We start from the raw sequence: 138,112 nt of genomic DNA on the forward strand, positions 1-138,112 counted from the left end.
AATCATGCGATCCCACACACAAAGCGCTGCCACACAAAAGGTGGGTGCCTTTGTCCTCTACCTGTAGCCCGTCCCCAAACAATGGCAGCTCTAGGTGGCATCTAACTTTCCTCTTCTTTCCCCGCAAGGCTGGGAAACTACTCAGCACCCTCTCCACCACCCACAACTATTGGGGTGGTGGTGCAAATATTGGGGGGGTGGGTGGAGTAAAGCACCCCAATAAGAGGAATAGAAACCCTTCACACTCCAATTAACAAAGCCCCACGCTCCATCTAGAACAGGGGTCACCATCCCTCAGACCTTGTGGGGGGCCGGACTATATTTTTTGGGGGGAAATGAACAAATTCCTGTGCCCCACAAATAACCCAGAGATGCATTTGAAATACAGTGGTACCTCGGGTTAAGTACGTAATTCGTTCTGGAGGTCCGTTCTTAACCTGAAACTGTTCTTAACCTGAAGCACCACTTTAGCTAGTGGGGCCTCCTGCTGCCGCCATGCCGCCAGAGCACAGTTTCTGTTCTCATCCTGAAGCAAAGTTCTTAACCCGAGGTACTATTTCTGGGTTAGTATGTAACCTGAAGCGTTTGTAGCCTGAAGGGTATGTAACCTGAGGTACCACTGTAAAAGCGCACATTCTACTCATGTAAAAACTCGCTGATTCCCGGACTGTCCGCGGGTCTGATTTAGAAGGCGATTGGGCCGGATGCGGCCCCCGGGCCTTAGTTTGCCTACCCATGATCTAGAACCTTTCGTTCACAAAAATAACAGCAGTGGCAACAGCACTGAGACCAGCTCTCCCCATCCCTCTTGGGACTGGGTTTGTGTCTTTGCAGGACACGGAGGATTGAACCAGCTGGGCGGGGCCTTTGTGAATGGCCGGCCCCTGCCAGAGGTGGTGAGGCAGCGCATTGTAGACCTGGCACACCAGGGCGTGAGGCCCTGCGACATCTCCCGACAGCTGCGGGTCAGTCACGGTTGTGTCAGCAAAATCCTTGGCAGGTAAGCATGAAGGTGGCCACTCAGGGCTCTGCAGAGCTGGGGTGAGTAATGACCGTGCCAGAAGACGGATTGGCCTCTCGCTCCGAGAATCCAACTGTGGCATCAAGAAGGAGCTCTAGCAGGGAGGCTAAGAGTAAATCTTTCCTGTGGCCATTTTTAAAGGCCTCATCCCGGGAGCATTCCAGAGGTCAGGGGTGGCCAGCTGGAGGGCTGGGGGCTCCATGGAACAATTTGCTATGGACCAAACAAATCTAAATCATATTGTGGCAGAAGTTTTTGCTTGGTTTCTCCTGCAATTTTATTGTGTTGCTGTTTCGCAAGTGTTCCACGCTTGCCCATTTCCCCTCTCAAGGAAGGAGATCTTTCAGAAAGCTAATTTCACATGCACTCAAAATCTCTGGATACCCTTATCAACCACATTACAGAGCCTGACCATGACTGTTCAGCCCTTAGAGTGGTGTTGTCGACGCAGCAGACGCTGATCTCCAAAGCAAGGAACTGTGGCTTAACCCTAACCACGATCTTAGTCCGCCTCCAAATGAGCTCCTGTCATTTCTGCTAAACGATAGTTTTGCAAGCTGGGAATGTTAAGTGACTTAAGTGCTGTAGTATTGGGGCTTTGTAAATATAGGACGCCATGTAATGCTCTTGTTGCGTTTTCTTCAAGTGGAAGGGTCCCCTGTCGCCTGAAGTAACACCATGTGCTTGAGGTGTAAGAAAGAAAAGTGCTGTATACTGTGGGTTTTCCTGGTTGCCTACAGTGCAATTGCTTAACGCAATTTTTGAACGTACAGTGGTGCCTCGCAAGACGAAAAGAATCCGTTCCACGAGTCTCTTCGTCTAGCGGTTTTTTTGTCTTGCGAAGCAACCCTATTAGCGGCTTAGCGGATTAGCGCTATTAGCGGTTTAGCGGTTTAGCGGCTATTAAAGGCTTAGCGGCTTAGCTGCTAAAAGGCTATTAGCAGCTTAGCGGCTTAGAAAAAGGGGGGGGAAGCGGGGAAAAAATCGCAAGACTTGCAAGACGTTTTCGTCTTGTGAAGCAAGCCCATAGGGAAAATCGTCTTGCGAAGCAACTCAAAAATGGAAAACCCTTTCGTCTAGCGGGTTTTCCGTCTTGCGAGGCATTCGTCTTGCGGGGCACCACTGTATCCACCTTCCTACATGGATGTCTGAGCTAGTGAAGTGAGATGGACGGCCAGTTATGTGAGGCTGCCTCTGAAAAGTGCTCAGAAACTTCAACTGGCTCAAAGAGCTGCAGCGAGACAGGGGCAGGTTATAGGAAACAGATGATTCCCTTGCTGGAAGAACTCCACTGACTATTAACCTGTTTCTGGGCACAATTCAGAATGCTGGTTATGGACCTATAAAGCCCTACATGGCTTAGGCCCAAGTTGTCTGAAAGGCCCTCTTCCCTCATGCAAACCTCCCTGCACCCTGAGTTTTTTGGGGGGAGGCTTCTTTGTCCCACCACCTTCTTGGAGGGCCTTCTTGGTGGCTGCTCCCATACTCTTAGTCTCCCTCCCTGGAGAAGCCAGACTGGCCCCCTCCTTGCTGTCCTTCTGCCAGCAAGTGAAGACTTTCTTGTTCCAACAGGGTTTTGGGAACTGGCTGCTTTTAAGGAAAACACTGGGGCTGTGAAGTTTTCAATAGTAACAATCTGTGTTTTAAAAAGTACTGTGTTTGTGTGTTATTAAAGTTTTATTTTTTAAAAATTGCCACTCCCCCAATGTTCTTAGCTGTTTCTGCTTTAACTGTAAACTGTTTGAAAAAGCTGGGATGTAAATAAATATAATAATCCTAATCCTAAAAATAAATAATTAGGTGAGAGAAAGCAGATTGTTATTTTTTACTCTGTGAGGAACCCATTTTGAAATTTCCACTCTCGGCAGGAGCCCATCTCCATGTTTGCAGCGAGATTTCAGCTGGAGGGGTGATGAAACTCTAGGCAATGCCAAGAACATTTCTTGTTGTGAGTGTGGTAATTCTATTACTTTGTCTATTGGAGTAGGTACTACGAGACGGGCAGTATACGGCCAGGGGTGATCGGGGGCTCCAAGCCCAAGGTGGCAACCCCCAAGGTGGTGGAGAAGATTGGAGATTATAAGCGGCAGAACCCCACCATGTTTGCTTGGGAAATCCGGGACCGGCTGTTGGCAGAGGGCGTCTGCGACAACGACACTGTTCCCAGTGTCAGCTCCATCAACAGGTGAGAGCACTCACCACATTCCATTGTGGCGATGGTAACCTGGGTTTATGGGCCCATTGGGCACCTAGCTTATATATCTGAGCTTCTAACACTGGCCAGGACCAGCTTCTGATCTCAGCAATGCTGCGAGCAGATGCAGGACCTGTGCTCTTCCACAGACACCCCCTCCCAGCTCGTTTTCTTTTCTCTCCAGGATCATTCGCACAAAAGTTCAGCAGCCATTCAACCTCCCGATGGAGAACTGCATGGTGCCCAAAACATTGAGCCCTGGCCATAACCTCAGTAAGTGCTCTTTGCATGGCTCCCTCCTGGTCTGCACCCACTTGGCTCTACTCTCTGGGTTCAACTGAAAATAATAATAATAATAATAATAATAATAATAATAATAATAATAATAATAATAATAATTTCTTATTTATACCCCGCCCATCTGGCTGAGTTTCCCCAGCCACTCTGGGCGGCTTCCAGTCGAGTGTTAAAAATAATACAGCATTAAATATTAAAAACTTTCATAAACAGGGCTGCCTTCAGATGTCTTTTAAAGATAAGATAGCTGCTTATTTCCTTGACATCTGAAGGGAGGGCATTCCACAGGGCAGGCGCCACTACTGAGAAGGCCCTCTGTCTGGTTCCCTGTAACCTCACTTCTCACAATGAGGGAACCGCTAGAAGGCCCTCGGTGCTGGATCTCAGTGTCCGGGCTGAACGATGGGGGGGAAATGCTCCTTCAGGTATTCCGGACCGAGGCCATTTAGGGCTTTAAAGGTCAGCACCAACACTTTGAATTGTGCTCGGAAACATACTGGGAGCCAATGCAGATCTCTCAGGACCGATGTTATGTGGTCCTGGCGGCCACTCCCAGTCACCAGTCTAGCTGCCGCATTCTGGCTAGTTGGTGTGGGAATGTTGTGGATAGAAGGAGAGGATATATTGATTAAATATTATCCTTCCTCACTCATACTAGTGAATCAGTAGCAGAGTACATTCCCCAGTATATAGCAGGAAGCTAGTTGGTAGAATCGTTTGAAACTCTTTGCTTAAGCAATCCAATCTGGCTTGTCCAGATTGGGCTTGTTCCTGGTAAATCCCCTTTGTTCCCTCTTAAAAGAAATAATGACACAACAGTCTTTTCTTAAAAGTAATGATAAGAAGTTTACTTACATTCAGTTCACAGTAGGTTCCCTGAAGGCAGGCTTTAGCCTGGAGTTACAGAATAGAGAGTAGGGATTTGAGCCCATGTGCTGCTGGCTGAGAGCCAGCAGACAGCAAAATACACCAAGATGGAATAAAAGAAAGAAGGAAAGATGGCTGCATGACCAGCCCTTTTATGGGGTCTCACAGGGTCACGCCCATTTACCTGGTCACACACGGGGGGGGGGGGGGGATGCTGTAGACCGGGAGTCAGCAACCTTTTTCAGTCGTGGGCCGGTCCACTGTCCCTCAGATCATGTGGTGGGCCGGACTATATTTTTTGGGGGGAAATGAACGAATTCCTATGCCCCACAAATAACCCAGAGATGCATTTTAAATAAAAGCACACATTCTACTCATGTATACACACGCTGATTCCCGGACCATCCGCAGGCTGGATGTGCAAGTAGATAAATAGGTACCTCTCCGGTGGGAAGGCAAATGGCGTTTCCGTGCACTCCTCTGGTTCGCCAGAAGCGGCTTTGTCATGCTGGCCACATGACCCAGAAGCTGTACGCCAGCTCCCTCGGCCGATAAAGCGAGATGAGAGCCACAACCCCAGAGTTGGTCACGACTGGACCTAATGGTCAGGGGTCCCTTTACCTTTACAGTTGGTACGAGAGAGAGCGAGGGAGCGAGAGTGCATACAGCAGCCTCCCCCAGCCTGGGCTCTCCAGGTGTTTTTGACTATAACTCCCATGAGGTCCATAGTTTGCATACAGAAGGTCCTGGGTTCAGTCCTCAACATCTCCTGGCGTGGCTGGGAGAAACCCCAGCCTGGAATCTTAGCCAAGTGCCGACAAATACGGAGACCGATGGCCCAGTGGTCAAACCCAGGAAAAGTCCGCTTCTAATGTTCTACCACTTGCCAACCCTCACATGGAGTCCAGAACTGCTGTAGCGAAGGAGTGCAGGCTTAAGATCAGAGAATGTTCGGCTGCAGGAAATGCCACCAGCAGGGGAGACCAGAGAGAGCCCTTGTTCCTGCAAGGGACAAGGCAGGCATTAAACCAACTGGAGGCCCTGGACTAGGAGACCTTGGGAGGCCCAAACTTAAGAGCATCTGATCATGAAAAATAGAACCTCGTTCTTTTCTTTACTGTTCCTAAGCAACTGGGCCTAGATAGCAAAATCTGCCTGTTTTTTACAAAAGATTTTTGGCAAGAGGTCGAGGCCTCCGTAGATTATGAGGCCCTGGGCTGCAGCCTGTTCAGCCCATATGTAAATCCGCCACTGCCTGCAGGTATTTGGTTACCTGTCGACATAGGTAAAGGTAAAGGGACCCCTGACCATTAGGTCCAGTCGTGACCGACTCTGGGGTTGCGGTGCCCATCTCGCTTTATTGGCCGAGGGAGCCAGTGTACAGCTTCCGGGTCATGTGGCCAGCATGACTAAGCCACTTCTGGCAAAACAGAGCAGCGCATGGAAACGCCGTCTACCTTCCCGCCAGAGTGGTACCTATTTATCTGGGGGGATGGGGGGGGGGAGTGCAGTTTGCCACCTGGATAAAGAGGAGGTCATGAGGATGCTGCAAAAATGAAAATAGAGACACAAGCAGCTTCAAATACACATTAAACTCCACTGTCGATGAGCCTTAAGTATTGAAAGGTTCTTAATTTTTTGGGGGGGGGTGCGGTGGGGAGGGAGACATGTAATTGTTGGTTTTTTTTGTAGAGAATTTTTTTTATTAGTTTCTATAATCAAACCCATGTAAATAAGACCTTAGCATATTTAATACAGTGTTACCCCTGTACAAATGAAAAAAAGTTTAAACATTTCTATTTTTTTCCAAATTTTTAAATTAATTTTCCACATTTATAACAAAAATGACATATAAAAACACAAAACAAAACACCTTACAATACTAAAAGAAATAAAATAAAATAAAGAATCCAAATTAACTTTCATTGTAATCCGACTTCCTCGATTCCCCCCTAACTGAATTTCATCGTAACACCTTTGTAACAGTTTTCCAAAATCATTTTCCTAATACAATTAACACCTTCAATTAACTATCTTCCTCTCTTTTCTTTTTGTCTTAAATCAGTATTGCTATACAACGTTCTTATTCTAGTCCTAGGCCCATCAGATACTTTCAAGTATCTTCTAATGATCTTATATTACAATATTTAGCTAAATAATCTTTAAATTTCTTCCAATCTTCTTGGTGTTCCTCTTCTTTCCTCTTCTTCCAGTCAGGTTGGCCAGCTCCAAAAAGTCCAACATCTTCACCTGCCATTCTTCTACAGATGGTATTTAAAAGTTTAAACATTTCTAGACCAATATGGCTGTTAATTTCTGTACAATGCCAACTCACAGTACAAGTGGATATCTTTTCCCCAAAGCTTGTAATTGTGATTTTTTGTAAATAGCCCTACTGATGTTGTTTGTTAAAGTGATTTCCCAACCTTGCCTCCTGAAGAGCGATAGAAACATCTGATAGCTGGCTTGGAATCTCTGCCGTTGTTCCATGGCAGCAAAGTGAAGCTGTGTCCTTCGGTCCTAGCTGGAGAGGAGCGTTCCCATGCTGAGCACCGTCCTAGGCCACCCTTGCCCTTTGCGAGTTCCCCACTTGGCCAGTCCTCCTAACTGCTCTTCACCTCCACAATCCAGTGTGCCCTAGAAGAGGGGTTGGGGGTGTTTTCCTGGGAGGGCCTGCTGACATTTCTCCGCTGACTCCCCCGCCTGCTGTGTCTCCTCCAGTCCCCAGCTCAGCTGTGACTCCTCCTGAGTCGCCCCAGTCAGACTCTCTGGGCTCCTCCACCTACTCCATCAACGGCCTTCTAGGGATCGGCTCCCCCAGCAGCGACCACAAGAGAAAAATCCAGGACAGTAAGTGACATTGGGCTGGGAGGGCGCGGCAGGGTCTGACTCTGGGCACCTCTGTTGCTAACATGTAGTTTCTCCAGGTTGTGAGTGTAGGTTCGGAAGTGCTGTGGTTGATGAGGGGACTCTTACACAGCCGCTTGTTTCGTGCCAAAAAGGATGGAAACCGCAAGCTAAGGCTCCAGACTGACTTCTGTTTGGTTCTAAGTTTGCTCCGTAACCAGCAATGGTGTGAGACTATAGGTCTCACATTGTGCCTGTTTAACTTTGGACACCTCACTTGCTCACAATAATATCAAAATAAATTAAAAATGTATATTATGACCAAGGTTGAACATTATTTGTAAATGAATATAGACAGACAACAAGAATTGTATCTATAGAAAGATTTCTTTGTTTATGGACATTTCATGGACAAAAATTGAAGAAGAAGAACTATACAGTATACAAAATGGATGAAGACAATGCGAAAAGTTAAAGCCAAACAAAGTTTCATTCAGTCTCTCAGGTGGCTTAGATTTCATTTGGCTAAGGCAATTGTATGAGTGGAAAATTGATAAAATAGCAACAATGGCTCAAACTCGCCGCCTTAAACTCCCCACAGGTGAAAGTAGATGCTGACACACGGAACCTCATCAAGCGGTGGCTGCAAAGTCAGATTTCTTTGCTACTATCACTGCAAAAAAGGAAGTTTTTTTAAAAGGGATGATTTTATGAAACGAACATTATATGGGTGGGGAAGAGGGAGGGAAAGAACCCCCCCTCCCCAAATTGTCCTGTCCTGATTGGTCCACCGAGTGATGAGGCATGACAGAAATGGTGGGTGTAACTGTCTGAGAATTCTATTCACTAGACAATGAAGGAACTGCAAGAGGATATGGATGGGGGGGGGGGTCAGGTGAGCTGCAAGGGGGTTTGGCAAGGTCTAAGGGGTGTTGGGGGAAGGGTTGGGGAGTGGAACGAAGAGGGGCACAGCCCTGGGGGCATGTGCGCACATGCACCCATGGATCTATATTTGTGTATATAACACGGCGCAGTTGCAAGAGGCCCATTTACCGAAACGATCCTTGCCATCCCTGAGAGACCCACACCTGCCCCTTTGCATCCAGGAGGGCTGAGCAGGAAGAGAGTGTGGAACAAAACCACATCTTGAACCCCCCCTGCGCGAAAATGCCGTGGGCTTGGGGGAGAGAGAGAAAGAGAGAGGCATCCTTTCCCACAGGTTAAATCCCGGCAGGTAGGCTGGGCAGAGGCTTGTCCAAGTCAGGCTGATTGCGGCTTCCCTCAGCAGGTGACCAGGAGAGCTGCCAGCTCAGCACAGACTCTCAAGGCAGCAGCACCCACCACAAGCACCTGCGCAGCGAGGCCTATGGGCAGCACCTCCTGGAGTGCCCTTTCGAGAGACAGCACTTCCCAGAGGCGTACGCTTCCCCCAGCCATGCCAAGGGAGAACAGGTGAGTGCTGGAGCCAAAGGCCGCCATGGCAGCCTTGAGGTAAGGGTGGAAGGTTGGGGTGGGCTGGAACTCAGTGGTAGATGTATGTTTTAGATACATGAGTTTCCAGGACCCATCCCTGGCACCTCTAATGTGTGTAATGTTCAGGGAGGCAGGAGAGGATATATTGTTTAATTATAGCCTTCCCAACTTGTGTTAACAAGTTCTATGATTTAGCAGAGTTACATTCCCCTTTTAAACTTACACAGCGGATAGGTTTGCCAGGCTTGCATAAGTCTCTAAAATAAGTTTCCTGGTAATTCCTCTTTTATTCTCTCCTAAAAACAATAGACATGACACAGTCTTGTATAAAAGTATAAAAGAGTTTACTCACACATTCTGTTCACAAATGGATCCCAGAAGGTAGACTTAAGTTACAAAATACAGTCATACCTCGGGATAAATACGCTTCAGGTTAAGTATTTTCGGGTTGTGTTGCACAGCGACTCGGAAGTAACGGAGCGCGTTACTTCCGGGTTTTGTCGCTCGTGCATGCGCAGACGGTCAAAATGACGTCACGCGCATGCGCGGAAGCGGTGAAACACAACCCACACACGCGCAGACGCGCTGTCGCGTCTTATATTCTGTTCAGGATGCGAACGGGGCTGCGGAACGGATCCCGTTCGCATCCTGAGGTACCACTGTATATACATGTGGAATCTATCCGAGGAATTGAGTCAGAGACAGAGATGGCTGCCTGCCCTGTGCTATTTTGTTACCTGCACAGGCAAGGTCACGCCCACCTCTAGTCACATGTAGAGGAAGTTTGTCTCATCACAGGAGGAAACAGGAAGTTTATCTACTGGCTGGACAAACATCCCTCTTCATGTCTAAACATGTCCACTCTAGGAATGTTGTATTTGACTGCTCTGTGTTTCACACCCCACATAATGTTGATACACCAGTGGTGACTCCCTAACCGGCAGGCGGGGGGGGGGGCATGGATGGAGGTGGGGGAGAAGCTACAAGACTGAGTTAGAGGTATGATAAATATATTCATAGAACCATAGAGTTAGAAGGGACCCCAAGGTCCAACCCCCTTCAATGCAGGAATCTCAACTATGCAGGAATCCCATCATAATGTGAAGGGATTTAGGGCTCATTGACACCGAAGGGACCTAAGGAACAAGTAAGGAGTCCCATGTGGGGAGAAAACCAGGGGGCCGAGGAGGACTGTGCTCAGATCCCTACGAGGCCCTGATCTCCTGCTGCCCCCACCCCTTTCTCAGGCAGGTATCTATGCCGTGCCCCTGCTCAACACATCCATGGACGACGGGAAATCTATGCTCACGCCTTCTAACCCATCGCTGAGTCGTAACCTGGCAGCCCATCAGACATACTCTGCTGTGACAGGTAAGGGCTGCCCATTCAGGGACGTCTAGGCACCCAACACGAGCACACCTGTGGGTCCTCCAGGCCCCACAACAGCTCCGAAGGAGAGGCAGGGCAGGGTGTACCCTGTGCATATTTGCTGCAAGTCGGTCACACAAGGGTTGTGAAGAGGTCTTTGTCAAAGCCTTAGCCCGAATGTCAGGAGGCATAGCTGTCAACCTTCCCTTTTTTGCGGGAAATTCCCTTATTCCAGCGCCGTTTCCCGCTGCTTCCCGCTGCTATCCCAGATTGTTAGCTATCCCGTAGACTGTCCCCGGGGCAGGTGAGGCTGCTGATCCCTTATTTTCAAATCTGAAAGTTGACAGCTGTGTCAGGAGGAGAGCAATGGGCTTTCCCTGAGCGGTCAGAGGGTCATTTGGAGAGGTGAAATGTGGGTGGTACATCAATGTAGGTAAAGGTAAAGGGACCCCTGACCATTAGGTCCAGTCATGGCCAACTCTGGGGTTGCGACACTCATCTCGCTTTATTGGCCGAGGGAGCCGGCGTACAGCTTCCGGGTCATGTGGCCAGCATGATTAAGCCGCTTCTGGTGAACCAGAGCAGCGCATGGAAACGCCGTTTACCTTCCTGCTGGAGTGGTACCTATTTATCTACTTGCACTTTTTGACGTGCTTTCGAACTGCTAGGTTGGCAGGAGCAGGGACCGAGCAACGGGAGCTCATCCCGTCGCGGGGATTCGAACCGCTGACCTTCTGATCGGCAAGCCCTAGGCTCTGGCCCTAGCGTCAGTGGGTATTGGCTGGTGCTTCGGGAGGCAGGGAAGGTTCAATGCAGTTTGTAGATCCCTGAGCACCTCAGCTCTTAAGGGTGTTCCCTGGCATGTCTGTTGATTCTGGTTTCCTCTGTCCCTGTCTTCCCTCTCTCTCCCTCTCTTAGGGCGTGAAGTAGTTGGCTCTACCCTTCCAGGCTACCCTCCCCACATCCCAACTGGCGGGCAGGGAAGCTATAGCTCATCTGCAATTGCTGGCATGGTGGCAGGTAAGGAGCTCCCTGGGAAAAGCTTCAGGGGAGGAGGAGGTGGAAGGGATGGGACTCAGGTGTCCTAGTGCTTAGGAACAGCCAGCCCTGGGACACCCTGTGGCTAAAAATATGGTAGGGTGGGGTGAGGCGGCAGAGCAGCTGCTTGAATCTCTTAGGCTGGTTGTTCAAGTTTATTCACAGTCACCAACCTAGGCTCAGGGTGCCGTTTTTGGTGTATAAAGCCATACAGGGTCCCACAGCTGAATAAATGGGTCTACAATGGGTCTATATCACTTGTTGCGGTTTTGGTTTTGCTTTCGTGATTCTAACTTTTAAAATTATTTTAGGTGTAAATTGCCTTGAGATGGTGGTTTAGAATGTGATTAATAAATTAATTGTAATAATAATAATAATAATAATAATAATAATAATAATAATAATAATATGCAGCTTGGGAGCACGATACCTGAAAGATCATCTGGTCCCTTATATGCCAAACCAATCACTGCACTCTGTACAATGTAGGAATCAGGCCTTTCTTGTGGTGGCCTCTCTGCCCAAGGGGATTCCCTCCCCTTTGAATATTAGACAGGCGCTGCCTCTGTTCTCTTTTAGGGGCAGACTGAAAATCATCTTCTTCCAACAGTTCTTGAAAACTGAGTTGTATTGAAATTGTTTTAAATGTGTTTTTCCAGTGTTATCACATGTTGCTCGCTGCCCTGGCCTCCTTTAGGAGGAAGGGCAGGTTTTAAATTTAATAAGAAAAATAAAACAAAAGACAAGACTTCAAATAGAATAGAAACATTCTTAAAACAAAAACAAAAAAACCCCTCTGTTTAAAGAGTAACTGCAGCTGGTTCCATTAACTACGAACCCCCAAAGTTGGAGTCCTCTGCAAACTAGGTTTTTTGACAGTTTGAAATTTTGGACAGTATTACATGAAGAATTAAAGAAGATGTTGAAAATATCAAGAATAAAAAACCCAGAGATATATCTTCTTGGATTGATAGGGGAAGAGATACCGAGGGGGGGGGGTGGATTTGTAAACTAAATGAATACTTAACTCTGGCAAAACTAACAGCTGTTATAAGAAACCAATCAAATCAAAAATTAAAAAAGGAGTGGGAATGTTTTGATGAATATATGGTAAATATTGCTCAAAAAAAAAAAAGATGTGCTAATATGCCTAGATTAAAATGTAAAGTATCTGAGGGGAGGTAAATCAGTAAGGAAAGATTATAAGAATATATAGAACATTTGAGAAGATTGTAAAATGCAAAGATAAATGTAATCTCAGAATGTAGAGGAAATCGAGTGGGGGCGGAGGGAAGCGGGGGGAGGGACAGAAGAATATTAGGTTTGATTGATGGATATATGGGATGGGTAGGGAGGATGTGGCGATGCCTTTGGATTATTTATATTGTAATATGGAAAAAAACAGGGACGCGGGTGGCGCTGTGGGTAAAAGCCTCAGTGCCTAGGGCTTGCCGATCGAAAGGTTGGCGGTTCGAATCCCCGCGGCGGGGTGCGCTCCCGTTGTTTGGTCCCAGTGCCTGCCAACCTAGCAGTTCGAAAGCACCCCCGGGTGCAAGTAGATAAATAGGGACCGCTTACTGGCGGGAAGGTAAACGGCGTTTCCGTGTGCTGCGCTGGCTCGCCAGATGCAGCTTTGTCACGCTGGCCATGTGACCCGGAAGTGTCTGCGGACAGCGCTGGCTCCCGGCCTCTTGAGTGAGATGGGCGCACAACCCTAGAGTCTGTCAAGACTGGCCCGTACGGGCAGGGGTACCTTTACCTTTTTATGGAAAAAAACAATAAAATATTGTATTGAAAATAATAATAATAATAACAATAATAATAATAATAATAATAATAGCACAAAGCAGGCTAGCTGAACATTCCTGGAGCATGCTGAACAAAAAAGTTACACTTCTCTTGGCGCTGCCCACTTCCAAGGGGAGGGTAGTCTGTACAGAGCAACTTTTCTGGTATCCGCGCCCCCCCCCCCCGCCCATTATGCACTCTTCACAACACAGAGAGAAAACAAGATAGAGACAGGTGATCCCAGCTGCAACAGCCATGTGGGGCAAGGGCAGTGAGGATGCCCATGGCTGTCTATGCCCCTTCCACACACTTTGCCCGCAATGCCCAGCTTTGCCACCTCCCCAGATTGCAGGGAAAGCCATAGAAACATGTGGTGGGTCTCGTAAGCCTTGTCCTGCCCCCCTCTTCACCCGTTCAACACAACCCTGCCACTTAAAAATGGATGTGGCATTTTTAGAGAATAGAGAAAATGCCTCCTTCCGGGGTCTTTCCATCCCCACTGAGACGCATCATACAGTCCCCAAACACCTGGAGTTATGCAGCACAGCATCTCTCCTTCCAGAGCAGCCAGGAAGCCCCCCCCCACTGCAACCCACAAGCCTGAGGCCACCCAGCCCCATCTGCCCCCTTAAAGGGCCAGCGTCTGTTGGTGCTCCTGTTGGCATTGAGCCTCCTCTGCCCACTGGGACCATCTGTTCCGCCGCCCCACCTCCCTCCCTCCCTCGTTTCTTTGGGTTATTTCAAACTCATTTTGCAAAACACAGTGTTAGACTCACTCCAATTAAGGTCTTGAGAAAGCACAGCAGCATTAAAAACCAGAAGACTTAAAATCAGCAATCACTCCTTAAAACACTTTCCAGAACGAAAACATTTTTGAACGCTGTCTGAAAACAAGAAGCTGAGGAGCTGGGCTTCCCGAAGGAGAAAATTCCGCCGCAACTGTGGCACCACCACCGAGATAGCCTTGTAACTGGTAGCCCCTTTGCAAAAGGCCTCTGAGGGCCAACTTGATGCAGACTCTGCAAGTGTCCCTATTTTCCAGGGACGTCCCTGATTTAGAGAAGCCATCCCGGTTTCTGATTTGATCATGGAATGTCCCACTTTTCTTTAGGATGTCCCTATTTTCGTTGGGGAAATGTTGGAGGTTATGGAGTTATCCGACCCAATAGCCATCTGAAGGCAATACTGTACAGTGGTACCTCAGGTCACAGACGCTTCAGGTTACAGACTCTGCTAACCCAGAAATAGTACCTCGGGTTAAGAACTTTGCTTCAGGATGAGAACAGAATTCGTGCTCTGGCGGCGCAGCGGCAGCAGGAGGCCCCATTAGCTAAAGTGGTGCTTCAGGTTAAGAACAGTTTCAGGTTAAGAACGGACCTCCGGAACAAATTAAGTTCTTAACCTGAGGTACCACTGTATAGGGAAGGTTTTTTGTTGTTGGTTTTTAAAAAATGTTTAATGTTTTATATATGTTGGAAGCTGCCCAGAGTGGCTGGGGCAACCCAGTAAGATGTGTGGGGTATAAACAGTAAAAAAATTCATTATGGAATGGGATGTCCCTATTTTCATCGGAGAAATGTTGGAGGGTATCCTTGACGGCTGGAGCAAGTTCAATGGGGCAAATGCTTTCCTCCACGAAACCTGATCCTAGCCATTAACCTGTTTTAAAAATGAGCTCAGAAACAATTTGGCCCCTCCTCCAACTGGCAAGTTGGATAGGTGTAAGAGGATCTGACTTCCTGTGGCCATTTTGCAGCCTCTAAGGCAGGGGTCAGCAAACTTTTTCAGCAGGGGGTTGGTCCACTGTCCCTCAGACCTTGGGAGGCCGGACTATATTTTTTTTGAAGGGGGGGGAAATGAACAAATTCCTGTGCCCCACAAATAACCCAGAGATGCATTTTCAATAAAAGCACACATTCTACTCATGTAAAAACACCAGGCAGGCCCCACAAATAACCCAGAGGTGCATTTTAAATAAAAGGACACATTCTATTCATGTAAAGACACACTGATTCCCAGACCATCCGCGGGCTGGATTGAGAAGGCAATTGGGCCAGATCCGGCCCCCGGGCCTTAGTTTGCCTACCCATGCTCTAAGGGCAAATCCTGTGCACGTTGACTCTGAAGTAAGCGCAACTCTGTTCAGGGGTGCTTGCTCCCTAGTAAGCGTGTTTTGCTTGCCAGCCTAAGCTGCGCCTGAACTTTGCAAGCCTCGAATTCTGCTGTCAGGAGGAAGGCCTTGCCCGCTGAGGCGGGAGAAGCTGGCAAGCTGGTGCCGCCGTTCCCTTTGGCTTGGCGGACGTGCTGAGCTGGTGTGTCCCTGGGTTACCTTGGAGATGTGGTTAATGCAGCGTTGAGAATACAGAATCTTCTCCCTTGCGCGCTCCCTCCCCTCAAGCGTGAAATGAGATTGGTCAGGAGAAGAAAGGAGAGATTGGGGGCTGTTTTTACACCGCTTGTAATGAGAGCACTCAATCAAATGCCCCTTGAAATCTTGTTCCCCTCCCTCGCAGTCAGGCTCCAGCCCCACCCCCCCTCACCAACACCAGCATCCAAATGGTTTGAAAACCTGCTCTAACTGACACCCCCCTGCAAACACACACACACACACACACACACACACACACACACACACCTGAAGACAACCTAAAGACAAATACAAAGACACCTTTATCCGCTAAACCAGGGGTAGGCAACCTAAGGCCCGTGGGCCGGATGCGGCCCAATCGCCTTCTCAATCCGGCCCGCGGACGGTCTGGGAATCAGCGTGTTTTTACATGAGTAAAATGTGTCCATTTATTTAAAATGCACCTCTGGGTTATTTGTGGGGCATGCCTGGTGTTTTGACATGAGTAGCTGCTCAACTGTCACCAGCAGCCTGTCAGCTCAGAGGTTCTTGCCAAGGCCATTGGGCTTTTGTAAAAAACCTTTTCATGAACAGGCTTCAGTATTTCTGCATATATGAGGAATCCCCCGAGTTTGCAGAAGCTCCTCCCTTAAATTTGGGTGCCCCCATTTCACTTCCATCTTGAGAAGCAGTAGAGCCCGAGTCCCCTCTGTGGGAATGTTCAGGGAGGCAAGAGAGGATATGTTGTTTATTAATATCCTTCCTAATTTGCACTAGCAGAGTTACATTCCCCCTTTTTACATGCATAGCAGATAACTGGTTGCAGGCTCGTGTGAGCCTCTCAAGATTAGATTCCTCGTAAGTTCCCGTACATCCCTCTTAAAAGAATAAACACACCACAACCTTGAGCAAAGTATATATAAAAGTTTACTCACATTATCAGTTCACGGTTGGATCCCTGAAGGCAGACTTAGTTACAAATACCGTATGTACATGTGGATCTACCCCATATGGGGGTTAATTCCAGTGACTGCAGACTGGCAGTCACTGCAGTTCACACGACGAAAGGAAGGTGGAAAAGAGGAAGTGAAAAAGAGAGAGGTGTTCTGCATGCCTTGTCCTTTTATTACCTGGGCAGGTAAGGTCAGGCTCACCTCTAGTCACATGCAAAAGGAAGGATGCTGCAGCCAGGAGGCAACAGGAAGTTTTCGACTGGCTGGACCAAACATTCCTCCGCATGTCCACTCTAGGAAAACAAGGAATGTTGTACTCGATTGCTACTTGTGTATCACATCCCACACACTCCTAGAAGGTAGCAGGAGGAAGATGGCAATGATGATGGCGACAACCAGATTTGATTTGTGTGGTGCTCGTTGAAAACAAATTTGTAGCCTTAACACCACATCAACCCTGCATTTAGCTGTTGTGGAGATGTCCCCACTTGCAGCCCCACCAGCGAGCCTCCCCCAGCTGCCTCTGACGCGTGTCCCCTCCTCTTTGTCTCCAGCAGGGAGTGATTATTCTGGCGGCGCCTACAGCCACGGCCCTTATACCAGCTATGGAGAGCCTTGGCGATTCCCCAACTCTGGACTGCTGGGTGAGTCTCCTCCTCTGGGGCTGCAAGGGCAGGTGGTTGGGGGGTGGGGGGCTTTCCCAGCTTGGCCTGGCAGCTTGTGTGTCAGGTCTCCTGGGACCTTGAGGGCCAAAGCTGAGGGCTTAAGCAGGTGAGGACTGTTTCTGGTGCTCTCCGACACAGAAAGGAGGAGCATCAGTCCTTGCAACTAGCCAGCAGCAAGGAGCTTGACTGGGCTGACCTGACCCGCTATGAATGCTGGAAAGTAGAACTGTTTACTTCCCTTCTCATGAGATTCCTGCATTGAAGGGGGTTGGACTAGATGACCCTTGTTCCCCCTTCCAAATCGAAGATTGCTCTTTGCAAGCTCCCAGCTCCAACATGACCTTCTCTTGGCGGAGTTGTGAATGCAGTCACTGCCTGCGGCTTCCAGCAAAATATTAAAATACAGTAATTCATCAAATATTAAAAGCTTCCTTAAACAGGGCTGCCGTCAGATGTCTTCTAAAAGATCAAACATTGAAAACTTCCCTAAGCAGGGCTGCCTTCAGATGTCTTCTAAAAGTCAGATAGTTGTTTATTTCCTTGACATCTGGTGGGAGGGTATTCCACGGGGAGGGCACCACCACCGAGAAGGCCCTCTGCCTGGTTCCCTGTAACTTCACTTCTCGCAGGGAGGGAACCGCCAAAGGCAAAGCTGTCAACGTTTCCCCTTTTTTAAAGGGAAATTCCCTTATTCCAAATAGGATTCCTCGCAAGAAAAGGGAAAAGTTGACAGCTATGGCCAAAGGCCCTCGGAGCTGGTCCTCAGTGTCCGGGCAGAATGATGGGGGTGGAGACACTCCTGCAGGTATACAGGGCCAAGGCCGTTTAGGGCTTTAAAGGTCAGCACCAACACTTTGAATTGTGCTTGGAAAACGTACTGGGAGCCAATGTAGGTCTTTCAGTGTTATGTGGTCTCAGCGGCCACTCCCAGTCGCCAGTCTAGCTGCCGCATTCTGGATTAGAAGAGGTGCTTTCTCCAGTGGAAAGCAGGTACAAGATTATGAGCCCTTGTGACTAAGGCTAAGAACAGTGATTATCTGATGAAAGAATTTGAATGGGATCCCCAAATTTTTTGGTGGTGGTGGGAAGTTAGAGAAAATAAACTGTCCTTTGGACTCCATATCCCTTGTAGGTGGGCTTCCTTCCAACCCCATTTCCTTGCCACAAATGACCACGCAGAGAGGTCTGAGACTTTCCTTTCCCAGAGGCCCACAGCTCTGCCCAAATATTTTGAAACCCAAAGTGACCAAAGCTCCACCTCCGCTTCTGCTGCCAGTCACACACCTTGCACAGATACGAGAGGCCAGATAACTTTCTGCTTTTCTTGCGGGAAGGAAGCCATTTGACCAAAGTCCCGCACAGGAAGGAAGTAGCCTGGCCCTGTCTCAGAATAGGGGGCAGGGAAGTCAATGATCCCCCGGGCTGTTTTGATGGCATCTTAACATGAACCCTGCTGAGGTCTGCAAAGGCTGTGGGTACAAGATGATTAATGTGTATTGAGTTGGAGTGAATGGTTAACCTGGGCAGGTTATTTGCTAATAGCCTCTCTCTCTCTCTCTCTCTCTCTCTCTCTCTCTCTCTCTCTCTCTCTCTCTCCAGGTTCCCCCTATTACTACAGCTCATCTTCACGGGGCCCTGTACCTCCCAACACCACCTACGACCACCTGTAGATGATGCAGTCCCTCTGGGAGCCAGGCCAGCTCTCCTGGGCCACTCTGTTTACAGCCCAGCGGCAACAAAGAGGGAGGTGGACTGGTTCAATCTGCAGAGTGCCCCAGTGGGCAATGGAATCCACACAAGCAGTTGCAGCAATTGCAAGCATGCAAGGCCATCCTGCTACCCATGAAGCTGGGAAGGATGGAGGAGCAGGTGGCATTAATGTGTTTGCGTCCCCGGACTCTAAAAGTGAGGACAGTCTAAACACCTTGAAATCGAGGAACTCAAACCAATGAAATCAAGTGATGCTTTATGAAGTCACTTTGCTACTGTTCTCTCTTGCACGAAGGCGGGTGAAGGTGCTTGTGCAAACTGTGGGTCTTTGAAAGGACTGGACACTTGGAGAAGGGCAGAGAGAATAGTTGGGAGAAGAGCAGGCTTGGGGCTTGAACACCTGGGCTGCTTCTCTCCTCACCCTAGGGGAACCTGGCTGCAGTTTAAGTTGCTTGCTTGTGCAGGTCGCACCGTCCCTTATTTCTGGCTGTTCCTGTTTCGTTCTTGCCAAGTTTGAACAGCAGGAAAAGGAAGGCACAAATGCAGCCTCACAGATAAGGACCCCAAGTGCAACTTTTGTGGGCGACGGCAGAGGTGGCTGATTCAGTTACAGATGGCGCGAAGACAGATGGGCTGAGCATCTTTCGGTCAGAAGGAGTGGGGCACAACAAACAGCTGGTGGGAAATTTCCCAGTGGAGGATTCTCAGCCTGCAACTCCAAGTTAAATCTCACAATTCCTCTCCTGATGGGCTCTTTCCCCCTCATCCTCTTTTAATGGCTTGCTCTAATACAGGGGCCAGATCCGGCCAGCAAACTGCTCTTGCCAACATTTGCAGACCTGATCTCATTTCAGCGTTGGCAGGGTACCTGCAAAGTTGCCAAGGCAAGATGTTGAGGGCCTTGTCCTTTTTGAGCAGTTGAGCTCTTCCTTTGCCTAGTGGGAACTGAAGCAGAGCTGCTGGAACGTGCTAGGTGTCGAGTTGCGCTGTGTGTCCACATCTATATGCCTTTGTTTCATGCTGTGTGGACTGTACTTTACACAAGCTGCACCCCTGGGAAATGGATGTGGGTTTTCGCCCTGCCTCCATCAGCACAGAACAGTCTCCTCCCCTGCATCCCTTTGAATAAAAGCAGTTTGTATTAATGAGACAAAACCCTTGGCTCTGTAGGGATGTGTATAGATGCTAGGAGAAGAGATATTTATTAGATATTATCTTTCTTTCCTTATGTTGAGGAAGCAGCGTGCCATACCTTTGCCCCTTAAAAGGGAAGCTTTAATAGGCTAGTTTTAGCCTTTTAGTTTAAGTAATCCAGGATGCTTTAAGGCAGACTGGATTCTTCTGGTGTTTCCCCCTTTTCTCCCCTTAAAACAATAATCACACAAACAGTCTTGTAAAAGTTTAAAAAAAGAATAACATTTACTCACTCAGAATACTTGTTGAAGAGTAACAGATACAGCAGTTTTGTTCAGGCAGGCTTAAAATGATAATCCAGTTAAAAAGGTAAAGGTAAAGGTACCCCTGCCCGTACGGGCCAGTCTTGACAGACTCTGGGGTTGTGCGCCCATCTCACTCAAGAGGCCGAGGGCCAGCGCTGTCCGGAGACACTTCCGGGTCACGTGGCCAGCGTGACGAAGCTGCTCTAGCAAACCGGCACCAGAGCAGCACACGGAAACGCCGTTTACCTTCCCGCCAGTAAGCGGTCCCTATTTATCTACTTGCACCCGGGGGTGCTTTCGAACTGCTAGGTTGGCAGGCGCTGGGACCGAGCAACGGGAGCACACCCCGCCGCGGGGATTCGAACCGCCGACCTTTCGATCGGCAAGCCCTAGGCGCTGAGGCTTTTACCCACAGTGCCACCCGCGTCCCTGATAATCCAGTTACTTTAGTTTAAAATTAGTCACGTTGCTGGAATGGAGGTGAGAGCAAAGAGCAAGCACCCAGCCAGGTGAGATGTTACATATGCATAGACCCTCCCCCTGATGGGGCACCTGGGTGTGTCTCTCACAGTCCTCTCTAGTAAATTTACAGGACTTGATGAGCTTCAGCTCCTATCTGGTGCCTATCTAGCAAACATGCATTGTTGGTATGACTGCACTGCAAACATCCCACGCACCCATTCTCAGGCAAAACAACATACATGCTCTTTTATGAAACCACCCAGAATCCCATCTTGACTCAAGGGTTCTGGAAGCTGTTTCTTGGTAGATACTTGGTCAGGATATCAGCAGTCATCTCTTTGATGTGGAAATAAGCCAACTACACAAGTCCGTCTTGGATGGCCTCGTGTACATAGTGATACTTCATCCCGATGTGCTTTGTCCTTGTGTGGAATTTCTCACGCTGGGACAGCTCTAGGCAACTCTGGTTGCCCCACTTACTTCCTATGGCCTTCTTCCCAGGAGGCAGGTCAGTAAGGATTCAAGTGTTCTTTTGCTGCAATGCATCCATATCTCCTCCTGTGCAGCCTCCCTCCATAGACTGACTTCTGCAGCTGGCATCTCCTCTATCCCTTCCCACATGGAAGGTCCCCTGAGGTAATGCCAACCCTGCAAAGTAGGGTTCTGGATGTGCGTCTGACCTGTGGTCCTGGACTGGTGGTTCCTCTTCCTCCTCCAGGGCAGGCTTATCCCCGCTGAGCTGCTCCCCTTCGTCTCTGGTGCTGCTGTCAGGAGTCTGGTCCTCTGCATCTTCTTCTTGTGCATCGCTTGCAGAGGGAGCCATGACACTAGAAGGCAGATCTGGACATTGACGTTTGTGATGAGAAGTATACAGTGATACCTTGGGTTAAGAACTTAATTCGTTCTGGAGGTCCATTCTTAACCTGAAACTGTTCTTAACCTGAAGCACCACTTTAGCTACTGGGGCCTCCCACCAGCTGCCCTCGCACCACCGCAGCCAATTTCTGTTCTCATCCTGAAGCAAAGTTCTTAACCCGAGGTACTATTTCTGGGTTAGCGGAGTCTGTAACCTGAAGCATCTGTAACCTGAAGCGTCTGTAATCTGAGGTACCACTGTATAAGGTCTTTGGCTTCTTCTGATTTCTCAGAAAAGTCCACAACACTATTCCTTGTCTCAGCTTTGTTGTGCTCAGATGGGAGACAGATTAAAGGTAAAGGGACCCCTGACCGTTAGGTCCAGTTGTGGACGACTCTGGGGTTGCGGCGCTCATCTCGCTCTATAGGCTGAGGGAGCCGGCGTTTGTCCGCAGACAGCTTCCATGTCATGTGGCCAGCATGACTAAGCTGCTTCTGGCGAACCGGAGCAGCGCACGGAAACGCCGTTTACCTTCCCACAAGAGCGGTACCTATTTATATACTTGCACTTTGACGTGCTTTCAAACTACTAGGTTGGCAGGAGCAGGGACCGAGCAACGGGAGCTCACCCCGTCGCAGGGATTCAAACCGCCGACCTTCTGATTGGCAAGTCCTAGGCTCTGTGGTTTAACCCACAGCGCCACCCGCGTCCCTGGGAGACAGATTACCAAAGCTCAAAAGGTGTGCATTTAGCTCCCTCTGTTAGCAGCAGTCTTCTCTGGAGATACAGCACAGTTGCTGAAGCGCCTCCCCGCATGTGTTGGGTTAGAGATGCATCTCTTTAACACACACCTTGCCATCTCCATGATGGATCTGAACTTTCTTTCAGCTACCGAGTTCTGTTGTGGGGTATAAGGAACGGTGGTTCTGGAAGCTGTCTCTTGGTAGACGCTTGGTCAGGATGTCAGCAGTCATCTCTTTGGTGTGGCAATAAGCCAACTAGGAAACTTGCAGGACTCTTGAGCTTCAGCTGTACTGCCTGTGTCTATTTAGCAACCATGCATGGCTGGTTTTGACTGCATTTTAAGTATCCAACAGGCTCGTGGTCCTCAGCCTTCATTTTGGGGAAGGGGAAATCCTTCTCTTTCCATCTGTTGGCAAAAGAAGATGGGGACCAGCTGAGGGAAGAACCACCATGCTCTGTGGTCCCAGGTTCAAGTGACAATTGAAAGAATCCCAGCAGGTAGCAGCTCCCTGATGTAGTAGATATGGATCAGCTGCAACAGATCAATGTACAGCAGGGACTTGCCAGGCTACAACCTCCACTCTCTGGTAGATTTACCCTCTCTTGCAATGCACCACTGGATAAGACTTCTGACCTGCCCTTTAGGGACTCTTCAAAGACTGCTGTTTGCAACTGGAGACCTTTTTGTCCCTGGCCCAGGTGTGGGGAACATCTGGCACTCTGGATGTTGCTGAACTACAGCTCCCATCATTCCTGACCATCAGCCATGTTTGCTGAGGCTCATGGGAGTTGTAGTTCAGCAACTTATGGAGGGCCAAAAGTTCCCTACACCTGCTCTAGGATCTTGGGGTGGCATGGACATAGCCCCTATATCAAATAAAAAAGTACTTAACTGAGGTTCTGCCCCCCCCATAACATAAATCCTGGCTATGCCCATGTGGGGTGGTGATAATGCAAGAGGTGTTCTCAGTGGCGTAGCGTGGGGGGTGCAGGGGGGGGCCAGCCGCACCGGGCGCAACATCTGGGGGTTAGGGTTAGGGGGCGCAAATCCACGGGTTAGGGGGTGCAAATTACTTGCCTTGCCCTGGGTGCTGACAACCCACGCTACGCCACTGGGTGTTCTGGTAAAAACTCCAAAAACTTCAAAGTATCTGCACTTCTGTTTTTTTTTTTAATGAAAAAAGCATGGTGGTTTTTTTAAGCCAATGCTTTGCAAAACAAACTTGCAACTTCTAAAGAGTCAGCTTTTTTAAAGGAGCCAAAAGTGCTTTCAAAGGAAGTGAGTAATTAAACTTGTTTTAAGACATTTGGCACTCTTGGTCCCACAATCAAGGGCCCATCTAGTCCAATGCAGGAATTTCAATGGGGTCCCCCATCCTATTTGAAACCAGACCAGACCCTGCTTAGCTGTAGCAAATATGCTAGCGGTTTTATTATGGTTGGTCATATCAGGTTTCTGCTGGGAACTGGAAGGATATCATCCCTGGGACCTAAGAATTTAGATGTGACAGTGGGAGAGCTGGAGTCTGTGAATTCTAGATGAAAAGGTGCTAACCAGGCCACCTAGGTTTAGCTTGACCTTGTACACTCAGGTGGAGCCTCAGTGATAGATCGCATGTAGGCGGTCCCAGGTGGCATTTCCATTCCAGGTAAGGCTCTGGAGAGACACTGCAAGCCAGTGCAGACAGAACTGAGCTCAGAGGGCTGGTGATCTGACCTGGTTTCAAGCCGTCCGGAACCGCTGCTTTAATGCGATTTGGAAGCCTGGGAGTTAGCAGCTGCCAAGGGAATCGGCTTCCTTGCGGGAAACGCGACTGGGGCAGGAGGAGCTGCCGGGGTCGCCTGCGCCACTGGAACAAGGAAGAGTCAGCGGCTGGCGGCCGCTGGGCCAAATACGGCCCTTTGGGGGCTAGAAATAGGCATCCTCCGCCAGGCACCCAAACTGCAGGCAGGAGAGAGGTCGAGATCGTGGCTTCCGTGAGGCTGCCCAGCCGGGGGGCTAGCGGAAGGTACCGCGACCCGGGAGCCTGGGCCGGGGGCGACCCCTCTCTTAGCCTTGCCGGGCGGCCCCCCGGGGGGAAAAGCTCGGCGGGAGCGGGGCGCGAAGGCGACGCCCCGTCGGCCGAGAGCGGAAGAACCCCCCGCGGCCGGGGAGAGGAACAATCGGAAATAAAACTTCATGGAGCAGAAAATCAAAGGCAGATTATACAGATGTGGCAATTTGAAGGATCATTGCCTCCGTCCTCGTTGCAACGGCGGCAGCTGGAATTGCCGCGCCGCCCGCCGAGGGCAGGAGGAGGAGGAGGAGGAGGAGAAGGCGAAGGCAGCGGAGCCTGCCGGGCCAGGACTGTCCCCTGACGGCACCGGAGACCGCGCCCTGCGCTGGGCTTCCCGGGGCGCGTCCGGGCAGCAGCTGCGCCCTGGGCGCACGGGCGCTCCCACTGGCGGCGGCAGAGGCTCGACGGCGCCGCTGCCCTCGGTCTGTGCCCGGCGCACCTGAGAAAAGCCCCTCGAGGAGGGCGGCCGCGGCTGCCTAGAAGGCGTTCCCTCCGCGGGGGTACTTTGCACAGGCTCAGAGACCCTCTTCTGCTCTCCTGACTTGCTTTATGTAGCCAATGGCTACCGAAGCGCCTGTCTTCTTGAAGGAAACAGCGGAGCTTTCCTACTTAAAAGTTATAAGCGGCAGCCTGCGTTTCCGGGTTTTGTGGCTGTTGGGGGGGGGGGTCCGACTCCGGCCTGCTATTCTTTTGATTTCTTTTTCCTGCCCTCGGGGGCCTGAAAGGTTCCTCCCTCCCTCGCTCCGGTCAAAGGAAAGGCCAGGTCCGCCTTCGTGAACTCTACAGCCCTTGGCCAGGGGAACCAATCAGTGCTGTTGCTACTTCGGATTCCACGAGTAACCAATCTGAGGCAGCGATCGGGGGTCCCTAAGCAGAGTCAGAACAACTCTTAGTGCCCCCCCCATAGTCGCTCCCTCTCCTGCTGAGCCACTCTTCCTAACAGTCACCTCTGTGAGATGCCCCCTGTTGACGACTCTTAACGACTGCAATAGGTCTTACAGGAAAAAGCAAGGGGTGAGAAGGTGAAAAATGGCTTTGTGATGTATAATGAGATAAGAATCCAATGTCTTTGTTCAGACAAGGTCTCTCCATGGTTTTAAGTTTGGTAATAAGTTGCAATTCAGCAGCTTCTCTTTCCAGTCTATTTCTGAAATTCCTTTGTAGTAAAACAGCTACTTTGAGATCTTGTATAGAATGTCCTGGGAGATTGAAGTGTTCTCCTACTGGTTTCTCTGTCTTGTGATTCTTGATGTCAGATTTATGTCCGTTTATTCTTTGGCGTAAGGTTTGGCCTGTTTGTCCAATATAGAGAGCTGAAGGACACTGTCAAATGCCAACAGTGTCCTTCAGCTCTCTATATTGGACAAACAGGCCAAACCTTACGCCAAAGAATAAACGGACATAAATCTGACATCAAGAGAAACCAGTAGGAGAACATGACAAAGCCATTTTTCACCTTCTCACCCCTTGCTTTTTCTTGTAAGACCTATTGCAGTCGTTAAGAGTCGTCAACAGGCTCATCACAGCTATCTGCCAATCACCCATTCCCACCACCCTTCTGAGTAATACCCCTCCCCACCTTCTGACTATATAGAAGGATCTGGCAACTTCTGTTTCAGTGTATCTGAAGAAGTGTGCATGCACACGAAAGCTCATACCAAGAACTAACTTAGTTGGTCTTTAAGGTGCTACTGGAAGGAATTTTTTTTGTTTTGTCTATGGCAGACCAACACGGCTACCTATCTGTAACTAGACTTTGATAGAACAGGGAGGGGGCGCCACTCCTGCCCCCCATTGCAATGGTGATCCTGGAGACAGCTAGCCAGCCACTTTGCCGCCTGAGGACTTACCTGTGCCTGCCCCCAACAGCAGCTGCTCTGGCCACTCTGTGCCACACACAAGGGGTACAAGCACCAGGCCTCTTCCCCAAAGCTGGGGGGGGGGAGAGAAGGGGTATGGGGAAAGGGTCACCACCGCTCTCAACTGTTTGAGTTTGTTCCTAAGTTCAGGGCCTTCCATTCTGGTAGGCAGTGCGGGCTGCAAAACAAAAGGCTCATTTGGCAGCTTGCATTGCATTGCATCCTCCTGGGACACGGGTGGCGCTGTGGGTTAAACCACAAAGCCTAGGGCTTGCCACTCAGAAGGTCGGCGGTTTGAATCCCTGCGACAGGGTGAGCTCCCGTTGCTCGGTCCCTGCTCCTGCCCACCTAGCAGTTCGAAAGCACGTCAAAGTGCAAGTAGATAAATAGGTACCACTCCGGCGGGAAGGGAAACGGCGTTTCTGTGTGCTGCTCTGGTTCACCAGAAGCGGCTTAGTCATGCTGACCCGGAAGCTGTACGCTGGCTCCCTCGGCCAATAAAGCGAGATGAGCGCCGCAACCCGAGTCATCCACGACTGGACCTAATGGTCAGGGGTCTTTTTTTTTATTGCAGCCGGCCAGTGGACCTATTTTGGACATTCCGGAGGTTTCTGATTCCCACTGTGGGGAAGGCTCGGAGACCCGCTGCGAGTAACCAGCTACACACTTTGAGGATAAAGATTGCTCAATTTTCGAGTGATCTTAAGTCTGCACTTGTCGCAGCTGCGGCTGTAGTACCCAGTGCAGCCATTGCGGGTGTTTCGTGGGACCAGTTTCACCTTATGCAATCAGCTGGTGTGGGCAAGGTGCTGGTGGCAATGTGACCGTGTGCCCTCTCACCCCTCCTGGTTCATTAAATCTAGCCAAGAGGGGCTGACTGGTTGGCTCTAGAGCGTGGCTAACTCTTCACTAGTCCCTGCTGTACTGAAAGTGGCTGTAGTGTAACTGTGCCTAAAGAAACCGGTTTTGGACCATTGGATGGGAGCAACTATCGACTAGCTGCAAACACCCCGTTTTAGGCAAAGGTGGTGGAGGGGGGGGGGCAGGGGTGGGGCAGCTGCAAACATTCATGGAGGACACCAATTATTTAGATCCATTCCAATCTGGGTCCGGATCTGGCCATGGAACCAAGTCAGCCTTGGTCACCCTGAAGGATGACTTCTGCAAACAGTGGGACAAGAGGAGAGCAACCTTGCTCTGATCCTACCTTCAGGTTAGAGTCCAGAGAGGAGCACTGGGATAGGGCCATTTGGCCCCCTGGCAGCTCTGCTATGGGGCGCTGTGGGGGACTAATCACAGTTCTACAGTGGTACCTCGGGTTAAGAACTTAATTCGTTCTGGAGGTCTGTTCTTAACCTGAAACTGTTCTTAACCTGAAGCACCACTTTAGCTAATGGGGCCTCCCGCTGCCGCCACTGCACGATTTCTCTTCTCATCCTGAAGCAAAGTTCTTAACCTGAAGCACTATTTCTGGGTTAGCGGAGTCTGTAACCTGAAGCGTATGTAACCTGAAGCGTATGTAACCCGAGGTACCACTGTATTTGGTATCTACATGAAGACACTGGGATCAGTTACAGTGGAATCTTAATCCGTTCCGGGAGTCCATTCGATTCCCAAAAGGGTTCGGGAACCAAAGTGCAACTTCCTGCCGCCAGTCAGAAGCCGTGCAGGACATTCAGCTTCCAAAGAACGTTTGAAAACTGGAACAATCACTTCCAGTTTTTGATCATTCGGGAGGCGGAACGTTCAGCTCCCAATGCGTTCGGGAGCCGAGGTTCCACCCTCTCCCTCTGGGGCAAAAAGGTCCTGAGAGTTGTTCCGCCTCCCCACCAGCCCTCAACATCCAGGCTGAGTCCCTGCATATCTCTGTTTATTGCACAAAGGTCACAGCTGCCCCAATGGCAGCGATTGAGGCATGAGGAACGGGGAGGGGGGTTAAGGCAGCAGAAGGCGGAGCCCCCGAAAGCAGAGCCCAGCAGCAGCAGGCAGGACACTTCCCTGAGTCTTTGCGTTGAAGGCGGGTGGTGTGGGCGATGCCCTGGAGACCTGTGCCCACAACAGCCTCTGCCCATCTGTTTCTTGAGACGTTGCGCCACCTGGAGTCCAAATTCTGCAAGCGCCGATTCCGGAGAGCAGCGCTCCTCCTTTCGTACCGTGTGTCCACTTTGGGCTTCGAAGGCTGAGACCCAAAGGGATGGGTGAGGGAAAGAGAGAAGGGCCTCCCTTCTCCAGTGAGGGCGGCGGCGGCAGCACTGGAGGGCGGGGGGGGGGGGACCCTCACAGCAAGTGCTTATTGCGCCTGGGGATGATTTTGCGTACTGTCCGGCGCTCAGAAATGTTCCGCTTCACCTTGACCCCCGCAGGCAGCCCGTCCACATTCAGGGAGGGGCTGGAGTGGGACTTCTGCAGGGACGAGCAGGCCTCCTCGGCCGGCAACTCGCCCGCCTCCCCCAGCCGGACCTCCCACTGCTCAAGGTCCTCCGTGTCTTCTCCGGCCAGCTTCACCTCCAGCAGCCTCACGTAGGTCTCGTAGCGGCGCTTCTGCACAAAGGGACAAAAGAAGGCAGGGCGTCATGTGGGGGGTGGGGAGGGGAAGGCCGCCTCTGGCCGGCAGCACCTCAGGGAGTCAACTAGGGCAGGCGTCCCTGACACACAGGGACCAGGGAGAAGGTTCTTCCTGTTAACGGAGGATTTCTCCACAGCGTCTCTTTCTCACGCAGGATTAAGGATGCAAAAGATGTCCATAGTTAATGTTTCTGTAGTCTAAAATCACGTACAGTGGTGCCTCGGGTTAAGAACTTAATTTGTTCTGGAGGTCCGTTCTTAACCTGAAACTGTTCTTAACCTGAGGTACCACTTTAGCTAATGGGGCCACCCACTGCTTCCGCACAATTTTTGTTCTCATCCTGAAGCAAAGTTCTTAACCTGAGGTATTATTTCTGGGTTAGCGGAGTCTGTAACCTGAAGCGTATGTAACCTGAAGTGTCTGTAAACTGAGGTACCACTGTAATTATCAAAGCTGTAGAGCTTGTAAAGGTAACGGTAAAGGGACGCCTGACCATTAGGTCCAGTCGTGGCCGACTCTGGGGTTGCGGCGCTCATCTCGCTTTATTGGCTGAGGGAGCCGGCGTACAGCTTCCGGGTCATGTGGCCAGCATGACAAAGCCGCTTCTGGAGAACCAGAGCAGCGCACGGAAATGCCGTTTACCTTCCCACCAGAGCGGTACCTATTTATCTACTTGCACTTTGACATGCTTTCGAACTGCTAGGTTGGCAGGAGTAGGGGCTGAGCAATGGGAGCTCACCCCGTTGCGGGGATTCGAAACACCGACCTTCTGATCGGCAAGTCCTAGGCTCTGTGGTTTAACCCACAGCACCACCCGCATCCCTAGCTTGAAGACACCCCAAAAGAGTCGTCTAGCCCAACCCTCTGCGATGCAGGAATCACAACTGGAGAATCTGACAGGTGGCCCTCCAAATCTCTGCTCAAAAACCTCCAACAAAGGAGAGTCCACCGCTTTTCGAGGGAGTCCGTTCCATCAAAACAGCTCTTACCATCAGGGTACATAGCCGCATGCAAAAGTGGCAGGTTACTGCAGATTTTTCTTTCTTTTAAAGGAGCAGTAGTGAGATTTATTGTGATAGATGTGTGTACTCACTGGGGAAGGATGCAAAAGACCACAAGGACTGCGAGGAGACATTTGGATAAGGAAAAAGCTCAGAGCCGGCAGCCTGAGAGCAAACCAGCCAGCAAAGACCTCAACAACATGCAAACTCTCCATTCGTAAAAACCTTGTCCTGGAGAAGTTATGTATGTTTTTACAAGGTACTGTATTAGGCGACCATAAGACGCACCTAGTTTTTGGAAGAGGAAAACAAGAAAAAAAATATTCTGAATCCCAGAAGCGAGGACAGCTGTCCTGGCTTATGGGATAGCTGCGCGCAGCCTCTTCGGGCAGGGGGAGCCTTCATCCCCCCTGCCCGGGAGAGGCTGTGCGTGGCTAAGGCTCCCCCAAGAGCCGTGCTCCCTTTAAAGAGCACGCGGAGCGTGTGTGCGGCTCTTGAAAGGGAGTGCTGAGCAGAGCCTCCCGCCTGCATTCACTCCATAAGGCGCACACACATTTCCCCATGCTTTTTAGGAGGGGAAAAGTGCGTCATAGAGCGAAAAATACGGTAGGTGTTCTGACCATTCAAAGTGGGGAGGAGTACAGTGGGAGCATCCTACTGTACTCCCTGCAAAAGACAGGCCTGGTCCTTGCCCACCTCGTAGAGCAAATATTCCTTCTTGAGTTGATACTCTTCCAGGTCCCGGCCCCGGCCTCGCTTGCTGGGCAGGTTCCGCTGGTGCTCCAAGAGGTCGTCTGATACCTGGTCCATCCAGGATTCGTGGGAAAAGTGCTGGTCCTCCTGCAGCAAGAGGAACAGGTTGTTGCTCAGCCTTACCTGCCCAGGATCTGGCAGGAGGTTGCAGCTGGGGAGCGAGCCACAGAAGGGTTTGGGGCAGCCCATGGGCTGCGCTCTGATGCCCACCCCAAATTCCCCCATCCTGCCATTTCTGTGCACCAGCCGCAAAGCAGCCTGCTGAGGGAGTCCCAGGGCACACACCAGGGAGTTCTTGGAAGGTGCTGTCGGCAGAACTGGCCGGATGAACTTCCTCTGGGAGCCCACAGCTGCTGGAAAGGGTGGCGAGGAGAACATGGCAGCCACCAGGTTTATCCGGGAAACCCAGGAACTCATTTCCGCTGCGGTCCTAGGGAAACGGGGGAGAGGGCAGGGAGAGTTATATGAATTAAAAGGAATCCCCCCTTTTAATTTTAATCTTTGTTATATTGAAAAGTAAATGCATCAAAACAAAACCATGCATAAAGAATAAAAAGGTAAAGGTAAAGGTACCCCTGCCCATACGGGCCAGTCTTGACAGACTCTGGGGTTGTGCGCCCATCTCACTCAAGAGGCCGGGGGCCAGCGCTGTCCGGAGACACTTCCGGGTCACGTGGCCAGCGTGACGAAGCTGCTCTGGTGAGCCAGCGCAGCACACGGAAACGCCGTTTACCTTCCCGCTAGTAAGCGGTCCCTATTTATCTACTTGCACCCAGGGGTGCTTTCGAACTGCTAGGTTGGCAGGCGCTGGGACCGAACAACGGGAGCGCACCCCGCCGCGGGGATTCGAACCGCCGACCTTTCGATCGGCAAGCCCTAGGCGCTGAGGCTTTTACCCACAGCGCCACCCGCGTCCCTGCATAAAGAATAATATCCAATAAAACAGAAAGAGAGAAAAAGTAAAGAAGAAAAAGAAAAAATGCAAAGAAAGGTAGACAGTAAAAGAATAAAGAAAATATAATATTTCAATACAATTAACAATATTTTACAAAATAATAATAATAATAGACTTCCGTCACTCTCACAATTCCTTTCACCTTTCATATTTTATCTGTATTTCAGTATTATTTTCATCTTAATATACAGATGTGTGTATATGTATATTTCCCCTTTTCCATTCACAAGGTCATTCTAGACACAGCCAATTTTTTGCATTTCATAGAATCATAGAATCATAGAGTTGGAAGAGACCACAAGGGCCATCGAGTCCAACCCCCTGCCAAGCAGGAAACACCATCAGAGCACTCCTGACATATGGTTGTCAAGCCTCTGCTTAAAGACCTCCAAAGAAGGAGACTCCACCACACACCTTGGCAGCAAATTCCACTGTCGAACAGCTCTTACTGTCAGGAAGTTCTTCCTAATGTTTAGGTGGAATCTTCTTTCTTGTAGTTTGGATCCATTGCTCCATGTCCGCTTCTCTGGAGCAGCAGAAAACAACCTTTCTCCCTCCTCTATATGACATCCTTTTATATATTTGAACATGGCTATCATATCACCCCTTAACCTCCTCTTCTCCAGGCTAAACATGCCCAGCTCCCTTAGCCGTTCCTCATAAGGCATCGTTTCCAGGCCTTTGACCATTTTGGTTGCCCTCCTCTGGACACGTTCCAGTTTGCCAGTGTCCTTCTTGAACTGTGGTGCCCAGAACTGGACACAGTACTCCAGGTGAGGTCTGACCAGAGCAGAATACAGTGGCACTATTACTTCCCTTGATCTAGATGCTATACTCCTATTGATGCAGCCCAGAATTGCATTGGCTTTTTTAGCTGCCGCGTCACACTGTTGGCTCATGTCAAGTTTGTGGTCAACCAAGACTCCTAGAACCTTGTCTTTCTAAATAGTCAAAGTTCTTAACCCGAGGTACTACTTCTGGGTTAGCGGAGTCTGTAACCCAAAGTGTTTGTAACCCGAGGTGTATGTAACCCGAGGTACCACTGTATACAGCCGTATCCCAAGAGCCATCACATCCCAGCAGGCAGAGCTGGGCTTCAGCCTAGCAGGACTGCTCTCGCCCTCAGCTCCTCCTCCTGCTAGAATTTGTTTACTGTTGGGCCTCTTCACCGGTTAAACGGGAACAACAGAAACCTCGACTCCCCAGGACTGCTGACGAAGACTATAGTCAGCATTTTAATGGGCAATGTTAAGTGACAGGGACAGATTTTGAGGCACGTCAGAGACCAAAGCCCGTTTCTCCGTTTTGAAAAAACTAAAACTGTTTGTTCTACGCTTGCTGATTAAGAATGTTGCTGCTGCGTCACTAATACCGCAAGAACCAATCTTTCTGAACGGGATTTGCTGCTTCCTGCCCAAAGCCAGCCTTTGTTGCTTATCTTTTTGGATCAGTGAAGCTTACGAATCACTCAGGTGAGGAGGAAGCGGCAGTGGTTTGGGGAGGCTGCCTTGACAGGTGTGCTTCTGCCTCAGAGGGAGCCAAGAGGAGATCCTGAGCTGAGGAGGTAGCCTTGGCTGCCCGCAAGAGAGGTCTGCAAATACTCACGGGGCTTGGAAGAGGAAGATGCGCCAGTCGGCCGTCTGCAGCCGGAAGACGTGGGGCCGCTTGGTGTACTTGCTGGCCTTCTCGGCCAGGGCGTGGTGAACCCCGATGGGCTCCTCTGAGGCAGAGGCGTCTGGCCGGCTCTCATCCTGCGAGAACAGCAGGAGCAAGCTGAATCGGGGGTGCGGGGGCAGAGCAGAGATTTTGCCTGCAGCACTAACCCCAGGTAGATGAGTTGAGAGGTGCCCGAGGCCAGCCAGGCTAGGTGGGCAGGAGGCCAGACCCAGGATAGCATGCACGGAGCCAGGGGACGGGGTCCTGGGTGGAACTGAGCCGGCAGCCAGGGCAGAGGGTCCCACTTAAGCCAGCCTGAGAAGAAGCCCCTGGTTAAAGAGACACACAATGGTCCCTCTAGCTCAGCATCCCCTAACCCAGATGAGCGGATGCTCTCCAGGGTCTCAGGTGAAAAAGAAGAAGAAGAAGAGTTTGGATTTGATATCCCGCCTTTCACTCCCTTTAAGGAGTCTCAAAGTGGCTAACATTCTCCTTTCCCTTCCTCCCCCACAACAAACACTCTGTGAGGTGAGTGGGGCTGAGAGACTTCAGAGAAGTGTGACTGGCCCAAGGTCACCCAGCAGCTGCATGTGGAGGAGCGGGGAATTGAACCCGGTTCACCAGATTACGAGACTACCGCTCTGAACCACTACACCACACTAGCTCTCATGGTGGAGGGCATTCCCAGCCTGCCATACGCAACTGAACCTGGGACTTTCTGCCTGCAAAGCAGGGCTCTCTACCTGCAACTGCGAGACCCCAGGGGTCAGCAGAAAGGGTGGGTGGAAAGTAAAGAAGAGAGAGAAGGGCCAAGCACTGCACAGCCAGCTGGGGAGGCAGCACAGAATTGCTCTGCTGGGGAGCAGCACAGCCTTGGTCTCCCACAAGAAGGGTGGCCTAGGAGCGCAAGTCCTTTGGTTTCCACAGTGGTCTGGCTTGCTCCTGGTTACCTTGGAGAAGTAGAGGACCATTCCTTTCAGCACCGTATGAAACATCTTCCAGCCTCTCTTGCCCCAGGGCGCTGCAAAAGAGTGAGATGGGGAGCGGTCAAGTTGGGTCCGCCGCCTGCACCTTGGTGCTCTAGGGCTGCCCAGGAGGGGCTGGTGTCCCCAAAGGGCTGGAGTTTGCTTAGGACCCCTGTGGCACAGGAGTGCCCCAACCACTGCCCACTCACACCCAGCTTGCCAACAGGCCTGGCATGCATATGAGACGGCTGATATCTCTCGCAGGCAGGCCCAGGTCCCTGTGGGCTGCTGCTCGCCGTGCCCCCTGGCCCAGCACTCACTCTTCTTGCCATCGGCCTCCGCGTGGACCTTGCGCGCCAGTAGGCCCTGCCGGTAGGTTTTCGCCTCGGGGTCATGCGACAGAGTCAGGAAAGGGTTGGCTTTCTTCTGGCCGGATGCTGAGGGCGAGAGCAGCGCGGCGCTGAGCGACTTCTCCTCTTCCTCATCATCCCTGCAGTGGACAGAAGGAGAAAGAGGCTTCGTGAGGGTCTGTCTGAAAAGAGGACAGGGTGAGCAACAGCTCCTGATTCAGCCCCTGCAGAAAACAACTCCTTTTCCGAAAGCTGACATGACTGCCACAAGGGCGACCCCCCAAGGCATTGGGCTGCCCTCCCCTCCCACAAACAGAAGCTGATCCAACTGGAAGCTGAATCTGATGTCAACATTGATGTCGCTTACGGCAGCAGAGGGGAAAGGCATCTGCCATCTGTGGAGGAGGATGACTTAAACACATTGCAGAGTTCCCAAAAACAGACCAGAGGCAATTGTATCTCATCCAGCAGAGCTTTACTGCTACTGAAGGCAAATGAGCATAATGGCCACAAATCCAATACATTCAGGATTGGCACAGTCCGTAAAAAATCCAGTTGCAGCAGACTTAACTCAAACTTCCAGCAACTTATAAACCTTAACACTATAGCATACAGAACAGAACACCACACCAGAACAAAGAGATAGAAAGAGAAAGTAAGCTCTGGCTCCTTCTGGCCTTACTAGTAGTCAGAATGATCATGACAGAAAGATAACAGAACCAGTTTAAACCAGCTGTTCTCAGCTTCTCAGAAGGAATAACCCAAACAAGAACCTTCTTCCTGTTCCCTTTCACATAGAAATAAACCTTCCAGAACCCTATTGATTTAAGTAGAACAGGAAAGATTTCTACACATCAGATCAATACTTTCTGTACTAAGAAATGCAAACTGACAAGGCCACAGCGCCACCCGCCTCCCAGTAGGGAACCTACTGTGAATTGAATGTAAGTAAACTTCTTATCATTACTTTTAAAAGAAGACTGTTGTGTCTTTATTCTTCTTAAGAGGGATAAAAGGGTAATTCACCAGGATCAAACCCAATCTGGACAAGCCAGACTGGATTGCTTAACTCAAGAGATTAAAATGAATCTACCAACTAGCTGGGGAATGTATTCTGCAACTGACTCACTAGTGTGAGTGAGGAAGGATAATATTTAATCAATATATGCTCTCCTTCTATCCACAACATTCCCACAATTCTATGGTCCCCGTGGTGGGAGAGACCGCAAAGGCAGACCAGGGCAGCTGCCACCAGCCTCAGCCTCCGTCCTTCACCTGAAGTCCTGGCTGTGAGCCACCTTTGGGAGAAGACTGGCTGAAAATTATTTCTCGGTTGGTTTGTAGCCCCTCACTTCTCTCTCTCTCTCTGCCCCCAGGGCATTTGGGGCTGGAGGCCTCCATGCAGGAGCAGCCATGGGCCTCTCTTCTGCCCACTCAGAAATTCTGACACCCCCCCACCCCCCAACGTCATTGCCACCATCTTTACTTACGCAGCCCATTCCAGTTTTTCTTGGCGGATGGAATGATATAGCTCCTAGAGAGAGAGAAAGCGCAAAGGGAGAACCATCAGTCTATGATTCCCTCTTCACATCCAGGCTCCAGCCTGCCGCATGTCCCCCCCCAGGACCTGCCACACCTCCGAGGAGGCAAAGGAGAAGCCAGCAGGAACAGGCCTGGGCCTTAGGCGCCTCCTCTGGCAGAGCAAGTCTGTCAGGATTTCACCTTCGCCTCCCAAACCGAGGACCTGATCCCTTGGGGACAGAAGCCCAAACAAAGCACGATGGCAGAGGTGCTCAGAGTCACGCTTTCGGCTGGACGAGACGGAATGCTTTAAAAGACATTTTCACGTCTTAAAAAGGTCTAGGCCGGTCGTCCAGGAGAACGTGAACCCAGGTACATCTCCCCTTCTGTCTCCCAAGTTCCCAACATAGAGACAATTTTTTTGTATGGGGGGATTTCCAAGCGGACGGCTGCCTGTCGTCCCCCTGGCTGGCACCTTAAGTGGCAGAAGGCTGCCCACCTCTGTACAAAGAAGGCCTAAGTAAGGCTGTCTGTCACAGGGTGTGGCGGTTGCTCGAGAGTAACCAGGCAGGACTCCGACCTGTCTTTTACAGGCTTCATTCTTGGTGCAAACTATTTGCAGTGAAGAGCGTCGTAAGTTCATGTCTGGCTCAGTCGCTAGCAGAATCCGGGAGTGGTCGGTTTTTGTACCTCCCCCAGCATCACCCCCAGCCTTTTCTGCCCCTCCCTGCGCCAAAGACTACTGCGCAGAATGGGCGCTGGCAAGGGTGCGCTTCCCACCTCTCTGGTTTGCTCAGGCTCTGTGTTGAGGCTCTCCCTAGCATTCCCCGGTCCCTGCACCTCTTCTCCACTGGAGGTGGGGCTTTCCTCCTCACCGGAGGAGGAACTGCTTCGCAAGATTTTCGGAGGCTCCCTATAACACAACTGCCCTTCCATCTCTCGCCTCTGAGCTGATGGCAGTTCCCTGACACTGCCCAACCAAGCTAAGCCCCCAGTCTCTCCCCTCCCCCTCCTGCCGGACAAGGGGAAAGGGCTCCCTCTCCTTTGTACCTTCAGCTGTTCTTTTGGGAAGTTCTTGCCATCGTTCAGCCCGTCGAGGTTGGTGAGGAAAGCCTGGCAGGTCATGCTCCGCCCGATATTCTGCGTGCCACAAGCAGGGAAGGGAGGAAAGGTGCACATCAGGCCAAAGGTAATGCAACGTCCAGATTGTGCTTCCCCCAAAGCCCACCTCCCGTTTCCCTTCCCTACGCGCACAGTTAGACCCAGAAGCGCGAGGTGGGAGGCGCGCCCTCTTTCCCTTAGGCCCCCTGCATACAAACGCCACCCCCCCACCCCCCATGGACTTACCTGCCCGTGCAGGTCAGTGTTGAGGAGCATGATGGCACAGGTGAGGGTGTGAACAGCATCTGCAGAGGGGGAGAGGAGACCGAGGGGAAGGTCAGGGGAGGCCCACAGGCTCAAAGGACCCAGGCCCCCTGCTCCCAGAACCCCAGCAAACCCCCTTACTCAGAAAAGGGGCTCAGGGCCAGCAAGGGGCCTTAGGCTGGAACCCAAGGAATGAAAACAAATCTTCCTGCCTGCAGTTCCTGCTCTTAACAGGAGCACAATGTCCCAGGCCGGATTAGAGGTGCAGCAGAACCTCTTTCGGGCCTGGACATTTTCCATCCCCTATTAAAGTCAGCAGCCAGCAGACCCAGGTTCTGAGACACCCCCCACCAAAGACATGCAAACTGGGCAGGCCCAACTGCCTGGAAAGCCAAGAGGGGGCACAGCCCCTGACCCCACCCCACCCACCTTGTCCTTCTGGCCAACACAGAACTGGGGTTTTTTTCCATTTAACAGTTTGCAGCCTTTTCCTTCCGCTCCTTGTTTTGAGGCAGAATAGATTTGAGCAAGTGAGGAGGACTTGGATTGCAGGGGATTTGCCATTAGCTGTGCAAAAGCGCTCCTCCTTGCAGCCTTCTACTTTGTTTGTACAGGTGGCTACTGGTATCAGGTTCAGTTTGAGTGATAAGCAGCCACCAGTAGCAATAGAATGGAGCACAAAAAAGCGGTAGGGGCACTAGGACCCAGACAATGCTCAAATCTATCCTGGCTGAAAACACCTGAGAAGGGGGGGGGGGGGATGATAGCCTTTTCTTTTACTTCCTGGTTTTCACTGCGCTGTGGCTCAGAGCTCCAGGTTGGTTTGTTGTTTTTTTTGCTGCTGGTTGCTTAAACTTTATCCTTCCTGATCCAAGCCCTCCTGTCCCTCTGCAGCCTCATTGCTCCGTTTAGAGAGCGCGCGGACCTTTGCTAGCTGAGGCTGCAGCAGCTGTTGCTGGCTACTTAAAAAGCGCCTGCTGGCTTTGAACCGCCTGCCTTCTCCCGGCTCGCTATGGCTCCCGTCTGTCCCTCCTCCCGTGTAAGCGGCTGCTGCCCGCTTTGCTGCCATGGCTCTCCTTCCCTCCCTCCTCCCCGGCTCCTCCGTAGGTAGCTTTAAAGCAAGCAAAGGAGCCCCTCCTCCTGGCTGTAAAGCATGCAAAGCTAGAGCTGTGCCAATCCCTGCAAGCGGCTCCCGCTTTGCTTGACTGACGGCAGCCACGGCTCCGATCCAGTGCATTCGCTCCGTAACACACACAGGCATTTCCCCTTACTTTCTAGGAGCAAAAAAGTGTGTGTTATGTGCGAAAATTACGGTACTTAAAAGAACACTGTAAACAATTAAAAACATCGGCAGGATTCTAAAAAAAAACCACTTGCAATGTAATGAGAACTATGGTGAGAATTGAGCGTTAAGAAAATATGGAGAACATTATATGATGCAGTTGGAAATGAATAACTATGGAAACCACATAGGGGCGGAGGAAAGTTCAGGAATCCAGAGAATCCTGTAATGACTTATTTGTAACAATGCCGTATTTTTCGCTCCATAAGACGCACCTAGTTTTTAGAGGGGGAATGCAAGAAAAAAAGTATTCTTTAAAGGGAGCGCTGAGCATAGCCTGTATGCATCCCAGGCTCTGCTCAGAGCTCCCTTTCACGAGCCGCGTGGAGCGTGTGTGCGGCACTTGCAGGCTTTTCCCCGAGGAGGGAGAAGGCCAGCCCGTCACTGCATTCGCTCCATAAGACGCACACACCTTTCCCCTTACTTTTTAGGAGGGAAAAAGTGTGTCTTATAGAGCGAAAAATACGGTAATCATTAAAGCTAAAGGTGAATAAAATTTATTTTAAAGCCACAAAACCTTCCAAGTGGGAAGGATCCCACGCAGTCCAGGATACACATGGGCCATCTGGGACCGTTTGCACACTGACACCCAAACTGCATGAGACGAGGGATCCCTCCTTCCTTCATTTAAGCACCTGGGGCTGCAGGTGAAGAGCCGGCCTTGCTGGCTGCCTTACCTGGGCTGAAGCAGACCTCGGGATTGCAGCTGTGATATCGCTCGGAGAAATGCCGCAGGATCCGCTCCCGCTCCTGAGTCTCCCCAGTGAGCACAAACGCCTTCAGGAAGGACCTGCAAAGAGGAGGGAGAGGAGCGCGTGAGGAGTGGCAGCCCTGAGGCAACTGCCCTCTTCTGCCAGCTCCCAGTGGTAACTACATCACTCCACGAAGCTGGAAGGAAGTTGCAACCTCCCAACAGCTTCTGCATCCTTCCCAAGGGTGGAGCTCAGCACACAGAGGCGGCAATGGTCCAGGGACAGTAGGGGAGATAGGATTACACCTCACCAGCCCAATTTCTTGCCTATGTCAGCAGGACCTTCAGCCAGAATCCTGCTCTCTCTCCCTTCCCCTCCCTCAAATTATCAAGGACCCCTGCTGGGTGAGGCCTTTTTCTGCACTCCTAAAGGTAAAGGGACCCCTGACTGTTAGGTCCAGTCGCAGACGACTCTGGGGTTGCGGCGCTCATCTCGCTTTACTAGCCAAGGGAGCTGGCGTACAGCTTCCGGGTCATGTGGCCAGCATGACTAAGCTGCTTCTGGCCAACCAGAGCAGCGCACGGAAACGCCGTTTACCTTCCCGCCGGAGTGGTACCTATTTATGTACTTGCACTTTGACGTGCTTTCGAACTGCTAGGTTGGCAGGAGCAGGGACCGAGCCACGGGAGCTCACCCCGTGGCGGGGATTCGAACAGCCGACCTTCTGATCGGCAAGTCCTAGGCTCTGTGGTTTAACCCACAGCGCCATCTGCATCCCTTTCTGCCCTCCTAGAATAGCCAAAACAGGAATTCCACCCCCCCCCTCCCACAAAGCTTCCTCTCTGCTTCACTTGGACGCTATATTGTAAGTGATCCCTTCAAAAAAATGACTGCTCTCTCTTTTCCCCCACTAATACAATACAATGTAAATTTCTGGTTGTAACCTGCCGTGGGGCCCCTTTGAGGCTGATCCAAAGTGTGTAGAAACCTAGGGCAGCCCCCTGCCTCTCCCGCTGGGCTGTTCCCTGGGAGGCCAAGACTTCCTCCTCCTCTGGTTTAGCGTACTTCCCAGAGTCGGGGACATGGCCACCCGCCTTCCCATTCAAGAGCAAGTTGGAAAAACACACACGACCCCACAGGAAGGAGCATCACCTCAGGGCTTGGTCCAGAGTCTGTCCGCTGAATTGGAAGAAAGAGAGGTAAGCTTCTCTCACCAGCCGGCTGAAATCGTTGCTGTGGGCAAAGACACAGGAGAAGCTTAAGACCTCCCAAAGGAATCAGGGAGCAGCCTTATGGGGAACTCACACACCACCACCACCACCCTGGTTTCTCCAGCATCAGCTCCTGCCCCCCCCCCCAGCCTGTAGAGGGACTCCCAGTTCTGCCCATGGTCTCCTCAGCCCAGCCCTCGTATTCCTCCCACAAGGTTGACCAGGCGCAAAAAGGGGGCACCTCCTTGCCTGCACCTTTAGGAACAGCTGGGCAAGAAGGGGTTACAGCAGGTAGCAGCTACCTCGGGTTAAGAATTTAATTCATTCCAGAGGTCTGTTCTTAACCTGAAACTGTTCTTAACTTGAGGTACCACTTTAGCTAATGGGGCCTCCTGCTGCCGCCGCACAATTTCTGTTCTCATCCTGAAGCAAAGTCCGTAACCTGAGGTACTACTGTGGTACCTCGGGTTACATACGCTTCAAGTTACAGACTCCACTAACCCAGAAATAGTGCTTCAGGTTATGAACTTTGCTTCAGGATGAGAACAGAAATTGCGTGGCGGCAGCGGGAGGTCCCATTAGCTAAAGTGGTGCTTCAGGTTAAGAACAGTTTCAGGTTAAGAACGGACCTCCGGAACGAATTAAGTACGTAACCAGAGGTACCACTGTATTTCTGGGTTAGCGGAGTCTGTAACCTGAAGTGTCTGTAACCTGAAGCGTCTGTAACCTGAGGTACCACTGTATCTGCCCTTCTGCTACCCCAGGCACCAGGGAGCTGCTGGCCCTCATTTGCCCATGCAAATCCACTCCAGTGTCAGGATGACTTTTCAGCCCAGAGAGGGTGCCACCAGGAGGGCCTGGCTTGTTTAAAGTTCCTGCCTTCTGGCTCATTGCAAGAGCATAAGAACATACTAAGAAGAGCTTGCTGGATCAGGCCAAGGAGGATCGGGCCCAGCATCCTGTTCTCACGGTGGCCAACCAGGTGCCCGTGAGAAGCTCACAATCAGGATTCAAGCACAAGAGCCACTCTCCCCTCCTGTGGTTCGCAGTAGGAGGCATTCAGAAGCATTTTTGCCTCCAGCGGTGGAGGCAGAGCCTAGCTAGCAGCCCTCAATATCCCTCTCCTCCTCTGTGAATTTGCCCGGTGCTCGTTTAACGCCATCCAAGTTGCTGGCCCAAGCCTGTCTCCTGTGGTAGTGAGTTCCACAGTTTAACCACGTGCCTCAAGAGGCCGCAGCCGTGTCTAGCTGGGAGAGCAAAAGTGTAGTGATCAGGTGGGATTGCTATGAGGAATTATAACAAATATAGGGTAAGCCATCTGTGTCAGCAATGAAAGCATCGCATTGACTGGGTTTAAATTATTTTGATATGATTCTTGATCAATCCACACCTCTGCACAAGTCAGATACCCACTTAGACAGGCAGGTGTCCTGGGTCATCAAAGACAGTGGGCAGTTTCTTTGATGTAGCTTTTCTGATACGTTAATCTTAGGATGTTAATCTTGGGCCCAGGAAACAGGTTTCACATAAAGGTGATCATGATTGCTGTCCTCCTGGCCATCCTTCTTATCATATGTACTGATTGTTTATGACCTCCGGGGTTGCTGAATGCGCTCCTTTGTAGTTTTCATTCATTTACCCAAAAGTATGCCTGCCTAAGGGACGCGGGTGGCGCTGTGGGTAAAAGCCTCAGCGCCTAGGGCTTGCCGATCGAAAGGTCGGCAGTTCGAATCCCCGCGGCGGGGTGCGCTCCCGTTGCTCGGTCCCAGCGCCTGCCAACCTAGCAGTTCGAAAGCACTCCCGGGTGCAAGTAGATAAATAGGGACCGCTTACCAGCGGGAAGGTAAACGGCGTTTCCATGTGCTGCGCTGGCTCGCCAGATGCAGCTTTGTCGCGCTGGCCACGTGACCCGGAAGTGTCTCCGGACAGCGATGGCCCCTGGCCTCTTGAGTGAGATGGGCGCACAACCCCAGAGTCTGTCAAGACTGGCCCGTATGGGCAGGGGTACCTTTACCTTTACCTTTATGCCTGCCTAACTAGTGTTTGTAGTTTAACTTTGTCCCCACGTGGGGTTTGTTGAAATGCTCAGAAGAAATCTGATTGGTTCTTACGAACACTCTGTAAAAGTTCTTTTGTGAATAAAACGACCTGGGCCGAGGGGTGGAGGGACAGAGATTATTATACGCACCCTTCCCAAAGTCTTGCTGGTTCAAGCCTCTGGGTGTATTTTTATTAATCAGAGTTCAATCCTTCCTTTCCTTTGTGAACACCTCACAAAAGAAAAAGGGAACTGAGCCGAAATAAGCCAGCTGGGCAGGAAGGCGATCTGAGTCACACCACTCCAACCGGGAGAGAAGCCCCTGCCTCTGTTCCTGATCCAAGACCCGCTTACTTCTTCCGGAGAAAAGAGGCCACCTGCGACCTCTTGAAGCCATCCAGGTGGTAGAGCCGTGTTGCCAGCCTCGCTGCGGCAGCCTGGTCCGCAGGGGGGGCGCTGCCGTTGGCGTGGAGGATGCCGTTGGGCTCTGCCTGCTCCTTGGCTGGTGGCGTCTCCCCCCCTGAATCGGTGCCCTTCCCAGAGGGTGGCTCTTCAGGGCGGCTGCAAGAAAGGAAAGCGATTACAACAACACAACAAGATGGAAGAAGTAAAATATTGAGGTCACACATGGGTGAAGGGGAGTGGGGGTACCTGGCAGCAGTCACGAAATTAAGAGACGCCTGCTTCATGGGAGAAAAGCAATGACAAACCTAGACAGCATCTTAAAAAGCAGAGACATCACCTTGCCAACAAAGGTCCGTATAGTTAAAGCTATGGTTTTCCCAGTAGTGGCGTACAGAAGTGAGAGCTGGACCATAAAGATGGCTGATCGCCAAAGAATTGATGCTTTTGAATTATGGTGCTGGAGGAGACTCTTGAGAGTCCCATGGACTGCAAGAAGCACGACTGATTCCATAACCATCCTGGCTGGCAGCCAACAATAGCCCTCTCCTCCTCCATGAATTTGCCTAAAGGTAAAGGTAAAGAGACCCCTGACCATTAGGTCCAGTCGTGGACGACTCTGGGGTTGTGGCACTCATCTCGCTTTATTGGCCGAGGGAGCCGGCGTACAGCTTCCGGGTCATGTGGCCAGCATGACTAAGCCGCTTCTGGTGAACCAGAGCAGCACACAGAAACACCGTTTACCTTCCCGCCGGAGCGGTACCTATTTATCTACTTGAACTTTGACGTGCTTTTGAACTGCTAGGTTGGCAGGAGCAGGGACCGAGCAAAGGGAGCTCACCCCAAGGCGGGGATTCGAACCGCCGACCTTCTGATCGGCAAGTCCTAGGCTCTGTGGTTTAATCCACAGCGCCACCCTTGAATTTGCCTAGTCCTCTTGTAAAGCCATCCAAGTTGGTGGCCCTGTGGCGGTGAGTTCCACAGTTTAACTACGCGCTGCGTGAAGAAGTACGATGGATGCCCCAATCCATCTGAAAAGGACAGCCGCTGGCGCATCAGCCCCTTGCAAGTCTGCCTGCTGCTGGGGCGGGACCCCTGCCGCCCCCCCCCCCCCGGTGACAGCCCAGAGTTCCCCTGCAGTTGGCAGCCTAATAATAATAATAATAATTTATTATTTATACCCCGCCCATCTGGCTGGGTTTCCCCAGCCACTCTGGGTGGCTTCCAACAGAACACTAAAATACAATAACCTATTAAACATTAAAAGCTTCCCTGAACAGAGCTGCCTTCAGATGTCTTCTAAAAGTTTGGTAGTTGTTCTTCTCTTTGACATCTGGTGGGAGGGCGTTCCACAGGGCACTACCGAGAAGGTCCTCTGCCTGGTTCCCTGTAACTTGGCTTCTCACAGCGAGGAAACCGCCAGAAGGCCCTCAGCGCTGGACCTCAGTGTCTGGGCAGAACGATGGAGGTGGATACTGCCTGGCAGTATCACACTATCTCTGTGGGTCTGTGTGTGGGCCAGCGGTGGTCTGCCCCTCTGCTCTTCTCCCTCTAGGATGGACCAAGCACCCGAGGGATGCCTTCCAACGCTTCTGTTCAGATGGGTGTTGCAACACGGTGCCCTTCCCTGCCCTACACGGCTTCAGAGCCTTTCCTTTGCCCAGAGAGCTGGAGCAGCCCTGAAGGAAAGAGATCCTGAGAGCCACAAGCCATAATAATAATAATAATAATAATAATAATTTATACCCCGCCCTCCCCAGCCAAGACCGGGCTCAGGGCGGCGAACACCCAATATAAAAACAAATTAATTGAAATACAACTGAAAAACAAGATTAAAATACAACATTAAAACATTAAAATACATTTCTCCTGGGCGTGGTTGGCCAATTGGTGCCAAAGAAAGACAGAACATTTTTTATGTATGCCACAACAGCAGCAAGAGTTCTTATAGCAAAGTATTGGAAGACACATGAACTACCCACACTGGAAGAATGGCAGACGAAGGTGATTGACTACATGGGACTGGCTGAGATGACGGGCAGAATCCGAGACCAAGGAAAAGAGACGGTGGAGGAAGATTGGAAGAAATTTAAAGTTTATCTTAAGAACTATTATAAAATAAATGAGTGCTAAAATGCCAAGGTTAGAGAAATTAAGAGATTACAGCTGGATTGATTGCTTAGGTAAAAGACAGAGGGAGAAAAAGGTTAATTAGTTAAATTTTGAAGTGAGGATTTGCTGAAAGAAATTTGAAATCAGGGATGCAGAAAGGGAAGGTATGGGGAAGTCGGAGAAACAGGGTTTAAGAAAAGAAGGTTCTGAAATTATACTTGTCTACGTGTTTGTTTGTTATTGTATTGTGTATTGTTTGTGTTAAATATGTGTTAAAAAACCAATAAAAATTATTATAAAAAAATAATAATAAAACATTAAAATACAGCCTCGTTTCAATGGAAACTCAAATCAAAAACTTTTTGGGGAAATGAAAACGTCAAGTCTTCATAAGGGTGGCGGATCCGGCAGAAGGCGGAAAGGAGGAAGCAGCAAGAGAACAGAGTAGAGCTGAGGCTCCTCTAAGCTGCTAGTGAGGCAGTTGCTGCCTATTCAAAGGAAGACACTTTCCCACACATGGAGGCTGCTGCTGGGTTGCAGCTACCCAGGCCCAGCTTCTAACCACACCAGGAGGATGTTGTGGGCCTCTAGCAGATGAACGGAGGCGAAAGGCCCCAGGAGACACCCAAGGGAACAAACTTACTGTACAGCCGGTGTTTCTTCTTCCGCCTCGTCCTCCTCCTCTTCCAAGGTTTCATCTCCATCCACGGCGGGCACCATCTCAAGACCCTCTGCTGAGCTCTCCAGCTTCCCTTCCACACCACCGAGGGAGGCCAAGTGCAAATCTGCCGCAGCAGCTTCCTCCTGCAGGCAGGAAGTCCTTCGGGGCTCCTCCACCCATGCGCACAAAGGCAGTGGGTGGCCACGGGATGGGGCTTGTGGCTTGTGCTCCTCCTGCCACCGACTCTGCTCTGCGGCAGGAGCCGAGAGGGACCGGAAACTGGAAGAAGCCCAGCTGATCTTTGCAGGAGACGGAGGTTCTGGGGCAGGGTGGCTCTCCAAAGGTTCTTGCAGCAAAGCGGTCACCAGGGAGGTGCTGCAGACGGAAAACAGCAGGCCTTCCTGGGCTGGCAAGTCAACACCTGGGTGGGAAGGGAGGGAGGAATGGATGGGACAACAGCTTAATGACATCGTGACAAGGCTCCGCTCTGGTCCTCCATGGACCAGGGCTGGGGTTAGGTCAGATGGGTATTTGGTAGATCTGGGCAGTATATTGTCCAAAACCGGTTCAAGGTCCCTGTTGTGATATCAGTTTCAAAATTTTTGACCTGGCAATATATTGCAAATCATGATGTGTGTGTGTGTACGCTCTGCAAAAATCACGATGCAGGGAAAACTGTGAAGCCAGCCAATGCATCTACATAAAGGTAAAGGTACCCCTGCCCGTACGGGCCAGTCTTGACAGACTCTAGGGTTGTGCGCCCATCTCACTCAAGAGGCCGAGGGCCAGCGCTGTCCGAAGACGCTTCCGGGTCACGTGGCCAGCGTGACAAAGCTGCATCTGGCGAGCCAGCGCAGCACACGGAAACGCCGTTTACCTTCCCGCCAGTAAGCGGTCCCTATTTATCTACTTGCACCCGGGGGTGCTTTTGAACTGCTAGGTGGGCAGGAGCTGGGACCGAGCGACGGGAGCACACCCCGCCGCAGGGATTCGAACCGCCAACCTTTCGATCAGCAAGCCCTAGGCGCTGAGGCTTTTACCCACAGCGCCACCCGCGTCCCTTATCTACATAGCTGCATCCTTATTTCAGACATTGTGTTAGTATAACGCAAGGAATAGCTGGTGATAGATCACAAAGTTGAAAACCAGATATTGCTGAGCCCTAGCATTGGGTCCATTTAGTGTGGGATTTGAGGGTCCAACTACAGTGGTACTTTGGTTCTCAAACGCCTTGGTACTCAAACAACTTGGAACCCAAACACTGCAAACCCGGAAGTAAGTGTTCTGGTTTGCGAACCTTTTTCGGAAGCTGAATGTGTTCTGTTTTGAGTGTTACGCTTCCAATTTGAGTGCGACACTTCTGTTACACTGAGGTCTGTACGGAACCCAGTTCAGCTACTGATGGATTGATTGTGTGCCTGCAGTACATTGTTTATTGCTTTCATTTTATGGATCAGTGGTTTCGTTAGATAGTAAAATTCATGCTAAATTGCTGTTTTAGGGGTTGTTTTTAAAAGTCTGGAACGGATTAATCCATTTTACATTACTTTCTATGGGAAAGGGCACCATGGTTTTGGAACGCTTTGGTTTTGGAACGGACTTCCAGAATGGATTAAGTTTGAGGACCAAGGTACCACTGTAGTGGCTTAACGATTCAGAGGCTAAACAGAGAGGGGGCCTGAACTTGTGGTGGGAACCTGAGATGCATTGCCCCCCACCACAAACACCACTATCCCACCAGTGGCGTAGCGTGGCAAGGCAAGTAATTTGCACACCCTAACCCATGGATTTTAGCACTCAAGTGCAAGCGCCCCCCCCCCCAGATGTTGCGCCCGGTGCGGCTGGCCCCCCACGCTACGCCACTGTATCCCCCCCCCCAAGGCCTGTCAGCAAAGTTAAAACTGGAAAATTAAGAAGTCTTCGCTTGAGCTAACAGGTTTAAGCTACTAACAACTTCAGTCCCAGAAAGGATGAGTCACAAGCTCAGGCCCCTGACCTGAATGCCCACACCATGGAAGCAGTGGACGCATCCTGCAGCCTCACTTACTCCGATGCCCCAACACTTTTCCAGTCCGCCCCCGTTCTTGGCTAGAGGTGAGACGACACCAAGGATCGGTCAGGTGATAATTTTTGAGAACTGCTTGTAAATGCTGGATTTTTAATTCTGAAAACTGAGCTCCTGCATGGTTTATTTTAAATCGCAGAAGGCCATCTTGCGCACGCTGGGCCAGCAGCCTCTCGAAAGCAAGGGTAAAAGGGAACCAATGCCATCTTGAACGGCATGAGCGATGGAGCCTCAAGAAAAGTGTGGGTGCACTTAGAGATCTCAATTTTGACCACACAGTGAGAAACTGTTTTAACTGCTATAACAAGGACCTTAGTTGCACTCAACATTAAGGACCTTAGTTGCACTCAACATTAAGGTCTCTGGACCTTAACTTGAGGCTCATGCAACAAAAAATAATATTTAGAATATACTGGACCCCATTAAAAGGTAAAGGTAAAGGGACCCCTGACCATTAGGTCCAGTCGTGGCCAACTCTGGGGTTGCGGTGCTCATCTCGCTTTACTGGCTGAGGGAGCTGGCGTACAGCTTCCGGGTCATGTGGCTAGCATGACGAAGCTGCTTCTGGCGAACCAGAGCAGTGCACGGAAACGCCGTTTACCTTCCCGCTGGAGCGGTACCTATTTATCTACTTGCACTTTGACGTGCTTTCGAACTGCTAGGTTGGCAGGAGCAGGAACTGAGCAACGGGAGCTCACCCCGTCATGGGGATTCGAACCACCAACCTTCTGATCGGCAAGTCCTAGGCTCTGTGGTTTAATCCACAGCACCACCCGCGTCCCACACTGGACCCTATTATGTTTGTTTAAAAAAGGGCTATCCAAGGTATCTAACTGCTGGAGATGCAATAGAGATAATGCTTCTCTAAAACATATGTTCTTTCATTGTCCTATATTGAAAGTTTTTTGGCAGAAGGTAACAAACGATCAACAGAACTGTACGGAACAACCTTACATTTACAGAGCAAAATATCCTCTTGAATATTTACAAAAGGACAATACGAGTGGGCTCTCCGTGCCCTGACCACAGCAAAAAGACTGATACTGATGAATTGGAAAAATAAAAATGCGGCTCCCTTCTACAATTGGATTGAAGATTTATACAAACTCGAAACATATGAACAACTTGCATATAAATGCAGGCTTGCCATGGACAAATTCAATGATACTGTATCTGGAATCCATTCTTACAAATACTGTAAGAGGTTAAGATCCGGTGAAGTACAATAACAACCTTGTAAAGTATACAGTTTGGGGGTCCCCACCCCTTATTTCCCCTTCTATACACATTCTGTTTCTCTTTTGCTCTCTTTTACGTCTCACAATGTTGAGTGCACATATAATTACGTAATGGTAGGTAGCCATGTTGGTCTGCTGTAGTCGAAAAAAAATAAAAAAAAATCCCTTCCAGTAGCACCTTAGAGACCAACTAAGTTTGTTATTGGTATGAGCTTTCGTGTGCATGCACACTTCTTCAGATACTTCTGTTTCAGTGTATCTGAAGAAGTTTGCATGCACACGAAAGCCCATACCATTACAAACTTAGTTGGTCTCTAAGGTGCTACTGGAAGGGATTTTTTTTATATAATTACGTACTTTTTGAACTTTCAATAAAGATGTTTAAAATCTTCTTTAAAATGTAAAAAGGGGGGAAAAAGAAAAAGTGTGGGTTCAGGAGAGCGACCCTGCACATGAGTGCAAGGACATTTCCACAGTGAAGAAGCTAAAGAGAGCCTTATCATTTTTTCCAGCGGGAGTGAATTTGCATGTGTGTGCGTGTTCTCTTAAGCCAAAGGCTTTTGGATCACAGAATCTCTCTTCACCCAATCACTGGGGCTGAACAAGCAGGCCAGAGGGCTCCACTTCATTTAATTAATTTTCTTATGTTCCATAATTTCATAATTTTCATATGTTCTATACCACTTTTCAGTCCATAGCAGCATGACCTGCCTTTAAAATCTTCAAGACCAATTAAAACCAACAGAAACCATACATAGACAACAAGCAGCCTGAGATTACCTGATCTCAAAGGTTATTGGGAAGATAAAGGGCAACCTCTTAGGTGTGTGGGGGGGGGGTGGCAGTCACAAAGGAAAAGTCCAGCTTTCTGCGAATAGCTGAACCTTTGGTGCTCTTGGCAAACTGGAGGAGATTGGCAGGGGAGACCGTGAGTGTAGTAACCTGATGCTCTTAAAAGATGGTTTGCAGCCCACGGCCTCGGTCCTGCAAACGTGAAGGAGCGTCTCCACCCCCATCGTTCAGCCCGGACACTGAGGTCCAGCACTGAGGGCCTTCTGGTGGTTCCCTCACTGCGAGAAGTGAGGTTACAGGGAACCAGGCAGAGGGCCTTCTCGGTAGTGGAGCGGAGCCTGCCCTGTGGAACGCCCTTCCAGCAGATGTCAAGGTAATAAACAACTATTTTACTTTTAAAAGACTCCCTGTTTAGGGAGTTTTTAATGTGACGCTCTATTGTTTTTGATATTTGGTTGGAAGAAGAAGAAGAGTTTGGATTTGATATCCCGCTTTATCACTACCCGAAGGAGTCTCAAAGCGGCTAACATTCTCCTTTCCCTTCTTCCCCCACAACAAACACTCTGTGAGGTGAGTGGGGCTGAGAGACTTCAGAGAAGTATGACTGGCCCAAGGTCACCCAGCAGCTGCATGTGGAGGAGCGGGGAAGCGAACCCGGTTCACCAGATTACGAGTCTACCGCTCTTAACCACTACATCACACTGGCTCTTGAAACTGGAAGCTGCCCAGAGTTGCTGGGGAGACCCAGTCAGATGGGCGGGGTATAAATAAATAAATAAATAAATAAATAAATTATTAGGACTCACCGGGGGGAGTCATCTGGTCCAAATCACTGCTGGAGGGTGTGTGGTCCGGCTGGTCTGGGAAGAAGCCTTGGACCTGGAAGACAAAGCCAGGGGTCAGAGAAGGGCAGGGCAGCCCAGGCCTTGGAGAGCAGCTCTGGCCCCCTCACCCCACCCTGGGAAGACCCTGCCTGCCTTCCTATGGAGCCTCCTGCCAGCCCAATCAATGGGCAATGTTTGCTAAGCACCTGCGGGGGGAGAGAATGGCAGCCTGTGAGCCGCTGGACCAGGGAGGGAGGGGAGCAAACGATGGTGGGGGCTTCCGAGGGGGCCTTGCATCCCATCCTGATACTACACTTGATCTTAGCCAAAAGGCCGAGAAGCGATGCCTTGCATCCCATCCTGAAGCACGTCTGCTTGTAGGGAAGGCCACCGCGCTGGAGGGAGGGTGGGCGGGCAGGCTGTGATACAGAAGCAGCCTCAATACTACACTGAGCTGTCTTTGAAGATGGGGGATTGCTAAGCACCCTTCCTGCAGCCAGCAGGTCTCCTTCGTTCCCAAGGCAGGCTACGCAGAGATGGCTGACCTTTCGAAGGCCAGGCTGAGCTCTGGGCTACGGCCGCCTTTCCCTGCAGCCTGGCCCAGGGAAGCAGCAGCAACACCGGGCTGGATGCTCAGGACTCACCTCCTTTGACGCGTCCGACAAGGGAGCATGGCAACGAGGCAGCTCCCTCTCCTCCTCTTCCACCAGGCAGGCACTATCCAGCTCCCCTTCCGTGATCACCAGGGGAGACAAGGAGCGGTAATGAGGCACGTAGCTTGGGTAAGGGTCTGGGGACGGGTTACCACCAGGATCTGGCTCAGGCGCAGGCTCAGAGTCCGTGGCCGCAAGACTCATTGCCACACCTGTCTGGCACGGCAGGCCGTGGGCACAATCCCCAGAGGTCAGACCGCAGGTGGGGATTCCTTCCCCATCTTCCTTGAAGGCCTTTTCTTCCATGCGACCCAAGAGAGATGGTCCTTCGGAGCTGGTGGTTCTTGGACTCGCGCAAAAGAGCGGGTTGTCGTAAAACAAGCATTCCACCTCCTCCTCTTCTTCCTCTTCCTCCTCCAGTGAGCCTTCATCATCATCATCCTCCTGCCTCTCTGAGTCCTCCTCCGGCTCCTCCCCACTATCGCTCTCCAGGAGCAAAGGCTCATGGGAGGTGGCCAAGTCCTGCGAGGGGGGCGTCCCCAGAACCTTCTCAAGGCTAGGGGAGGAACTCCTCAGTGGCTCCGTCTGCCGGTCAATCGCCCCTTGCAGGTCCAGGAAGCATAGCTCAGCTTGGAGGATGCTGGCCGAGAAGAGAGCCTTGGTGGCATCATGGCTGCTGTTGTCCAGGCTCTTTGGATTTTCCGGCGGCTGCTGAGATGCTTCCCTCCTAGGCTGCACAATCTCCAGGCGCTCTGAAGAAGGGCAAGTTCCAGGGTGGAATTCCTCAGCACGGCTCTGAGCCAGCGGCGGAGAAGGTTTCTCGGAGGCCGTTTCACCTCTGCTCCAGCCAACGCCCTCCAAGCTACCCTGGAGGAGGTCTATGTCTTCCAGGCCCAAGAATGGAAGGGGAGTCATGGTTTCAGTCTGGGGGGTTTCTGAAGGTGTCAGCAGGCCACCCGCCCCTCCTAAGCTGTCTCCAGTTTCACAGGTCACGTCTCTTATTCCTAAATCAGTCAGAAAGTCTATTAGGTCCGAAGGACTGGAGGATCCAGAAGGCTCCATTCTGGCGTTCACCATGAAAACGTCCAAAAAGGTCCCGTTAGGCTAAGCCCTCATCTTGTTTGTAAAGGGTTGAGCAACGCGGGCCTCCTTCGGACGGGATCCATGCCTCTCCTGCTGTCTCTGGAAAAGAGAAAGCAAACGTTGACGTTATCACGAAACAGAAGTCGGGGAGGGAGAAGCTGCTGCAAACAGAACCTGGCCAAAAGGTCACCTGGAAAGGGCCCTGCAGGTGTCACCAGGTTTAAATTGGGGGTGCTTAAATTGTCTATCATTTCACTTTCAACATTATCAGCGGTCTCTCCCCGCAGGTTCATAGTGGGAAAGGACACTCTTCTCGTATCAATGGACCACAATTCATCCTGCTAGAAAGCATCGTTTCAGCTGATGGAAGCCAATCGCAGCATCCAAGGAGCCCAAATCTTCTCCCACCAATCCACTGGCATGAATTGCAGCCCCACCACCACAACAGGCCTAATAATCTTGGGCTAGAGGAGGAGACACTGGTTGGTGGCAGTGGGCTGGGAGACAGAGACTCACCAGCTCTGGGGCTCCCATCAGGGCAGATCAGAGATGAGGCAGTGGCAGGTGCTGACTGACCGGACGAGCAGCCTAGCCCAAAGGAATGTCTTTGCTGCCGAAAAGAAACTAGGCTTCTCTTCAGTATTTTAAGAATTTATATACCATATCTCTGCCCAAAATTAGGTTGCTAATGGGGACTAGCTATACGGATCACATCCCATCAGTACTTAAAGCACAGCACCAAGTGCAGTTCCATTTCTGGGCACAATTCAAAGAGCTGGCGGATAACTAGGGGGTCCTGGATGGCTAATCACTCTGGTCCGTGGAGGGTCACCTTTCATCCCAGCAGCCAGCCTCAAGGCCAAACCTCCCTGACGCACAACCTTAAGTGAGTGGGGAGCAGGGAGGGGGCTCACTATTGAAGACCCTCCTCTGGAAGGCTTGCCAGGCATCAACTATGACATTTCAGTGCCAGGCAAGCACCTGTTTGTTCCCCCTGAGATTCCAGCAGGCAATGATAGCCAGCCTTGACTATTATGTAACCCATTCTTCTGAACTTTACGAGTTTGCTTTAATTTGGTCATTTTTTGTTTTCGGGTGTTTTGCACACAGCAGCTGCCTTTGTTGTTCTGTTGCCTTCTGACTTGTAAAAGAGCCTTACTGGCGATTTCCAAATAAACAACCCCCTTTCCCCCCAAGCTGGCGCCCTCCCCGGTGTTTCGGACCACAACTCCCATCGCCCCCCGCCCCATGATGCTCTTCTGGCCGCTTGTGCTCCAAAACACCTGGCGAGGCCCAGCTGGGTGACCCTACCCGGCCAGCCTCCTTGTTCTTTAAGAAGGGCGGCGTCTCCTCCGATTGCGGAAGGGAGCACGTGGGAAAGGGGCCAGGGGCGCCGGGAAGGGAGGCAGGCAGGCGGGCATTCCCACCCAGGCGGGGAATCGGCGCAACTCGACCCGCGGCGCAGGTGGCCTTCCCACTAGCAAAGACCAGGCAGGTAGGCTGGCGCTTGGAAACCGGCTGCCCGAGGGGTGCGGGGGACCCCGTTTCCAAGCTGCTCGGTTCCGGAAGCGGCTTTTGGAAAAGAAACTGGGCTCCGAGTCCTCACCTCGGGCTTCCCAGGGCAGGAATAGTCTACCTGCGAGGAGCCTCTGCCCTCCAGCTGCCTCCAGCCGGGCCGCGCTCGGGAGCTCCTCGGGGGCGCAGCAGCTCCCCGGGCAAAGTCCCCCTCCGCCGGGGCCGCCAGCGCGCGGCGCCTCCTTCCCTCGGCCAAGGCCGCTCGCAGCCCTGCCAAGGGAGCCCGCCCGGCCCGCTTCCCTTCCGGGGCCGTCCGATCCGAGCGGCCCCTTCCCACCGGCCAGAGCCCCGCGCCCGGCCGCACTTACCCGACCGCGCGCCCGGCTGCGCTCCGCCTTTCCTGCTCGTCGGGCGGGACTGGCGACGGGAGCCCTCCCCGCCGGGCCCGAGCCGCATTCCCCGCGCGCCCGGTCGCCTGGCCTTCCTGCCTCCGAGAGGCGGCGTCGGCCGAGCTCGGCTGGGGCCCGGTTGCTCTCACCCCGCGGCCCCGACCCGAGGGCACCTTTGCGCGGGATGGCGCGCCGCGGGCCGAGGCTGGGGACGGGCCCTTTGCGCCAAGGAGCCAGCCCGGAGCAGGTGGCCTCTTGCGCCCGAACCGCCTCCGCGGGGCGGCTTTTGGCACAGCAGCAGCCCCCTCCACATCAGCAGGACTCGAGGCAGCCTAGGAAGCCCCCCTCTGCCCTTTCCTAGAGAGCAGTCAGGATGCAACCGTCTTGCCTGGTCCACTGGGGAGTCCCATCTCTAGCCCCCAGCCTGGCCTTTTCCCCCTTGGGGCAGGTTCTGGGCAGCTGTTTCAGCAAGGATCCCAGACAACAGCACAGGGTTTAGGGTGGTGTGGCCAGTCCACCCCCCTCAACAGGGTGCCAAGCCAATGGGGGCTAATAATAATAATAATAATAATAATAATAATAATAATAATAATAATAATAATAATTAATAATTTTCTCAATAATGTGAAGTTTCGGTTAGCTTATTGAGCTTATTAAAAAAGCAACTGTATTATTGTGAAAACAAGAAATATTAAGAGAGGTTTTGCCAAATTTGGTTCTCATTCAGATGTTTTCCAGGTGGGCCTGTGGAGAGGGGCAGGGTGGGGATCACTCACCTCCGTGTTCATTGCCCCCTAGATCCAGCTGAATCCTTCGGGCTGCCTCCGCTATGGGGTGCCCCAGAAGCACTTTGCACCCACTCTGTCACTGCACAACCCCAGGCCAGCCCTGGGCAGTGGGAGGGATGTAGAACTGACCCTGCAACATCCCCTGGGAGGAGCAGAATGACCTGTCCTTTGGATCTCAAGGACAGTGGTCCCAACTCCCCGCAGTGGGGCTCAGCCCCGGACCTGCTCAGGGAGGGCTTCAGCCATCAGAGCTACTTTCCCACCCCGCACCCCCCAGCTCTAGGTAACGGATGGGGAAGTTTCAACACAGACTTACCCAACAGCTGCCTGTTGCCCAGGGCTTGTGTCCATTTCCTGAGCAAGAAAGATGGGGCAAACTTGCTGCTTCCTGTTTGCCTGCAAGCCTACACTCACCGTCAGCACCCGTCTCAGGAAGTAACTGTCAGACTGCTCTTTTGGGGGCTGAGGGGTCCTCCTCCTTGCAGGGACACAACAAAAAATCGTTGGCACGAAGGATGTGCCTTTTCATCCTCTGCCAAGGTCACCCAGTAAGAAAAGGGCGCCCAGAGGGGAAGGCAAGCAACTGATTCATGGTTGCCCTCCCCTCTTTCCAATTGCACTGGGGAAAAACCGCCTCCAGGGTGCTCACAGACCTCCCTGCACTGGAAAACAGCAGACTCAGTCACCCCAGAGAAACAACATGGGTACGATGCAGTGGCCAGCGACCTTCCCACCAAAGTCTCTGCTGCAGGTGGCCCAGGCCTCACAGCGGTGCTGTGAGCCATCTGGGACTGTGGAAGTGAGGGGATGGGCAGCAGAAACAAGCTTTGGCTTTAAGGTTTTGTTTTTTTTTTTGAAGTCACATCCAATGCAAGCATCTGCACTAAGAAGTTGTGGAACAATGAAAGGAACATAGGAAGGTGCCTTTATACTGATCCAAACCACTGGTCCATGCAGCTCAGTGTTGCCTACACTAATTGGCAGCTGCTCTCCAGGGTTTAAGACCTAGCCGCCGCCCCCCCCCACCCCCGGAGATGCCACTGGAGAATGAACCTGAAACCTTTAGCCGCTCTGCCAGTGAGCTATATGGCCGTTCCCCTATTAAAATGGTCAGCATCCCAATTGCCTTTGCAGAAAGGGAGGGTCCTTCTGGGCTGGCACTGGGCCTCCTGAGGCCCTCATGCAACCTGCTTAGCGTTAAGCCAAACCGCACCGCACGCTCAGGGACAAAGTGCACAGATCACGTGACGGGCCGTGTTGCAGCTTTGTTTTTCTTCCCTGGCTAGCAGCCTTGGGACCCAGATTGGGTTGCGTTGCGAGGGGGAAAGGAGGCTTTGAACTCGCACGCAAACCGCATGGTTCTGATCAGGATCGGAGAGTCCTTGTAGGTGCTGTGTATCGCAGGATAGATTCATCCATCGATGCCAGCGCAGGCCTGACAGAGTGGTTGCACCTTTTGTTTAAACTCGCCTGTTTTTCATTTTGGGAAGTATCCAAGTTTGACAGTCACAGCAAGGCAAGTTTGGCAGGGGAGATAGTGAGTGTAGTAATCTGATGCTCTTAAAAGATGGTCTGCAACCAACAGCAAGACTTGCCCCCCCCCAAAAAAACCTGAGCTGGTTCCCTGCCAACTCCCCTTTACTCACCTCCCGTTTTGCCAGCCGAGTTCCTCCGTCCAGGTCTTAGATGGTCCAGATGGGTCAGATAGGCCTGGGGCAAAATTCACGGCAGAGTTGGTGCGTATAGTCTCCCTTGAATGTTTCCGCTCCAGATGGTTTGTCTTTCCACAAGACTCTCCTGTCCCCTTGGTCACGCTCGGTCATTTGATCCTGTTTCGCCTCTTTTGAACGAGCTTCGTCGTTTCTTCCCTCTTGCAGAGAATCTGCCTGCCTACGAAAGAAGAAAACAGGACAGGGAAGGATGTTGGCGATTTCTCATCCATGGCAGGATCCTGGCATCGCTCTCGCCACAAGCGTGCAGCTGCTGCGGTCTCCAGAGGAAGCCGCAGCTGGGAAGGCTCAACAGAAGCCGCACAGTCCACGGTGACCTCTCTTCCCACCTTCGAGAAAGAGGCATTGGGCAGAGAAGCTGAGTGGCTGCTGCTGCTGCTGCCAGGGGGACTTTGCCAGGTGGTGAGTGGCACGGCTGAGCTGGGCCCCCACAAGCTCTCCCTGCTTGCCAGTGCTGTGGGCAAAGATTAATTAATGAACAAAGGGTCTTTCTCACTGTCAGTGGAGCCAGCAGTGGAGGAAGAGGGATGGAGGCCAGAGCCCCTCCCTCTTAAGCAGGCTCAAGCCCCCCCCCCACCCCCAAATGAGGCAAGAATGAGGTCTGAGCCTGGGAGGAGGAAAAGCAGGGGACACCAGGGCAATAGCAATCAGGAATGCGATTTTATCTTGCTGGCTTCTAATGCTGAGCTTTTTGCGATAATGCTTTTTATTTTTATTAATCTCTACTGTGGATAAATAAGAGATTAATAAAATTAAAAATCTCTACCGTGGATGGGACACAGGTGGCGCTGTGGGTTAAACCACAGAGCCTAGGGCTTGCCGATCAGAAGGTCGGCGGTTTGAATCCCCACGACGGGGTGAGCTCCCGTTGCTCGGTCCCTGCTCCTGCCAACCTAGCAGTTCGAAAGCACGTCAAAGTGCAAGTAGATAAATAGGTACTGCTCCGGCGGGAAGGTAAACGGCGTTTCCGTGCGCTGCTCTGGTTCGCCAGAAGCGGCTTAGTCATGCTGGCCACATGACCCGGAAGCCGTACGCCGGCTTCCTCGGCCAATAAAGCGAGATGAGCGCCGCAACCCCAGAGTCGGCCACAACTGGACCTAATGGTCAGGGGTCCCTTTACCTTTACTTTTACCGTGGATAACTTCTGTATTTTACTACACTGCTGTTTTAATTCTTTATGTGCACTACTCTGGGATTTTTTTTATAAGGAAAAGTGATAGATACATTTTATTTTATTTTATATGTGTGTGTGTGTGTGTGTATATATATATATATATATATATGCTTTCGTAGATTTTCACGGGTACAGGAATGCAGGTTTTGGTGTCCTCGGGTGTCTTCCCGTGTAAAAGTTGGGGTGTCTAGGCGACGTTTCGACGAGGTCTCACTCGTCATCTTCAGGCTGGTGCTTTCGGCTTCTTGTTACTGGAACAGAGCAGGATCTCAGTGTTTGAGTTCCTATAAATACTGTTGAGGAGGTGTGGTATATATATATATATATATATATATGCAGGTTTTGGTGTCCTCGGGTGTCTTCCCGTGTAAAAGTTGGGGTGTCTAGGCGACGTTTCGACGAGGTCTCACTCGTCATCTTCAGGCTGGTGCTTTCGGCTTCTTGTTACTGGAACAGAGCAGGATCTCAGTGTTTGAGTTCCTATAAATACTGTTGAGGAGGTGTGGTGTATAGCCTCCAATGTTCTGGGCAGAGAGGAAGTTCCCAGGCTAGTGTGCCTTTTCTTCTTTTGTTCCTTGATTGCTTGAGGGATATCTTGAGTGATTTCTTGAGTGATATCCTGAGTACCACTTAGGTGGGTCATTAGGTGTGGATTAGTTGCTAAAGCCTTTGTGTCTTGACCTCTTGAACTTTGTGAAGAGTTTTTCTGAGAAGATGGCTGTACTGCATTTAGTTGTGCTCTGGCTTGGCTTCGTGTATAGGGGCGAGCTGTGGTTTTGTGGCCTGTGCCAGCCAGATCTGTGTAGGGATTGCAGGGGGGTGCAGCATCCGGAGGTGCCACCATGGTTTGGCTACTGGATGGTGTCTGTAATTTATCTGTGGAGAGGGTCTGGGTTTGGGTCTGGTGTGGTTGATTGGTGATGGCGTTCTGTGTGCCTCTGGATCTGGTGTCAGTTTTTGTGGGGAGGGCTAATTTCCAGATGTCTGGCAAGCGGGATGTGTCGTCACGCTTGTTCATGTTGTGAGGGTGTTTCTCTATCTCGATGGCTTCCATGATTATTCTCTTGTGGTGATGTTCCATGTTAGAGAGCAATTTGGAATCTGCAAAATTAATTTCGTGTCCTGTTTCTTTCATGTGTTGGAAAAGAGAGGAAGTTTTTTCTTCTTTTTTGACGGCATTCTTGTGTTCTGCGATACGTGCATTTATTCGTCTGTTTGTTTGTCCAATGTACGTGGCTGGGCAGACTTTGCAGGGTATTTCATAGACCCCTTGGTTTTCCAACTGGATTTTATCCTTGGGGTTTCTGAGGATATTGGCTATTTTTTGGTTGGCGCAAAAGGCTGTTTTGATATTGTGTTTATGGAGGATTTTGCTAATTTTATCTGTAGTGCCCTTGATATAAGGAAGGAGGGCCATGCCATTGTTTTCTTCTGTGTCTTGGTTTTTGGGGGGTGTTTCTTTTTGGATTAGCTTCGTAACCCTGTTTTGCTGGTATCCATTGGCAATTAACACATTTGAGAGATTCTGTAACTCAGTTGTCAAGTGGTCTTTGTCAGCCAGGCGTTTGGTTCTGGAGATGAGAGTCTTGGCTATGGAGTTTATTTGTGCAGGGTGGTGGTGTGATTGTGCATGTAAGTAGCGGTTGGTGTGTGTTTTTTTCCGGTAGATAGTGTGTCCTAGGGAGCCATCAGGTTTTTTGTAGATTAGGACGTCAAGGAAGGGAAGTTGGTTGTTGGCTTCTATTTCCATAGTGAATTGTATTTTGGGGTGTAGGCTGTTGAGATGTGTGAGGAAGCTGTCCAGTTTTTCCTTCCCGTGTGGCCAAATTACAAAGGTGTCGTCAACATATCTGAGCCAAAGTTTAGGTTTGTGTTCTGACTTGTCTAAAGCATTGGTTTCAAAGTGTTCCATGTACAGGTTTGCGATGACCGGTGAGAGGGGTGATCCCATAGGTGCTCCTTCTATCTGTTTGTATCTTTGTCCATTGTGGATGAAGTACGTGTTGGTTAGGCAGTGGTTGGTCAGGTCCAAGATGTATTCGGGGGGATTGTATTTGTTTTGAATGGCTGTCAAGGCTTCATTAATGGGCACTTGTGTGAAGAGCACTACAGATAAAATTAGCAAAATCCTCCATAAACACAATATCAAAACAGCCTTTTGCGCCAACCAAAAAATAGCCAATATCCTCAGAAACCCCAAGGATAAAATCCAGTTGGAAAACCAAGGGGTCTATGAAATACCCTGCAAAGTCTGCCCAGCCACGTACATTGGACAAACAAACAGACGAATAAATGCACGTATCGCAGAACACAAGAATGCCGTCAAAAAAGAAGAAAAAACTTCCTCTCTTTTCCAACACATGAAAGAAACAGGACACGAAATTAATTTTGCAGATTCCAAATTGCTCTCTAACATGGAACATCACCACAAGAGAATAATCATGGAAGCCATCGAGATAGAGAAACACCCTCACAACATGAACAAGCGTGACGACACATCCCGCTTGCCAGACATCTGGAAATTAGCCCTCCCCACAAAAACTGACACCAGATCCAGAGGCACACAGAACGCCATCACCAATCAACCACACCAGACCCAAACCCAGACCCTCTCCACAGATAAATTACAGACACCATCCAGTAGCCAAACCATGGTGGCACCTCCGGATGCTGCACCCCCCTGCAATCCCTACACAGATCTGGCTGGCACAGGCCACAAAACCACAGCTCGCCCCTATACACGAAGCCAAGCCAGAGCACAACTAAATGCAGTACAGCCATCTTCTCAGAAAAACTCTTCACAAAGTTCAAGAGGTCAAGACACAAAGGCTTTAGCAACTAATCCACACCTAATGACCCACCTAAGTGGTACTCAGGATATCACTCAAGAAATCACTCAAGATATCCCTCAAGCAATCAAGGAACAAAAGAAGAAAAGGCACACTAGCCTGGGAACTTCCTCTCTGCCCAGAACATTGGAGGCTATACACCACACCTCCTCAACAGTATTTATAGGAACTCAAACACTGAGATCCTGCTCTGTTCCAGTAACAAGAAGCCGAAAGCACCAGCCTGAAGATGACGAGTGAGACCTCGTCGAAACGTCGCCTAGACACCCCAACTTTTACACGGGAAGACACCCGAGGACACCAAAACCTGCATTCCTGTACCCGTGAAAATCTACGAAAGCAAATATATATATATATATATATATAAATTTCCTATTTTTCAATTGAGATAATATTCATTTAAACAACCTTAAAATATCAATGACTTCCCTTCTTCTCTTTCCATGGTTCATTTTGCATAACATAAATCCCTGCATATTTTATATAAACTATACCATTCAGTACTCCATTATTACATCCATCAAAACTTACATACACGGTTGAATTTATCTCATTGCTGTCAACGTTTTCAAGTGTACACAGTCCGCCCCCCCCATATATTCAATAAACATTTTCCAATCTTCTTTAAACATACGTTCTTCTTGTTCTCTTATTCTATATGTTGATAGATACATGTTTTAAGCAGATCAGTGAATCTTCCAAGGGCTCCGTGGTAGAGTTGCTGCTCTGCATGCAGCCCCCAGGTGGGGCTGGAAGAGACCATGGAGAGGTGCTGCCAGTACTGAACTCGATGGGCCAGTGGTCCGACTTGATGCGAGTCACTGTCCTATGTTCCTGTCTTAAGAGTGTGAGTATATACAGTGGTACCTTGGGTTACATACGCTTCAGGTTACAGATTCCGCTAATGCAGAAATAGTACCTTGGGTTAAGAACTTTGCTTCAGGATGAGAAAAGAAATCGTGTTCCGGTGATGCGGCAGCAGTGGGAGGCCCTGCTAAAGTGGTGCTTCAGGTTAAGAACAGTTTCAGGTTAAGAACAGATCTCCAGAACAAATTAAGTTCTTAACCCGAGGTACCACTGTACTCCAAAGCCACCAGCTTTGGGAAGTGGCAGGGCACCCTCTGGCATGTGGGTGTCATTGGCAGCACATTCCCCAGTTAGTGGGCTCTGGGGGTCTTTCCAGGGATGTCTTGGGTTTGTGTGCTGTTGTTGCTTTTTCTGCTGTTTTTGATTATTATTATTTTTATCTTCCTTTCCTGGGCTGTGTAAGCCTAGAACTTGGTGGCTGTCCCCCTGAAATCTGGGACTGTCCCTGGAAAATAGGGAGGGTCTTAAAGGGGAGACCCCAACCCCTAGACGGGGGGTTTTGACTTCTAGGCAACAGCCGACAGTGGCCCTTCTGCTTAGTCCGTCATACAAGGCCTCTGCTCCTTCTCACAGAGGAAATGAATAAAAGTGTGGGAAGCTGTTGAAAGAGAAGTACAGTGGTACCTCGGGTTAAGTACGGTACTTAATTCGTTCCGGAGGTCCGTTCTTAACCTGAAACTGTTCTTAACCTGAAGCGCCACTTTAGCTAATGGGGCCTCCCGCTGCCGCCGGAGCATGATTTCTGTTCTTATCCTGAATCAAAGTTCTTAACCCAAGGTAATATTTCTGGGCTAACGGAGTCTGTAACCTGAAGCGTATGTAACCTGAAGCGTATGTGACCCGAGGTACTACTGTATTACAGCTAACAGTGGGGGGGCAAGGGGATGTTTCCAAATGGAGGGGTTCTGTCTTAAGTGTTGCTGCCCCATCAGGGCAAGGAAGGCTGACCAAGCTCATTTGAACCTTTCACTCAGGTAAACAAGAAGAGGACCCACTCCCGTGCCCTTAAGGAGGGTTTTGCTCAGGGAGCCGGCTTTAGGCAACAGGAGGAACCTCACACCCCCTTCCTTTGAATCAGGAAGCCCCCTCCCCCTTTCTTTACCAGGGACCCAAGCAAGGACCACCCCCCACCACCCCAATTCTCCTCCTTACCCGTTATTTCATGGCGAGACATGGGCAGAGTCCCAGTGCCAACATCCAGGGGGAGTTTGGAGTCCCGGCAGGGTCAGGTGTGCTGTGAGGAAGCACACACACCCCCAGGACTGCTGAAGATGGAGCGAGAAGGAATGCAGAAAGCTGTCGCATGTCAGGTGGCAAGACAGGTTTGACGGCAGTGGATTCCCCAGGCGCAAGAGGAGGCTTCGCTCTTGGCCAGGGCTCCGGAGCCAAAGGCTGGGAGGGCAGGAACAGGTTGCAGCAGAAAGGTTCCTGAGATCCAGGAGAATGGAAAAATAGGGTTGCTATGTTTTCTGGATGAGGAGGGCCCTGGGAATCCAAGGAGCTGGTAAGACCGAGGTGAAACTGCAGCTCCCTTGTTATTTTTGCTGTTGGGTGTTGATGTAATGGTGTAACAGCGTTGGAATGTTGTTCTATTTTTTCTTGTGTTCTTTTATTCCCTTATAATGACATTGCTTTCTGCATTGCTTGATTTTGAAATGCATTTTTTGGGGTTGTAAGCCGCTTTGAGCAATGATGTGTGTAGTAAAGTGGCATACAAGTAAATTTATGAATGAATGGTTAGCCATGCTTCCGTTTCTCCGAGCGACACAACACACACAAGAACATTAAAGAACCATCTCCAAGCATCACAGATGGATTGCATCCATAATCCATGATAATCAATGTTGTTTTAAAAAGTCACAAAAGAAGGAAATCAAGGATGTGCCTGTGTCATCAACAGTTAAAATGTCATAGCTGCCCTTTTTCAGGTGCCCGGGGAAATATATTTCAGACTCCTCCTGCTGTTGTGAGGTGGGGGCTTCAAGCTCCTTGCAGTGGTTCTCTTTTAAGGTTGTCCTGCAGTGTCGTCCCCCACCCACCAGTAACTTGTAGATAAATAATAACAGATTCCTTTATTTATATTATTTATTTAATTATTAATAAAATTTGTACAGCACCCTTCATATTGTAGATCTCAGGGCAGTTCAAAACATACAAATGCAAGATTATATATAAACACGTTAAACATAATAAAAACGAGAGCAAAATTTCCAGAGAGGCGGCATCTTAAAAAGACATGCAGAATCTGCTCAGGGCTGTGTCCACAGGTGACCTGTCTGCCCAAAGGCTGCTCAGTGGCGCGACTGAGGCAGGGGCGGGTCACAAGCCCAGCAGAAGGCCCACCCTTCATTTTAACCGAGTTCTTCACGTTCTGCTAATTTCTTTTGAAACAAATATTATGTTCAAGCCCTGATGCGCCAGATCTTTTCTCCTTATGAGTCCAGTGGAGGGGAATTTGAAGGCAGAAAATTTGAAGACCCGCAGTGACCTCACTGGAGATCTCAGCCATGCCACAGAAACCATGGCTGTACGCCACAGTGTGGCTTCAGAAGGGAATGTGCATGTTCAGGGGGAGGCAGGATTAGTGCTGGAGACCATCAGCTGGGGGGGAGCGGGGCTATTCACACACAGCCTGAGGCTTCGTCCCAGGGGTATCTACCTGGATACGAAGTGCTGGATCTTGTGAGGCAGCTTCTTTGCCCTTAGTGACCTGCCTGGAGTGGACCCCATGATGGCTGAGAGGGATGTCCAGCAGTGGCCTCTCCACACCCGGACACCTTTACAGCTGCTCCATCCGAAAGCGTCCACTTTTGATGAGGGTGGGAGGGCTAGGATGGCTGAGAGAGGAGGAAAAAAGAGATTGATGGCTTGGAAATCCTCCCAGGTGCCTCAGGACCCCTCGGTGTGGCTGTGCCAGGCACTTGGGCAGGTCTGGGGGCGGGGGGGGGGGTGCCCCTCAAGGCTCAGCAGGGTTGGAAATAAAAGTCCACCACATGAGAAGGCCCTGGGAGCTGCGTGAGGCCCAGAGGTTCGTTGGCCCTGGAAGAGGTGCACAGGAACCAGCCAGGATGGGCCGCCGACTCAAACCGCCAAGCCCCGTCTTTGTTAGAGGAGAAGAAGGTGAAGCGGCTGGACTCCTTCCTGCCGCCTTTGGGCAGATCTGTGATGTTGACGGTCTGCGGAGAAGGAGAAAAGGAAGCGATCTGGTGAGGGAGGGAGGCAGGCAGCTGACCCCTGTCTGCTTTGGGCTAGCGTCCCCTTGACTAGTGAGAGGCAAGAGAGGGTTCCTAAGGAAGACAGAACATAAGAAGAACCTGCTGGATCAGGACCATGTCCCTCGTGGCCCAGCATCGAGTTCTCGCACAGGCCAACCAGATGGCCCAATTGGAGGCCCACAAGCAGGATTCGAATGCAAGAGTCCTGTGGCTTCCAGCAACTAGTAATTCAGAAGCATTTTTGCCTCCAACTGTGGAGGCAGAGCAGACCTATCATGGCTAGTAGCCCTTAATAATAATAATAATAATAATAATAATTTATTTATACCCCGCCCATCTGGCTGAGTTTCCCCAGCCACTCTGGGCGGCTTCTAATCAAGTGTTAAAAACAATACAGCATAAAATATTAAAAACTTCCCTAAACAGGGCTGCCTTCAGATGTCTTTTAAAAATAAGATAGCTACTTATTTCCTTCGCATCTGAAGGGAGGGCGTTCCACAGGGCGGGCGCCACCACCGAGAAGGCCCTCTGCCTGGTTCCCTGTAACCTCGCTTCTCAGAGGGAGGGAACCGCCAGAAGGCCCTCGGAGCTGGTCTGAGCTGAACAATGGAGGTGGAGACGCTCCTTCAGGTATACAGGACCGAGGCCGTTTAGGGCTTTAAAGGTCAGCACCAACACTTTGAATTGTGCTCGGAAACGTACTGGGAGCCAATGCAGATCTCTCTGCACCGGTGTCATGTGGTCCCGGCGGCCACTCCCAGTCACCAGTCTAGCTGCCGCAATGGCCCGCTCCTCCATGTAAAGCAGGCACCCCCAAACTCAGCCCTCCAGATGTTTTGGGACTACAGTTCCCATCATCCCTGACCAATGGTCCTGTTAGCTAGGGATGGTGGGAGTTGTAGTCCCAAAAACATCTGGAGGGCCGAGTTTGGGGATGCCTGATGTAAAGGCATGGATTTGTCAGGTAGCAGCTACCCAGACTTTCCAAGGCCAGCCTGCCGCTGAAGGGTAGAGTCCTTCCTGCTCCCGCCACCCCTCCCTGGCTCTCTGCTCTTAAGCTGGCACGTGACTGTTGGAGGATTTATGGTGAGGCTTCATGGCCCCTCCACGAGCACATCCTATGGGGATGCCAAACTGCCTCTCCTCTCCTCACCTCAAGCTGCAGCGCAGGCCAGGCGCCGGCAGAGCAGGCCAGGCACCTCTTCCCGTCCTGAATGCTCAAGATGATGGAGAACTTCTCGTGGTCAAAGGCCCGGTTGTGAATCCAGTAGATCTTCTCTAGGGATGGGAAAGAGTAGGTGAGAGAGTCTGTTGGCATCCTGTGGGGAATCCCATTAGAGAGGCTGGAGGTGTGAGGGCATTCCCAGGGGTCATACTGATGGGTGATGTCAGGGTTAGGGGCTCAGTAGCAGTCAGAGGAGGGACGCGGGTGGCGCTGTGGGTTAAACCACAGAGCCTAGGACTTGCCGATCAGAAGGTCGGCGGTTCGAATCCCCGCGACGGGGTGAGCTCCTGTTGCTCGGTCCCTGCTCCTGCCAACGTAGCAGTTTGAAAGCACGTCAAAGTGCAAGTAGATAAATAGGTACCACTCTGGCGGGAAAGTAAATGGCATTTCCGTGCGCTGTTCTGGTTCGCCAGAAGCGGCTTAGTCATACTGGCCACATGACCCGGAAGCTGGACGTCGGCTCCTTCAGCAAATAAAGCGAGATGAGCGCCGCAACCCCAGAGTCGATCACAACTGGACCTAATGGTCAGGGGTCCCTTTACCTTTTAGCAGTCAGAGGACGAGGGCGTGGTCTACCCTTGCCTCTTTTGCTGACCTGGAGGGAGGTGGGGGGGACGACCTTCAAGCCCAGGATGCTGGTGGCCTTGCATACGCAACCTGCCCCTAGCTTAGAGGGCCACAACCAGGGAAAAGAAGGGTGTCCAGTTTCCTTTCCCGGCGACTGATGCCAAGACACGGGAGCCCATAAGAGAAATCCAGAGCTGAGGATCGAGGTAGAAGTTGGGGATGGCAGAAGCGGTGAAGAGGCAGAACAAGAGTGTGAGAATGAGCAGGAGAAAGTCTGCAGGAGAGGGAAGCGATGGTGGAGGCAGGAGCACATAGTGGTGCACACATGGGCACGCACACAAACAAACAAACACGTTCTGTGGCATGCAAGCAATCGAGGGCAGCACCAACGCAGAAGGAAAAGAACAGGCTGTGCTGATGGAAGGAGAAATTTGCAGGCCTCCCTTTGAGATATCATAGAATTTAAACGGACCCCACTGATTCAAGCCCCTGCAAAGCAGGAATCACAGTTATGTTCCAGGCTCCCCAAGTGGTCCAACCCCAGGTCCTGTCTGCCCAGTGGGAAGGAAGCATTGGTTGTGTCCACAATATGGGTCACATCCAACCCATGAGGAATAGTTCTTCTCCCACCAGCCTATAAGCTTCAGGAAAGCAAAACTCTGCAGACTCACCTTCCAGGGCAGAATCAGGGCCTTGCAGGTATCCAGCTACCAGCTCATTGTTCTGGAGGTAGAGGGACTTCTGGTTGACATCCCAGATTCTGAAAACAAACAAGGCTGCCTTTACAAGAAAAATCTTTCCCTTTTCTCTCACCTGCCACAAACCTGTTAGTCTAATCCTCAGCATTATCCAGATCTTTTGGTGTGCATGCGTGCAAAGAGGACCGAGCTGCCTCAGAACTGACCAATCAGCATGGACACCTCATTGCCCATACCTGGTTCCACAGCCTGCCATTTACAAAACCCACCAGCACTGGCAATGCCAAAGACCCTGGCCAGGGCGATGCTTGTCCCTTTCTAGGCAGAGTGGCAGCGGTTCATCACCCCCAGCAACCCCTTTCACGCATCAGGCTTGCCTCCCCAACCCCTTGTACTGGCAGCATTGCCAGGCAACCTCAAACTCGCCAGAAGAAAATCAGATGCAAAACTGGACTGAAAAGAAACACCTTGCATTCCTAATGTGATAAAATAGAGCTGTATTCTTGCATTGGGCAGTGTGAACGGGGAGGGAAGGTGTGTTGTCAGTCCATCCCATGAGAGGAGAGATTCCCTTTCACACTCTTCGCTAGCTGCAAGACTCAATATTCATCTACTTTGATGAGAAGCTTGTTTGGTCTTAAGAGCGACACCTGATTCCAGGCAAAAAAGCAGAAATCGGGCATTGTCAAATGTGCAGGATCTGCTGTTTCTATCCAGTTTGCGAAGGCTGGAACAGCCTTGACTAGGGACAGAGTTTTTTGGTGGGCACAGAAGTTTCTATATTCTCACAAGCATCCAGTTAGCACCCTCTCCCTCCCAGGTTACATTTGCCACTTACGAAGAAGCACCCACTCTGCCATGGAAACCACCTGTACACAATTGGGCCCAGGGCACTTACCTGGACCTGAAGACGGCTGCCTGGGCAAAGACCTTCTTCTCCCCATCTGGACAGAGAACAGAAAGGAGGAAGAGGAGGATGTGACTTCTAGGGTATTTGTGTGACTCCATTCTAAATCAGGCATTACCAGGTAGCTCTGCTTGACCAGTGAGGCTGATCCCTTTTTATAGATCCCTTGACAACCAGTGGGTGGGAATGTACATGATTGCTAGACACTGTAATTAATTCTGTGGTCGGGTCCCAGGATTTCCAGCAGCTCTTTTGCATGTTGCAATTCATGTCGCAACTTTGGACGCTGAAACTAAAGTTCCCTAAAATGACAGCTGAAGCTCCTTCCTCTTGCTACGTGCAAAGGGGAGGAAAGAGTAACACATAAACGGAGTGGCAAGAAACCCTGACGCATTTTTAAATTATGCCCATAGCAGGGAATACAGATATTCCAAATGCTTCACTCTTCAAAAGAAAGCAAAGACTCAATTCCTCGATAAGAGCTGTAGCCAGCAACCGCATTTGAGCAGAGCATTATCTCAAATCTCAAAACAACAGCTGGTCTCTGTTTAAAATAGGCTCACCGACGGTCCCAGCTTCTGCACTCCGCTACCCAACCACCCTGTTCCGGCATTTCCGCTTACAGAATGAACCAATTCACCACAAGGCGAGCATGAGAAGCAGTTGGTCTTGCTCCCTTGACTTGGTGTCTTGCAAATGACCAAAGTTAGAAAAGAGGCAACACTCGAGTGCACTAAAGCACGCCATACTGTACCAGCAAAGTTGGAGGGTTCCTGCTCCTGCTGGTCACACATGGTTTCAATCCTGGTGCCTGGGTGGCCTTGTGGGCCTCACCCCAGCTATTTATGGAGCACTTTTAGGAGGCGTGGCCAGGCTTGGGATGGTGTCGACAGAAAAGTGTAATCACGAAATATGCAAGAGATAATTGCATCTTGAGACAAAGCTCTCTCGAATCATTCCCCAAACCTTGAGTGGCCCTTTGCAGTGTTGCTCAATTATGCTTCTTGTCAATTTTGCACCCCTCCAGCTCTGTAACCTTTATGGGGGGGAATTGCCCAGATCACCTAAATCCAGCAGTGGAGGAGTTGCCTGCTGTTCATGGTAGAGCTTGATGAGGCTGTTTTAGGGAGTGTCAGAAAGGGGGTATTCCGTCCCTGCTCTGAACTGCTCTGCTATTTTTATCTGTATCTCCTTCTATGCTTGCAAGAAATATTTCTTTGGCATCTCCCAGTGTGATGGTTGTCCCTTGCTCTGTGTATGGTTGTAGGGGGGCTGGTGCCAGCTGAGTGTGTTTGGGACATAATAAGATATTACAGAGACCAATAAGATATTATAGACAAATGCCTAAAGGGCTGTCACACGAAAGATGGAGCAAACCTGTTCTGGAGGGTGAGACTCGAACCAATGGATTCAAGTTACAAGAAAGGAAATTCCAACTAAGCATTAGGAAGAACTTTCTGCCAGTAAGAGCTATCAGTGGAACGGTGGTGGACTTTCCTTCCTGCGAGGTTTGTAGCAGAGCTTGGCCATTTGTTATGGATGCTTTAGTTGAGATTCCTGCATTGCACAATTCTGATTCTGAACTTGGGGTCCTTGGGAGGAATCAGCAGCTTCATGTGGGCTTGTTTACAGCATCATGCTCTGTTGGCACTTTTTGTGTACATCCATCTATGACTGGCTGTGTGTGGTGGGCAGTGTGCATTGACTGGGTGACTAAGGACACAGTGTGCATCACTGAGTCCCCTCGGCCAGGCTTGGACTCTCTGGCAGTACTAGACCACTTCCAAAATACAGCTATTGTTTAAGCTTTCGTTAGTTTGATATATAAATGACTGAAGCAAGGTCTGTTTACCCAGGACAGCTTGTCTCAAGTGAAGAGGAAGCTGCTATTCTGAGAAAAAAGGAACTTCAGATTGGCTTACGTTGAAAGGGTACATGATGCTTACTCATAGACCAGCACCGTGTAGGAAATGGTCTCCTATGGACACAAACTGAGGTATGAGGAAATGAGATCATTTCCAATAAGACTTGTCCATATTCAGGAACGCATGGCTGCAAGATGTTGTGCAACGCATGTCCAGCCCCCATGAAAAAATTATGCACGTCTGTGGTCACTTTTGGTGTGTGTCACCAGCTGAACACGATCCAGCAGTGGTTATGCTAATCGTGTTAACAGAAACGGAGGCTTTTAGATAACAGGAAGCAACCAGTCCTACTCAATTCCACATTGCTCTGGCCACCTTCTGAGTGCCACGTTACAAGAGCCTACTGGGTCCACTGCAGCATGTACAGAGGAGGGCAGCCAGGAGAGTGAGGGGGGTGGCTAGAAAACCAGGCGGAATGGTTGGAAGGAGCCAGCTTCGCCTTAACCTGGAGAATCAAAACAAAAAAAATTCCTTCCAGTAGCACCTTAAAGACCAACTAAGTTAGTTCTTGGTATGAGCTTTCGTGTGCATGCACACTTCTGGAGAAACTGGAGAATCAAAGAATTGTAGAGCTGGAACGCACTGGCTCAACCTCCTGCATTGCAGGAAATACTGCCGGAGAAGCCCCGATTAGCAGAAGACAGCGGTGTTCAAATGCCGGAATATCCCGGTATGCGTGCCTGGTGGGGAATGTGTGTTCCCCGCCCCCACTCCAACATTTAAATATTCTGGGATTCCATGTTATTTTTCTGCTAGTAAATGATCAGTAAACTCCAACGCAGCTGCGCCTCTCGCTCAGTCCTGCTCAGGCGGAAGGGCAGCAGGAGGAAATGCCGGACCAGATGCATAGCTGTCAACTTTTCCCATTTTTTAAGGGAAATTCCCTTATTCCGAATAGGATTCCTCGCCAGAAAAAGGGAAAGTTGACAGCTATGACCAGATGCCCGTTTAGTTTTCCCATCGTAGAGGCCTTAGTCCTCCTCCCCCTCCTCCCTGCAGGGGTTAAAAGGGCCCCGAGGAGCCTTGGGGTTGGGCTCGATGACCACGCGGGAGCCCTTCCTCCCTGCTGCCTCTTCCGCTCGGGCTTCAGGGAAGGGCAAGCCTCCCCAGGCTTTCTGCGCACGCGCAGCCTCCTCCTCCGTCGGGCAGAGTCACCTGACCGGCGCTGTTTTCCCCCTCGGCGCATGCGCAGCACTCGGCGCTGTTTCCACCTCCGGCGAGGGGTGGTGTTGGGGAGGGCAGCCTCGGCGCATGCGCAGCAATTGACAGCGTCGGCCAGCGTCGTCCATGGCAGGCGGGTGTCGCTCGGGGGATCCCGCGGCCTTCTCGGCCCGGCCGCCGGGGTGGCGGCTCGCGGCGGCGGCGGCGCTGCTGATGCTGCTGGCGGCGGGCCGCGGGGCGCAGGCGCTCTACTTCCACATCGGGGAGACGGAGAAGCGCTGCTTCATCGAGGAGATCCCTGACGAGACCATGGTTATCGGTGCGCATGCGCGAGGAGGAGAGGGAGAGGCGGGGGTGGGGGAGAGCGCGGGGGGTGCGCGCGCACCGGCTCACCTGTCCCCTGTCCCCTGTTGACGGTGGCGGGCCTGTTCCTCCGCTCCGCAGGGAACTACCGGACGCAGCTGTGGGACAAACAGTCCGAGGCCTTCCTGCCCTCCACGCCGGGCCTGGGCATGTTCGTGGAGGTCAAGGATCCCTATGGGAAGGTGAGCAGGTGGAGGAGGAGGAGGGGGGAGCGGGAGCTGCTTCTTCTTGGCCTGACAGCAGCAGCCAAGGGGGCGCTGAGCAAGGAGACCCTGCCCGCCACCCTCTCCTCCCTGGGACCTTTCAATAGTTTGGGGGGCGGGGTGTATGTGTGCAGGGAGGCAATATGCCTGTTGCTTCCTCACCTCTGCATCAGGGGTGAGGGAGAGGATTTAAAGCCCCTGAAAGGGCCAGGCAACTCCTTGGTAGGGGTGAGGATGGTCTGGGGTCGTCACCCCTGGCGAAAGCTCCAATCAGATATCATAAAAGGTAAAGGGACCCCTGACCATTAGGTCCAGTCGTAGTCGACTCTGGGGTTGCGGCGCTCATCTCGCTTTATTGGCCGAGGGAGCCGGCGTACAGCTTCCGGGTCATGTGGCCAGCATGACTAAGCCGCTTCTGGCGAACCAGAACAGCGCACAGAAACGCCGTTTACCTTCCTGCCAGAGTGGTACCTATTTATCTACTTGCACTTTGACGTGCTTTTGAATTGCTAGGTTGGCAGGAGCAGGGACTGAGCAACGGGAGCTCACCCCGTCGTGGGGATTCCAACCGCCGACCTTCTGATCGGCAAGCCCTAGGCTCTGTGAGCAGAAATAGAAGCAGCAGGTGAGATACCCCCACACCCCTACCTGCCTGACTTTGCTGCTGCTTGATGGTTTCAGATGGTCCTCTCCAGGCAGTACGGCTCTGAAGGCCGCTTCACCTTCACTTCACACACCCCAGGAGAGCACCAGATCTGCCTCCACTCCAACTCCACCCGCATGGCCCTTTTTGCAGGCGGGAAACTGGTAAGCAGGTTTCTATGTGCCCTTTCCCTCTGTCCATCTTGCTCCAGCCAAGATGGCGGGGGCTGCTCTTCAGGTGCTCTGCCCTCACGAACTGGACTCCAACTCACCCTGGTTATTGCTTGTGTAAGGCAAGAGGAAGCTGGTGTAGAAGGCCAGAGCTCCTTCTACATTTGCTGAGCAACTGATTGGAAGGGAGGAGGAAAAAGCCCTGATGAGACAGGGGTGGGGAGTGGGTTGAACTGCGGTGGTGGCTCTTGAATTGGTTTGTGTGTTGCTGTGTTGTGTTCAGCGGGTGCACTTGGATATCCAAGTCGGGGAGCATGCCAACAATTACCCAGAGATTGCAGCCAAGGACAAACTGACCGAACTGCAGCTAAGAGCCAGGCAGCTCTTAGACCAGGTGGAGCAGATCCAGAAGGAGCAGAACTACCAAAGAGTAAGTAACGGATTTCTTTCTTTCTTTTTTTTTACCATAATGCCATTCAGGAGGAGGAGCGGGATCTTGAATGGCATTATGGTGGGGAGGGGGAATCTACCCTGTCCATAGTTTGTGAGGAACTTGTCAGACCTCAATGTTTAAATGGTTCCTACCTAATCACTAATACCGTACTTAATGAGCATCATCTTGAAAGGCTTTGCTCATCTGAAAGTTCAGAGAAGCACTTGCCAGATCCTAAGAACTTCTTTAGGAGGAGGGCATTCAAGCTGCATTGGTGCAGGCTGACTGGAGTTAGGGTGGCGTTTGTTGTAGGGAAATAGCCGCGGGTTTACAGGTGGTGTACCTGCAATAGACCAAGATTGGCAGGAGTTGTTCAGAGGGGGATAGTACTGGAAAGATCCTACATCTGCAAGAAGGACTCACCTGCGTAGATGGAGATGTTGGGTTGTATGGGTCTGGTGTGGGGAAGGGGAGAGGGAAGTACCTTCTCTGACTCTCGCCACCATGTTTACTTTCCAGTACCGAGAGGAGAGATTCCGCATGACCAGCGAGAGCACCAACCAGCGGGTGCTGTGGTGGTCCATTGCCCAGACCATCATCCTCATCCTCACTGGCATTTGGCAGATGAGGCACCTCAAGAGCTTCTTTGAGGCTAAAAAATTGGTGTAGCCCCCCTGACAGCACAGGCACCGTTGTTCTTCCGGTTCCACTGAGCACTTATTGGCCCTCCTGGATTTGGCACAACTGAAAGGACAGATGGAAGCACAGCATGTGAAACATCTTTGGACCAGCATTTGCATACTTCCTCTTCCCTGATGAAGGGGGTGCCCTGCCCACAGAAGTCTCTCACGTGCCACCCCGTTCTTTGCTTTGCTGTGTTGCAGCAGCTGGAAAAGCCTCTGTGGGCAGTGCCCTTGTGCAGATCCAAAGGAAGAGAAAATTGCTTTCTAAGAGACTGAGTAGGCTCTTTTTTTAAAAAAAAAGTGCTTTCCTGTTTCTGGATCCTGATTGGTGGGAGTAACTTCTGGGTTGTTCTGTTCTGGTGGTTCCCTGTCGTTCTTTGCTCTTAACACGTGAGGTTTGTGGGGGCAGCCCTTGTAGTGGAGAACGGCCTGGAAGAGGAAATGGGAGGGGTGGAATAACATTTATACTCAAACTAGGTTTTTTCTTGCTGGGGGTGGGGGTGGCCTGATACCTACTGGAACTTGGGGCGGGGGCTGCTTAGGACAACAGCAGTGGTTGCCTACAGGGTTCTGGCAGCATCTCCTCTTGTAACCCTCCCCAGTTTCCAGCGGAGGGGCTAGATAACCATTGTGAACATGGGGTTAGCAAAAGTTTAGGCTCCAGGTGTGTTTCAAGTGCTTTCACAGAAGGGATCTCTAGACTTCTGCAAATGAGCCTAGTTTAAGGATACCCGCAGGTAGTATCTTTTAATTGCACAGAGAAGAGTTTCCACTTGGATGAGTAGGGTGTTTTTTTATACGGCCCTGCTAATGCCACTAGTGTGGATGGCAGGAAGCTTGCTAGGAGACAGCATTAAGTAAGTTGCCATTTATGTACCATGGAGCTCCTTAACAGCCTTTCTTGAGTTTGGAAAGAGAGGCCTCTACCTATGCAAAAGTATGCCTGATGATTTGTGGGTGACAGCAGAGCCAGAGCATGGAATGGTGGAGAATTTGAAATGCAGTTATCTCCCCCTCCTCTTCCCTGTGTTTTATTTCCTGCCCACAACGGTAAATTCTTAATAATGTTCCTTGTTACAGTTCTGGAGTGAAATAAAATTTCCTGCGAAAGGCTTTCTCTTCCTTGTGTTACTGATTTGGGGTTTGGGTGGGGGTACGGTGACAAGGGGGTCTGAGCTCAAGAGGAAAATATAATTGGCTCTGGGACTAGGCTCCTCCTGCAAACTTATTTTTGGCAACGGAGACCCCCACAACCAGCAGCTTCAAACTTTTTTTTTGTGGGGAAGGAGTAAGGTGGGCCCAGGCTCTCTAGAGAAGGCTCTGATGCTTTTAGGTTCCTCTGGGCCAGGGGTCTGCAACCCGCGGCTCCGGAGCCGCATGTGGCTCTTTTACACCTTTGCCGCGGCTCCGGGACGGATACTAGCGAGGGGAGGAGGCGCATTGTGCGCCCCGACACTCCCCACTGTGGCGGGCGCTGTACTGGCTGTGACGTCACATGGGGGCAGTGCGTGCGTTAGTCACGCACCGTCCTGACATCACCTTCCCGCCCACTGTCAGATCGGAGGGCAGCGGCGTGCATGCTTTAAATGTCGCAATGGTTTTGCGGCTCCCAGGTTTTTTTCCCCTTCGGAAATGGGTCCAAGTGGCTCTTTTTGTCTTAAAGGTTGCAGACCCCTGCTCTGGGCCCTTAGGCAGTGCCTGGCATGAAGAAGAAGAGTTTGGATTTGATATCCCGCTTTATCACTACCCAAAGGAGTCTCAAAGAGGCTAACATTCTCCTTTCCCTTCCTCCCCCCAACAAACACTCTGTGAGGTGAGTGGGGCTGAGAGACTTCAGAGAAGTGTGACTGGCCCAAGGTCACCCAGCAGCTGCATGTGGAGGAGCGGAGACAGGAACCCACTTCACCAGGTTAGGAGTCTACCGCTCTTAACCACTACGCCACACTGGCTCTCACTGGTATGCGAAGGGTCATAGAGCATGATGACAGATTGTTTAAATGCAGGTGAGAAAGGCCCAGTTTCCCACTCCCAGTGGCCAAGCAGATGCAACAGACTTCAGCCAACCTATTTCTGGGGTGATGGGAGCGGTTCCTTGGTAGCTGCTCTAAACCCAAATAGGATTGGCAAGTCAAACCAGATTTGGGCTTCTTGTTGTTGTTTAGTCGTTTTGTCGTGTCCAACTCTTTGTGACCCCCTGGACCAGAGCATGCCAGGCACTCCTGTCTTCCACTGCCTCCCGCAGTTTGGTCAAACTCATGCTGGTAGCTTCGAGAACACTGTCCAACCATCTCGTCCTCTGTCCCCTTCTCCTTGTGCCCTCCATCTTTCCCAACATCAGGGTCTTTTCCAGGGAGTCTTCTCTTCTCATGAGGTGGCCAAAGTATTGGTGCTTCAGCTTCAGGATCCGTCCCAGTGGCGTAGCGTGGGGGGTGCAGGGGGGGGGGCCAGCCGCACCGGGCGCAACATCTGGGGTTAGGGCAAATCCACGGGTTAGGGGGCGCAAATTACTTGCCTTGCCCCGGGTGCTGACAACCCACGCTACGCCACTGATCCGTCCTTCCAGTGAGCACTCAGGGCTGATTTCCTTCAGAATGGAGAGGTTTGATCTTCTTGCAGTCCATGGGACTCTCAAGAGTCTCCTCCAACACCATAATTCAAAAAGATTTGGGCTAATAAAGACCAATTTCGGCTTGATTGTCCTGCACCTCTCTGCCTGGCTGGCGGTGCCCCCTTCACTCCCGGGCTCGTTTGGCCCACATCCCCCCCGTCTAGGCTACGGAGCAGGTCGTCAGTACTGAAAGGGCTCCCGGCAAGGGGTTCCGCCGGTGCGCGCTAAGCCAGGGAGCCAGCCAGTCGCGTTTGGATCCGAGATTCCACGCTGCAATAGCAGCCAGCGAAGCAAGCGCCGCTCGAGCCGCCAAGGCCTGCAGGGGGCGCCGTTGGGGCCGCGTCTCGCTGCTGGGTTTGGCCGGCTAGAGCGGCTGCTTCCGGCTGGGGAAAGCGGAAGCGGCGGCCGCGCGGACAGGGGCAGCATGGAGGGAGAAGCGGGCAGCTTCGCGCACCTCGGGCTGGACGCGCGGCTCCTGCAGGTAACGCGGGCGAGGCTGGGAAGGGGGGGGGGCTGCGGCCTCCGCCGCCTCCGGGCCTGACCTCGTGTCTCTCGTTCTCTCTGCCCGGCAGGCGACGGCGGAGCTGGGCTGGGCGAAGCCGACGCTGATCCAGGAGAAGGCCATCCCGCTGGCCCTGGAGGGCAAAGACCTGCTGGCGCGGGCCAAGACGGGCTCCGGCAAGACGGGCGCCTACGCCCTGCCCCTCCTCCAGCACCTGCTCCGGGGGAAAGCGGTGAGCTCCCCGGGGCCCCGACCCTCTCCCTCCCTCCATCATCATCATCATCATCATCATTTATACCCCGCCCATCTGGCTGGGTTTCCCCAGCCACTCTGGGCGCCTTCCAACAAAAGATTAAAAATACATTGAAACCTCAGTCATGATAAACTTCCCTAAACACGCGTGCCTTCAGATGTCTTATAAATGTTAGATCAGGCATCCCCAAACTTGGCCCTCCAGATGTTTTGGGACTACAACTCCCATCATCTCTAGCTAACAGTACCAGTGGTTAGGGCTGATGGGAATTGGAGAAGAAGAAGAAGAGTTTGGATTTGATATCCCGCTTTATCACTACCCGAAGGAGTCTCAAAGCGGCTAACATTCTCCTTTCCCTTCCTCCCCCACAACAAACACTCTGTGAGGTGAGTGGGGCTGAGAGACTTCAGAGAAGTGTGACTAGCCCAAGGTCACCCAGCAGCTGCATGTGGAGGAGCGGAGACGCGAACCCGGTTCACCAGATTACGAGACTACCGCTCTTAACCACTACACCACACTGGCTCTTTTGTAGTCCCAAAACATCTGGAGGGCCGAATTTTGGGATGCCTGTGTTGGATAGTTGTTTATTTCTTTGACATCTGATGGAAGGGCGTTCCACAGGGCAGGCGCCACTACCGAGAAGGCCCTCTGCCTGGTTCCCTGCAACTTCACTTCTCGCAGTGAAGGAACCACCAGATGGCCCTCGGCACTAGACCTCAGTGTCCGGGTTGAACATTGGGGGTGGAGATGGTCCTTCCGGAAGAACTGGAACGTGGAGCTGTAGAGTTGGAAGGGACCCCACCCCCCAGGCCATCTAGCCCAGGCCCCCACAGTGTAGGGGTCGCACCTAAAGAGCCCCTTTTGTGATGGCCTGGAGAGGGCGGGACTCTTCTGACCGGGTCTTTTCTTGCCTCCTAGTCAGCGCTGGTGGTGGAGCAGGCCGTTCGGGGACTCATCCTGGTCCCCACCAAGGAGCTGGGCCAGCAGGTGCTGCAGATGCTCCGGCAGCTGACCTCCTACTGCTCCCGAGACCTGCACCTCGTTGACATCTCTGGCCAGGCGGACTTGGCAGCTCAGAGGTGAGTGGTGGGAGGAGGGGCAGGACGGCTGTCTCTTGGGCTGGCCATGTTATTGAAGTCCCCAACCCCAACCCCAAAATGCTTTCTGATTCCTGGCCCGACCGCACTGGCTGCTGATTTGTTTCCCTGCCCAATTCGAAATGCTCATTTTGACCTATAAAACTGTAAGCAGCTCACAACCACAATACCTGAAGGACTGCTCTCCCCATATGAACTGACCCAAACCCACGATCATCATCTGAGGCCCTTTGTGTGTCTCCTCCATGAGAGGTCTGGAGTGTGGCAACACAAGAACAGTCATTTTATGCAGTGACTGCCTGTTTGAAAAGCTCTCCCCGGGCAGGCTCGCCTGACACCTACATTACATATATTTAGGTGCAAGGTGAAAACTTTTCTTTTCAACATTCTGTGGCTTTGTAAGTGCCTTTGTAGAGTGGGGAGATGTTTGTTTTTGCTTTATTATGTTCTTTGTGTTCTCATTTTGTATTTTAATGTTGTGAACCGCCCTGTGATCTTTGGATGAGGGATGGTATACAAATTTAATAACAACAACAACAATAATAATTTTTTTATTTATACCCCGCCCTTCCCAGTTCGAAAACCGGGCTCAGGGCAGCTAACAACAAATTTAAAACACTTTAAAACAATTATAAAAGCAGCATAAAATACAGTATAAAAACATGAATAACAATAAAAATAAAAAATCAATTAGATAATCCCCAGGGCTAGCTGGCTGAATAAATAACAATAATTCCTGTGAATGGGTCCTTTGTCGTTGGCAGGCTGTGATGGTGGTTCTTTCAAGGGGGCTTTGGAGATGGAAGACAGGCTGGCCTCTCTAAAGCATTCCAGAGCCTTTCTGGAGTCTCTTGTAGTCTCACATTTTGCTTGTGGCCTCTGGTTGCTTTCTGAGTGGCAACAATGAATGGGGGTCCTCTTCTGCAGTTGACACTGCCCTCTTGGGGAGATCCTCTGTAGCCCAGTTAAGGGTGGCAGCCTCTTCCCATCAGCAACCTCTGGTTACGGTTGCATCGCAGACCCAAAGCTTTCATTCAAGGTCAGGCAAGTATATGTGGTAGTTTCCCAGAAACTGGGCCTTCCCATCTCTGACTGAGGCTTTTGTGTGTTGTGGATTCTCTTCCTTCAAGGCCCATCTTGATGGAGAAGCCGGATGTGGTGGTGGGGACGCCATCGCGGGTCCTGGCTCACTTGAAGGCTGGCAGCCTGAGCCTGCAGGATTCCTTGGAAATCCTGGTCTTGGATGAAGCTGACCTCCTTTTCTCCTTTGGCTTTGAGGAAGATTTGAAAAGTCTGTTGTGGTGAGTTTATTCTGGCCCTGGGTTGTTGGCTTTGGAAGGCCAGCCTGTGGTTCTGTAGGAGTGTGGAGGGGGCCTAGGAGGTCTCTGAGTTCTTACAAGCAGTACCTGCTCAGGTGTCCTGCTCCATCATTTGTTGAATGTTGGATGCTATGCCAAGGGGGGAAGTGGGGATAGTCCTGGAGCTAGATAAATTGCTTTTTGTATACAGCTAGAATCCATTAGGACGCGGGTGGCGCTGTGGGTTAAACCACAGAGCCTAGGACTCGCTGATCAGAAGGTCGGCGGTTTGAATCCCCATGACGGGGTGAGCTCCCGTTGCTCGGTCCCTGCTCCTGCCAACCTAGCAGTTCGAAAGCATGTCAAAGTGCAAGTAGATAAATAGGTACCACTCCGGAGGGAAGGTAAATGGCGTTTCCGTGTGCTGCTCTGGTTCGCCAGAAGCGGCTTAGTCATGCTGGCCACATGACCCGGAAGCTGTACGCCGGCTCCCTCGGCCAATAAAGCGAGATGAGCGCCGCAACCCCAGAGTCGGCCACGACTGGACCTAATGGTCAGGGGTCCCTTTACCTTTACCTAGAATCCATTTTGAAGCTTGTTGGATCCATTTTGTTTGGTTTTGTGGCATATTTTATTGGGGAAATTGTATACAGTCATAACTCAGGTTGAATGTGCTTTGGGATGAGCGCGTTCGAGTTGCGCTCTGCGGCAACCCGGAAGTAACAGAGCGCGTTACTTCCAGGTTTCGCCGCATGAGCAGACGCTCAAAATGACATCATGCGCATGCGCAGAAGTGGCGAAAAGCAACGCATGCGTGCACAGACGTGCCATCACTGGTTACGTTCGCTTCTAGATGCGAACGGGGCTCCGGAATGGATCCCGTTCGCATCTGGAGGTACCACTGTAATATAAACAGAAATCCTGAGCTGAAATCAGCTTTCGGGATGGAAAAAGTTGGTGCCATCACACTGGGAAAAGAAGCTCAGCATATTTATAGTGAAGGTTATGGAAGCAGAGGGATAGGTTGGGGCTGTTGTGCCTGCAATGCCCTGTTTTACTCTCATCCTGGAGGCATCTGGTTCTCTGCCTTTGGGTGCTGAGTTCTGGGCAAGGGGGGCTTTTGGTGCGACGTTACAAATGATGGGCTCTTGTTTCCTCTCCAGCCACTTGCCCAAGATCTACCAGTCTTTCCTCATGTCAGCTACCTTCAATGCGGATGTCGAGGCCCTGAAGGAGCTGGTGCTCCACAACCCTGTAAGTTTGTGGGAAATTGGTTGGAGGTTGTGGGAATGGTTTTGGATTCAAAGGAGGCAAGGTGAAGGGCTGGGATTTCTGTCTCCCGTTGCTCTGGGGTTGTGGTGGTGGTGGAAATGCTCTTCACAGATAGTAATGGTCCTGTGTCTGTCTGCCTCTTGCAACCTGCGGGCGTTGAGTTGGTTCTGGTGGTCTCCTAGCAATCCGTGGCACAGAAAGGGAGCAATGACTGTATTTTTCGCTCCATAAGATGCACTTTTTTTCTCTTAAAAACTAAGGGCAAATGTCTGTGTGTCTTACGGAGCGAATGTGTGGTCCCTGGGCCTGGGGGGGACGGACCCGGGCTTCCCCCACCAGCCCCACAAGCTCCGGGAGCGGAGGCAAGGCTGCGCGCAACCTTGCCGCTGCTCCCGGACCTGTTCTGGGGGCTGGGGTCGGGGGAAGCTCGGGCTTCCCTTGCCCCAGCCCCGCGGCAAAAAACGAAGCCAAGGCAGCTAGCGGAAAAGACAAGGGAAAGTGTAAGTATAAACAACAAGAAGAAGATCTGCAGAAGGGGCATGGAAGAGACTTAAGAGCCTCGGACATAAGATTACCAGGTTGATGGACTACATAGAATGGACAGTAAGGACTGACATAACCCGAGACCAGGAAGAAGGGACGTTGGATGGAGATTGGAAGAAAGTCTATAAAGAAAAATTGTTATTTTGGGAATTAGTGTAAATTAATGAATATTAGGGGAAATGTTGGAATGAAACTATCTGGCTTTAGTAGAAATGATATAAGGAGTTATGTATAAATAAGTATTAAGTTTTAAGCTCTAAGGTATTTTACGGTAAGATAAGTTTAAATAAATTAAGGCAAACTGAATAACAGAATATGGTGAAAGATGGAAAGGATCTGCTAAGTAATAGGTTAGACTGTTAAGATAAATTATTTAATAAAAATTGAGAAAGATGGAAAGAATTTGGTGAAACAACTAATTAAGCTAGAATACAAAAAGGGAGGTGTGAGGAGGTCAATGAAACAAGCAAATGAAAGGTAAAGATAGGCAAAAAAGGGACTGGTATCTTTTTCTTTTTGTTGTTGTGTTGTTGTATTGGTTTTTTATGTATTTTGGGTTACCTCTGATACCCCATAATTAAATACAATATACTCGCACATAGACTGCCTTATACTGTGTTTAAAACTAAAATCACATTTGGGAAAAAACTGTTTCTTAGGTAGCTAGTCCTAGTCTTTATAACCCTGTACCTTCTTCCAGAAGGCAGAAGCTGAAAGAGATAATTTCTGGGGTGCGTACTATCCTGCACTATCTCTGCAGCTTTCTTATGACACCTGGAAGCATAGATTTGATCCAAGGTCAAATCCTCCTCCTCTAACCCCGGTGATTTACGATCTCTGGAATCTTGCACGCCCGTAGCTGCTCCCACACAGTGCAGTTTCTACAGCTGCATCTGTTGCTTCTTCTGTCCCTATACAGCAGCATTTCGTGTCGGCCATCACTTTCTTTATAAAATCCCAAGATATATTATCAAATGCTTTTTCCGCATCTATAAAGATCATTGCTACTTTTTTCTCATTTCTTCTAAATACTCTATTACATTTAAGATATTTCTTATATTATCTTTCATCTGCCTACCTGGAAGGAATCCCACTTGGTCTGGATGTATATAAACATTTAAGACCTTTTTCAATCTATTAGCTAAAATATTAGCAAATATAATCATTGTTCAATAATGAAATAGGTCTATAGTTTTTGACCAAGGTCAAATCTGTATTTGGTTTTGGAATCAATATAAGCTTCCTTCCATTCACGTATGCCTTGGCCCCTCTGCAGTAACGACTATAATAGCTTAAGCTCCCTCAACAACATTGGTGGGTAGGCAGCGTATAAATACTCCGAAATAAAATGAAGCCTCTTTTCACCTCCTGCACAACAGGTGACCCTGAAGCTGCAGGAATCGCAGCTGCCAGACAGCTCCAAGCTGAGCCAGTTCCAGATTCGGTGCGAGACGGAGGACGACAAGTTCCTGCTGCTCTATGCACTACTGAAGCTTTCGCTGGTGAAGGGCAAAGTCATCCTCTTTGTCAGCACCATCGACCGCTGCTACCGCCTCAAACTCTTCCTGGAGCAATTCAGTATCCCAGCCTGTGTCTTGAACTCCGAGCTGCCTGTTCAGTCCAGGTGAGCCTTGCTAGGTAGGTGTGGGGGCAATGTTGGAGGCAGCAGCAGCAGCAGCTGCCATCCTGGGAGATGCGAAAAAGGAGCTGCAGGTATGGTGCTTTGGCCTTGAAGGGGGCACGTAGGAGGAGAGGAACAAACTGGCAGGCCGTGGCATCCATGCCTGGCCACGATGCAGCCCCAGGCACTGCCTGCCATATCCAGAGGTGAATTCCCCTGGCGAAACCACAGTTTCCATCAATTGATCTGTTCCAGGTGCCACATCATCAGCCAGTTCAATCGGGGCTTCTGTGATTACATCATCGCCACCGACGAACAGGACCTGGGAGAGAAAGAGGGACCGGCGAGAGGGAAGAGGAAGAGGAAGGGCAACAAAGCAGCAAAGTAGGTTTGGCTTAAGAGCCACAAAGACGTTCTGTTTGACAACGGATGGTGTGAAATAGGAGATTTGGGGGTAGGTGCCATCGGTGTGCAGCTGACCCTCAGGTCTACTTCTCCATAATCAAGAAATGCCATGCGGGCCCTGGACTAGGGCCCGGAATAAATGGTAGGGTAGATCATAGAGTCGTAGAGTTGGAAGGGATCTCAAGGATCTTGTAGTTTAACCCCCTGCAGTGCAGGAATCCTGCCTGCACCAGCCCCTGGCTGGGCTTGAACCGTCAACCTTCTGGTTAAGAGGCAGATGCACTGCGCCACAAGGAAATAAGCTGAATTTGAATCATGGCGGGTGACTGGTTCCATCTGTGGTGGCAGAGGTGGCCTAATTATGTTCCAGCCGGCCTACCCTTCAGCCAATCCGTTTTGGGTGGCATAGAATTCACTCCTCACCCCAGACCACTTTTTTCTATCCAGTGAGTGATCCAATGACTTCTACCCAGCTGGCCTGTCAAAAGTGAATTTTACAAACCTCCTAGGTAAAGGTAAAGGTACCCCTGCCCGTATGGGCCAGTCTTGACAGACTCTGGGGTTGTGCGCCCATCTCACTCAAGAGGCCGGGGGCCAGCGCTGTCCGCAGACACTTCCGGGTCACGTGGCCAGCGTGACGAAGCTGCTCTGGCGAGCACACGGAACACTGTTTACCTTCCCGCTGGTAAGCGGTCCCTATTTATCTACTTGCACCCGGAGGTGCTTTCAAACTGCTAGGTTGGCAGGCGCTGGGACCGAGCAGCGGGAGCGCACCCCGCCGCGGGGATTCGAACCGCCGGCCTTTCGATCGGCAAGCCCTAGGCGCTGAGGCTTTTACCCACAGCGCCACCCGCGTCTCCTCCTAGCACAGCATAAATAGCAGCCTCATGCAACTTAAGCAGCTGGCAGCTGCCAGCCACCAACTGGAGACTTGTGCTCTTTCCCACATAACCCTGCCTTAGCAGTAAACTCTAATATCTTTGTGGAAGGAGAATAAAATCATGAAGGAATTAAATAAAATTGAAATGCACACGAGGAAAGGCCGAGCCAGGTTGTTTTCGCAAGAGAACCATGAGAGAAGTGCGGAATGGCATGTACGGAAGAGCAACTGCTATGACTGTTGAGGACAAAGGAAGGAGGGAAAGATAAGGAAGTTTTTATGCCTCGTGATTCAGTCGGCAGAGGCAAGTAGAAGGAAATGCGGCCTTTTCGCTTGCAACTTGTGCTTTTTCCATAGTTGGTGTGCCACCACCTCAACTACTTGCTGGCAGAGGTTGTATTGAACCCTTGCAACGCCTAAATAAACGTCCTGTTTGACTGACAATTGGAGTTTGGATTTTATTGGCCGTTTGAGCTGAACCCACAGAGTATTCGGTATTGAAACACAACACCTCCCTAACACCTTGCGTATAAAACAACCCCCCTCTGAGTAAATGCAACTTTAAAGGTGATTTCTCCCAAGAAGCTGGTGTTCATTTTGCATGGTAACTTGAGTTCATAATGTATGCTTTTAAGTGTATTTATTAACTTTGGTTACGGAATTTGTTTTTAAATGCTTTTGTTGACAATTTAATGCATTTTTAATGCTCTCTGATAAGCAGCTTAGAGGTTTTAGTTGCAGTTAAGTGGTATATGGGATGCAGGTGGCGCTGTAGGTTAAACCACAGCCTCTTGGGCTTGCCGATCAGAAGGTCGGCAGTTCGAATCCCCGCGACAGGGTGAGCTCCCGTTGCTCGGTCCCTGCTCCTGCCAACCTAGCAGTTCGAAAGCACATCAAAGTGCAAGTAGATAAATAGGTACCACTCCGGTAGGAAGGTAAACGGCGGTTCTGTGCGCTGCTCTGGTTCGCCAGAAGCGGCTTAGTCATGCTGGCCACATGACCCGGAAGCTGGACGTTGGCTCCTTCAGCAAATAAAGCGAGATGAGCGCCGCAACCCCAGAGTCGGTCACGACTGGACCTAATGGTCAGGGGTCCCTTTACCTTTACTAAGTGGTATATAAGCGGGTTAAGTAGGACTGCAGGATGCATCCAAGTGGCTTGGTTAGCAGAGGCCCAGAAAGGCCCAGATGTTTCTGAGGGGCCTCTTCCTTGTCCTGCTCCCTAGGAGAGGGAGAGAGTCGCCCCTTGCCCTCAGTGCTCTCTTCTGCTGCTTCCCTTGCAGGGGCAAAGACCAGGAATACGGAGTATCGCGTGGGATCGACTTCCAGAACGTCTCTGCTGTCCTGAACTTTGACTTCCCTCCCTCAGTGGAGTCCTACATTCACCGAGCAGGCAGGTGAGCAGCAGGTGGCCTTGCATTTACAGAACCGCGAATTCCACATTCCCGGGATGAGGCATCCTTGGTTTTCTAAGAACAGGGACTTATCAAAGGTCACCTGATGCCTCTGTGTCATCTGGGACTTCGGTTTTTTTGTAAGCTGCCTGGCACAGAACCCAGCCTTCTCTGAATTTCCTCTTGAGTCGGTTATCAAAGACCTATTTCTCTGATTAGCTGGTCATTTTCATAAAGCTGTTTCAGGGGGAAGGGGCCCAGAGTGTTTGTGTCCTTCCTCCCTTTTCACGGAGCGTGCCTTCCCTTCGCACAGTCCTGGTGCCTCTCCTGAGCCCCTTCTTGCCTCTTCCCTGCCCTTCCCTGACCACTTGTCGTCTTCCTCCCTTGCAGGACTGCCCGTGCAGACAACCCGGGCACTGCCCTGACCTTCGTGCTGCCCTCTGAGAAGGCTGTGCTGGCTGAGATCGAGGCAGCTCTCACAGGAGGAGGTGGGTGTTCTCACGAGGCAGGGAGGTGCTGCCCTCAGGAGGTCTTCCAAGCGGGCAGAGGGAACACCTCCCCCCGGGGGCGCAGGGACGGTGAGGTCAGCACGGGGCACTGGCTTGGCTCTGGGCGCAGAATTGCCCAATTCGAGAGTTGCCCCGTGCAGTGGCTGCTTGCCTTTCTGTCTCTCTAACCGGTCCCGATCCTCCCCCACCAGGCAGCGACGACACTCCCTTGCGGCCCTACCTGTTCCGGATGGAGGAGATTGAGGGCGTCCGGTACCGTTGTCGGGTGAGTGGGCACAGCCTGGCTGCTCTGGGAGGCTGCTGCGGCCGCACCACCTCCTCTTGCCCTCTGCCTGCACGGGGACAAGGGGGGCAGGGCAGTGGAGGCAGCTGTTACAGGTGATGCTTCAGAGCCATCCTTGGCAGGGCAGACTGCAGGTTGGGGGCGAGGTCGACATGGGTCCAGTGCTTTTCCAGCTGCACTGGCTCCCGGTGGAGTACAGAGACAGATTTAAGGTGCTGGCTTTGACCTTTAAAGCCCTTCACGGCCTAGGACCCTCATACCTACGGGACCGCCTCTCCTGGTATGGCCCACAGAGGACCTTAAGGTCCATAAACAGCAACACCCTAGAGGTCCCGGGCCCTAAGGAAGTTAAATTAGCCCCAACCACAGCCAGGGCCTTTTCAACACTGGCTCCGGCCTGGTGGAACACTCTGTCTCATGAGACCAGGGCCCTGCAGGATCTGATCTCTTTCCGCAGGGCCTGTAAAACAGTTGTTCTGCCTGGCCTTTGGCTTAGAATTAATTTGATTCCCACCCCCTCTTTCTTTTTTCCTGTCTCCTGTGAAGAGGCTGCAGTTTAATGTTTTAATGTTGTATTTTAATCTTGTTTTATAAGTTGTATTTTAATCAACTTGTTTTTCTTATTGGTGGTTAGCCGCCCTGAGCCCGGTCTTGGCTGGGGAGGGTGGGGTATAAATAAATTTTGTTGAGGACAAGCCCGCTTCAGGGAGCCCCCTGATATCCCCTTCCCTGAGTGGTTTTGCCAGGCGCTAGAGAGGGGAAATCTCAGAGGCGGCAGGAACGTTTGGCAAGGAATTGTAAAGCACAGGATCCAGTTCTCTGGATGCCACGGCGTGATTCGGAGGGGTTGCCTCCTCCCGCTATTTCTTGTTTTCTCCCGACTCAGCTGCTGCTTTTGGTAATCACGGGGACGGAGTAAGTCCTGTGCCCCCCTCCCCATTACTTTTAAACCACCATCCCACCTCAGTTGGGTCCTTTGCTCTTTGCTCTCAGGACGCCATGCGGTCCGTCACCAAGCAGGCCATCAAGGAAGCTCGCCTCCGGGAGATCAAGGAGGAACTGCTCAACTCTGAGAAGCTGAAGGTATTCGCCTGCGCAGCACCTGGGCGTGGGGAGGGCAGGGGGACCCGAGAGAGTGGGAGGGGGCCGTCAGGGAGGGCCGGCTGCTGGGGAGCTGTTGCTGACCTCCATCTCTCTCCTCCCAGACGTACTTTGAGGACAATCCTCGGGACCTGGACCTCCTGCGCCACGACAAGCCTCTTCACCCAGCCATTGTCAAGCCCCACTTGCGGAACGTACCAGCGTACCTGGGTAAGGGGGGGGCGGCATTTGTGACCTCAGCAGGGGGGCTCAATGCTGCGTCTGAGGGGATAGCGAACAGCAGCAGGCCCTGTAAATGAGCTCTGGGGCGGGACTTGGGCTTCCCTCCTCCGAGGGGGAAAGAGAGGGAGCCCTGCTTTTCCTGCAGAGTCCTTACCTTGGAGTCCACACGCCACTGTCCATGCAAATCTCCAAGGCAAACTCTTGCTTCTCAGCTGTGGTGCGGAAGAAAAAGTGCAGCAAAGGGGGCCGGGTATCGGGGGGGGGGGGAGAGCTAGTGCAAAAGCATTGCAGGCCTCTCGAGAATGGGCCGCAAGAGGGGGCTCTTCCGCCTCCTGTTTGGGCCAGTAACCACCAGCGGCTGCTCCTCTTCTCTCCCCAGTGCCTCCCACCCTCCGGGCTGTGGCGCAGCCCCTGGGCAGCAAGCGCAGACGACGGAAGCCGCTGCCACCCAAAACCAGGGTATGTCTTGCTCCTCTGCTGCTGACCCCAAATTGGAGGGGGAGCGGGGACTGGCTTGCCTGTCTTCACACCCTGGCACGCGCCCAGGGAAGGTTTCTTGGCAAAACTTTACGGAACCGGGCACAGCTCCCTGTTTCCCAGCCTCTGCTTGGGAAAGTTTGTGGAGCTGTTGTCAATCATGCGCTGGGTCCTGTAAAGAAGGCTTGACAATTGGGGGGGGGCTGGGGGGGGGGCTTGACAGCTGGGGGACCTTCTGTGCTCCTCCAGAGGCCCTATTTCACCCCCTCCTCTGTGTTTGTTCCTTCACCCCCGGGTACAAGAGCAAAAATCTCACCTCTGCTGTTTCCCGGGTTCTCCACTCTTGGCTACATAGGCTGTAGGTTGAGTTTGGGACCTGCCATGTGGGGCCCTGGGCAGTTCTTCTGCCCCTTTCTGTGGTGCTTCTGGGGGGGAGTCCAAGTGCTGAGGACAAATGGTGTGGCCCGTGTGCGGGTGGGGTTTGCAGACCCAATCCCCAAGCGAACAGCTCAGGAACCTTTGCCAGAGGCCCTTTGGCTCTGTGATTGTGGCACCAGGGCGAGGGACCCAGCAGCCCAGTGGTCAGGCAACCCCCCTCCCCCTGTGAGATCCACTTCTACACTGTCTCTCCCTCCCCCAATAGGGCCAGCGGAACCCTCTGCGGAGCTTCAGATGCACGAAGCAGAGGTCGGGAGCCAAGCATCGGTCAGCCAAGCACCGGACGGCCGCTGGAACGCCTGGATCCTGACCGCCGCTTATAGCTGAACTGTGTCAGGGAGGAGGCTGGCTCTGGGCCCCTGTTTTGGGGCCGGGATATTTGATGTAAATAAAGGACAGCTGTTTGTGCTCGGCCGCCGTCTTGTCAGGTTCGGAGGCCTTCCTCAGAAGAACATTAAAGGGCTTGACCTCCCGTGGCCATTGCAGTGCCTTAAGGCCGGGAGCAACTTCTCCTGCATTCTCAAGTCTTTGTGGGGTTTTTGTTTGTCTTTGAGCTGCCTCCTCTGTCCTGGCTACACTGCCTGGGGAGTAGCTCTGGGCCCCTTGTGCCTGCCTCTCTGGGCCAAGTGGTGGGTGGCTGCAGGGTCCCCCTTCCCATTGGCTTCCTCGTGTGGGTGAAGGTGCTTTGTCTTGGAAGCCGGGTTCCTCCCGTGGAGATTCCTGGCAGCAGCTGCTGCCTGGGAGAAGTCCTGAAACTCTGTAAACGTCCCCTGCCAAATGCCCCGTCTGCAATTCCTTCTCACCTGGTTTCTGTAAACCGAGTGGTTCTCCTGTATCACACTCCTTTGCCCTCGCCAGCTGGGCCCCACCCCAGCCCTTTGCTCCCCGGGTCTGAGGGGAAGGCAGAGCAAGGCTCTTCCAGGGTGATAGCATGTCTGCTCACAGCACGGGCCCCCGCCTCCCTGGTGCGTCCTGTGGCCCTTGTTCTGCTTGTGGCTACCTGTTCCAGCAGCTGCCAATAATGGCAACTAGTGGACTATTGCCCAGGCTCCCTTGGCCTTATCAGGCGTCAAGGCCAGGCCAGGCTTGTAAACCTTGAGGAGGAAGGAAGATAAGCGGCTCAAGGTGGAGGCAGCAGACGGAGCCTGTGGACCCTCCTGGGCGAGGCCTCTTGGACCGTAAGCAACAAACACGCAGCTCCCTGTCCTGTTCCTCAACCCCCCACCCCCGGCTTTCCTTGCCTTCAACTGCACTGCTTCCTCCTCGGATGTTTCCCCAAGAAGCTTACGTGGCTTTGCACTTGCAAGGGTCAAAGCCAGGCGTGCTGTGACTTGGCAATTCGAGTGGCTTTGCTTTAAGTGGGTTGCCTGGTTGAGCGGGCTACCAGGCCTGCTCTTTTCACAGGGAGGGAGGGAGGGAGACGGGCACCTTCCTTGCTGCCACGTGGCAAAATGAATGAGCCCCATCTGGGGGTGTTCTCCCATCTGGGCTGCAACAGCAGTTTGGTTCCAAAGAGGTTCCAGGCCTGCCTTCTTCACCTGAGAATATCACAAACACCCCACAAACCGTGAAGGGTTGTATTGGTTTTTACAGTGTATTGGGGGGCAGGGGGCGCCGATCCCAGAAGGGGGAAATAGCACCTTCTGCATTTGCTTTAAATACAGTGGTACTTCTGGATACAAACGGGACTCACAGCTGTCCATGGAGGCACAGGTCAATTCTGTGTCCAGGGCACCTGTTTTCCAGCTCCATTTGGTACGCAGGCTGAGACCCTACCTGCCCGCGGACTGTTTCGCCAGAGTGGTGCATGCTCTGGTTATCTCCCGCTTGGACTACTGCAATGCGCGCTACATGGAGCTACCTTTGAAGGTGACCCAGAAACAGAACAAATCCAGAATGCAGCAGCTAGACTGGTGACTGGGAGAGGCTGCCGAGAACATATAACACCTATCTTGAAAGACCTACATTGGCTCCCAGTACGTTTCTGAGCACAATTCAAAGTGTTGGTGCTGACCTTTAAAGCCCTAAACGGCCTTGGTCCTGTATACCTGAAGGAACGTTTCCACCTCCATTGTTCTGCCCGGACACTGAGGTCCAGCGCCGAGGGCCTTCTGGCGGTTCCCTCCCTGCGAGAAGCCAAGTTACAGGTAACCAGGCAGAGGGCCTTCTTGGTAGTGGCGCCCACCCTGTGGAACGCCCTCCCACCAGATGTCAAAGAGAAAAATAACTACCAAACTTTTAGAAGACATCTAAAGGCAGCCCTGTTTAGGGAAGCTTTTAGTGTTTATTAGGTTATTGTATTTTAGTGTTTTGTTGGAGTGGCTGGGGGGACCCAGCCAGATGGGCGGGGTATAAATAATAAATTATTTTTATTATCTGTTCCGGAGCCCTGTTCGTATCCTGAAGCGAACGCAACCCACGTCTGCGTGGGTTGTGATTCGCCGCTTCCGCACATGAGCGTGACATCATTTTGACCGACTGCGTGAGCTGCGAAACCCGGAAGTAACGCGTTCCGTTGCTTCTGGGTCGCCGCGGAGCGCAACCCGAAAGCACTCAACCTCAACCCGAGGTATGACTGTAGTGAAATGCTTGAGGCAGGGGATCCTGGAAGGGAGAATTGAGCAGATGCTGGGGGCTGGGGCAGAGTCCGCCAGGTGCTCCATCTTACCTGAAGAGGACCATCAGTCTTTGGAGGGGCCATGGTGGGGAGTTCTGGGCAGCCAGGATGCGGTGGGGTGTGTTAGGCAGCTTATAGCTTGCCTGTTTCAATGCCAGTACAGTGGTACCTACGCTTCAGGTTACAGACTCCGCTAACCCAGAAATAGTACCCCGGTTTAGAACTTTGCTTCAGGATGAGAACAGAAATCGTGCTCTGGCAGCGCAGCAGCAGGAGGCCCCATTAGCTAAAGTGGTGCTTCAGGTTAAGAACAGTTTCAGGTTAAGTTCGGACCTCCGGTTACGAATTAAGTGCTTAACCTGAGGTACCACTGTATACCAAATCTGGTGCAACTGCATTTGGGATACTGTGTGCAGTTCTGGTCGCCACGCTTTAATAAGGATATTGTGGAGCTGGAAGACGATCCAAAATGGCCAACCCAAATGATCAAAGGGATGGAGCGACTCGCCTACAAGGAAAGGTTGCAGCATTTCGGACATCTTAGTTTAGCGAAAAGGTAAAGAGGCAGCATAATGTACATTTGTAAAATAATGCACAGCATGGATAAAATGGAGAGAGAAGTTTATCACCTCTCACAATGCTAGGACTTGTGGTCGTCCAGTGCAACTGAAAGTTGGAAGATTCGGGATGGATAAAAGGAAGTCCTTGATGCCCTGCACAGTTGTTGTTTTTTAAAGATATATATGTTTTAATTAAGATTTGCCATCACATGGTTTAAGAGGTCACATTTGTTTTTAAACAGTTGCCTGTGCAGACTTTGACAATGCCTTTAGGTCCAAGATGCACTTAGCAATCCCCCCCCCCCCCTTTGTTGGGCTGTAATACTCTGCCTAATGTTCTGCTCAACCCAGATGATCATGTGATTTTGTTCCATATTCCACCTGAGATGCTGTATTGCCACATAATAATCCAGCCGCTTCTTAGAATCATAGAATCATAGAATTGGAATAGACCACAAGGGCCATCGAGTCCAACCCCCTGCCAAGCAGGAAACACCATCAGAGCACTCCTGACATATGGTTGTCAAGCCTCTGCTTAAAGACCTCCAAAGAAGGAGACTCCACCACACTCCTTGGCAGAAAATCCCACTGTCGAACAGCTCTTGCTGTCAGGAAATTCTTCCTAATGTTTAGGTGGAATCTTCTTTCTTGTAGTTTGGATCCATTGCTCCGTGTCCGCTTCTCTGGAGCAGCAGAAAACAACCTTTCTCCCTCCTCTATGTGACATCCTTCTTCACTTCTATGTATACAGTAAACAGCCTCTCTCTGTAGTTTGTCTCAAGCATTATAGCAAAGAGATGGTAAAGGTAAAGGGGACCCCTGACCATTAGGTCCAGTCGTGGCCGACTCTGGGGTTGCGGCGCTCATCTCGCTCTATGGGCCGAGGGAGCCGGTGTTTGTCCACAGACAGTTTTTCCGGGTCATGTGGCCAGCATGACTAAGTTGCTTCTGGCGAACCAGAGCAGCGCACGGAAACGCCGTTTACCTTCCCGCCGGAGTGGCACCTATTTATCTACTTGCACTTTGACGTGCTTTCAAACTGCTAGGTTGGCAGGAGCTGGGACCGAGCAACGGGAGCTCACCCCGTCGTGGGGATTCGAACCGCCGACCTTCTGATCGGCAAGTCCTAGGCTCTGTGGTTTAACCCACAGCGCCACGACCCTCAACTCTCCACTGCTCTTTCTTCTCTTCAATAGCTGTAGTGTGGTCAGCTATCATCGCATTTCCCCCAGATGTTGCTTGTGCTATAGTATCCTCATTGAACTTGTCAGCAAAAGCTGCTACATCTGCACTGTACTTCTTAATTATGTAGATGAGAATTCCCGCCATAACACCTCCAACTATTGTTTCATGGTTAACTATGTAAAGTTCCTTAGAGACCATATAGAGTAGAAGCCCAGTCCCATATATATAGGGGCCTGCAACTCCTGTTTTAGGGTATAAGAATTGGAAAAATTCTTCAGGGAATATTCCATGGCAAAATTTTCTTTCTGACTCTGGAAGAGGTGGCACAGGAGCGAAGCGTTGCTGACTTGTGTGAAGTGGTCTTAATATTTGCACTGCCCCCCCGGGGAGAGCGGGCACCAAGCTCTTCAGGCCACCAGCGCACACGGCCAAATGAGACAACATCGCTGGTGCTGCCACTGCCGCCACCCTCTCCGTCCCTGTGACCCTCCTGGCAAAGAGAATTCAAGATGGCAGCCTCCATGGAGGAGGTCTGGCCAACACCCTGCACAGCTGAAGTGGGGAACTTGCTCCTACAGGAGGCAATGATGGCCACCAACTTGGATGGCTTTAAAAGAAGGTTGGACAAATTCATGGAGGAGGAGAGGGCCATCCATGGCTGCCGGCCATGATGACTATGCTTCCACAGCTGGAGGCAGCCATACCTCTGGATCCCAGTTGCTGGAAGCCACAGGATGGGAGGGTTCTGGTGTGCCAATCTGGCCACTGTGAGGACAGGATGCTGGACTAGATGGGCCATGGGCCTGATCCAGCAGGATTTTCTTACGTTCTTGTGACTGAAGAGCGTACAAGAGGTAGGTCTCCCCGAAGCAAGTCAGAAGAACCTCAGCTCCACTTTCAGGTTAATGATAGCAGGGGTTTTACAGCCTTGGCGCAGCCTGATTGGCTCCACAGCTGTCAGACCAGGTCTGCTAATAACTGGGCGTCGGGTGGACTCGGGACAGGCACCTTGGCACAGCAAGTCCTGGGCACTCCCTCCTTTCTGAAGCTTCTGTCTGGGACTGAGGACAAGCTGCCAGGATGCTGAGCGCCATCCTGCTTGCCTTGGTGCTTTCCAGGGCCGGGCTGGGCCTGGTGAGTGAGGTCAGGGGCCTGGTGGGGGTGGATGATGGAGGGAAGGGCAAGAGGGCTTCAGGAGGCAACAGCCTTCGAAGGGCCTTGGGCAACCGAGCTGCTTCTTAGGGGAGCAGGATGAGATGGAACTAAATGGGCAGCCCAAGTCCATCTCTGTCCGGTTTCAGCTGCCCACAGAAAATGGGTCCTATATCTCTGGACTGCCAGGGAACAACAGACAGGCCTTGTTCAACTTTCCTAAGACGTTCACACTGGTTTACGAAGGAAGAAATCATACAGTTGTACAGTTGGGAAGGACCGCAAGGGTCATCTAGTCCAAATCCTTGCACGGCAGGAATTGCAGCTAAAGTATCCCTGGAAGATGGCTATTCAACATCTGCTTTAAAATCGCCAGTGGTGTCTGTCACCTTCCAAGGGAGTCTGTCGTGCTGTCAAACAGCTCTTACTGTCAGAAAGGTTTAGCTGGAATCTCTTTTCTTGTCACTGGAATCCACTGGTTTGGGTCCTACCGTCCAGAGCGGTGGAAAACCAGCTTCCACTATCAGTAACAAAATAGCATAGCAGATACATAGGAGACAATACAGCAAGCAATATGGACAGCCTTGTGGAAGAGGTGCCTCCCCCGTCTCGAAGAGTCCGAGTTCTTGCAAATTCCAAATCAGTCTGATGAGATCCACCCTCCTGGGCGGATCAGAATTCAGTTGTACTTTCACAGTTCCCCACGGTTCCAATGCAGTTCTTGGCTCAAAAACAAGGCCTCCAAATATATTTTAATGTGTGCGTTTTGAGAGGAAACAGGGATTTTAGTGCGGATTCTCACAGACAAGGGGAAACATAGTGGAACAGAGAGGGCCGGTGAGACACAATTATCTATGGATGCAAACACAATAGGAAGACTAGGGCAGAGGGCTTTCTGGAGGTGGTCTTGCACTGTGTCAAAGAGGACACAGAGCAGCATCACTCCGAATAATCATTGTGTGCTGTAATGCTGGGCCCCAAGAGTAACTTTGTACTGGGGACATGTTATCCCCTTGGCGAAAATGCTCAGGGAGATATTCAGATGGAGAACGAAATCAAGGAAACATTCAAAAGAGGAAATGCTATACAGTGGTGCCCCGCAAGACGAATGCCTCGCAAGATGGAAAACCCGCTAGACGAAAGGGTTTTCCGTTTTTGAGTTGCTTCGCAAGACGAATTTCCCTATGGGCTTGCTTCGCAAGACGAAAATGTCTTGCGAGTCTTGCCATTTTTTCCCCGCTCCCCCCCCCCTTTTTCTAAGCCGCTAAGCCGCTAATAGCCTTTTAGCAGCTCAGCCGCTAAGCCTTTAATAGCCGCTAAGCCGCTAATAGCGCTAATCCGCTAAGCCGCTAATGGGGTTGCTTCGCAAGACGAAAAAACCGCTAGATGAAGAGAATTGTGGAACGGATTCTTTTCGTCTTGCGAGGCACCACTGTAGTAATAGGCAACTTCAGTTACACACACCTAAGGCCCAGATGCGGCCCAATTGCCTTCTCAATCCGGCCCGCGGACGGTCCAGGAATCAGCGTGTTTTTACATGAGTAGAATGTGTGCTTTTATTTAAAATGCAACTCTGAGTTATTTGTGGGGCATAGGAATTCGTTCATTTTTTTCTTTTTCAAAATATAGTCCGGCCCACCACATGGTCTGAGGGACGGTGGACCGGCCCCCTGCTGAAAAAGGTTGCTGACCCCTGGTCTAGGCTGTTGCGTACACATCACACGTAGGGGTAGCATTTCTAGATGCCCTCAATGTCTGTGCCCTAGCAACAGAGCAGGGTGCCCGGGACTTCATCTTAAGTGGCACCAGAACTTGGTGCAAGTGATCTTGAACCAACTGGGAACAGTGACCATAGTGCTATCTGATTCAGTGTATGTGCAAATAGACAATTGCAAAGAAAATCTAGCGGTCACATTTGAAATTTCCTAAACCGGAGAGGACTGGGACAAAAAGGAAGTTGCAAGGGTCAAAGTCAAGAGGGTCAATTCGCTCCAAATATTTGGGGGGGGTTGTTTAAAACGACAGTATTAGCTAGAATGTATGCACTGTAGATCAAATGAGGTACTGGCAGGGTGCCAATGTGGTCAAATAAGCTGTTAGAGAGGCAAGAAAATTTCCATTAGAAAATGGAAGTCTTGTTCAAATGAGACCAAAAAGGAACATGAAAATACAGAGAGAAGTATGCAGACAGTAAGGAATGCAAAAAAGAAGAAGAAAAGTATTTGAGGAGCAAATTGCTAAAAACAGAAAGACCACGAGCAATGAAAGCTCTCAGGTATGTTGCTAGCAGACAGCCAGTTAGTAATAATAATAATAATAATAATAATTTATTATTTATACCCCGCTCATCTGGCTAGGGATGCAGTAGGGTGTCTTTGGGTGATGGGGGGGGGAATTGTGCCAAAGGAGAATAAGGTGACTGCAGAGAAGCAGAATAATAATAATAATAATAATAATAATAATAATAATAATAATAATTTATTATTTATACCCTGCCCATCTGGCTGAGTTTCCCCAGCCACTCTGGGCGGCTCCCAATCAAGTGTTAAAAACAGTACAGCGTTAAATATTAAAAACTTCCCTGAACAGGGCTGCCTTCAGATGTCTTTTAAAGATAGGATAGCTGCTTATTTCCTTCACATCTGATGGGAGGGCGTTCCACAGGACGGGTGCCACTACCGAGAAGGCCCTAGGTCTGGTTCCCTGTAACCTCACTTCTCGTAATGAGGGAACCACCAGAAGGCCCTCGGTGCTGGATCTCAGTGTCCGGGCTGAACGATGGGGGTGGAGACGCTCCTTCAGGTCCACTTCTGTCTTCACAATAGAAGAGACTTTGACGGGAAGGAAGTTTGAGGAATTGAAGCACAATAGTGGTGACAAAAAAGTCTAGACCTAACTGACAAAATAAATACTAAGAAATGACCGGTTCTGTATGACATCTCTCCCTCCCCCTCCTATGGGACCAAGGCGGCTGCCCTCACGCCAATCCATCAGGCAAAATACTGTTCCTTCTACGGAGTGTGTGGCAAGAACCCCGAAATCAGTTCCAGTCTTCTCCCAGCAGTTGTCCCTTGCATCTCCAACACGCCGGCCCGGAAACTCAATGGCTCCCACCTCAACCTCCTCCAGACCATCTGCCCGATGCTGTTCACGGGGGCCAATGACACCTTCGCCTGCTGCTCCGAGGCCCAGCTGCGAGACCTGCAGACCAGCCTGTCCATGTCCCAGGCGATTCTGTCTCGCTGCCCGTCCTGCTCGGAGAACTTTGCCAGCATCTACTGCCAGAGCACTTGCAGCCCAGACCAGAGCCTCTTCACCAACATCACCCGCTATTTCAACCGCACCATCCAGGGGGAGGAGAAGCAAGGGGTCTTGGAGTACCAGTGCTACTACAGCCAGCGCTTTGCTCAGGAGTCCTTCGACTCTTGCAAAGGGGTGAGGATGCCAGCCACGGGCGGCTACGCCATCAGCGCCATGTGTGGCAAATATGGGGCCACCTTGTGCAACAGCCAGAGGTGGCTGGATTTCCAGGGGGACACAAGCAATGGGGTGGCCCCTTTGGCCATCTCCTTCCAGCTGGTGCCCGAAGGCTCTGCCCCAATTCCGGGTGGCATCGTGCCCTTCAACGGAACGGCCTGGAAGTGCAGCGAGGCAGTGGGCAATGGGACCAAGGAGAGGTGTTCCTGCCAGGACTGTTCCCAGGCATGCCCTGCAGCCCTGGACCCTCACCCTGCCCAGAAGCCCTTCCAAGTGGGGGGAATGGGTGGGGTCCTGTTCCTGTGCATCTTCCTCTTCTGCCTCCTCATGGTGCTGTTTGTGGCCTTCCTGATCCAGCGAGGGTGCTCCTGCTCGTGTCGGAAACAGAAGGACAAAGGCCCCAAGAAAGCCATGCCCAAGCCAACCTGTTCTCAGAAAGTGAGCCAGGCCACCCACGACTTCCTGGCCAGCATATTCAGCTGCTGGGGCACACTGGTGGCCTCCTACCCCATCCAGGTGATCGCCATCTCGGTGGTGGTGGTGATAGGGCTCTCCAGTGGGCTGGTCTTTATCCAGCTGACCACAGACCCTGTGGAGCTGTGGTCCAAACCCGACAGCCAGGCCCGGAAGGAGAAGACCTTCTATGATGAGAACTTTGGGCCCTTCTTCAGGACTAACCAGATCATCATGACCGCCAAGGACCGTCCCAGCTACACCTACGATTCCCTCATCCTTGGCAATAAGAATTTCAGCGGCATCCTCTCCATGGAGGTTCTACTGGACCTGCTGGACCTGCAGCAGAGGCTGCAAGCCATTGAGGTCTGGTCTGTGGAGTATGGCAGGAACATCTCTCTGAAGGACATCTGCTATGCCCCCCTGAACCCTGAGAATTCTACCCTCTCTGATTGCTGTGTCAACAGCCTGTTGCAGTATTTTCAGAACAACGTGACCCGCTTGAATATGACGGCCAACCAGACGATGAGGGGCAAGAATGGCACCGTGGACTGGCGGGACCACTTCCTCTATTGCGTCAAGTAAGCCCTGGCCCCCAGGGGACCCCTTTTTTAATATACACTTTAGTGGGACAGCGGCCTTTGTTTTGATCAGACTGAGCTGGAGCAGGGGGTGTGCGTCTGGCTGAGTCCTATGTTTGGAGTCAGGAACAAATTACCTCCTGCGCCAGCTTGGCACAGCCCTCGAGGCGGGAGGTGAGGCTGGGCCTTCCCGGGAGCCTGGTTTTGTTGGCAGTGCCCAGAGGTGGCCTTCACAGTGGAGGGTTGGCAACCTCCTGCTGGCTTTGAGTCTCTGCTCATGCAGTCCAGCAAGAGCAGAGTCCTTCCTCCCACAAGTGCCATTGCCCCTTTGCCTGTGGCTCAGGCTTAGAGCCCCTGATCGACAAGCGGAAGGTCCTCTGTTCGTCCCCAGCATCATCCCTAGGTAGGGTTGAGAAATGTCTGGGGACCTGGAGAGCCGCTGCAAACTGAGGTTGACTGAGGGGGGGGGAACATTTTGGCTCTGTGGCCCCCACCCCTCCATGCCAACGTGGACAGGTGGTGAGACCAATCAGAACACAGCATGAAAACAGGGATGTCCTATTCCATAATGAAGGACGCGGGTGGCGCTGTGGGTAAAAGCCTCAGCGCCTAGGGCTTGCCGATCGAAAGGTCGGTGGTTCAAATCCCCGCGGCGGGGTGCGCTCCCATCGCTCGGTCCCAGCGCCTGCCAACCTAGTAGTTGGAAAGCACCCCTGGGTGCAAGTAGATAAATAGGGACCGCTTACCAGCGGGAAGGTAAACGGCGTTCCGTTTGCTGCGCTGGCTCGCCAGAGTAGCTTCGTCACACTGGCCACGTGACCCGGAAGTGTCTCCGGGCGGGAAGGTAAATGGCGTTTCCGTGCGCTGCTCTGGTTCGCCAGAAGCGGCTTTGCCATGCTGGCCACATGACCTGTAAGCTGCACGCCGGCTCCCTCGGCCAATAAAGCGAGATGAGCACCGCAACCCCAGAGTCGGCCACGTCTGGACCTAATGGTCAGGGGTACCTTTACCTTTAAGGAAAAGAGGGACATTCTGGGATCAAGTGAGGAACTGGGATGATGGCTTCTGTAAATCCAGGACTGGCAATGGGAAACAGGGTCTGGCGCAAAGCACCTTGCAAGCCCCACGCCTCCGCCCCAGCCAGGGACTCTTCTTTTTTCAGACACTGGCTGCTCAAGTGAGTTCCCGGTGTGTGCAGCTGACTCAGCAGGCTTTGGCCCTCCCGTCCTTCAGCAGTTTAGGGCTCCTAGTTGTGCCCTGCCCGCTTCTTCTCTTCCTGCCCCACCTGCAATTTCAGGTGTGGGGCAAGTGACTGCATTTTGGGGGCCACAGCTGAACTCCTGGTGGTGCAAATTTGGCTTGTGGGCAGGAGGTTCTCCACGCCTGAAGCAGACAGTGCAGAGCTTGATGGGCTGGTACTGGCAAAAGGAGCTTCCTCTGCTGTCCCTGGTGAACGAGGTGGCTCTTTTCCTCTGAAATCAGGAGGGCTTCCCGGGGGGTCCTTAACAGTGGCGTAGCGTGGGGGGTGCAGGGGGGGCCGGCCGCACCGGGCGCAACACCTGGGGTTAGGGCAAATCCACAGGTTAGGGGGCGCAAATCCACGGGTTAGGGGGCGCAAATCCATGGGTTAGGGGGCGCAAATTACTTGCCTTGCCCCGGGTGCTGACAACCCACGCTATGCCACTGGTCCTTAATGCCGATTTCTCACTGGGCGCTCAATTCCTTTGCCTTCACAGCTCACCTCTCTCTTTCCAAGACATCACCTCGCTGGAGCTGAGCTGCATGGCAGAGTATGGAGGGCCTGTCTTCCCTTTCCTGGCCGTGGGGGGATATCCAGGTAAGAGCCATGCCTACCCCCTGGGAGGAAATAATTGGGTCTTTTGTGTCATGCACAGATAGGGCTGCCCAGGCCGCAAGGGGCTGCGGTTATAAGTGGTATTAAGACATTTTTTAAGGTCAGGGTGGTGTGTGTGTGTGCGCACATGCACATGTTCTGTTTTGGTACTGTGGCAACCACCAGAGCTTACATGTTGTTGTTTTTTAAAAAAATGCTTTTTATTAACTTTTTGTTACAACACATAAACACACATACTAAGCTGTAAGGACAATTAAGAAACAAACTAAAAAGAAAACACAAAACAAATGACAAACACATAAAGCCATGAATTCGTACGCTCTTGCACACAGAATTATGTTAGCCTATTTTATATTTCCCATTCTTATTCTTTTCTAGTATTACTTCTGCCTCCTCAAAGCGGGTCTATTTTCCTGTTTGTTCATCTGTTTCTTTCTCATTTCATCATTCCTACCCTTCTCCATCTACTGGACTTAGTTATAGACCATATTGTGGTTTGCGAAAATTACTCAATGCAAGTTCAGTTTTGATTTGAGGACACTGGTTTTTTAGGTAATCTCTATACACTCCCCACTCTTTTTGGAACCTTGAGTTAGACTGCCCCCTAAATGTATCCGTCAGTTTTGCCATTTCAAAATATTCAAATAGTCTGTCCTCCCACTCTTTTTTTGTTGGTACTATTTCACTTTCCCAATGTTTTGCTATTACTATTCTTGCTGCCATTGTTGCGTATAAGAATGTGCTCTTATTTTCATTTGGAGTATTTGAATCTAATATGCCTAATAGGAAAGCTTCTGGTTTCTTTATAAATGGTTTGTTCAAATATTTCCCCCCCCCCCCAACTCTTCACATACATCAAGTTCCACATTTCAACTTTGCAGGGTGTCAAGGGCTTGCTTTTATCTATTCCGAATCTTCCAGTGTTCAGCTGCATTGGACGCCCACAAGTTCTAGCACCACAGCTTTGCCCCCCATTGCTCCTTTCTAAAAAAGAAAGAAAACTGAAAGAAAATAGCTTATTCCCATTTTTTCCTGTTTTTTCTTTCTTTCCCCCTTCCTTTCTTTTTTTGAAATGAGTGGTGGTGAAAACACAAATGAAAATGAAAATAAAAGAAAGTACATTTCCGCACATTTGTATCCAGACGTGCATAATCTTTATCCATCACCTAATATATTCGGTATAAACTCGTTCCAAGCACTGTAATATTATTTAATAATAATAATAATAGTAATAATAATAATAATTTATTATTTATACCCCGCCCATCTGGCTGGGTTTCCCCAGCCACTCTGGGCGGCTTCCAACAAAACACTAAAATACAATAACCTATTAAACATTAAAAGCTTCCCTGAACAGGGCTGCCTTTAGATGTCTTCTAAAAGTTTGGTAGTTGTTTTTCTCTTTGACATCTGGTGGGAGGGCGTTCCACAGGGCGGGTGCCACTACCAAGAAGGCCCTCTATCATTATACTTATCCAGAGAGGAAATTCCTGAGGGTCTCAAGATGCCCCACCTGAGAGGCCTGGAGAAACCACCATACCTGTGGTTTGAGGGAGAAGATGGGGGGCTGTGTGTGAGGGAACAGGGGCTCTCCGGGGGGGGGGGGGGGCTTGCTGCCTTGCGGATGTGCCACCCCCAACCTGCCTCTCTGTGACCTCCTTCTTCTCTGCCTGACAGAGGAGGAGTACTCGGAAGGCCAGGCCCTCATCCTGACCTTCTCCTTGAACAACTTCCCTCCCAGTGACCCTCGATTCGACTTCGCCATGTTGTGGGAGAAGCAGTTCCTGGAGATCATGCAGGAATTCCAGCGGGAACATGAAGACAGCTACACGGTCGCCTACATGGCAGAGGTGGGTGTTGCTGCTGCCCCACCAAGGACCCCCCGTGCCTCCCATTTGCCATTGGGAGCTGGGGCTACTGGCAGGGGCCACCTCACACCACTGCGGTCAGCCGTGCCCAACATCTGCCGGCCAGAACCAGCCCATTCCACTGACCAGTGGATGCCAGATTTGAAATGAAGGCACAGGTGCCCGGCCAGCCCCAAAGTGACCTGCTAGGCTAGTTGGAGAAGGTTATATTCCATCCCTGCTCCCCTCCTGTGATGTGTCTACGTTCTTCTCCTTCTTTTATTTGTCCTCGCTGCCCAAATCAGTCAGGTCGGTGGCAGAGGAGAGGAGAAAAATGTGCCCGGAGAGCCTAATGTTCATCATTTTTAAACTTTGGGATTTTTCAAGTAGTACAGTGGTACCTCGGGTTACAGACGCTTCAGGTTACAGATGCTTCAGGTTACAGACTCCGCTAACCCAGAAATAGTACCTCAGGTTAAGAACTTTGCTTCAGGGTGAGAACAAAAATCGCCCCATTAGCTAAAGTGGTACCTCAGGTTAAGAACAGTTTCAGGTTAAGAACGGACCTCCAGAACTAATTAAGTTCTTAACCCCAGGCACCACTGTATGTCCCTCTCATCCCCGTGTGCCTGGAGAGCTTCAGCTGAGCGGGCACAGAATCAGGGGCATCTCTCGGCTGGTGCAAGGAATGTGGAGGGCCGGCCTGAATTATGCGCTTTGAGCATCTTATGTGCCTGAGAAGCCAATCCTGAGCTGGCCTTTCCCATTGGTTGTTCTTCCCCGGCTGCTTTCCCATGCTCAAGGTGCAGCATTCGAAACTCCCATTGTTTTGCGACAGGGAATTTCATTAGCGCGAGCTCTGGGCGCAGTGCTGCGCCTGAGATTTCAGATTAAAACTGCAAAGTGGAAGGAAAGGAGGACCTTTTTCTGCCTCCCCACTTCCAGCTGCTCTGAAGACTGGAGAAGGGACCCTCTTAAGAAGATTATGGGGGGCGGGCAGGGGAAGGACTAGACCTTGCGAAAAACGAACATAATATTTCAGCTGCAGTTTGTTCCTTTTCAGCTTTGTATTCTTGTTATATAAAAAAAGTGCGCCTAGACATTCCGTTGTTGCGCTCATAGGTAAAGGTAAAGGTACCCCTGCCCGACTCTAGGGTTGTGCGCTCATCTCACTCTATAGGCCGAGAGCCAGCGCTGTCCACAGACACTTCCGGGTCACGTGGCCAGCGTGACAAGCTGCATCTGGCGAGCCAGCGCAGCGCACGGAACGCCGTTTACCTTCCCGCTAGTAAGCGGTCCCTATTTATCTACTTGCACCCGGGGGTGCTTTCGAACTGCTAGGTTGGCAGGCGCTGGGACCGAACGACGGGAGCTCACCCCGCTGCGGGGATTCGAACCGCCAACCTTTCGATCGGCAAGTCCTAGGCGCTGAGGCTTTTACCCACAGCGCCACCCGCGTCCCTTGTTGCGCTCATAACCTCGGTTTAAGGTGCTGTTCAGCTCCTAGCTTTCCTATCTCAGTTTCTAACTCTGTTAAGGTGGCTCACATCAACGTACAAACTAAATATATAAAAACATTTCAGGATAATGCATTAACAGTTGCGGAACAGAGCACGATTGAACCAAAAAGTCAGGCGTAATGTCATTAGGGCAAACATCTCATGCTAATAAACACTGAAACAATAAAATGCAAACATGCAAATAAAATGCAAGCATCCAAATTGCAGCAAAAGCAATATCTGCCCCACACCTGCCAGGAAGGGAGTGGGGAAGGCAGGTGGAAAGTCTTCCCCTTGATGGCTCAGGCAGACTCTCCCCTATAGACTCTAAGGCCCTCTCCCCCCCCCCCCAATAATACCTGCAGCGTTCAGTGGAGGACGAGATCAACCGCACCACCTGGGAGGACCTCCCCGTCTTTGCTGTCAGCTACCTGGTGATCTTTGTGTACATTGCACTGGCCTTGGGCGAGTACTCCAGCTGGAAGCGCATTCTGGTATGAAGGGGCTGCCCCACGGCAAGGCGGGTGGAGGTGGCCAGACCCAAGAGGAGGAGGAGCGGGGGGACAGAGGAGCTCCAGTCCCTCCTGCAGCATCAAGGCTTCCAGTACTTAAGGAGCAGCTGCTTTCTGAGTGCTTCTGGAGATGGGTGCCACCACGGAGGGAGCCCTGCTCTTCTCCTGGACCCAGCACAACATCCGGAAGAGGCTTCACGCCTCTCTGGGTGTAGAAGCAGCTGCAAGGATGTCATGCGAAGACTGGGCTTGCCTCCGTGTGTCCTCGCTGCTGAGGAGCATCCTTTCATTACCACGCCTTGCCTCATCTTTTCAGGTGGACTCTAAGGTGACGCTGGGCTTCGGAGGAATCCTGGTGGTTCTGGGGGCTGTGCTGTCGTCCCTGGGCTTCTACTCCTACATAGGGCTGCCCTCCTCCCTCATCATCATTGAGGTCGTCCCCTTCCTGGTGCTGGCGGTCGGTGCGGACAACATCTTCATCTTCGTGCTGGAGTACCAGGTGCGAGAAATGCCGGGAGGGCAGGAGTCCCCTTGGCTCCCAAGGCTTGGCATGTCCAGAACAAAGGAGCTTTTGCCGCTTGAGCGGGAGGAGGAACGGAAGCTGGAGAGGCAAGCAGTGGCAGCCATGGGCCTGCTCTTGTTAGGCAGCAGCCCCAGGCAACGGGGGCAAGCAGCATGCTGCTTGGGGGCTCAGATCTACCACTCCTCCCAACTGTCCCCAGCCTGCTGCCCAAAGCAACTGCCTCACCCAGCCTCACAGGTAGGCTGGCCCTGTCCAGAACAGAGCAGCTCTCCTACTTCAGGACTGCTGGGCCTTTGGGAAGGAGAAGGGGGTCTGAGAGAGCCCAGATTGGAGGGACACCTTTGCACACAGCTGAGGCCAGACTACCCCTGTTTGGGAACCCCAGAAGACACCTCGACTTCTCCGCCCTGCTGCTCTGTGGGTGAGGACCCCCCCGTTTCTCAAACCCCCTTCCTCTGCCTCCCACTGCAGCGGTGTGAGCCACGACCCGGGGAGACGACGGAACAACACATCGGGCGGGTTTTGGGTGACGTGGCGCCCAGCATGCTCCTTTGCAGCCTCTCTGAAGTCATCTGCTTCTTCCTGGGTAAGCAAAGAAACTCCTTCTCCGAGGATGGAGTCGGGCACAAAACCCTGGTGGCCAAATGCCGCCAGGTTTGGGCAGAGAAGGGTGGCAGGGCTCTCGGGGCTCATCTAGACTACTGCTCATCCTGCCACTTCTCTCCAGAAAAAGCCCATCTTTGCCTCTGAATCTCAGAGCAAACGTCAACCAGATTTTCTGCGGATGGATGTTTGCGCCCATTCAGTGCTAAAGAGCAGGTTTTCCTGGGGAAAGGGCGGGGCTGATAGAAAACTGCATAGAATGTGGAAATGTGATGATCCCTCAGTTAAAGGTTAAAGGACCCCTGACCATTAGGTCCCGTCGTGACAGACTCTGGGGTTGTGGCGCTCATCTCACTTTATTGGCCGAGGGAGCCGGCGTACAGCTTCCGGGTCACGTGGCCAGCAGGACTAAGCCGCTTCTGGCGAACCAGAGCAGCGCACGGAAATGCCGTTTACCTTCCCGCTGGAGTGGTATCTATTTATCTACTTGCACTTTGACGTGCTTTCGAACTGCTAGGTGGTCAGGAGCAGGGACCAAGCAACGGGAGCTCACCCCGTTGCGGGGCTTCGAGCTGCCGACCTTCTGATCAGCAAGTCCTAGGCTCTGTGGTTTAACCCACAGCGCCACCCGGGTCCCTCAGTTAGGCTTTGGGAAATGCCTGATGAATATGATTTTGCAAAGCTTCAAGCCTGGGAGTCTCTGGAATGCAGAGCTGCTTTGCGGCCCTTTGACTGGCGGCAGCTGCCTAGCTGTGTGGACAGAGACCGCAACTCAGGTTGTGAGGGCGGGAGGGGCTGCTGAATGGGCCAGAGGCTTCCTTGCAGGGATGCCCTCATCCCAGCCTTGCGACAAGGCCTGCCTGCCTGGGGTTGAGCGAGCGCTAGAGCAGGCAAAGCTGCAGGAGGATTGGGGTCCTGAAAAGCCAGGAGAACCCCAATGTGGGCTCAGCCCTGAGAGATGAAAAGAAGAAAACAAGGCAATGGCAGTAACCCAAAGCTAAAAGCTGACGCTGACTCGCCCTGTGGCCAGAGAGCCAAGGAGGTCCACCCTGTGCCTTTTTTTCATGGACCTCCAATGGAGCTGAATGTTGGAAGATTCAGGACAGGTAAAAGCTAGGACCAAACAGTGGGTCTCCCTCTCAAAGGTGGCAGTGATGGTTCCCAACCTGGATGGAGGTAAAAGAGGATGAGACAAATTCATGGAGGCAAATCTCCATGGGAAGGGGAGATAGCGGAGGAAGTGCAGAAGTGTGGGTTGTCCTCCCTTTATATAGAGTCCATGACGTATAGCCACGCAAAGGCGGTGATCGCTCAAAGATTAAGGGATATTGCCAGACAGGAGGACATAGCCCGTGTGAAACCTGGGTTGTTTCTGGGGGAGCAGTTGTATCGGGCTGCTCCAGCTCGCTACCTGGCGGATATCCACTACCTGGAATACCGCAGACTATTTACTGCGGCTAGGCTGAATGTTCTTGACTCGGCGGTTCTGAAGGGAAGATATGGAGGAGTCCCATATGACCAGAGATTATGCCACTGTGCATTGGGTGAGGTAGAATCCACAGAGCACATTTTACTGAGCTGTCCCTTCTACAACGATTTAAGACAGTATCTTATAACTCCATACTTACCCCAGCTCAGTTCCCGACAAAGAGGAAAGCAGACAGCATATCTGCTAAATAAGTCTTCTGGGAAAACAACTTTGTCAGTGGCTAAATTCCTTTTCCTGGCACTCAAGTGTCGGAAACGTATAACTGAATGCTTTTATGTGGGTTATCTGTGAGAGGTCTAGTACTGTGGCCCTACCTTTTTATGTACCCCTATGATGTTTTAGTTTATAATTCTGTATTGTGTAATGTTTATTTCTGACCATCGGTCGAATAAAGGAAATTGATTGATTGATTCATGGAGGAAGTGAGGGCTGTTGATGGCAACTGGCCAGGATGGCTCCGTTCTGCCACCACCGTCAGAGGCTTCTGAATCCCAGTTACTGGAAGCCACAGTTGGGGTATGGCCCTTGTGCTTGGATCCTGGTTATGGGCTTCCCAATAGGGCAGCTCGTTGGCCACTGTGAGGACAGGATGGACCACTGCCTTTGGCCTGATCCAGCAGCCAGGATCTGCTGCTGGACCTTACGCCTCCCTTCCTGCTTCTAGGTGGCTTGTCGGAGATGCCGGCTGTCCGAACCTTCGCCTTGAACGCTGCCCTGGCCGTCCTCTTTGACTTCTTGCTCCAGGTGTCCATGTTTGTGGCCTTGCTGTCTCTGGATGCCCGCAGGCAGAAGGTGGGTGGGGCCTTTCTTTTAAAGTGCATTTTTGAGGCAGGAGGGTTTCCTTACTGGCTGGGGTTTCAGGCTTCCACAACCACCCCTCCTCCTCCTCCCCAGCCCCACACTCCAATGGGGTCCTCAGCAGGTGCCCCTTTTGCCCACAGGCCTCTCGCTTTGACCTGTGTTGCTGCGTCCAACTGGAGGAGAAGAGCCCAGAGAAGAAGCAAAGAAGCCTCCTTCGCACCTTCATAGAACGCTTCTACGCTCCCTTCTTGCTCAACAGCTTCGTCCGGTTCATGGTGGTGAGTGCTGTTGGCTAGGTGGCAGAGGGTGGTTTTCTGGTGTGTGTGTGTGAATCCAAGGCGGAGAGCGGGCAAGGTGGCAAGAAGGAGGCAGGAGAGAACACAGGGTGCGGGGAGAAGTATCCTTCTTTCTGAGCCTTCTTAACCAACTCCCCCTCAGTGGCTGTTAGTCTTGGAAGCCATATCTAATATAATAATCATTTATTATTTATACTCCACCCATCTGACTGGGTCTCCCCAGCCATTCTGGGCGGCTTCCAACCAAATATCAGAAATAATACATTAAAAATGTCCCTAAACAGGGTGTCTTTTAAAAGTAAAATAGTTGTTTATTGCCTTGACATGTGCTGGGAGGGCATTCCACAGGGCAGGCGCCACTACCAAGAAGGCCCTCTGCCTGGTTCCCTGTAACCTCACTTCTCGCAATGAGGGAACTGCCAGAAGGCCCTCGGTGCTGGATCTCAGTGTCCAGGCTGAACAATGGGGGTGGAGACGCTCCTTCAGATATACTGGGCCGAGGCCGTTTAGGGCTTTAAAGGTCAGCACCAACACTTTGAATTGTGCTCGGAAACGTACTGGGAGCCAATGCAGATCTTTCAGGACTGGTGTTATGTGGTCCCGGCGGCCACTCCCAGTCACCAGTCTAGCTGCCGCTTTTTGGATTAATTGCAGTTTCCAAGTCACCTTCAAAGGCAGTGGCGTAGCGTGGGGGGTGCAGGGGGGGGCCGGCCGCACCGGGCGCAACATCTGGGGTTAGGGCAAATCCACAGGTTAGGGGGCGCAAATCCACGGGTTAGGGGGCGCAAATCCACGGGTTAGGGGGTGCACATTACTTGCCTTGCCCCGGGTGCTGACAACCCACGCTACGCCACTGTTCAAAGGTAGCCCCACGTAGAGTGCATTGCAGTAGTCCAAGCTACTGTAGTCCATATCTACCTCCTCCAGGATCAAAGGCGGGGTGTCAGGTGGGAGAGGGTGTGACTTGAAGGTCCAGGGGGGTCACCACTCAGCAGGCCCTGGTCAGGATGAGACACCACCTGGGGAGCCCACAGACACACCCATGACGGGTGGAGAGAATGGAGAGGGGGGGGGGAATCCATCTAACACATAAAATAATGGCCTTCAGGTGAGACTTGTGTGCTTCATGGGAGCCTCTAGTTGGTCTCTGGGCAAGGGAGGACTGGGATGCTGAACTAGACGCTTTGGCCTGATCCTGCTGCTTCACCTTCAGAGAACCCTCTTGTGTTCTTACCTTCAGATGCTGATCTTCATTTTCATGTTCTGCGCTGGGATCTTCCTGATGTTGCATGTCGAAGTGGGGCTGAATCAGGAGCTGGCCATGCCCACGGTGAGAGCTGGCTGGCTTGCTGGTCTTCTGGGCCAGCAGTGATGGTGATGGTTCCCCAAGGGGCTTCTCCACAAGGAAGTTCCTTCAGGGAACTTGAGGACTTGGCTGAGTCTGGGTGCTCTGCACCTTAAGGGACCTGCTGACTTCCAGCTGACTTCCTCCAGTAGCTTTGTTAACTAAATTATTTGCAGTATTTATAGCTCGCTCTTCATAGAATGGACGCGGGTGGCGCTGTGGGTAAAAGCCTCAGCGCCTAGGGCTTGCCGATCGAAAGGTCGGCGGTTCGAATCCCTGCGGCGGGGTGCGCTCCCGTTGCTCGGTCCCAGCGCCTGCCAACCTAGCAGTTCGAAAGCACCCCCGGGTGCAAGTAGATAAATAGGGACCGCTTTCTAGCGGGAAGGTAAACGGCGTTTCCGTGTGCGGCTCTGGCTCGCCAGCGCAGCGACGTCACGCTGGCCACGTGACCCGGAAGTGTCTTCGGACAGCGCTGGCCCCCGGCCTATAGAGTGAGATGAGCGCACAACCCCAGAGTCTGGCAAGACTGGCCCGTACAGGCAGGGGTACCTTTACCTTTACCTTCATAGAATGTTTTCAGTCCCAGAGCAGGGGACGGAGTAATAAAAAGAAACAGAAAAACATGAATACAAAAAATTGACAATATAAACAGGTCCAATGAGCAACGGTTCTATCGTACGGCAAGCAAGCAAAATGACAGCAACATTAAAAATAGTATTTCCCGTTTAATGAAGTATGGGTCAGCATGGCTGCCAGTTAGTGATGTGCTGGTAGATTTGCTGACCTCCCCCATCTCTTTCCTACATACCAGCCTTCCCAGGTAGCATCCAGGGTCTTCCAGGGTCTTTGAGCCCCCCTCCCCATTTTATTTTTAAGCTGTCCTTTTGGCTGACCTGTTCACTTCCTTCAGACGCCCCATTTCTACTGTATTCCAATGGAGGCTTTGGTTGAAGTGGCGAGATTTATCCTACTCCCCCTTTTCAAGATCTCCAGTGGCTGCGCCTATGGGGACAGTATTTTAAATGTCCACCTCTGGTCCTCCATTCTCTGTTTAATTTCCAGTAGCGAAGGGCCAAGAGCCTTCATTGAGGGATGAAAGGGACAGGGAGGGTGATGTTAAGGGCTGGCCTGGGCACAGGGAGGGCAGAGCAGCTCAGAGTCTGCTGGAGCTCTTCTGCTCCTTCAAGGCAAAGATAGCAGGCAGAGGGAAGGAGATGGACCCGCCCTGGACAGTGGACAGCCGAAGAAACCAAATGTTGGAAGATTCAGGGCAGATGAAAGAAACTTCTTCTTCACCCAGTGCATAGTTAAACTGAAATATACTCGGAGTCGAGAGTGGATTTCATGCTCTTTATTCAGCTCATAGTGGTGAGGAAGACACAGTTGGTAATTCCTGTGTTTTCCATTTTGGGGCTATCAAGATTCTGGCAGCAGTCGTAGCATACATGAATAACCTTTGGTCTACTTTCTTAATATCTTCCCCCATCAAGCCTAGCAAAAAAGCTTCAGGCTTTTTTTTGGGGGGAAAGTATATTTAAGCATCTTTTTTAATTCATTATAGATCAGTTCCCAATCCCCCCCCCCCATTTTATCACATGTCCTAGGTGGTTCTTATGTTATTACGCTTTGCTTTCCCCAGGACTCCTACATGCTGCAGTACTTCCAGTACCTGAACACGTACTTCATGGTGGGGGCCCCAACTTACTTCGTCACCACGCCGGGCTACAACTTCTCCACGGTGGAAGGGATGAACGGTGTCTGCTCCAGCTCAGGCTGCGATGACAACTCCTTGACGCAGAAGATCCAGTCCGCTGTGCAGTTCCCAAACGTGTAAGTCCCTTGGAGGAGCCGTTCTGCTCCTGTAAAAAGAGGGTGGGTGGGTGTACAAAAGCGCCCCACCCCAGTTTTGCCCTCAAATACGCCAGAATATTATTGCATGCTCTTCCCTTCACATACCTGCCAGGAAAAAATAGAGAGAGGGAGGGTTCCTGGAGGCTTCGCCTTAGAGGGGCAGAGACAAAGATGCTTTGACCGGGGAGGGCATGGTGGTAAAAGAGCAGTTGCAGAAGCTCTTTTGCCCAGACCCTTCCTGGGGGAGAAGGCGCTGCAGACCCCCAGGCAGGTGCTAGAAAGCAGCCTAGAATTTGCATCATACCAGGGAAGTAGGCACAGGGCCTTCTCGATAGTGGCGCCTGCCCTGTGGAACGCCCCCCCACCAGATGTCAAAGAGATAAACAACTACCTGACATTTAAAAAACATCTGCCCTGTTCAGGGAACTTTTTAATGTGTGACATTTTAATGTATTTTTAATCTTTGTTGGAAGCTGCCCAGATGGGCGGGGTAGAAATAATAAATTATTAAAGGTAAAGGTAAAGGTACCCCTGCCCGTACGGGCCAGTCTTGACAGACTCTAGGGTTGTGCGCCCATCTCACTCAAGAGGCCGGGGGCCAGCACTGTCCGCAGACACTTCCGGGTCACGTGGCCAGCGTGACAAAGCTGCATCTGGCGAGCCAGCGCAGCACACGGAAACGCCATTTACCTTCCCGCTGGTAAGCGGTCCCTATTTATCTACTTGCACCCGGGGGTGCTTTCGAACTGCTAGGTTGGCAGGCGCTGGGACCAAGCAACGGGAGCGCACCCCGCCACGGGGATTCGAACCGCCGACCTTTCGATCAGCAAGCCCTAGGCGCTGAGGCTTTTACCCACAGCGCCACCCGCGTCCCTCCAATAAATTATTATTATTATTATTATTATTATTAATCATTATTATTATTATCATTATTATTATTATCATCATCAAGACCTCAGAGGAGAACAGACCAAGTCATGGAGGAGATGGCTATTGATGGCTACTAGCCACAACATCTATGTTCTGCCTCCACAATCAGAGGCGTGGTACAAATAATATTATATTATATTTTTTTATTATTATTATTATTATTATTATTATTATTATTATTATCCATACAGGAAAGGTAGTGTCATCTGGCCCTCCAGGCTCTAGAAGAGGCACAGGAGATTCTTAGTGGTCTGTGGGGTTCCAGAGGGCAATAAGCTCAAAATCAAGGCAGCCCCCAACCAGCTGAGGACCAGACAAACATTGAGCAGCTTCTCCTGATATTTTGAGGTTCAGCATCGGGCCCAGGATCAGGTGCCTGGCACCCCAGGCCCTTCTCAGGCAGGATGAGCCCAGCTTCCTGCATTTGATCACCGCAAGATCAGCTCCATCCCTCCTCGTGTTCCACCTCACCAGTGGCACCTCAGGCTGGGCTTGGCCATCCAGTCCACGTGCGCCACTGCCCCTTTTCATTTTGCACCTGCCTCCAAGGGCAGCCCCCACCCCGCAGACCACAGGTGGTGCTCCTGGGCGGGGGGCTAAGGCCTGGAAGATGGCTGAGGCAGCCCGTGACTCCACCCGGGGAGGAGCAAGTGCCCTGTGCTTGCCTCCCGCTCACTTGCCAAGGTCCCCTTTGATCCTTGCGCTCTCTCTTTGGCCGTGGGCCTCGGCCTCCTTCATGCCGCTGTCTCTCCCCCAGGTCCTTCCTGGCCATCCCTGCCTCTTCCTGGGTGGACGACTTCATCGACTGGCTGAGCCCCTTTTCCAGCTGCTGCCGCATCCACAGCTTCGGCCCAGACAGGGACCAGTTCTGCCCCTCCACCGACAGTAAGCAGAGAAACCCGCCAGAGATTCTTCAGCTGTGATTTTTGCATTGCAGGGGGGGGGGACTGGATGACCCTTGGGGAGCCCTTTCCATTCTACAGCTCTATCATTCTATGAAAGTATAGGGGGGGGTGGTCGTCAGGGCCGCAGAGGGCGCGCCAGGCAGCCCCTCCTCACAGCCCCGCCGCCACCGCCGCTGCTGCAGCTGCTGGGCCATGTTGCATTTTCCTCGCCTCTCTGCCCTCCTCCTCCTCTGGGCAAGCGGCGTCGTTTGGGCGGCAGCGCCCACGGCAACTCGCTTCAGATCACCTGACACGGACCCGCCGCCGCCGCCGTGGCTACCTTACTGTAAATACCCCAGCCCAGGCAGCAGCAAGAAGAAGCTGGCAGTGGCGGCAGGTTAGTGGTTAGGGGGCGCAAATTACTTGCCTTGCCCCGGGTTAGGGGGTGCAAATTACTTGCCTTGCCCCGGGTGCTGACAACCCACGCTACGCCGCTGTGACCCACGGGGTCTGCTGCATCAGCACTGCAATAAATCTGATTTTACGAGCAATCCGACACTTCAATGCTTCCACTCGTGCGTTGCCTCTCTCCTCAGTTGTCCAATACAGTGGTACCTCGGGTTACATACGCTTCAGTTTACATATGTTTCAGGTTCCAAACTCCGCTAACCCCAAAATAGTGCCTCGGGTTAAGAACTTTGCTTCAGGATAAGAACAGAAATTGGGCTCCGGCAGCGCGGCGGCAGCAGGAGGCCCCATTAGCTAAAGTGGTGCTTCAGGTTAAGAACAGTTTCAGGTTAAGAACAGACCTCCAGAACAAATTAAGTACTTAACCCGAGGTACCACTGTAGTAGCAGAGTTCACACGCAACGTAAAATGGCTTTTCTGTGTCGATGTGGTGTCTTCAATAACTCAGCTCGACACCAGTGCTTCTAATCTAGCACTCTTTATTTAGAAGCATAACAAACAGAAAAGAAAACCTACAGAATCTAGCTGCATGTTCTGTCTCTAACAAAAAAACGAAACTACCTTGCTCACATTCTCAGACAGACTGCTCTCTGCAGCCCCCATAGACCACAGATCAAAGGAAAATGCCCAGGTTCATGTGGGCAATGCACCCAGTGAATAAGAACGCTTCCTGGAGTGTTAACTCTTAACTGTCCAGAACCACAACAAGGTTGCAGCTGGAAGGGACCAGAGATGCCTGCCTGCCTGGACCTGGGGCTCTGCCTCTCCTCTGCCTCTCTCTCCCGCAGCTTCCCTGTCCTGCCTGTTCAACAAGTGCATGGCTCCGACGAGCGGGACCCTCCGGCCAAGTGTCGAGGAGTTCCACCGGTTCCTGCCCTGGTTCCTCCACGACATGCCTAACCTGAAATGCCCCAAGGCGTGAGTACTGCAAGCACCAGGGTGGGTGGGTGTGTATGTGTGCGGGTCAGGATTCAGGTCTGGGTGATTGTTCCTACAGCAGGGAATGATTCCCCTTGACCCCAGAGAGGGTCTCCTTGCCTGGTTGTGCGCTGTAGAGGCACCCCTACCGGAAGGGGGGGGGGGCAGCTGGAGCTCCGAGGCTGAGGAGCGGCAGGATTGAGCCAGTGGAGCCCACGAGGCCAGTCCAGGGTAGGCAGGCTGTGAGTTGACTTTGCAGGAAATGGCCCACAACGAGATTGGAGATTGGTATGGAGCCCATGGTTTTTTCCTGGGGGCAGCTGGACCTCTGTGGGGTAAAAGGTAAAGGGACCCCTGACCATTAGGTCCAGTCGCGGACGACTCTGGAGTTGCAGTGCTCATCTCGCTTTACTGGCCGAGGGAGCCAGAGTACAGCTTCCGGGTCATGTGGCCAGCATGACTAAGCCGCTTCTGGCGAACCAGAGCAGCGCACGGAAACACCGTTTACCTTCCTGCCGGAGTGGTACCTATTTATCTACTTGCACTTTGACGTGCTTTTGAACTGCTAGGTTGGCAGGAGCAGGGACTGAGCAACGGGAGCTCACCCCGTCGCAAACCGCCGACCTTCTGATCGGCAAGTCCTAGGCTCTGTGGTTTAACCCACAGCGCCACCCGCGTCTCTGTGGGGAGAGAGCTCCAAATCCAGGCCTGGAGGGAGGGACATCTGAGGAAGGTCTTGATGTGTGAGCTATCCATGGGGTTTGGGGAATGCTGTTTCCAGGTCGTTTGGGGAACTTTAGGCGGCAAACAGCTTGGCTGCCTGCTAGCCAGCTGGGATGCACTAAGCCTTTCCTATCTTGGGATTTGAGCCAGTGTGGTGTAGTGGTTCCAGTGCTGGATTTAAGACCTGGGAGAGACCAGGGTTCGAATCCCCCCCACTCGCTGGGTAACCTTGGACCAGTCACAGTGCCTCTTAGCCTACCTTACAGCTGTTGTGGTGGTGAGGCTAAAATGCCAGGATGGGGGCGAGGAGTATGTATACCACCTTGAGCTCCTTGGGGGAAAGGAGGCAGGATAATAATCGCAATAAATAAATCAATAAAATAAAATAAAAAGGGCTCTGGGGCCATTTCCAGTTTGCACTTGCTGCATTGGGTCTGCCATGGGAAGTACTTCTGTCTCAACATTCCCCCCCCCCATCTTTTTCCCCAGGGGTCGTGGTGCCTATGACACGTCTGTGAGGCTGGGGCCAGATGGGGAAGTCATAGGTGAGTGTTTCCCCCCTCCCATAAAAAGAAGCCCCAGGTGCGAATTCTGCTGCCCTGCCAGGAGGGCACTGACTCTCCTGCTGCGGCAACCAGGGTGGGTGGAGGGATATGCAGATGGGGAGGTGGGCTTCTGGCTTCATATACTTGCCAGTGCCATCTCCCCTGGTGCACCACTTCGGACGTGGGAGGCTGCAGGAGGAGGGAGGCGGTAAATGCCCCTCCGAAGGGGTGCAGCCCTTCTGGGTGGTTGGGTCGCTGTAGCACCTGTCTCCTCTCTCCACAGCATCCCGCTTCATGGCATACCACACGCCCCTCAAAAACTCCCAGGAGTACACAGCAGCCCTGAAGGTGGCCCGGGAACTGGCGGCCAACATCACCGCTGCCATGCGGCAGGTGCCTGGCACGGACCCAGACTTCACGGTCTTCCCCTACACGTAAGATGTTGGGAGCGGCTGGGGAGGGACCGGAAAGGACATCTTGTCCTTTTTTTATATATAATAATTTTTATTAAGTTTTCCATTTAATAATCCAATCATATCACATTAATTATTCCAAATTATACCAATACATATTATGCAGTCCGAATATTTTGCCAAATTTTAAATTTTGTTGGGGGTTCCCATGTTTTGAGCTCAGTGAGGGTCCAATCATCTCATATTTCTGCTGCTTTTGATGTTCACAAATCCCATCTTCCAGTCTTCTTGTTGTTATCATTTTTCTTCTTAATAACCTCTGAGTTGTTTCCACAGGGGAGTTAAACCAAACATTGTTATTTTTCTGTGGGAACTTTGTCAGGCTCTCCTTAAATCACAACACACTGATCCAACAGTCCTGCTCGAGCGGCAGGCGCCATTTTAGTCTGTTCCAATGTACCGTATTTTTTGCACGATTGGACGCACCGGACCATAGGACGCACGCAGTTTTTTGGGGGGGAAATAAAGGGGGAAAAATTTCCCTTTATTTCCCCCCCAAAAGCAGGTCAGGGAAACCGAACCAGGTCGCGGAACAGCGGGATAGTGGCGCTGCGCCTCCCTGCTGTCCCCTGAGCTTGTGGGGCTGGCTGATGTCTGCCTGGCGCGCGGGGCGCTCTGCTTCAGCGGGCCCCACCCGCCAGGCAGCAGGCTGCTATCCGCAGCGTGGGGAGCCCTGTGGGGAACTCCTGCAAGGCTCCCCACGCTGCGGATGTGTTCCCGAAGCGCCGAGCGCTCTGCTTTCAGGGCGCCCGACGCTCCGGGAAGCAGGCTGCTATCCGCAGCCTAGACACGGCTAGCGGAGCACTAATCCCGAAGCTTGGGGCGTGCGGAGCTCAGCGCGCCCCAAGCTTCTGGGTGCCGACAAGGTCTCCGCTGAGCTCCGCACGCCCCAAGCTTCGGGATTAATGCAGCGCTCCACTAGCCGTGGGAGAGCTGGGTCTCCCACGGCTAGCGGATAGCTTCCTGAAGCCTGGAGGGCGAGAGGGGTCGGTGCGCACTGACCCCTCTCACTCTCCAGGCTTCAGCGAAAGCCTGCATTCGCTCCATAGGACGCACACACATTTTCCCTTGCTTTTTAGGAGGGAAAAAGTGTGTCCTATGGTGCGAAAAATACGGTAATAAAGTCTAAGCGTCTGCTCATTAATTTTCCCAGACCAGTTGGACCATAAATCAATCTTTCCAAGGGAGGGTTTGCCAACTCAAACACACAATCCAAACATGATCACAAAGCAGTGGCTCACCTCCCCCTCTGACTAGCAATCTCGCAACTTAGTCTGTCTCATAATGGCAGATCCTGACTAAGAACGGCATCTTGTCCTTTTTTGGGGGGAAATTGTCCCTAGTTTCCCTTCTCTTCACCCCTGGAGTCAGCGAGGCTCTGGGGAGAGCAGCAAAGTGTGTCTCTGTGCCTCGCTGGTGTCCCCACGGCCGCTGTGGTTTTTTTTGCAGGATCACCTACGTGTTTTACGAGCAGTTCCTGAGCATCGCCCTTGCGGGAGTCATCAACCTGGCCGTCTGTTTGCTCCCCACCTTCCTGGTCTGTTGTGTCCTGCTGGGCATGGACCTGCGCTCAGGACTCATCAACCTGTTCACCATCATCATGATATTGGTGGACACCCAGGGAGCCATGACCCTGTGGGGCATTTCCTTCAACGCCATCTCCCTCATCAACCTGGTGACGGTAAGCCAGCCCTTGTCATACAACAAAACCAAAAGACCAAACCGGCTTGCAAATATAAAGGGCAATTTTACTTAGTTCAGCAAATTGAAGTGCAACGTGCATATCAAAGCCTGGAGATACTTAGAGACATACAGTCAGCTAGTGGCACAATTCTGCCAATAATGTATAGAGTAATAGTGTCATACACAGCTGAAACAAGTAAATCACTCTGGGGCACAGCTCTGGCTTTGGGGGGCGGCAGGAGAGGGCATCCCTGAAACTCCCAACTTGGGGGGTGTTTTCCAAGGGTCATTGTGGAGTTCCTTCCAAGGTGTCTAGCCTCAAAATGGGATTCCGCCTTCTGGCTCTGTGAGTCTGCAAATTCTACACAAAATCCTCCCCATCCCACAGAATAAACATTTATCCTGAAAGACCTACACTGGCTCCCAGTACATTTCCGAGCACAATTCAAAGTGTTGGTGCTGGCCTTTTAAAGCCCTAAATGGCCTCGGCCCACCTGTGGCGGAGCTTCATGCTCCGGCACCGGGGGGGGGGGGGCACCCAGCGTGGGGGGGGGGGCAGCCGCGATGGCACCCCACCAGGATCATGCTGCCAGCGGTGGTGTGCACTCCCCCTGCACTCCTCTTCCTCCGCCAGTGCAGCCCAGTATACCTGAAGGAGCGTTTCCACCCCCATCGTTCTGCCCAGACACTTAGGTCCAGCTCCGAGGTCCTTTTGGTGGTTCCTTCCCTGCGAGAAGTGAGGTTACAGGGAACCAGGCAGAGGGCCTTCTTGGTAGTGGCACCCACCCTGTGGAATGCCCTCCCATCAGATGACAAGGAAATAAACAACTATCTCACTTTTAGAAGGCATCTGAAGGCAGCCCTGTTTTGGGAAGTTTTTAATGTTTGATGTTTTATTGTGTTTTTAATATTCTGTTGGGAACTGGCCAAAGTGGTTGTGAATGCCCAGCTGGATGTGCTGGGTATAAATCATTAATAATAATAATAATAATAATAATAATAATAATAATAATAATAATGCAATTTGATGTGAGACACATGGAAGCACATTCTTATTTGCACACATTATCCAGCTTGCACACATGCTTTGTCAAACACATCTGCTAATATTTGCTTTCCATCACAGTTTTTTTTTTTAGTAATTCCATCCACAGCAACATACCCAAATTGGGAGTTCTGGATGGATGAGAGGGAGCTGGGGCAACAGGTGTGTGAGGTGCAGAACAGGAAATGAAGATCATGGGGAGAGATGAGCATCAGCAAAGTGAAGAAAGCGAATGCTGCTTATTGCATTTTCCCAAGACAGTTACAAATCTGATAGGCAGCATCTATGCTTTGGAACTCCCAGACTATTGACATTAGGCAGGCGCCCTCATTATATTGTTCCAGATACTTGCTGAAAACTATTTCACGGGTGGCACTGTGGTCTAAACCACAGAGCCTAGGGCTTGCTGATCAGAAGTTCGGCGGTTCGAATCCCCACGACAGGGTGAGCTCCCGTTGCTCGGTCCCTGCCCCTGCCAACCTAGCAGTTCGAAAGCACATAAAAGTGCAAGTAGATCAATAGGTACCACTCCGGCCGGAAGGTAAACGGCGTTTCCATGCGCTGCTCTGGTTCGCCAGAAGCAGCTTAGTCATGCTGGCCACACGACCCGGAAGCTGTACGCCGGCTCCCTCGGCCAATAAAGCGAGATGAGCGCTGCAACCCCAGAGTCTGTCACGACTGGACCTAATGGTCAGGGGTTCCTTTACCTTTACTTTTTACCCAGAAATTTAATGTAGTTATCCATATTTGTTTAAAACTATTTTTCTGTTTCCTTTACACTTTATCTTTTACATACATATTTTTTTTTAATAGTTTTGTTAAATTTAGGTGTTTTATTGATAATTTTATCATGTACACCACTCTTGTTTTCTCAGTAGTCTATGAATCGTCCTAAATAAAGGGGGATTTTTAAGCACAACTGGCAAGGACCCCTGCCTTTGAGGCCAGCTCTAGAAATATTAAGTGGCAAGGAACTTTGGTTTTCTTCCCCCAGAGCCCATAGGAAACAGAACTCCTATCCAAAATGTATAATCAGTTGTTAGATTGGGAGACAAAAGATGAGGAAGTAAAGGAGGTCATGATTAAATGGGCCATAGATCTCGGATACAATCTAGAGTACGATAATTGGATGAAACTTTGGTGTAAGGGTATGAAATTCACAGCATGTATTGGTCTCCGTGAAAATATGGAAAAAATGATGTACCGTTGGTACATCACTCCAGTGAAACTGGATAAAATGTACAAGACGGGGGACAAAACATGCTGGAAATGCAAAACTAAAGAAGGGAGTTTCCACCATATGTGGTGGACTTGTGAAGAAGTGAAAAGGTTTTGGAGTTCTATTTATGATGAATTAAAAAAAATACTGAGATATACCTTTCCTAAAAAACCTGAGGCTTTTCTTCTGGGTATGATAGGAGATGAAATCAGAAAAGAAGATCAAACATTATTCCAGTACGCAACGGTAGCCGCTAGGATATTGTTAGCGCAAAATTGGAAAAACCCCAACATTCCAACTGTTAGAGAATGGCAAACCAAATTGTTTGAGTACATAGAACTAGCCAAGTTGACACAGAAAATTAGACATCAGAAAAATAAAAAATTTATTAATGATTGGAACAAATTTACAACATATATAGAAGCAAATTTAGGAAATATTAAAATCACAGTAGGTGAAATATAAAACCTGCGACGTACAGATCTAGTGAAATAAACTGCAGAGAGATATGGGGTAGGAACAGCCCAATCTGAGATGGAGGGAAGTCAATTATTGTCTTAAAGTAGATTCGTTTGTTAATTGTGACGTGTGTTAGTTTTTGGTGTTTTCTTTTTGGGTTTTCTTCTTTTTGTTTGTGTGTTGTTTGTTCTATTTCTAATGTTTTATGTCTTTTTCTGTGCAGTGGAGAATTTAATAATAAGATATTAAAAAAAAAAAAGGAAACAGAACTCAGCAACACATTTGTGCAGTATCCTTAGAACACAAAGAGGTAGACATAATACATTATGGCAAGTTGCAAAGATTTTAGTGAGAAAACAAGGAAGCCAGGGGGTTCTTATATGTAAGAATATTTGTTTGGGAATAAAGGAACTTCATCACTTACATTTTACCTAATTGCACAGAACTTGGGGCAACGCAGCACTTTCAGGGGGGAAATGTTCTGAGAGAGCATTGATTTAGATGCTTCTAAGGTGATTGTGACCGGGAGAGAGAAGCATTGCGTAAATTTAAGTGGATCATTTGATGGCGATTGATTGGTTTTGAGACCAATGGTAGGAGAAGCTCCATCACTGCTAAGCCTTTGAGGTAGCCAATCAGAAATTTATTTAAAGCTTGATTCCACCTCCCTATTGATTCTGGACTTCCACCATAAAAAGACCAATTCAGGTCAGTTGGCTATTAACTAAGAAGAGCTCTGCTGCTGGATGAGGCCAGAGGGCACCGATCTAGTCCAGCATCCTGCTCTCACAGATGCCAGCCAAATGCCCATTATTGGATGATGCCCATGAGCAGGACCTGAGTGCCACAAGTCATTGCGAAGAAGGGGCTTACTGTCACGTATTCCACGCGGCGCTTTCAGCGAGACACTAAGAGTTCCAGGTTTTTCCAGTGCAGTCTTTTTTAATGTGAGCTATATACAGGCATTTATAAAAGAAGCAGTCCATACAGAGTACTTACAAACGAATACTCTCCACCACAGCACCACCACACTACAGCACAACCACCACACCCACTGTTAAATAGGCTTTCCTTTTAAAACAGGTGATAGCCAATCACACTAATCACACTCCTGCTGAGTCACTCTGACCCAGCAGAGTATTGCATCATCCTGTTGAAGCCTGCAGACTTATCCAGTATCCTGCGAATCCCAACACTCCTCCTTAAGTCAAAGGCTTGAGACCTAATAATTCTCTTAAGTCTCGAAATTTAGGAGCATCCAAACATTTTGTATACAAATCTGCCACATTACATTTTGTGTTACAGTGCTGTACCTTTAACACATTTCTTTCCAAAGCATTTTTCACATTTCCGTATCTTATAGCAATATGTTTACTCTTGCTTTTAAAGTTCTGTTGGTTAGCAAGCTGTTGTGCAGCCATGTTGTCACTTAGCACAGTGATTGGCATTTCTGAAGGTATTCCAAGCTCTTTTGTTAGGCAAGCAAACCATTCTATTTGTGATACACATTCGCTTATGGCTGAGTACTCTGCTTCACAAGTACTTGTGGCAACAAATGTTTGTTTCTGGGATTTCCACTGAACCAGGGCATTTCCAATATATATGGCATAGCCAGTGGTAGACTTTCCATTTTCTCTGTCCCCCCAGCTGGCATCAGCGTATGCATACACTTGCTGATCATATCCTGTATCCAGCACCAGTTTGTAATCTTTTGTGCCTTTCAGATACCTTAGGATTCTTTTAAGTGCTACCCAATCTCTCTGAGCCGGGTCTGCACTTCTTTGGCTTAACATGTGCACTGCCAATGTTATGTCGGGTCTTGTCCAACAACTTAAATATAACAGAGAACCCAACAGAGAATGAAACGCTGTTGCATTCTCACATTTTTGCCCTTCTGGTTCATTTTTTTGTACTGGGTAGTTATGGGAGTGTCAACCTCATTTGCCCTCTCCATTCCATATGTCTTCAGTAACTTCTCGATTTTTTCCTTCTGACTCAGAGAGTAGACGCCCTCTTCATTTCTCTGAACCTCTACTCCTAAGTAATTCTGAATCTCTCCCAAATACTTCAGTTTGTATTTGTTACCTAGGCTGTTTATAAACCAAGACACTTGCTTTTGTGCAGTTGTTATTAGACAGATATCATCAACGTACAAAAGTAAATAACAAACACTTCCTTGCACCATTGCTGAATATAAACAGGAATCAGCCAGGCTTTGTTTGAATCCCATCTTTTTCAAAGTTGTGTCTATGCATTCATGCCATAGACGTGCACTTTGGTGTAAACCGTATAATGCCCTTTGCAGTTTTAACACCATGCTGTCTCTTTCCAGCTCATAACCTGGTATTTGCTGTAAATACACCTCGGCGTCAATAGGACCATTTAAATATGCTGAGGCAACATCAAAATGATTAACTTTTAACCCTCTCAGACTTGCCATTGCTAAAACTGATTTTACTGTTTCAGCCTTTGCTGTTGGGGCAAACACTTCATCATAATGTATCATTTTCCTTTGTGTAAAGCCCCTTGCAACCAACCTGGCTTTCCTCTGACAACTACCGTCAGCCAGCTTTTTCACTTTAAAAACCCACTTACAGCTTATGGGCTTTTTACCTTCAGGCAATTCTGTAGGTACAAAGACATTGTTGTTTAGCAGAGAGCTATACTCTGCCTGCATTGCCTTTAACCACGCCTCTTTCTCTAGAGTAGGTAACTCTTGCACTTCTTCAAAGTTTTCTGGCTCAGTTACACAAACCTGGTTTATGGTGGCTGGGAACCCATAACGGTCTGGAGGTTGACCTTTATTACTTCTTGCAGACCTCCTTGGTTCATTAATCTCACCCCCTGGGCTACCTTCAGGACTGCTTTTGGGGTGGATTGACTCTGTAGATCTACCTCCTCCTGTCCCTGTTGCACTTTCTTCTCTCCCTTGCTTTATGCTAGCAGCTGGAGAAAAATGCTCAACCTTTACCTCCTCCCTTTCAGTTTCTCTGGGAGAGCTGCCAATTCTCAGCTTTGTTTCAACTGCCTTATCAGGTATGCTCGGCAGTAAAACTTTTTCTGGCAGCAGGTTTGCATGTATCTTGGGCCAATTTCTTTGCTCATTAAAGCTGGCTGATCGACTATAACTCAAAAGATTTTTATCATCTTCAAATCTATAGGCTTTCGTACCACTTTCATACCCAAGAAACAGCAACTGCTGTGCCCTTTTCCCACCTTTTCTTCGGTTTTTTACAGGTATGTCAACCCACGCCTTTGTCCCAAAGATTCTCAAATGTTGCAAACTGGGACTTTTGTTATAGAGGATTTTATAGGGTATGTCATCTAGTACCCTTGACCACAAGCGATTCCCAATATAATTTGCGGTCTTAATACTCTCAGCCCAGTACTTAATTGGAAGATTTGCATCTGCTAACAATGCTTTCATTTGTGTCTGCAAGACACCTCCCCTACGCTCTGCTACCCCGTTCTCCTGAGGCGTCACCACATTGGTAAGCCTATGTTTAATCCCTTGGGAACGCAACCAGTTTCTTAGGGAGCTTGCCATAAACTCTCCTCCCCCGTCTGTCTGAATAGAGCACACCTTTTCGCCAAGTTGCCTTTCTACCCTTCTTACCCAAAACTTCAAAGTTTGGGCAACATCAGACTTTTGCTTTAATGGATAGACCCAGCCAAATCTAGAATAGTCATCCACTAGGATCAAACAATACTTGTTATGGGAGACACTTGGTGGAAAAGGACCAGTTACATCAGCATGAATCAACTCCAGTGGTTTTTTGGTTTCTCTCTGGCTTGCTCTTGCTACTGGGCAAGCCCTGCTTTTAACCTCCTTGCAGATATTGCAGTCTAAGTAATTATCACAACTTTTAATGTTTTTCATCCCCCCACACAACTCCAATGTTTTGTTTAGCACCTTATAGCTAGCATGAGCCAGACGCCTGTGCAGGAGATGAATACACATATCATGGGTTGGGACATTTTGCACATTCGCAACCTTAGACTCACACTGCAGTACATACATATTAGCTCTAAGGTTAGCATTTGCCAACACTGTCCCATTTTGCTTTATCTGGCACTGATTTCCCACAAAGTTTACTTCAAAGCCTGCTTTTGCCAAGTCAGGAATGCTCAGGAGATTGTTTTGCAAACTAGGCACACACAACACATTCCTGAATGTGTGTCCCAGCTGTGGGAACACAACCTCCCCCTCACAAACCACATTAGCTTTCTGGCCCGTAGCAAGACTTACATGTTTTTTGTTTGTAGCCCTAGCATCAGTTAGCAGTCCTTTTCTTTTACAAAAGGTTTGAGAAGCTCCACTGTCCAGAACCCACAGCTCTTCATTTTCTTGACCATCTGCAGACACCCAAGCGGTGGTCTCTCTCTGCTGCCTCTTGTGCTTCTGCTGTTTTTGTTGTTTTCTCGGGCAGTCCCGCAGCAGATGTCCACTGGACTTGCAGCAAAAACACCTTTTTACTTTGTTGACCACCGGCTGGTCTGCAGCAGCTCCTCCTGGCTGTTTCTCCGGCTCCCGACACCTCTGCTCTTCCCGGCTGTTGTTCCCTCTGGGATGCTCCAACAGCTGGGCTGAGGCCATCTTTCGCTCTGCACGCCTGTCCTCCTCTGCATACAACCGTCCGGTAACGTATTCCAGAGTCAGCTTATCAGTCTCTACAGACTCGAGGGAGTTGACCAGCATATCATAGCTGTCATCAAGGGAACTCAGGACTATAAAGACTTTGTCCTCTTCCCCCACAGGCCTCCCTCTTAAGGCTAGCTCCTGGAAACAGCCTGTTAGGAATTTTAGGTGGTTTACCAGGGAGTCCCCCGGTTTCTTCTGACACCGGTACAGTCTCCTGGTCAGTGTTATCAGTGAGCCAGCTGTCTCTCGCACATGGACAGCCTTGAGCGCATTCCACGCCTCACTTGCCGTCACCTTGTCAGCTACGTAGACTAGCTGGCTGTCGTCCACTCCAAGGATGATTGTAGCCAAAGCTTTCTCATCCCTTTCATCCTCCTCAGAGGGCTGCGGTGGATCTTCCACCACTTTCCACAGGCCCTCACGCTTGAGGAAGTGTTGCATGCGGACTGACCAGGTGCTGTAGTTCGTGGCCGTCAGCTTCTCCAGCAACATGCCAGTTCTGGACTGCTCCATCCCTGCAGCTCACCTCCAGCACCCACGGCTAGATAACTGCCACCTGTACTCTTGCGCAGCGGGAGCGTGCTGGGCCCATAACCCTGTCGCGTATTCCACGCGGCGCTTTCAGCGAGACACTAAGAGTTCCAGGTTTTTCCAGTGCAGTCTTTTTTAATGTGAGCTATATACAGGCATTTATAAAAGAAGCAGTCCATACAGAGTACTTACAAACGAATACTCTCCACCACAGCACCACCACACTACAGCACAACCACCACACCCACTGTTAAATAGGCTTTCCTTTTAAAACAGGTGATAGCCAATCACACTAATCACACTCCTGCTGAGTCACTCTGACCCAGCAGAGTATTGCATCATCCTGTTGAAGCCTGCAGACTTATCCAGTATCCTGCGAATCCCAACACTTACCTGCGAATGGGTGTTCTGAAATAAAGCTCCAAAATAGCTGCCTGTCCAGAATTTCCTGAAGGGGGTGCCAAACCCTAGACACCTGAAAGGGAGCGCTGTTGGACTTCATCGAAACAGAGGTTTCTGTCCACCATAACAAAAACTATCAGGGAGCTGGGTTTATTTCCTAGCATTCAAGAGAAGCTTTGTGGCACTTCACCCTAGACAGCCTCGGTCCTGAGCTGCAAAGCTGTGTGCCTGTTCTGGCAGAGACACAGCAGCTTGGGAAAACCTGCTGCTTCTCTTTCCCCTCTCCATTTTCTTGATTACAATTATTTCCTTTACCAATTAATCTACGAGCATTGTAACCACTGGACAAAACACAGCTGATGCCCAGGTTGTTGTTCTTTAGTCGTTTAGTCGTGTCCGACTCAGGCACTCCTGTCTTCCACTGTTTCCCGCAGTTTGGTCAAACTCATGCTGGTAGCTTCGAGAACACTGTCCAACCATCTCGTCCTCTGTCGTCCCCTTCTCCTTGTGCCCTCCATCTTTCCCAACATCAGGGTCTTTTCCAGGGAGTCTTCTCTTCTCATGAGGTGGCCAAAGCACTGGAGCCTCAGCTTCACGATCTGTCCTTCCAGTGAGCACTCAGGGCTGATTTCCTTAAGAATGGAGAGGTTTGATCTTCTTGCAGTCCATGGGACTCTCAAAGAGTCTCCTCCAGCACCAATGCCTAGGTTAGGTTGGACCATATTTCTCCTTCAGTTGCAACAGAAGCAAGGTGCAATTTTTGTTTTTGTTCCCCCCCCCCCAATTTTTTTTATTAGTTTTCCAAATTTATGACACATAAATCCACAAACATGAAAAGAAAACATTAAAAAACAAAACAAAAAAAAAACGAACATTTATCCTAACTGTAATAATTCCACTTTTGTTTACATTGTTGGGTGACTTCCTCGAATCCCCCGGCTGAGTTTCCATATAAATCATTGTAGCAGTTTTCCAAAACTATTTTTACATAGAATTTACTTGGTTGATTAACATCTTTCTTTCTTTTTCATTTTAACAACATAGTATTCTACAACATCACATATTTAAATCCTAGGCCTATCTGATACTCGCAAGTAATTCTGTTTAAGTTATCTTAACATAGTTAGCTAAATAGACTTTGAATTTCTTCCACTCCTCTTGGTGGTGCTCCTCCTTCTGGTCGCGGACTCTTCTAGTCAGGTCAGCTAGCTCCCAAAAGTCCATCATCTTCATCTGCCATTCCTCCACTGTTGGTACTTCTTGTAGTTTCCAATTTTTGGCCAATGTTATGTACTGAGTTGAATAGGATCCAAACTGCAGCAGTCTGATTGGTCCTAGAACAATAGGATCCAAAAGGCAGCAGTCTGATTGGTCCTAGAACAATAGGATTCAGAATGCAGCAGTCTGATTGGTCCTAGAACAATGCAGCAGTATGATTGGTTGGCAGGAACCACCCAATCATGCTCCAGATAGAAGTGAATCCACAACCTGATTGGCATACAGTAGAATTCCGGAATTAGCCAATCATGTGCAGCCCATTGTGTAAATAATGTATATAAAGCAGATACTTTGAGGGGACATTCATTCATTCCTCCTCACCACTATGAGCTGAATAAAGAGCATGAAATCACTTTGCGACTCTGAGTATATTTCAGCCAACAAAATTCTAGCTGCAGTTGTGGAATACAAAAACAATCTGGCATCTTTCTTGGGCAATTCCAAGCCTGTTATTCCAAGTAGAAAGGCTTCTGGTTTCTTAATAAATGAGTATTACAACATTTTTTTCCAATTCTTGATAAATCTTTTCCCAGAAGTCTTTCACCTTGGGACAGGTCCACCACATATGTGCAAGGTGCAATTTTTGTGCCCGTTGCTGATCAGGTCGAAATTGCCGCACATGGTACAAAAAAAACAACTGGGGTTTTTTGGCCCAGCAAATGCGCCAGGTGGGCTTGGCAATAATAATAATAATTTAATAATAATAATAAAGCTACTCATCCTTCTGACAAGGGCTGTGTTCCTCCCGGCAGGCTGTGGGCATTTCGGTGGAGTTTGTCTCCCACATCACCCGCTCCTTCGCTATCAGCACGGAGCCCACCAAAGTGGAGAGAGCCAGGGAGGCCACAGTCAACATGGGGAGTGCGGTGAGTCGTGGGGAGGGGGGCACATGTGGGGTGTCTGTGGCTTCGTTTAGGATGTTGCTTGGGTGCATTGGGGCAGGGAAGAGAGATCAGGCTTTGGTCTTTTGAATGTCCACGGTGACACCCCCCACCACCTGCCTCTCCCCTTCCATTCTGCTCAATTCATTGCATCAGAATTGTGATGCCCTGCAGTGCCATCTAGGCTCGGTGCCCAGTGTGGTGTAACTGGTCGCGGTGCCCTAAAGCCCCCTCTGGAGAGGTCCTGCCCTCATGGGGCCTTTGGAGCTGGTTTGTAGAATCAGTGAATTGTAGAGTTGTAATTTGAATCCCTGCAACGGGGTGAGCTCCCGTCGCTCGGTCCCTGCTCCTGCCAACCTAGCAGTTCGAAAGCACGTCAAAGTGCAAGTAGATAAATAGGTACCCCTCCGGTGGGAAGGTAAACGGCATTTCCGTGCGCTGCTCTGGTTCGCCAGAAGTGGCTTAGTCATGCTGGCCACATGACCTGGAAGCTGTACCCGGTCAATAAAGCGAGATGAGCGCCGCATCCCCAGAGTCAGCCACGACTGGACCTAACAGTCAGGGGTCCCTTTACCATTACCTAAAGGACCCCAAGTGTCATCTCCCTGTATGCAGGTAATCTCGCTTTACTGGTCGAGGGAGCCGGCGTTTGTCCACAGACAGTTTTTCTGGGTCATGTGGCCAGCTTGACAAAGCCGCTTCTGGCGAACCAGAGCAGCGCACGCAAACGCCGTTTACCTTCCCCATTTACTTTGTCGTGCTTTCGAACTGCTAGGTTGGCAGGAGCAGGGACCGAACAACAGGAGCTCACCCCGTCGTGGGGATTCGAACTGCCAACCTTCTGATCGGCAAGCCCTAGGCTCTGTGGTTTAGACCACAGCGCCACCTGCCTTGCAGGAATCACAGCTAAAAAATGCAATGGATGGTTGTCCAAGCTCTGCTCCCCCTCTCCAGAATCAGTTCTGTTCTTCTCACCCCCCCCCCCAATGAACACACTGCTTTTGGTCATCCAGAACCAGCTCCAAGTTGGCACGAGAGCTCCTCAGCCTCTCCCTCCACTTTCCAACTTCCACTCTTGGGAGTTGTTTGTGCCCATCTGGTGGGCAGCCAACTGGGCATTGGGCTGTGTTGGTGAGGCTGCCAAGGCCATAGCACTCCTCACCTGCCTGCAGAGGCAGTTCCCACTGCGTCAGCCATCTCTCCCCCTTTTCCCCCATTTGGAGATTTCTGGGTATAACCAGCTTGTGCTGTCTGCTTGCTCTCCCTCCAGGTGTTTGCTGGCGTGGCCATGACCAACCTCCCGGGCATCGTGGTCCTGGCCTTTGCCAAAGCCCAGCTGATCCAGATCTTCTTCTTCCGCCTCAACCTCATCATCACGCTGCTGGGGATGCTCCACGGACTCGTCTTCCTGCCTGTGGCCCTCAGTTATTTCGGTGAGCCAGTTTGCCATCCCAAGCCGGACCCCTACAAAGAGGGGCAATTGCTGAGGCAGCCTGTAAAAGGCACCCCTGACCGTTAGGTCCAGTCGTGGCCGACTCTGGGGTTGCGGTGCTCAACTCGCTTTATTGGCCAAGGGAGCCGGCGTACAGCTTCCAGGTCATGTGGCCAGCATGACTAAACCGCTTCTGGCAAACAAGAGCAGCACATGGAAACGCCGTTTACCTTCCCGCCGGAGTGGTACCTATTTATCTACTTGCACTTTGACGCAGTGGCGTAGCATGGGTTGTCAGTACCCGGGGCAAGGCAAGTAATTTGCGCCCCCTAACCCGTGGATTTGCGCCCCCTAACCTGTGGATTTGCCCTAACCCCAGATGTTGCACCCGGTGCGGCCGGCCCCCCCTGCACCCCCCACGCTACGCCACTGCTTTGACGTGCTTTTGAACTGCTAGGTTGGCAGGAGCAGGGACCGAGCAACAGGAGCTCACCCCGTCGCGGGGATTTGAACCGCTGACCTTCTGATTGGCAAGTGCTAGGCTCTGTGGTTAAACCCACAGCGCCACCCGCGTCCCGAGACAGCCTGTAATGAGGGGCAAAGAGGACAGGGGCACAGAGGGATGGAGGCACAGCTCAAGCTGCCTGCGACAGGAGGGGGAAGTGGGTGCCCACCATTGCTTGTGGGGTGCGGTGGGCGAGAACTGCTCTTTCTAAGGAAGTGCTCTGCAGAGGTAGTTTGCTTGCTGCAGGAGGTTCCTCTCTCCATGAGACCTCGCTCTGGGTTCTCCTCCTGTCGAACAGGCCCATCTCTTCCTTTCTTCTCCAGGGTTTCGGAAAGATGCAAATCCAGCTGAGCTTTCATTCATTCCCTTTTTAAAAAATAAATAAATACCACTTTCTCACACCCACACAAAAAGATGCTCAAAGTGGCTTGCAGGAAAGAAAACAATGCATTTCAAAACCAAACCGTGCAAAAAGAATTTCCTAATAGCACAGCAAAACACATGTAAGCTGTTTAATCCAGTTTAATCTTCAGTGCTGGCTTTAACTTGCTTATTTAGAATACACCCCACTTCTGAAGAGTTGGCAGCACTGCTCTGTACCAGGTCCCCAGTCGCTCAGCACAGTGCCTGTCTGCCTGTACGTTTCCGAGCACAATTCAAAGTGTTGGTGCTGGCCTTTAAAGCCCTAAATGGCCTCGGTCCAGTATACCTGAAGGAGCGTCTCCACCCCCATCGTTCAGCCTGGGCACTGAGGTCCAGTGCCGAGGGCATTCTGGCGGTTCCCTCATTGCGAGAAGCAAAGCTATAGGGAACCAGGCAGAGGGCCTTCTCTGTAGTGGCACCCGCCCTGTGGAACGCCCTCCCATCAGATGTGAAAGGCATAAAAAAACTATCTGACATTTAGAAGACATCTGAAGGCAGCCCTGTTCAGGGAAGTTTTTAATGTGTGAGATTTTAATGTATTTGTAATCTTTGTTGGAAGCCACCCAGAGTGGCTGGGGAAACCCGGCCAGATGGATGGGGTACAAATAAAAAATTATAGTAATAATAATAATTATTATTATTATCATCATAGAGCCCCCCGCCCACGCCATGCAGGACAGAGTTAAACTATGGAACTTGCTCCTACAGGAGGCAGCAATGGTCGTCCAACTCAGTGATGGCCCCCAACTCAGATCGCTTTAAAAGACAAGTTCACAGAGGAGAGGGCTATTGATGGCTCTTAGGCACGATGGCTCAGCTCTGCCTCCACGGTTGAAGCCAGCAAAGCTTCTCAATCCCAGTTGCTGGAATCCACAAGAGGGAAGAGGTCTCTTGTGCTCAAAACCTACTTGCTGGTCTCCCAAAAGAGGCATCTGGGGTGGTCACTGTAAGCATAAGAGGCTGGACTAGATGGGCCATCATCCAGCAGACTCTTCTTATATTCTTATGAGCTCCCTCCCTCTTCCCAGCAATCAGACCCCAGCTATGAACAAATCATGGCGGTCAGTGCTTCTCTTCTGTGCATGCTCCTTGGCCGAGACAGCAACTGTCCTCCGGAATGGCTGCTATTAAGTAGTGGGTTGACACAGAGATTTCTCCAAGTGGTTCTTTATAGTAAGCTGGAACTGAACTGAACAGCTTTTATAGGCAGCCAGTTGTCAACATTATAACAACACCACCCCAGGGTTTCCCACCTAAATTAACTGACGTGGACCTGAGTGAAAACTATACAGTCATATCTCGGGTTGAAGTAGCTTCAGGATGAGTATTTTTGGGTTGCGCTCTGCGGTGACCCGGAAGTAACAGGGTGTGTAACTTCTGGGTTTTGCGGCACAGACGCTCAAAATGACGTCACGCGCATGCGAGGAAGCGGCGAATCGTGACCCGCGCAGACGCGGGTTGTGTTCGCTTCAGGATGCGAACGGGGCTCCAGAACAGATCCCGTTCGCATCCAGAGGTACCACTGTATACACAATACCCCTGGTGGCCAGGGTAAGCACTTCAATACATAACACCTGCCATGTGGTGCGGGTGCTTCATGTGAAGTTTGGGAGCCTGGTGGCTGACTTTACCTCTTTCTCTCTCCCTCCCACCAACTAGGGCCTGATAGCATCCACTTGAGTGTGCAGCAGAAGAAAAAAAGCAGCCTGGTCATCGCCAACAGCCTTGCTCTTGAAAGCAGCAACGGGATCCAAAACCAAGCCTTTAGTGGCTGCAACGAGGATCCACAGGACAGACCCAAGCAGGAGGGATCTGAAGGAGTGGGTGGCAGCTGCCCAGAAGGAGCGGGCATCTAGGCAGACACGGGACAGAGGCTCCGGGCAAGCAAGGATGCTGGCCAGTCCGGGGAGCAACCACAGCAGCCCCTGCAAGCGAGTGCCGTGTGTGTGCGTGATTGTGCGCACACCCCAAATAATAATTATTCTCCAGCCCGCATCCCTGTGAGCAAGAGGGCAACAGTACAGTGTTATCTGTAAGAACCTGGTTCCTAACTGCAAGAATCTGCCGAATGTCGGTAGATTTGTAAACCAGAGTTCTGGCCTTGTCCCAGCCAACCAAGGAGAGCTGGAGAACCCCACGAACTGGTCGCCTGTGGTCCCCCACTTTCTGCAGCCACCAGCCTGGTGGAGGATGTGACTCCAGGCATTTCTTTCTCCACAAGATGCTCCTCTAAAGAGAAAGGAGAACCAGGACATAAGACTGGGACAGATGTGTGATGGGACCGCCTTGCCAATGCTTCTGTGCTTCTGGTGGTTGGGGCCTGTCTGAGAACCCCATGGACGTTCCCTTGAGTTCCGTCTGCGAAAGATGGGGTGGAAATAGAATAAAGATCAAAAGCAGCACAAACACATTTCTTTGTGTTCCTCAGCAATTCTCTGGTGGTTTGTCTCTTGGTCAAAGCTGCCCTTCCCTCTAACTATGGGGCTTCAGAGGTTGCACAGGGTTGCAGAGCTGTGGCTCTAGGTGGGAGGGGGAATAATAATGGCCCGCCCCCAACACCCAGTTTTGACCCTGTCCTATTGAAGCCACTCTCTGGTGCCAACCTACCAAATAAAGGTAAAGGTAAAGGGACCCCTGACCATTAGATCCTGTCGTGGCCGACTCTGGGGTTGCAGTGATCATCTCGCTTTATTGGCCAAGAGAGCCGGCGTACAGCTTCCGGGTCATGTGGCCAGCATGACAGAGCCACTTCTGGCGAACCAGAGCAGTGCACGGAAACACCATTTACCTTCCCGCCGGAGCGGTACCTATTTATCTACTTGCACTTTGACGTGCTTTTGAACTGCTAGGTTGGCAGGAGCTGGGACTGAGCAACGGGAGCTCACCCCATCGTGGGGATTCGAACCGCCGAACTTCTGATCAGCAAGTCCTAGGCTCTGTGGTTTAACCTACCACATCCCATAGCCTACCAAATAGCTTTCACCTTAGTCGGCCTGCCTGGGGCAACAGAGAGCAAAGGGTGACCTTGAGTCACAAGCTTCTGTGGACTGGTTGGTTATGTCAGAAGCATCTGGTGCCATCAGAACTTGGCATAACCCCATATAAAACAGGGCAGGTATGGAGGAGGGAGGTAAATGGCTAATTGCTCCAAGGCCAGCAAATGGGTCCTTCGCTAAGACGTCACCGTACCTTCTTTCCTCCAGAACACAGGAGGAGACAGAGAGACCCCTCTTCCCCTGTTTTACTCTCCCCTCCACAAAATAAAAGAAGATATTATTTTGCTTTAGTGATTTCCCCCCTTTCCATATGGTGGATCCAGGGTGTGTGTGAAAGCAATCCTATAGACACCAGCCATGGGCTAATCAGGCCCGCAGAACAACACCTGCTTGCCCAATTTCGGGTGTCATGGGTGATACTGGGGTCATTTTCCTTTTCAATATGGCTGGGCTGGAAGGCAAGGCTGATCACTGGCTGATTGATAGGGCTTGCAAAGGAACCATTTGGTGTCAACGTGCTTGGATGTCAAAAACAGGGCACTAGGCAACAAGCCCATGAGGAGGGGACAGAACATATGCTACCATCAGGCCGGCACTCAGCAGCTGCCCCATCTCACATCTGAGGGTGGGGGGCGTAAAGATGAATATGAAACTCATAACATTAGAACCTACGGACATCCAATGAAACTGAATGCTGGAAGAAGCAGGACAGGTAAGAGAAAGTCCTTCATGCAGTGCAGTTAAACTATGGAACTCGCTGCCACAGGAGAGAGTGATGACCAATAACCTAGATGGCTTCCAAAGAGGGCTGGACAAATTCAGGGAGGAGAGGGCCATCAATGGGTACTAGCCGGCACGGCTATGCTCTACCTCCACAGTCGGAGGCAGAAATAATGGTTCTGAATCCCAGTTGCGGAGGAGAGTGCTCTTGTGCTCGGGTCCTGCGTATGAGATTCTCCACAGGCATCTGGTTGGCCACTGTGAGAACGGGAGGCTGGACTTTGGCCTGATCCAGAAGGCTCTTTTTATGTTCTTTACCCATACAAGGGACGCGGGTGGCGCTGTGGGTAAAAGCCTCAGCGCCTAGGGCTTGCCGATCGAAAGGTCGGCGGTTCGAATCCCCGCGGCGGGGTGCGCTCCCGTTGCTCGGTCCCAGCGCCTGCCAACCTAGCAGTTCGAAAGCACCTCCGGGTGCAAGTAGATAAATAGGGACCGCTTACTAGCAGGAAGGTAAACGGCGTTTTCCGTGTGCTGCGCTGGCTTGCCAGATGCAGCTTTGTCACGCTGGCCACGTGACCCGGAAGTGTCTCCGGACAGCGCTGGCCCCCGGCCTCTTGAGTGAGATGGGCGCACAACCCCCGAGTCTGTCAAGACTGGCCCGTACGGGCAGGGGTACCTTTACCTTTACCCATACAAGAATTCCAACTGAGAAAATTACACGACCTTTTCCCTCTTGTTTTAACAACTGATAGCTCAGTCTGTAGAACACGGGACTCTTAATCTCAAGGTCATGGGTTCAAGCCCCAAGTTGGGCAAAGCATTCCCGCATTGCAGGGGGCTGGACTAGATGACCCTCACGGTCCCTTCCAACTATACAATTCTGTGATTCCAAGTTATATATTTTGCTGTTCGATTGGATTTCTTTTTTAAATTACAAAAAACAAAAAGAGCCCATTTTCTCTCTGGAATATAGCCATCCTTGCCAGACAACTCTCCGGACAAAATATTTTTTTTCTGCAACTTGCGGGTGATCACCGATCACCCCTGGAATAGCCAATGAGAGACTGGATGCCCGCTTTAAATCTAGACGAAGTCACTGGAACTCAGGGCTGGCAAGGTGCAGGAGGTGTCGCACTGCGACCGGAAGTTGTGAGGCAGCACGTGCTCGGCTTCTCTCTTTGGACGCGACCCATCACGTGCGGGCGCTCGGGTTCTCCCTCCCTTCCTCTCTATCGCTAGTCTCTGAGTACATCCGGGCACCTCCGCCCTCCCCTCTTCTCGCGATACTTGGCCGGTTCATCCTTCTTCCCAAGATGGCGGCCCCCTGGTGGAGGGCGGCGGCGGCGGCTCGGCGGGGCCTTGAGGCGAGTCTGGGGGCGGTCAGAAAGTCGTTTTTTTTGGGGGGGGCTGGAAGGGGCTTCACGCGCTACCGCGGAGGGTTTAGAAGCCCCCACTCGGCCAGGAAGCTCCCCGCGTGTGACTTGGGGGGGGGGGGCTGCCTCTCAGCCTACCTCGCAGGGTTGTTGTCCTAGCTGTCAACTTACAGATCTGAAAATAAGGGACCAGCAGCCTCGAAAATAAGGAGGCACAAATACAAGATGGGGGACACCTGGCTTGAGAGCAGTACATGTGAAAAGGATCTAGGAGTCTTGGTTGACCACAAACTTGACATGAGCCAACAGTGTGACGCGGCAGCTAAAAAAGCCAATGCAATTCTGGGCTGCATCAATAGGAGTATAGCATCTAGATCAAGGGAAGTAATAGTGCCACTGTATTCTGCTCTGGTCAGACCTCACCTGGAGTACTGTGTCCAGTTCTGGGCACCACAGTTCAAGAAGGACACTGACAAACTGGAACGTGTCCAGAGGAGGGCAACCAAAATGGTCAAAGGCCTGGAAACGATGCCTTATGAGGAACAGCTAATGGAGCTGGGCATGTTTAGCCTGGAGAAGAGGAGGTTAAGGGGTGATATGATAGCCATGTTCAAATATATAAAAGGATGTCATATAGAGGAGGGAGAAAGGTTGTTTTCTGCTGCTCCAGAGAAGCGGACACGGAGCAATGGATCCAAACTACAAGAAAGAAGATTCCACCTAAACATTAGGAAGAACTTCCTGACAGTAAGAGCTGTTCGACAGTGGAATTTGCTGCCAAGGAGTGTGGTGGAGTCTCCTTCTTTGGAGGTCTTTAAGCAGAGGCTTGACAACCATATGTCAGGAGTGCTCTGATGGTGTTTCCTGCTTGGCAGGGGGTTGGACTCGATGGCCCTTGTGGTCTCTTCCAACTCTATGATTCTATGAAGGGATCAGCAGCCAAAATAAGGGATTTTGGCTTAGCTTATACTTAAATCCGCCACTGATGGAGCCATGCTGCTTTGGCTGCGACTGACTGGGTTTTGCAGGGGGTTGGACTAGATGATCCTAAGGGTCTACAACTCCCACCAAAGAAGAGGGGCGGGCAAAACTGATGAACGACGTCGAGATGGCAAAGCTTACAGGCAGAATTAGAAACCAGGAAGAGGACCTCTTTAATAAAGAATGGGGAAAGTTTATAATTTATTTGAAAAGCTATTGTCAAGAGTTATATACATTGGTAGGATTGACAGAAAACTTGTAGTAAAAATTTGAACTATGGATGGACAAATGATTTATAAAAATAGAGTCATGAAAGGGATGCAGAGGGGGAAATCACTACATTAAGATGCTGCACTGGTTGGAGGGTATGCTAAGGAGCACGTCAGGGCTGCCGTCGTCCTGGTGCGAGGAGTTCCATCGGCCCTTCCCCGCCCTAGAGAGAGGGGGGGAGGGAGACTCTCACCCACGCCGCCCGTGAGCCCGGCATGAGGCGGTTGCGGCGCCACTGAAGCGCCACCCTTCTGCGCCCCTCCCCTTCCCCTCCTTTTCCTCCTCCCTCAGGCTGCCTCCTCAGCTGCCGCTGCCACCTCTGGCTTCCCCTGGCAGCCCGGCGGAAGTCTCTCAAGAGAGGGGCGGCCTGCCCGCCCGCCGCCACCCAGATCCTCACGACGCGCCCCTGAGGGGGAAAAGGGAGATGCGGCAGCTCGTGCGCGCACTCTCTTGACACGGAGGACCCCGAGCTGCTGCTTCCCTCCCGAGCCGGGCGAGCATGAAACCCGGGAAATTTAAGGGACATCATCAATAAGGGACAGCAGCGGGACACGGCGCTGGGATAAGGGAGTTTCCCGCCATATAAGGGACGGTTGACAGCTATGGTTGTTGCTGTTGTTGTGGGATTTATTGAAGGAAGTGGGGAGAGCCATGCATGCCACCCTGAGCTCCTTGGAGGGAAAAAGGCGGGATATAAACGTGACAAATTACGTTTTAAGGGGCCTTCGCTTAAAAGCCTCCAACGAAGCCTGGAACAGGCGCGATGAACCTTCAGCTGCTTTTCACCATCACGAAGTTCTTCCTGAAGTTCAGTCTAAATCTCTTTACCTTCAGTTCCGGGCCTGCCCAATTTCATGTGTGTCAGGGGCAGCTAGGGTGGTGGCCTGCAGATGTTGGACCACAATAGCCATCAGACCCAGCTAGGGATGAGGGAAATTGTGGTCCAACAACTGCCACCTTGAAAGTGACCTTTTATTGTTGTTGTTTAGTCATTTAGTCGTGCCCGACTCTTCATGACCCCATGGACCAGAGCACGCCAGGCACTCCT

General features: G+C 51.1%; 6 protein-coding genes across 19 annotated transcripts in view; 4 read left to right on the forward strand and 2 right to left on the reverse strand.

Moving 5' to 3' along the window:
• PAX8 (paired box 8) overlaps positions 1-18,832 on the forward strand; it is a 36,496-nt gene extending 17,664 nt beyond the window's left edge. For 2 of the 7 annotated variants that reach the window (XM_028741261.2, XM_028741262.2), the window contains exons 3-11: positions 835-1,000; positions 3,006-3,206; positions 3,400-3,488; positions 7,101-7,229; positions 8,512-8,678; positions 9,947-10,070; positions 10,986-11,087; positions 16,748-16,837; positions 18,458-18,832. In XM_028741261.2, coding sequence (XP_028597094.1) covers positions 835-1,000; positions 3,006-3,206; positions 3,400-3,488; positions 7,101-7,229; positions 8,512-8,678; positions 9,947-10,070; positions 10,986-11,087; positions 16,748-16,837; positions 18,458-18,528 — 1,139 coding nt within the window. In that variant the 3' untranslated portion in view covers positions 18,529-18,832. The remainder of the gene's footprint in view (positions 1-834; positions 1,001-3,005; positions 3,207-3,399; positions 3,489-7,100; positions 7,230-8,511; positions 8,679-9,946; positions 10,071-10,985; positions 11,088-16,747; positions 16,838-18,457) is intronic. The other 5 variants (XM_028741265.2, XM_028741264.2, XM_028741263.2 and 2 more) reach the window with 5 other exon arrangements.
• Positions 18,833-27,838: 9,006 nt separating this feature from the next.
• Positions 27,839-56,805, reverse strand: PSD4 (pleckstrin and Sec7 domain containing 4). Of its 6 annotated transcripts, none has more exons than XM_077931194.1 (16): positions 56,569-56,805; positions 51,139-52,329; positions 50,477-50,549; positions 45,558-45,996; positions 42,755-42,961; positions 40,304-40,384; positions 39,137-39,249; positions 37,100-37,158; positions 36,803-36,892; positions 35,722-35,765; positions 34,202-34,371; positions 33,867-33,937; positions 32,866-33,011; positions 30,591-30,735; positions 30,249-30,392; positions 27,839-28,526 (listed from the first exon to the last, which is right to left on the reverse strand). In XM_077931194.1, the coding sequence occupies exons 2-16, from the start codon at positions 52,222-52,224 to the stop codon at positions 28,263-28,265; spliced, it is 3,132 nt and encodes a 1,043-aa protein (XP_077787320.1). In that variant the 5' UTR covers positions 52,225-52,329; positions 56,569-56,805; the 3' UTR covers positions 27,839-28,262. The 6 variants fall into 6 exon arrangements, with proteins under 6 accessions (XP_077787320.1, XP_077787319.1, XP_077787318.1 ...); XM_077931193.1 differs by lacking the exon at positions 56,569-56,805 and adding an exon at positions 55,239-55,518; XM_077931192.1 differs by lacking the exon at positions 56,569-56,805 and adding an exon at positions 54,911-55,179.
• A 6,804-nt stretch (positions 56,806-63,609) lies between these two features.
• On the reverse strand, positions 63,610-71,340 carry LOC114602722 (interleukin-1 receptor antagonist protein-like). 3 transcript variants are annotated; one of them, XM_077931195.1, is made up of 5 exons: positions 71,235-71,340; positions 68,146-68,191; positions 67,221-67,309; positions 65,911-66,035; positions 63,610-64,718 (listed from the first exon to the last, which is right to left on the reverse strand). In XM_077931195.1, the coding sequence occupies exons 1-5, from the start codon at positions 71,263-71,265 to the stop codon at positions 64,506-64,508; spliced, it is 504 nt and encodes a 167-aa protein (XP_077787321.1). In that variant the 5' UTR covers positions 71,266-71,340; the 3' UTR covers positions 63,610-64,505. The 3 variants fall into 3 exon arrangements, with proteins under 3 accessions (XP_077787321.1, XP_028597092.1, XP_028597091.2); XM_028741259.2 differs by lacking the exon at positions 71,235-71,340 and adding an exon at positions 68,909-70,531; XM_028741258.2 differs by lacking the exon at positions 71,235-71,340 and having other exon boundaries at positions 68,146-70,531.
• A 26-nt stretch (positions 71,341-71,366) lies between these two features.
• TMED4 (transmembrane p24 trafficking protein 4) lies at positions 71,367-74,848 on the forward strand. Its single transcript, XM_028741257.2, has 5 exons — positions 71,367-71,559; positions 71,685-71,785; positions 72,488-72,613; positions 72,903-73,049; positions 73,572-74,848. Exons 1-5 carry the CDS (start codon positions 71,367-71,369, stop codon positions 73,719-73,721), a joined length of 717 nt encoding a protein of 238 aa, XP_028597090.2. The 3' UTR covers positions 73,722-74,848.
• Positions 74,849-76,710: 1,862 nt separating this feature from the next.
• Positions 76,711-89,161, forward strand: DDX56 (DEAD-box helicase 56). Its single transcript, XM_028741255.2, has 14 exons — positions 76,711-76,824; positions 76,916-77,077; positions 78,017-78,177; positions 79,326-79,496; positions 80,657-80,747; positions 82,688-82,932; positions 83,185-83,313; positions 85,497-85,610; positions 85,998-86,095; positions 86,308-86,381; positions 87,393-87,482; positions 87,605-87,710; positions 88,102-88,181; positions 88,843-89,161. The coding sequence occupies exons 1-14, from the start codon at positions 76,768-76,770 to the stop codon at positions 88,945-88,947; spliced, it is 1,683 nt and encodes a 560-aa protein (XP_028597088.2). The 5' UTR covers positions 76,711-76,767; the 3' UTR covers positions 88,948-89,161.
• Positions 89,162-94,006: 4,845 nt separating this feature from the next.
• On the forward strand, positions 94,007-133,134 carry NPC1L1 (NPC1 like intracellular cholesterol transporter 1). Its single transcript, XM_028741254.2, has 19 exons — positions 94,007-94,133; positions 97,119-98,662; positions 100,399-100,499; positions 102,195-102,367; positions 104,229-104,357; positions 104,692-104,874; positions 105,370-105,484; positions 107,655-107,782; positions 107,932-108,069; positions 109,328-109,417; positions 111,072-111,262; positions 112,971-113,098; positions 114,354-114,483; positions 115,696-115,751; positions 116,035-116,185; positions 117,674-117,905; positions 128,236-128,349; positions 129,635-129,797; positions 132,384-133,134. The coding sequence occupies exons 1-19, from the start codon at positions 94,080-94,082 to the stop codon at positions 132,578-132,580; spliced, it is 4,017 nt and encodes a 1,338-aa protein (XP_028597087.2). The 5' UTR covers positions 94,007-94,079; the 3' UTR covers positions 132,581-133,134.
• The last annotated feature ends 4,978 nt before the right edge of the window (positions 133,135-138,112 follow it).

The sequence above is a fragment of the Podarcis muralis genome, chromosome 7 (genome assembly GCF_964188315.1).
Source record: "Podarcis muralis chromosome 7, rPodMur119.hap1.1, whole genome shotgun sequence".
Taxonomy (NCBI): Eukaryota; Metazoa; Chordata; class Lepidosauria; order Squamata; family Lacertidae; genus Podarcis; species Podarcis muralis.

Bases quoted from the DNA above. Each gene is read 5' to 3' on its own strand.
- PSD4 (XM_077931194.1), bottom strand. From the start codon at position 52,224: ATGGTGAACGCCAGAATGGAGCCTTCTGGATCCTCCAGTCCTTCGGAC. The intron at 42,962-45,557 runs GTAAGTTTGTTC...CCTTTCTTGCAG, and splicing joins GAAGAAACACCGGCTGTACA to CCGCCCTGAAGAGCCACCCT. The intron at 30,393-30,590 runs GTGTGTGCCCTG...CTCTTGCTGCAG, and splicing joins CACCTTCCAAGAACTCCCTG to GAGGACCAGCACTTTTCCCA.
- DDX56 (XM_028741255.2), top strand. From the start codon at position 76,768: ATGGAGGGAGAAGCGGGCAGCTTCGCGCACCTCGGGCTGGACGCGCGG. The intron at 76,825-76,915 runs GTAACGCGGGCG...TCTGCCCGGCAG, and splicing joins TGGACGCGCGGCTCCTGCAG to GCGACGGCGGAGCTGGGCTG. The intron at 78,178-79,325 runs GTGAGTGGTGGG...TCTTCCTTCAAG, and splicing joins GCGGACTTGGCAGCTCAGAG to GCCCATCTTGATGGAGAAGC.
- NPC1L1 (XM_028741254.2), top strand. From the start codon at position 94,080: ATGCTGAGCGCCATCCTGCTTGCCTTGGTGCTTTCCAGGGCCGGGCTG. The intron at 100,500-102,194 runs GTAAGAGCCATG...TCTGCCTGACAG, and splicing joins GGCCGTGGGGGGATATCCAG to AGGAGGAGTACTCGGAAGGC. The intron at 102,368-104,228 runs GTGGGTGTTGCT...TAATACCTGCAG, and splicing joins CGGTCGCCTACATGGCAGAG to CGTTCAGTGGAGGACGAGAT.
- LOC114602722 (XM_028741258.2), bottom strand. From the start codon at position 68,255: ATGGAGTCACACAAATACCCTAGAAGTCACATCCTCCTCTTCCTCCTT. The intron at 66,036-67,220 runs GTGAGTCTGCAG...TCCCATCCCTAG, and splicing joins CCCTGATTCTGCCCTGGAAG to AGAAGATCTACTGGATTCAC. The intron at 64,719-65,910 runs GTGAGGAGAGGA...CCTTCTCCGCAG, and splicing joins GGCCTGCGCTGCAGCTTGAG to ACCGTCAACATCACAGATCT.
- TMED4 (XM_028741257.2), top strand. From the start codon at position 71,367: ATGGCAGGCGGGTGTCGCTCGGGGGATCCCGCGGCCTTCTCGGCCCGG. The intron at 71,786-72,487 runs GTGAGCAGGTGG...TGATGGTTTCAG, and splicing joins TCAAGGATCCCTATGGGAAG to ATGGTCCTCTCCAGGCAGTA. The intron at 73,050-73,571 runs GTAAGTAACGGA...TTTACTTTCCAG, and splicing joins AGGAGCAGAACTACCAAAGA to TACCGAGAGGAGAGATTCCG.